The sequence below is a fragment of the Aplidium turbinatum genome, chromosome 12 (genome assembly GCF_918807975.1).
Source record: "Aplidium turbinatum chromosome 12, kaAplTurb1.1, whole genome shotgun sequence".
Classification (NCBI taxonomy): domain Eukaryota; kingdom Metazoa; phylum Chordata; class Ascidiacea; order Aplousobranchia; family Polyclinidae; genus Aplidium; species Aplidium turbinatum.
The window spans coordinates 19,091,653-19,208,189 of NC_137483.1; the positions used below are offsets into that span (position 1 = coordinate 19,091,653).

At 37.8% G+C, this 116,537-nt stretch overlaps 4 protein-coding genes across 4 annotated transcripts; 2 read left to right on the forward strand and 2 right to left on the reverse strand.

Annotated features, from left to right (window-relative positions):
* Positions 1-3,772: 3,772 nt before the first annotated feature.
* On the forward strand, positions 3,773-16,475 carry LOC145781207 (ceramide synthase 1-like). The gene is made up of 7 exons (XM_082592987.1): positions 3,773-4,028; positions 10,323-10,479; positions 11,853-12,033; positions 12,992-13,153; positions 13,471-13,627; positions 15,529-15,650; positions 16,189-16,475. The coding sequence occupies exons 1-7, from the start codon at positions 3,795-3,797 to the stop codon at positions 16,214-16,216; spliced, it is 1,041 nt and encodes a 346-aa protein (XP_082449113.1). The 5' UTR covers positions 3,773-3,794; the 3' UTR covers positions 16,217-16,475.
* Positions 16,476-26,641: 10,166 nt separating this feature from the next.
* On the forward strand, positions 26,642-38,327 carry LOC145780953 (ceramide synthase 1-like). The gene is made up of 7 exons (XM_082592632.1): positions 26,642-26,935; positions 27,583-27,739; positions 28,408-28,588; positions 33,267-33,428; positions 33,703-33,859; positions 34,368-34,489; positions 35,049-38,327. The coding sequence occupies exons 1-7, from the start codon at positions 26,702-26,704 to the stop codon at positions 35,059-35,061; spliced, it is 1,026 nt and encodes a 341-aa protein (XP_082448758.1). The 5' UTR covers positions 26,642-26,701; the 3' UTR covers positions 35,062-38,327.
* Positions 38,328-45,909: 7,582 nt separating this feature from the next.
* On the reverse strand, positions 45,910-78,517 carry LOC145780649 (uncharacterized). The gene is made up of 30 exons (XM_082592272.1): positions 78,386-78,517; positions 77,979-78,050; positions 76,638-76,766; positions 76,043-76,236; positions 75,314-75,399; positions 74,839-74,939; positions 74,091-74,288; positions 72,862-72,928; positions 68,473-68,579; positions 66,239-66,314; positions 65,774-65,898; positions 64,916-65,110; positions 62,305-62,377; positions 61,816-61,886; positions 61,251-61,439; positions 60,695-60,766; positions 60,368-60,463; positions 60,002-60,139; positions 58,633-58,752; positions 58,187-58,366; positions 57,575-57,740; positions 56,621-56,804; positions 56,156-56,262; positions 55,814-55,915; positions 55,382-55,475; positions 53,178-53,350; positions 52,357-52,496; positions 51,057-51,229; positions 50,144-50,193; positions 45,910-49,113 (listed from the first exon to the last, which is right to left on the reverse strand). The coding sequence occupies exons 1-30, from the start codon at positions 78,515-78,517 to the stop codon at positions 49,073-49,075; spliced, it is 3,651 nt and encodes a 1,216-aa protein (XP_082448398.1). The 3' UTR covers positions 45,910-49,072.
* Positions 78,518-95,687: 17,170 nt separating this feature from the next.
* Positions 95,688-105,267, reverse strand: LOC145781135 (uncharacterized). The gene is made up of 8 exons (XM_082592897.1): positions 104,513-105,267; positions 103,456-103,611; positions 100,622-101,944; positions 99,700-99,798; positions 99,487-99,555; positions 96,559-96,824; positions 96,149-96,334; positions 95,688-95,827 (listed from the first exon to the last, which is right to left on the reverse strand). Exons 1-8 carry the CDS (start codon positions 104,589-104,591, stop codon positions 95,756-95,758), a joined length of 2,250 nt encoding a protein of 749 aa, XP_082449023.1. The 5' UTR covers positions 104,592-105,267; the 3' UTR covers positions 95,688-95,755.
* Between the last annotated feature and the right edge of the window lie 11,270 nt (positions 105,268-116,537).

Genomic DNA, 116,537 nt, shown 5'->3' on the forward strand with positions numbered 1-116,537 from the left:
TAAACTAAATTATAAACACGTTTCGCGGGCCGAACACAATTCAAAATTGGCACATCTTCGCGGGCCGCACAATTTTTCTTCGCGGGCCGCATTTGGCCCGCGGGCCGCACGTTGCACACCCCTGATGTAACCTTTTTGCTTTTCGTGTTTGCAATGCTATGCAGATTGGACGTGTTTTCATTTTCCTGCAGTACAATGCGTGTCATCAGCAAACATATAACAGGCTTTGCTCCGTTCAAGGCATTCTGAAAAGTCGGTCTCATAAATTAGAAACAACACTGCAAGTCCAAGAATCCAGCATTGTAAAACCCTAAATGAAAGTTTATTAATGTTGGAAGGCTCGTGAAGTTAGAGTAATTGTCTTTCCTTCGCCACCAGCTGTGGCCGAGTGGTTATTGCCTTCGGCTGTGGAGCCGGTAGATCTGAGATCGATTCCAGGTCGGGTCAAGCTGAAGATTTTAAAAACTCTGCCGATTTTTTTCTTTCTTGCATAACATAGTGGGTATAAATCGGGTAATGAGTTGGCGCAAATATACTTTAACAGTTGGATCAAGCATTGCTGTGTGTTTGACACCTGCGAGAAGATATTTTCTTTTCTTGATGGAAGTTGTATCGTGACAATAAATAAAACTATAGCAGTGATGTTCGCTTTTTGTTTCCGAAGCTAGCCAACGAGTCTGAATTACGCTTTAGTAGGTCTATGACTCTATGTCATTACTATTAGCGTGCATGGGTGGGAAAATGACTGAGGCCTATCTGTGCGTTGAAACTTCTTACTGCAGGATGGACACGGGAAGGATGGTGGACTTGTGTTATTGTTCAAGGCTCGGGCCCTGCACTGTTTCCATATTTATTCTTTTTAACTGCAGATAGCATAGCCAACGCTGTTTTTCAGCTGACTTTGCTTTTTCAAAAATATACTGCTCAAACATTATTTTTAAAGCCAACAAACGTAGTCTATGTGTTCGTACTCTCAACTCAGGCAATAACACGCATTGGTGATGCGATATTGGTAACCAATCTGCCTTCTTTTCGTTTGTGGCGCTTTTCTGTTGTTTCTGCTGTGACGTGATATGTTGTATTTGCGCGGATATGTGTTGGGAATCTCGCCAGAAAAGCTTTTCCAATGCTGACTTACAATTGTCAGTATTGCTCTTTATCTTCCGCTTTTACCGTTTATTTTTTGTGTTCTTAGCTTTGCGTTTTATTGTTATACTTTTTAATGGCAACGCTGAGTGAAAGATAGAGTTCCATCGTACCAAACCTCTGTAATGTTTTGGACAATTTTAAGCAATTGTGCCTGCATTGTTACGAGTCGGGTACTCGGGTTTCTAAAGGGCCTTATCATCAACTGAAAAAATTCGTTTCATGAAATTCAGTTGTTCGCTTTAATACGCAATTACGCATACACGAGGTAACTCGTGACGCGTCATTCCACGACTATTACCAACAGCGGCGGCTCTTAATTAATGACATACATATTTTTATGATGTTTTGAACTTTATTGCTTAAAAGCTGATCATGTAACGTTTGTGTGACATCATTTAAGAAACAATTTATTTTGTATTGAGTAGGCTCCTGATGGTCAGACATAAAATGAACTAAACGTTTCACGTCATCACGTTCTTTCCTTGAATTGCTTTAATTGCTGGCTTTGTGATTGTGAAATCAGAAGCTGTCATAGCTTGAACGCAGTCTCTGCAAAACAATATCTTTTTGCGTTTTTATTATGCGTTATTAGGTAGTGTGTTGTGGTGACAAGCACGCTATGTTTTTTGCAGCATCTTGCAGAGGGATTGAGTGAAGGCAAATTATGCTCTACACGGGAGTGGCCAAACAACAGCTCTTGAGTCTCATTTTGTGTTTTAAACGTGTGGTGATGAGTTGATCAGTCATGTGTTTTGTAGCTACTGTATCCTGCATCTGAAGCAGACTTTTTTTCGAGTGATGGTACTTTATTGTGAAGTTTAAATTAGAGTAACATTTTCGTAAGGTTGTACTTTACATTATTTTCGCTTAGGCTTTCTCTTGTTATGAAAGATTTTCCTCAGATTGCCAATGTACTTGTGACCTTTGAATTATCGCAAGGATTACAAATAGGGAAATGGATTCACCAGGTCAGTTGGTCCCAACTGTTTTGGCAGAAGCTTTATTTTGCAGCTACAGTATGAAGAAAGCTTAGTCACTCAGTCATAGACTATACTGAGTGTGATATGTAATTTCAAAAGATGATCTAACGTTATAACATGTTGCCATTTGTAGATTATTTAACTGGGCAGCCTTTAAATTTACCGGAAAGCTGTAAACGGCGAGATGATAAAATGATGGCTAGATTCCGTTTTGTTAATAAACGCTCAAGATTGACAGTTCAAACTTATGCAGCAGCGCAAATCTTGCGTGCAGGCTATCATAGCAGCAGTGGCGTAACTACCCATTGGATCTTGTGGATAAATCCAGGGGCGGCACGTTGTTAGAGGGCGGCAAAATGTGATAACGTTTTAAAGTTTAAACGAACAAAGACAGTCACATTAATTTATTCTCGGATAGACTCAGACTTAAACGACCTAAGTTAACACTGATCTAAGTGAAGCCAAAAAGTTAAACAAGTTAGGCCTATGCTTATCAACTAATTTGCAACTTTTTTAGGTTGTGCCTCACCATGTGGTATTTGTGACGGTTTAATGATACTCATGCGATGGAATGTCGGTTGTAAATTGTAAGCTATATCAATTTTCAGTCAATTTAGCTTTGGTAGTTAAGTTCAGATTAGTTTTCAGTTTATTGCACTTTCGGGAGGAGACAGGAATCAGGTGAGGTCATCGAGTCAACTGCCACCTTTACCATCTGTCTGTGGTAGATAGACGAGATTCCCCCATCTTCATGTGTGAAGATGAGTTAGGTTAGTGAAAGGTTTAAAGTTTCAGGTCTGAAATAGATGACTTAGTTTAACTCAGCATATTTGCAATGATGGTTATTGTTTTTAACTAATGTGCTGCAGATTCCAGAAGAAGATTCAGTTGCAATTTTTTAAAGTTAATTTTTGCCTATGACGAGAGTAAAAGAAAGTGAAGATTTTTTTAGAAAGAAAAAGAAAGCTAGAGAAGAGGAACTAAAAAGTATGAAGGAGCCATTTTGAAGTTCGTAAAAATTGTCTCTGCTAGAAAAACAGAAGAGATTAGCAGAGTAAATCTCTACCTCAAGTTGAGGGGGCGGCGTTTCGTGCAAAAATCCAAGGGCGGCATATTGCGTTGCTACGCCACTGCATAGCAGTCTCAGTTTCCTATTCGTGTCTCCATAGCTATGATAATAATGCCTACTTTGCGGATCTCTGCAAAGGTTCAAAGGTCTAATTTTAGTCTGTGGTCAAAGTCTGGAAAGAAATTTTTGAAATACCGAAGTCGCTAGAACATGCTGTAAATCTTCGTGGTTCACATACCGGTACATTCGTTAATCGGTTGGAAAATAGATTTATGTGCTGGAAAGTGGAAACATTCCCTAGGGCCTATGCAGTTGTGATTTATCAGCGTACGGTTTAAACTTCCTCGTTCAAAGTTGAAAATTTATTAGACGTTGGTGTTATATTAGAATTTTGGCATAGCATCGTCTTCCCAGACAGTAAATCAGTCGTTTTTTACATTGATTCAACATCTGCAGACGTTGAATCAATGCAAAAAGTGACTGATTTGCTGTCTGGGTGGTTACTGCATCTAGTTTGTAACCTGAGCCATCTTTAGGAGAAAATTGACACCGATTAATTTCGTTTTTCAGAATGTTGGTAAAAAGATAATACTAAAATGACAAGTGTTATTGAGTTTCAATCACCGTCTTACCAAAGATTTGTTGCGGATGTTCCGAAAGGTTTAATGACGTGGTGGGGGAAGTTGACGTGGCACGACTTCACTCCATCAAGCTGGATAAGAGTTTTGAAAGAAGAAGCGTCTTGTACGATATACGATTTGTTAGCGATTGTCGTGTGCGCTGCTATATGGAGCCTAACCAGATCATTGATCACCAAAAATGTTTTTCAGGTAAGAAAGCATTAATTGATTAATTCATTGCAGTTTATGCCGCACAGGTACGCACATCATGGTCATCTTTTTATATGAAATGAATGTGTGAATAGAAAAGTGGGCTACATTATGCATTTTTGATCATATCAAATATGGTAATTATTCTCTACACCTCTACAGCCTGTTTCACCTAAAAAAGGGGATTATCAGAAGGTCCTTCTATAAATAGAATCATTTTTGATCATATGTATTTATAACCTGATAGTTTGCTTGGTTATTATCTGTTCGTTCATCTAACCCCTTTTATCAGATTTGATTGGAAAACGATTTGTTGTCTGTTCATAAAGTAGTGATTGTTGAAAGGGTTTACGGTAGTACGGTTTCACAGAGCTAGAAAGTAAATTTAACTAACCGACTGTTTTCTTTAGTTTGTTTAATTTAACAACTTAAAACTTTTCAAATTGTATGAAACTGTTCAACAGACATTTCACGTAAAGCGTTGTAGGCTTACTTGCTGTATGCGTAAGCTTAATTACCACGAGATGTTGTAGATGTGAAAATATGAATTTATTTCGTTGTTTCTTCAACCAGGCACGATTGACTCCATCATTGAGTAATGTTGTATTTTATTTTTCTTAGAGCAGCTTACTTAAATATAAAGAATTGCACCATGTAGAGAAATTCTGCACCAAAGGATAAGATATCCATGCAAGCGTTTAGAAATATTTCGTTTTGAATTGGTTCAACATTTCCTGCTGTTGATTCAATGTAAAAACTATGCTTTCTATAGTTGTGATCTGTCATAGGCTACTTCGTGTGCGGATTAGGCATTGTTGCAATATGTGCCGATAGATAGTGATTGTATTTCAAAGAAAATCTACAAAGTTGGTAATATGCCCGGATGAAGCGTGCAGAAGACTGAACACACAGCAATCTATTTACTGATGGCTTCATCATTTATCCATATGGACTACGTTCTAATCACATAGCTCAGGGTGGTCCAAGACTGCGAACATGAAGGGCCACATTAGGGTCTGAGAAAAACTTCACGGGCCGCATAGTGAGAAATGATAACGCGTTGCTGAAAGTAGAAACGTTAAATAAAAACTTACCTAGGTTGCGATTTTGAACTTCTTTTCTTTACATTTCGATCTGTTTTAGCTGCATTCTTACTGTTCCCAGGCTATGAACATTAACAAATCTTGTCGCTGACAAAATACAGTTGCAATGAAAGGACTGAGTTTGCTGTTCTGATCGACCTAATGTTTTGCTGCACGCCTAACTCACTTTTTAATCTCTGCTTGCGACTCAAAAAGTGATTTTCAGCTAGTAAAAAAGATACGATACATAACACGTCAACAAAATAGCAAACCAAAACAATTTATTGTTTTTTGCTTTTGCATATAGTGTCGATCTCTGGTATAAATTCAGTGGTTGACAGACGTAAGCAGGCATCCAGGGTTCCATCAGCCATTCTGTTCCGTGTGTCGCTTTTTAATCGCTTCATAACGGAGAAAGTGCTTTCACATATGTATGTGCTACCAAACATGGAGCATATCTGCGAAGTCGTTTAATCGTGGAAACTGCTCGTTGCTTAGAAGCCTCCAAAAGGCGTCGTAACGCTCATTCTTAAGTGAAAGAAGAAAAGGGTCTGACTGCAATTCACATAGTTCTTGCTGAACGTAAGATGGTTGGGACTCTATAAAAACCTTGGATTTAGCACTGATAATTCCGGCATGCACAAAGTGTTCGCGGGCCGCACAAAATCAGGGTTTGGACCACCCTGATATAGCTATATGGCATTCTATGAGGAGATCGCGTCAAAACATAACGCCTAAGTTGTATTTTGAAACCGTGCTAGTTTAAAGTAAAAAGAAATTGTTAAAATCAAAACTTGCTATAAAATGTAATTTTATTTGAACATTTTCTTTTTTCAATACTACCATCTGCTGTACTTTGCTGGTATTGGCATGCTATACCAGCTTATCGAATACACTTGCATAAAAAGTCTTCTTCTGGCTTTATTCCCACTTCAAGTTGGGTCGCCGATGCAGATTGCAGTCCTCCACATCACTCTGTCAGCAACATCTTTCTCCTTCACTCTCACTATTTTCACATCTTCTGTCACACAATCTCCCCATCTTTGCGATTTTCCTCGCTTTCTTTTAAAAACTTCCAATTGTCTCATTCCGCTTCCGACATGATCTTCGTCTCTCCTTACGGCATGTTAAAAGTAACGCAGTGAAAATAAAGTGGTCGGAGCAGCCCCAATAAGTTTGAATGGACATTGCATGGTGAGCATGCACATGCACAAGAGCCAATGCATCAGTTTTAAAAGTATTTATAAATGTTGCTTTGACCCTTTAAAGCGCTTCATGTACCACGTTAGAGAAAAAGTTTATTTCGGGACCAAGTCTTCAGGCAGTGACGTGGCATAAGATGGGGTGGATGAGTGGTAGCCTACGCCGTTGGATGGCGCAGCAGATATGGCGTTGGCTTTCCAATAGTGCAATCCTGGTTCGACTCCCGGCTTAAGCTGGTTGTTGAACAACACCGCTCACCTCTACCCAGGGTGTAATAAATTGTGTGGGTGTAGTTGCTGAAGTAAAGGCGGCCAAGAGAAAGGGACTGGCCATCCTACTCTCGTTAGTGCCGCAATCTCAGTACAATGAGAAGCTTGTATTCTCATCCCCGACACTTGGAATCCAGTCCGCGTCCACCTTTACCTTAGCCAGCCCTTAACATACATCTTACGAACTCTATGATGAAAATAACTATAAAAGTAGTACACCTGGTTTTTTACGTTTTCTACCAGGTGTCCTAACTCACGTTCTGTCACATTTTGGAAACGCGTTTTTAGCTCAGAGACATCGAACCACAAAACATATTGTTATCCACACCAGATGTTCTAAATCAGCAATTCTTTACCTTTGGCAGGCTACACTTTTCTTCACTCTTGAAGAAAATTCATTTGCAAGACCTGACAGTGGCATGCATATTGCTCAGTTGACAGTTTGGTCCAACTTTGCAATTTAATGAACCTGTTTCAAGTAAACATTATTAGAACTGAGAGTAAATCTAGAAATCTTGTTTGATATCGGGTTAAAATGTAGGAAAAGTTACGAACCGCTGCCCCAGAACCCTATATGATTAGAACTTGATTATTTTATTACAAATTGTTTCATCTTATGCCTTCGTTTGTTTTCAAAGGCCACAGTTCAAATGTACTTCACTGTAAACATGTCTATGCGTATGCAAAGGAATTTCAGCGTTATTTGCTAAAGTATTTCAACTGTTAATATTGGGCCCCAATGCAGTGGAGACGATTAGTAAACGTAGTGCTCTATATAGGCTCAATACTGTAGTTGTAAACCAAGTAAGTGCAGTCTTCCGCGCAGGTCAGACAACATCACTGAGAAGTGCCGCTGACTTGCAATGAGTCGTCAGCAATATTGCTGAGAGATCGTAGCGTGTTACATCTGTTTCCTTCTGTCTATCACAACACAGGCTTGTTGAAGAGGGGTTGCTTCATATAGCCTAGAGTTGTTTTTTAAAATGTGGGTTTGCTGAGTGGAGGCATTTTTTGAAACAACACTACATGTAGAATTGTCCGCTGTCCCTGTTTGTTTGTAAAGCCTTCCAGTTGCCAAGTTAGAAACTTGCAAGTGGATAAGAGGTAATGTTGTTCCACCTGCTATCTACAATTACATCGCCGTTTGCTTCGTATTTGCTAGTGGTGGTGGTTGTATGATCGGCAATGGAAAGTGTGTGTGCCCAAACGCAGTGTGCCCAAACGCAGGGATTCATAGTATAGGGATCGCCAACTCGGTTGAATATCCGACAACCGGAGTGTAAAAGTGTTGCCAGATAGTTTTTATATTTTTAGAAAAAATATTATTTTGGCATTTTTAAAGTAGTAGTTGCCCAAAACTTACCCGTAAATAAATATTTTAAAACTAATATAAAGCAATTTTATTGTTCACTTATCAAACTATCATATTTTTGGCAAATTTACCCTCTCTTGTACATAAAACATATTAAGCCTACTTGAAAAATAATTACCGGCTTCAACACTAAAAACATGAAGCTCTTTATTCCTGAGGTGAGGTGTATTTTAATTTTCTCAATTTTTTTTGTTCTTAACTGGTTTCTAAGAATTTTTTTTACACCTGCAAGTTTTATTTAAGTTTGGTACATAAATTTAGAACATTCTTATTGTAAAATTACACAACTACAAACTACTTTAACTCAATCTTGTGCAACTTTAAACTTCAGGTTAGTTTTAAACGGACAAGCTTTGGGCGACCACTACTCTTTAAAAATACCAAAATAATAATTTGTTCTAAAAATATATAAAATATCTGGCAACACTTTTACACTCCGATTGTCGGATTTTCAGCCGAGCTGGCAATCCCTATACTATGAATCCCTGGCCCAAACGTATCATCAAATTACCAGTAGATCAACGACAGTCATCCAACATGCATACGGTATGTTTTTTCAATACTCTCCATGACATGTACGCTCGTCGCTCATTGCTATGACGAATGTGACGTAATGCTCGGTAAATCGTGGCACTCAGCTTGTATTGCAAGCTGGGCCGGATGTCACATCGTACATTAAATGCAGTGTTGTACGTTGACGCTGAGGCTAGCGCCGTCAGTTTATTTTTTAGTCGACGGAAGTGATAGCGCCGTCAACTATTTTGCCGATTTTAAGCGTCAAGCGCTATGCGTCATTTTTCGTTTTCATGGAAAATCTCGTTTCACTATGAAAGTTAAACTTTGTTTGACGTTTTGACTTTCAGACTGATAGCAATAAACAATCTTTTTTGTGGCGGCTGTTCGTCTATCCAATTATGCAGTTTCAAGTTTGTTTATCGTATCCTGGGCTAATCTGAGTCGAAACAAGACGAAATCGTCTTTCACAGCTCGAAACAGTCTCAAAAACCAAACTCGTTAGAAGTCGAATACTTCCGCTTTGTGAGACACTGGCTAAAATAGCGCTAGAAATTAGCGCTTACGCTGACGCCGTCAATTTCTTTAAGAGCTTACGCAGTACTTTACGCCGTAAAGTTTTTAGGCAATTCGAGCTGACGCCGTCAATTTATTTCATTGATGCGTACAACACTGATTAAATGTCACCCATTTAATTTGTTTATAGTCTTGCATTAAGCAAAATAAAAGATATTTAATGTACGCAATGGTTTTTATTGTGTATCTACTTCTTGCATTTGGTCTGTTCTTAGTATTGCATTAACAAAAATTCAATAAAACTATTGTATACAATAAAAATCAAACAATAACTACTATTAATTCTACAAAAAGGTGTTCAATGGCACAGTAACTGAATTTGACACAATAAAAATTATATATATAAGCAAACTGCAAGCTATGAAAGTTTATGTTCCAGTTCGATTTTAATGTGTTTTATTAATTCAAGCCAATTGTAATTTTTGGGTGGTTTTAATCGATTGGTTTCATGCAACCCATCCCACTGCGGAGAAACCCACAAACGAAGCGCAATATTGTGATCTCTCATCTTTGTACGTGGTAGCCACGTGGATCACTGGCGCAGTCCTCTGCCAACCAGAGTGGTGGTTTGATATGAAGCTGCTTGCTGAAGGGATATTGTTTATAAACTCTCCCACTGTATGATGCTGAGTAAAGAGATGCCCACAATATCTCTTTCACAACCATACGCGCCTGGAGTTGAACCGAGGATTTTTGATTTGTTTATTTACATTTGTTTAAACGTTTTGTGTGCTTGGTGGCTTGGTGGTGGTGTGATAGATTTACAAAACATGACTTTGCTTACAAGACATAATTTGCTTAACTTGCTTACAAGACACATATAACTTGTATTTATTTTGTATGTTATCGCTGAGGATACGCATTGTCATGGTGCGCGAAACGTCAGTGAAGCAATAAACCATCCTTATTGTTGCTTTTACTTTCAATTTCATCAGATGAACGTTGCAACTAGTGCTAGAGATGAAAACATAACTTGCTTAACTTACCTTGCTTACAAAACATAACTTGCTTAACTTAACTTGCCTACAAGACATAAATTGCTTAACTTGCTTACAAAACATAACTTGCTTGCATGCTGCTGGGTTTCTCCACTGTCATGACTTAGAGCATGAGCTCTGATATTTTACATTTCATTAAAACTACTTTTGATGATTGTCAGCTGTAGCCTACTTCCTTCTGTTAATGTTTAGATTAACTTATGTGTGAAAAGATCAGAAAACAGGTTAGTTTATTTTGTCTGTAATTGATTTATCAAGTAACAAAGCTGACACTTTTGCAGAAAATAGTTGACGCTTCCAAAATGGGGCGCAAAGAATCCAAAGCTTTCCCAGAATCCTTGTGGAAACTAACATTTGCATCTCTAGCCTGGTCTTACTCCGCTTATCTCGTTCTGTATAAATATGAATTATTTTTTGATCCCACACGAACAATTGTTGGTAAGTAGCGATTAAGCTCAGCAAAAATAAGTGGGATAATTTTAAAAGTTATAAACCGTATAATTAGTTTGCTTGAGGTGGGTTAAGTTTCTTTTGAACAATATTTATAAATCAAAATAACGCCAGTCAGAGTGTATTTGAAACTTTGTTTCGTGGTGGCCTATACATTTATTAGAGGTCACCATGCTTTGTCTCATCAAAGCTCCCCAACAAGAGTTAATTTCTTGCTTCGTGTTGTATTTTTAACTATTTGTAATTTAAAAAATATTATGTTTTATATGCTGTTGAAGAGAACTCGTTCGATTTAATTTTTATATCTTCACAACAACAATGTGTAAATCTTGAGGAAATAGAAAAACCGCTGTGTGTATTGCAACAAAAGTGCATTGAAAATCTTTATTTCTGGTTGATCAGTGTGCAATTACAGACCTGAGTTAGCTACTGCAGTTATATTTTGTGGAAATTGAGTTATCATCAAAAATGTGTTGTATAATGGTCAATGCATGTCATCGCGCAAAATTTGATTGTTCAGCTTTCAAACATCAACTTAGTTTCGCTACAGCACGCGCTGGTGTTTGCAAAGAAGTGAAAGATTTAGCAATTTTGAAAAACTTTAACTTGCGGTATCTCAAAAGTTGTATTTTGTGACTTAAGTAGTACTTCAACTCAGGTCTTCGATTGCTTAGCTTATTGCAACCAAATTGAGATATTCATATTCATTAAACTGCTGGTGACAATACTGTATGTGAACAGGATCTTTTCTGAACTAGAGCATATTGCCTTTATGTACAATTTAATTAATCAAAATCTGTGCATTAAAATTTAAAATGATGAAAGGTTAGGTTAGAATATAATGCCAAAATTTAATAAATAAAACCGAAAATGCAAATAGCTCAAGTTACAATTAAAGTGGCCCTGGCAAAACTGGTTTCATTCTGGAAACACATTTAATGCTTTCAGCGATATCAACTCCTGCAATCTGCAATGTGCAGTTTGTAATACGTGCGCTTTCCAAAGCATTGAATCACTATTAACTTCCAGATGCTTAAATTTCTTTGAATTCGATAACAGCTTCTTGTTTTGCCAACACTTACAATAGCTCAAACATTGAAATTGCAATTTTTTATCGTTTTAACGTACAACTGAGTTAAACTACGTAAAGTTTAGCATATGTGCCATTGCCTCAGTTACCAAATATTTGCAACTCTAATAAGGATCAAGAAAATGTAAAAGCTCACGGAAAAGCTTTACAATCGGTTTAATGTGACCTAGTTCACACTTTCATCAATTTATCTTTGAAATTAGATTGTTTGACATACCGGCTTTCTTCACAAACTGCTTTCTTCATTTGTTTCTTTCATTCCATTCTTCAGGTTGGAAAGTTGATGCACACGTCCCATGGGATGTGTACAACATGTACATGTTTCAAATAAGTTTCTATGTGCATTCTATTCACGGGACTGCCTTTCTTGATGAGTGGCGAAAAGATAGTGGGGTCCTCCTATTCCATCACTTCATTTCGATTGTTCTCATGGCGGTCTCTTATATGTTTAGGTAAGCTGTTAGGATATCAACAAACATGATCTACCATTATAAGAAAAACTTTTGGATGTTGTTTGCTGTGATGTTCTGTACTCATTTCCAATGTCCTTGTTCTTGTTCCGGGATTACTGATTAGATTAAGATGAACAATGCTTTTAAAAAATTTATAGGCTTACTTTAAATAGCCGCGACCATATCACATGTCTGACAGCAGGAATTTCAGACGATCATTAAGAATTTGACAAATTAAACATTTAGCTCCCTTGCCAATTTTAAATGAATTGAATTTCTTTGAAAGTTAATATGACAAGTCTGCGTGTTTTGCTTGATGAAACTAATGACTTGCTGCTCTAGTCGCCTTCCTGTGTAGTCCGGAAACATATGAATTTGGGAGGCTACAAGAATAGACCCTCAGTCCCAGTGGCTCATTTTCGCCGACGACAAGACAATATTCTTGTCCAGTCTGCTATATGTGAATTTCTATACAACATCTATTCTGGTTTAACAAGAAAGTTCACCACAGATGTTCAATTAAATACATCGATGAAGCTTCACTGCCATCGATCAAAAAAATTCTCTTAGTCGTCGTATCCAATCCATGCGTTGGACCACTCGGTCATACAACTGTCATAGTTATAAAAGCATCTCATAAACCACGAGTGCTCTTTCGTTTTGTTATTCAAGTCTCATATTTTTTACTTGATAAGGAAACGAAAGCGTCCCCCCTTAGCAGAATTTCGTAATTGTAAGCAATAAATGTTTATTCGCTTTTTTGTCACGGTACCCTTTTGTAACTACAGTACACCCTTTACTAATACTATGACAGATGCATATTGCAATGCATAGTCCACTGGTTTCGTGTTTCGTCAACAAATTAAGAACTTCGTGATCATCGTATGGACGTTGTTTGGATAGAAAAGCTTTTTCTGTTGTGCTTGGCTGCTTATTTGTGCATCAATATTTGTTGCAGATATATTTATTTGGGAATCCTCGTTCTTTTCTTACATGACCTTAGCGACGTGTTTCTCGAACTTACAAAATTAGCAGTTTACCTCAAAAGTAGAAAATGCAAGTGGGCTTCCACTTTCGACACTATTTCAAGCTTCGGCTTCGTCCTGTTTGGTGTGTCTTGGTGAGTTATTAGACTGCATTTAGATGACATGTTGAAAGAAAATTTATTTCAATAGCTACAGTATTCATATCACGCCAGCTGTCACTCTCTCCTTATAGACTACATTGCAAATCATTGCTCTCATGTGAGCAATCATTGGCGTAGAAGCGTTTTACAGGGTATTGTACTGTCTTGCACAACTAGAATTTTTATAACTTTTCGAAATTAGATTAGAATTATAATTAGACTGTTCAAGTTTTTACTAATTAGTGTTTATACTTGTGTTTATATCCGTACCGGTATTGAAATATATTCACATTACTGCTATTCAATTCCAGGTTTATCTTTCGCTTGTACTGGTTCCCGTTGAAGCCAATATACGTTGCTGCCTATGTGAGCACTATAATGTATCCAAACATACCAGTACCACCTTTCCTTTTTCTCCTCAACGGTCTGTTGCTTATGCTGCTATTACTTCATATTTACTGGTTTAAAGTAAGTCTGATATTAGTGTAATAATGATTGTTATATTACCACAGTGTTGAACATTTATTGCTTTATTATTGCCAAGCTACCGAAAAATTTATTTAGCTCACTTTGTAAGAAAAGGGTGTTATTGATTTGCAGCATGGATACAAACCTCTTACCCTTGGATAGCTAAATGTTATCTTGCCCACCTTATATAGTTGCATCATTGGGCATACCAAATTCCAAGGAATTTTTATCACTGCACATTTTCTTTGAAAGCAGTGACGTGACATAATGCAATATGGCATAAAAACTATGAAATTGCAAACTTAAACAAAAGCGTCTTTTCCGGTTACCTCTCTCTTGGTTTTGTTTGCATCGCAGTTTCATCCAGGCTGCTGCGCAAAATCCAATTATTTTTGTTAAATTAAGGAAAGTCAATAACCAATCAAGTTGCATTTTAATAAGTAAAACAGATGAAAATATTAAAAAATACTTATTTTTTTGAAGCCAGTCGAAGCGCTTGATTGGTTTAACTAAAACCGCTATTGAAGTGATGTCACATTGTAACACCAAGAACAACTTTACAAAACACAAAATAGGTTTACAGTAGGAGATGTTAATGCATATTGTAGGTTTATATTGTCTTACGCGGGAAAGAGGAAATTAACTTTTTCAAAATTTGCGTTTAATTGTTTTTGTTTCGTCTGAAACCTTTACTTTTGTCGTTATCATAAAAACTTTTGCAAACCACTCTTGCTTTCTTGGTTTTGACGATTTTTGGCTTTGCGATCTTTATCGTTCATTCATCTCAAAATAGCAAGTTTGTGTTATATTCAGAGAGCGGTGACATGTTCATGTTGATGTGGGCTACATGTGCAAGCAGTCACTGATAGTTTGACGTAGCCTACTAGCGATTGTCTGCAAGTGGTCTAATGTTTAACTGCGAACACTAATGTTCACTGCGCAAATGACTTGATAAGAGCCCAGAGGTACATTATTACATTATAGATAATGCATCTTCAGACAAAAATTATTTTATACTGCATTGATTTGTTTAAAAAACAAACAAACAACAAACGACAGCATAAAAGAAATCTGCTTTGTATGCGGTGTTTATTATTCGACCGAAAGAACACTTATTTTATCGCTGCGCATTTTACAGTTTATCACTGCCCAAAATGGTTATCACTGCGCCTTAGAGTTAGGTAGCCTATGTCGTTGGGTAAGCCTCAGGGATTTTAAATCATGAGGATGCGAAACCACATCAGCTATATTGTTTTTCGTTGTAATAATCAGAAATAAAAACAAACTGAAAACTAAAATTTTGGCTTATCTGCAGCACAAGAAGGGTTACGTTTTTTTTTTGTGTACAAAATAATTTCCATTTTTTGTGATATATTATATAAGAGTAGTGAAGTTGATTTTTGAATAATTTAAGTTTTTTTTTATTGAAAGCAAACTTGTAGCAAGGCGTAAAAATATCAAGTTAGCAATTTACCCTTCTAGTGTTACTGAAAATGCAAAGCCGGGCGTCCCGTATTGTAATGTTCTTAGAAGCCTGCACAGTAGAAGCAGAGCTTGAGAATGACTTTATCTACTCACAAATTTTTTTCTATCTACATAGCCTACGTTTAAACCAATGATACTGTTACCAGTTTAAATGTAAATGCAATGAACTTTTATTAATTCTTCTAAAGTACGAAGGGAAATAGTTTACAGTTATGGTAAAAGCAATAATAAATGCAATGATAATGAAAACAATGCTCTGGTAATAATGTTGCTTATATTCAATTCGCCTAACCATGATATTGCTAAAATGCAAGGAGTGATAAAAATAATGACATTCAAATGATGTTACATTTGAGTATTCATGATCAAACTTACGTTTTAGTAAATTATATTTTTATGATTGAAACTTCTTGCAGTTCATTCTGCAAATGGCATTCAAGGTGGTCACAGGAACTGCGAAGGAGATCGATGACGTAAGAGAATATGACGAAAATGGAACTAGCTCAACCAATCAGACAACCAAGAGTCAAAACCACTGGTAGGCTGAGTTTCATTGTTGTCCGTATGATTATTTTTGGTTACTTGGGTACGTGATTCATAAATCGTGATATATAACTAAGTGATTTATATTCTGTTTTTTTTTTTTGGCTGCGTGGCCATAAAATAGTTACAACCGTATTGTTGTTGATTGATTGATTAAATCTATCCCCAGACTGGGAAAGCTTCTTGCAGAGCTTAATCCTGGCAGTTTAGCATATTTGTAGAGGCTTATTAGGTTATTCTACCTCAATGATAGCTAATCCGTTGCTCTCAGCAATCTGTTATCTGTGGGTGCAGTCCTTCAGTAACTGGTTAATTCCGCCTACAACCGCTTAATTCCACTCTGGAACAGATATGAGTTGTGTTCACCTGCATCCAACTTTGGCGGATGGTGAACCAAGATTGTGTGCTTAGCAGCAAAGCTGATTTGTTTTTGTTTTCTGATACAGTATCGATATCACTTGGTTTCGATAAAAGTCATGGCAACTAGTTTTAAATAATGCAGGTCGATTAAAAAAAATGGAATAATGTTACAGGGATATCAACCAAAAGAAAGCAGATTAATTGCTGTTCGCTTCAACTATTGCAAAAGCTGCTCGCGCATCGTCGCCATCTTGACCTGTTTAATTCTCGTCCGGTGCGAGATCAAGTCTCCCATCTAGCGGAATACTTTTTGACTAATTTTGATTGCTGACTTACTCTGTAGCGACATCTGAGATCTTTGATTTTTATTTATTTAGATAAATTTTGAATGATTGTGGTGTAGTACGTAAAACTGTGCTTTTACTATGTTTTTTTGCTCGCTTTTAAAAGCATCTGTTTAAAGCAAGAATTGTAATATTTTTAGTTTAGAAGTCATGACTCTTTCAGTCAAAAATATAGTTCAGTTAAAAATACAAAAAGAAGTCAGTCAAAAATATAGAGTTAGGCCTAGGCTATAGCCTAACACAGTCTACTGAAACGTAATTCATAGCCTACTTGTTGGCCATCTTCGAAAACGAAGGTTGAACATCATCATCAGAAGCTTTCAACCACTAACACAGGCAATGAGGTTGAAAGACTGAAGTTTCCGATTGTTGAAGTGTCATTGTCGGTGGAGTATTTCAACCACTAAATTACGAGACGCTGGAGAACAGTTCTAGAAATGCTTTGCTCAAGCGCTCACCCCGAGAGTCCAACCAGCGCTGCTTAATTTTGAAGTTTCTTTGTTCGCAAAGTCAGGCGCTAACCAACTGAGCTAATGCGGCGTACGAAACATGAGAGGATAGGTTAGCCTACAGCAAGTAAAACATTCTACTCCCTATCGCTGTTACTCAAAGGATAGGCTACTCAAAGCTTCTATTCCTGAAAGCATGTGACGATCTGTTTTAAACAATAGGCTATGCCGACAATGCAGCAACGAATCTAGAAAAAAGTTAAGAAAGGATCAGAGTTTAGTTTTAACAAAGCAAAAATTAAATGAAAATGTTCGGAAAAGTAGGGGAGAGTGGGGTTGGTTGAATCATTTTAAGGTTGTATTCCGCTTGTGGGCGTCACAGGCTACAGATCATGGTGAAAATTGGTCTGCTGATACTTGGACATACACTTTACTAGATGAAAATGGTTTCATATAGACACTACAAAGCAGTTAAAATTGATGCAAATTTCAAAAAAAGTACTATTTTTGAGGCAACGGGGTTGGTTGAATCACATGGTGGGGTTAGTTGAATCATTCATAAAATCATTAAAATTCTTTGTTGTGTTGTATAACAAAACACATTATTTCGAATAACTACAAACTAACTCAAAGGCAAAATATTTATAGGCTAGCATTCCACAAAAACAAGCAAAACAGTTTAGCAGATACACAGCCCATCTGTACAGAGCTCATGAGCCGATTACGATACATTTCATCCAAGATTCTCTGTCAACACTCTTATTGTAATTTTCTCCACATTGGTTGCATAGCCATGCTCTTCCATCTGCAGTAGCTGCTGAACCTCTTTTTCCTTTTTCTTGTGATTGAATCTTGCTCTTCTTTTGGGTAGGCACTTTAACATCACCCACTCGTCGAAGAGTGCCTGCTTTTCAATGTGAAATTGCTTTGTGTTTTAGTCACAATTTTCCTTATAAACTCCATTGATTGCAGTCAATAAGATCCTTCTTGCACTCAGTTCAGTTGCAGAAGAAAAAATAGTAGGCCTATTAGCAGAGGGTGGGAATCGAACTCACGAAATCGAAATTACTACTCCTCTGCCCTAACCATTAGGCAACGCTGGTTGTAGCGAAGCATTCAGTCAAAATTTTTCGATCAGAATATCACGTGTCGAGTCACATGACTGAAATCAGCTGAATCGCGAGTACGCTTTTCGACGAGTGGGTAATGTTAAAGTGCCTACCCTTCCTTTGAGGCTTCTTAGCAGTCCTATGCTCAATTGCTCTTTTTTCTGGTGTGGTCTTCAGTATCGCACACTTGAGGCGTTTTATTCCTCCATTTCTTTTACCTGTTTTGATAGAAGCCTTGGTGAACACACGAACCATTTCAGGGCTGAATGGCATTAAATTAACTTTGGAACTTGTCAATGCGAGTCTTTTCCGACATGAACCAGAGGTTGAAGGTGTATTGACCGGTTCCTCATCGCTTGTGGCGGCCAACAGGCCTTGCACCTCAGAAATTGAGCTTTCGTTCGAGGCTGGTGGTTCATCAGCAACGCCAATGCTCTGTGACATCACAGACGTTTGAATATGATCACATTGGTTAGTGGATTCATTTGGCAGATTATTTGACTCATCTCTGATTAATAATTTCATTAGGTGAAAATATAACGGGGTTGGTTGAATCACGTGATTCAACCAACCCCACTAAGATATCACAGAAAATAAGAGTAAAAGCTATTTTACACTGAGTTTGTACCTGGCCGTCATTACTGATTTCTTTGCACATAGCTAACTGGCTACAAAAATAACTTCCACCTTCTCATCTGCACACTATCCAACTAACGCTAAACGAAAAATACAAACAACACTGAAATGTTACAAACAGCTATAAAATATGGGGGTACTCAAAAACGCCGACTAAACACCAACTTCGAAACTCGTGCGATGCAGCATGCTGAAATGATGACCATGCCTTGCGAAACAAGTCATCTGATTCGGTTCAATGATTTTAGTCTCAGTGCAGTCGACCGTGATTCAACCAATCCCCGATTCAACCAACCCCACTCTCCCCTAAAGTTTGAAAGGAATTGTTGGGGGCTTGCTTACCGGAAAGTTTTTACAAATGGAGGAGACTGGGGTAAAGTGTGCAATGGGGTAAGATGAGCAACCCCTGTTTTTGGAAAAACAAGTCGACGGATTGTTTTTTTATTCTAGATGTATCACTCGTAATGCCATTTAATTCTATGTATTTGTTATGTCCACTGAGAATTGCATTTTACAATGGCACGCAATTATATTGTTTATGTCGAAAATTCGAAATTTTTATTTTTTTTGCCAAAAACTGAATAGCCTACCGGTAACTTTATTGTTTGGCCTACACTATGTAAGTTAAATCAAATCTATTTTTTTTGTATTGGTAAGTATAAAGTGTGAGGATATTCAATACAACGTTCAGGTTGGTTAGTCTTGTAGTTTTTTAAATATTTGTAATTTTGTCACAAAAATCAGGATGGGGTAAAATGTGCAATGCTAGTTGAAGTAGCCTATCTTGGAGCAGTTGCTCAACTTACCCCAAAAGAAATAGCCTTAGCTTATTTAATGTTTGAACTGTTGAATTTGTGTCTTTTTAGGTTCGTATTGGATAAAAAAAGCAGTGTTGTGTTGTAAAGCATAATGCCTCGCAATTATACAAACAAACTGACAGGGGAATGCTTCAACTTTATCGAATTGTTCAACTTTTTCTAAAATTTTCCAAAACAAACCGTTCTTTTGTAAAAGCGACTTAAGCAAAAAGGTGTTCATCTTACCCCACCCTCCCCTATATAGCCTGAGCTAATCTTGCTTAGATCACTTGTTAGGCATTTTTAGTGTTTTTTTTTTAAATTTTTTTTTATCAAGACTGCGTAGGCTATGTAACCAATGGTCGCTATGTAACCAAATTCATGAAACTAAAATTGAATTTGGGTAAAAGGTTTTGTTTAAACTTTAAGTTAGCCTACCATTGTCTGCTCCCTTAGCTCAGTGGTTACTCGCCCTGCTCAAGATCACGCAGTGCTGGTTCGACTCTCGGGGTGCGCTTAAGCAACGCATTTCAGGACTGCTCTCCATTCAGCGGCACCTAGTGAATGGGATAATTCCTTGGCAACAACACTTTAACAATCGGAAATCTTCACTCTGCCAATCTCGGTAACTGGGCCTGCGTCAAGATCCTCTACTTCACAAGTATGCGAAATTACAAGGAATAACCTATCAAGGCTTTGTCAGTCCGAGGATAAAGATTCAAAACCAACCATTGCAGAAAAAAAAAAATTTCTATAATTTATATCTTGAGAGTTTGCATAGCCTAGTGTGGGTACGCTGTAGCCTTTCTGCAGACTAGAACTGCAAAAAATTATTTGAGATGTCCCCACCTTCACTTATAGTAGGTAACGTACTGCAGGTATTTCCACGCTACATTTCACTTGCCTATATAGCCCAGACATGGGCAATATTTCGTTGTAATCACAGTCATAAGTCACGACAAAACTGATAGTGCTAATAGGATGCTGATGAACGTATGCATTTCTAATTTAAGCATGGATCAAATCTGCTGCTTCAAAAGAATTAAGCAGAACATAAATGACTTTATAAAAAGATTATACTCTTCCATATTACTTTTTACTTTGGAAACCGAACCTTAGTTCGGCGCCCTTTGAAATTTCAAACGTCGCACCTAAGAGTCAAGACCTCCAGTTTGAGAAAAATTATTATAGGCCTACAAAAATAAAGCGCAACAATCTTTTAATATTGTGCGATTTATCAATGATGCTACAATTTTGGAAACTTTCAGGGATCCCCTTGAAAACGTTTCGCGGACTTCCGGTTGAAAACCGCTGCTTTAGAAGTATTCATCTGGCCCTTAGAGCCATTTGAGTTTGAAACCCCTGATTTAAGATTTTGACAATATCTAACTTCTGTAGCAGCTCTTTTCTTTTTTAAATAGTCAAAAAACATCGATCAAACTAAAATGAATAGGCCGTAAACAGCTGTTGCCCCTGCGACAGGGAGGTACGGGGAGCCGTTAACATGACCCTGGTAGGCTAGTCAGTTTAACCAGTGTTTTTCCTTATAACAAACATCACCATGAAAGGTAAATGTCTGGTTTAGGTTATTAAAAAAGGTGGACAATTTTCCAACAAAATGGCCTAGCCCAGGGGTCGGCAACCTTTTATAACAAAAGAGCCATTCTTCTAGCCTAAATCTTTTGGCAGATATGACCATCAAAGAGGCACAAAACGAAATATAGCCTACGTATTTCGTAATATTTCCATAAATGTAGATCAGAACACAGTTTCTCTACTACCTTACGGAAAGATTCTTGTATAGCCTATAGCCTACGGTAATCTCCATCAGAGAACGGCCTTCCACGCCTAAGAAGCTCTTGCGTCGTCACAACATATAGCAGCATTGGTGTTGCATGGGACTTTTATCTACTGATAGAAAAGGTAGGCTATGATGTTAGCGTTCAATGCTGGAAACTGACCTGATAAAGTTAAAACTTCAATGGCAAAAAATCTATTATTTTCTAACAGAATATCATTCAGTGAGGGCTCATTGCTGCATCATCTTGCACAACTAGTAAACAATGTTTTCATTCCGTTTTATTTTTCGTTATAATAATTATCAAATGCAAATTTAAATTCTAAGTTTTGTCAACCCTAAAAGGAGCCGCTTCAGAAGAGCTAGCGAAGCGCCTGGCAGGCTCCAGCTGGGGGGCGAGGGCTGACACTTTGCGTATAGCAGCCTTAGCCCTTGTCTACTCTTTAGCAGACTACTGTGCACCTGTTTGGTGCCGCAGTGCTCGCTGCCATAACATCGACACTGCCATAAGCAGCGCCTTACGCACAGTGACCGGATGCCTGCGTACCACATCATTGCACAATCTCCTCATTCTCGCTGGCATCCAACCAGTTGAGATTCGCCGCGAAGAAGCCACTCTGTCCCTCGGTCGACGGGCACTGGAGCCTAACCACCTTCTCCACCACAAGATCTCTGCTCTCCCAAACGAGGACCCCCGTCGACTGAAATCAATACACCCATTGGTGCTAGCCGCTCAACTTCTTATCAACGAAGCTGATGAACAAGACATCTCTGCGGCTACTTTGGCAGACCATGAATGGAATTCTGAATGGAAGTCAAGCACCACCAGACCCTATTCGTTCATCCCCAACGCCAACACACGCCCCATCGGCCTGACACTACCAAGACAAGCATGGGTGCGCCTTAACCGTCTCCGTACGGGTGTCGGATTTTCCGCTCAACAACGCACCAATGGGGAATGGCCTCTTCCTCCTCCTGTGAATGTGGTGCCGAGGAACAGACGGCAGACCACATCATCAATGACTGTACCATCTTCAAGCCACCTAACGGAGTGGAAGATCTGCGTAAGTTTAAAATTGATGTTGTGAATGATACAATGGGCTCCTAGTGGCATGTTATCAGTGTATTCCTTCCTTCCAGCCTTCCAGTGTAGTCCGGAAACAACGTGAATCTGGGGTAGTAAAAGGATAGACCCTCGGTCCCAAAGGCTCACACGACGACGACGACGAGCACAAAACTATTCAGAAAATAAACCTCTGATTGTTATTAAAAAAACTTGAACGATTTTTGTACATTTCTTTAAAACTGTTAATTGCCGCGTTGTGGCCCAAATTGCCAAATTGTGTAATTTGACTTACGGCCCAATTTGACAAATGGTAACACTTGGTCCAATTTGAAGATTAGCCATTTTTGTCCAATTTTAAAAAGTCCGAAATTTTGAAATGTTTTGTTCAACCCATTGACAAATAACTCAATGTCGAAGCAAGGATGGTAGCTTAAGTACGAATCCATAACCTACCACAATGATGATGTGATGCATCAATCTTTGCAGTGATTTTCAAGTAAAACAGATCGGTCTTGTTTTTTGTTAAAGGATGTTATTGTTTAAAATGCATGTGAAAAAACTTGCATATGAGTTGTTAATAAGAATAGGTTTGATGCTCTAAAGATAAATTATATCATTTTAAATATTTCAAAAGATAAAATCATGTTTTTTGAGGTTTTAGCTCATAAAAAATGGTCCTAGATAGCAGGAAAGCAACACGCCCATTCCTTCAAGCTTATCATCTGTACATGCATAAGTTGAAGCATATGGGCAGTTTAGACGGATATGAATTCTTTCGCATCGTTTTTATATCTTCCTCTTAGGCATTTTAAGCTTTAATCGATGAAGGTTTAAAATATCTATACTATATACCTACTTGTACGATCGCTAATGTCTGCGTAAGGTCTGTTGGTAAGTTATAACGAGAAAAAAGGGTTATGTTAAAAAGCAGAAGGTACAGGATTGAGAATAGGCATTTGTTTCTATTATGATTTCTTAATGACAAAATGAAATTTGTTTGATATTTTATAAGCATTAGTTCCAAAATAGGATGGTCAATAATAGGTTAAAAGATTGATGTTCTGAAATGAACACTATTAAAGAAAAATTAAGGTTATCGACAAATCAGTATTTTTTAGTTGATTTTTATGAGAAGGATACAGCTTCGGTAAAGAGTTTGTCTTGTTGAACCATAGGCATACGAAGCCGAGCAACGTTATCAAGTTTAACATATTAAAGATTATTATATTTACAAAAAAACACAAAACTACGCAACAATTAAATATCGAACGTTTTCGACATCACAAGATATCCTCTTCAGGAATAATATTGATTGATTGATTGATTGAATCTTTATCCTCGGACTGGGAAAGCTTCTTGGAGAGCTTAATCCTGGCAGTTTCGCATACTTGTAGAGGCTTTAAATCACTGACGCAGGCCCGGTCACCGAGATTGACAGAGTGAAGTTTCCGATTGTTGAAGGCTTGTTGTCGGGGAATTATTCCATCCATTAGATGCCGCTGAATGGAGAGCAGCCCTTAACGTGCGTTGCTCAAGCGCACACCCCGAGAGTCGAACCAGCGCCGCTATTGATCTTGAAGTTTCTTCGTTCCAGAAGTGACGCGCTAACCAATTGAGCTATCGGGGCGGATACATACATACAACTTAACTACATCTGAATAAAATACAATGGTTAACTAAATCTATAAACAGGAACATACAAAAACTGCACAGTAGGCTACTTCTGACTAGCTCAAACTCAACGATAGGCTCCACAAGAATCAAAGGTAACTACATCAAAAGGTGTTAAACAGATCACATGATATGGTAGAAAGGCAAGGTGCGAAAAAACTAATTTTAAAATGCAGAGAGCAAGAAATACGAGCCGCAAGTATACAATTGTCTGTTTAAAAGTGGATTGTGACGTTTTATGTACAAGGCTCCCAAGATCTTAGTTTTTTGAGATCATGTCCAGAGGCAGGTCTGAGTATCAAACTAAGATCTTGGAAGCCTTGTACATAAAACGTCACAATCCACTTTTGAACAGACAATTGTATGCTTGCGGTTCGTCTTTCTTGCTCTCTGTATTTTAAAATTAGTTTTTTCGCACCTTGCCTTTCTACCATATCATGTGATCTGTTTAACACCTTTTGATGCAGTTACCTTTGATTCTCGTGGAGCCTATCGTTGAGTTTGAGTTAGTCAGAAGTAGCCTACTGTGCAGTTTTTGTATTTTCCTGTTTATAGATTTAGTTAACCATTGTATATTATTCAGATGTAGTTAAGTTGTATGTATATTATTCCTGAAGAGGACATCTTGTGATGTCGAAAACGTTCGATATTTAATTGTTGCGTAGTTTTGTGTTTTTTTGAAAATATAATAATCTTTAATATGTTAAACTTGATAACGTTGCTCGGCTTCGTATGCCTATGGTTCTTATGAGAAGGCTATCCAGTATAACAAGTTGATTAAAAAGTGCTATATGGAAAAATAGTATAGTTTGATAGAGAATATACAGACCGTCCTGACACTAACACCACATACAATGGCAAATCAACAGCTTAGGCCTACCTTGTATACTTTCAACTGCATTAGAGGTGTCATGTTGGATACCTACACGGATTAACAGCTCTTTAAAGATGCAACAGGATATTCCAAGACATCTGTTTTTTTCTGGAATTTTTTTCAAAAACCCCCTCTACGCTGAAATTTACTTTTCGGAAAGAATGAAACTTAGGCCATAAAATAACTGAAACTGAGCTGAAAATTTCAGACTGAAAAAGAAAAGACTATATAGTTGTGGGCATTCCCTCAGAAAACTTTTATCCATTTTATTTCGTTTTAATTAGGCTACTTTTTGCGTGTTTTGCGGTGGTATATAGATTTTTTGTTTCAATGCACACTTTTTCCCTATATGATTGTAACACTGATCGACTAAAAATATAACTTTGGTGCTTGAAATGTTGAACCCATTTTGGAATACTGTATATTTGGGGCACAGCTTCCAAAAATGTAATATTTTTTCCCATCAGCTCTAGCTTTTGCAATCCCCTGTGACGCTGTATTATGCCTAGTTTTCATAAACTTTAAGAAGATTAAAATACATGTAAACTTTGTAAGATACAGGCTACTACCAACGTTAACATAATTGTATATTACAATGATATTATGCATCTTCTTCGTTGAAACCTTCTTCGCTACTCCCAGATTCGAGGGACTCCGCCTTTTACCACCCTCCGCCTTTTACCACCCAGTCAGTGCCCAAAGCCGTTGAGCCGCACTCAGGCTTTCTTTGGCAGAAGCATTCCGGTTGGATGTGGGCCGTGTCGAAGATGGAACTTTGAAGTCTTGAGGAGTTCTTCCATTTTGAGCTCCTTTGGTGGTCCGCCCAAACAGCCGCACTGATGGAATGGTCCTTAGCAGTTTTTATCAAAAGTAGTGCGGCCGATGGGAGCGACAAGCTTAGGGGTAGTGGTAAGCGAAGGTCGGTATTGGGAACTTCTCCAGCACACATTTGTCAGGAAGAGAGATGTCTGTGTCCATGCTGGCAAAGGCCACATTGAGATTGTACCCGTTCTTCAGCGTCCTGACTCCTGACTAGAAACTGTTTGGATGTTTTGGATTGTGAAGAAGGGCAAGGTGGTTGCTTGCAGCTCAACATGCATGTTTTGAGGATAATACAGTAGCCTATAATGTACTGATGATAGTGTCAATTTTTCTGCATTGTAAAGTAACGTAGTCCAGCTATGCCATTTCACAATTCGTTTCGGGTGTTGATATTAATTTTGCGTGTTGTTAATGCCTTACAAAGTTTTCTTGCTATTTCTATTTGCCTAAATGTTTCTATACCGATCGTTATTAGGCAAGTATCCCAGATGCATTCCTTGTTTAACCATGATTCAGCAATATTCCATTTCACGAACTTCACATTCTATATCAACTCCACTAGATAAAACACCTTCCATCTGAATATATCTTTTTGCGTCCAACGTAGATTAGCTATAGTTGCAGGTCTTTTCCATTTAAACCTATATCAGCCTAACACGATCTACAGGGCTGAACAAATCTTTTAATTTTCAGTCGTATGGCTTGTGGGCTCTGTGTTAAACATAGCTAGGGAGTGGCGTATGCAGTAGCGTTGATAGGGGAGGGGATACAAGGGATACTTTTATACCTTAATCCGGGATAAATTTAGGGCTCCATAACCTTTCCAAGGCGTCCGGAGTTTAAAGAAACCACCGCGTATTGATTGGGTATGCCACTTGGTTTTTAGAACTGTCTCAATTTGGAGCTCAAAGATCTCATTGGTAGCTCTCGACGGCCCTGGGCGTATGGTACAAGTCAAAACAAAATTGTATTAAAGCATTAATTTTATTTTGAAATTGTTGGGCATTTTGGTACCTATATAACATTATTCATGTTGAGTTAAGGTTCAATAGGGTATAAGTTAAGTTAGTTTCAATCAACACTTATGTTTTCTATCAAATAACCAAGTGTAAAACACAAAATGGGTCAAATGGTTAAGTTTCAAGCTCCGTCTGTCCAAAGTTTTTTCACTGATGTTCCAAAAGGATTGACCATCCAGTGGAAGAAGACGACCTGGGAGGACTGTACTCCATCATATTGGTTGACAATTCTAAGGGAATATGCAAGTGGGACAATATATGACGTGATGGCGCTTGTAATGTTCTCCATAGTTTGGCGTATAGCGAGGATTTTGATGGACAAGTATGTTTCTCAGGTAAGAGTTTCTAATAGGATACTTCTTTATTTTTTTAGTTTATTTCTATCAGTTGCAGCTACTATGCATTACTAGTAGCTTCAAACGCTTATTATATCACAGGTTTAAAAAAGCACATTGCACATTTACAGCAACAAAGCTAAGTAGCAAAGAGTTATGTGATCTTAAAACTAAAACATGTATAAACCTCTCATATTACAACAACTGTGAACTGCATATCTCGGCTATAGGAATTTAGTTTTAGATTTACAGTATATACACTAATCTAAACTGTCAAGTAGCTTCAGAACACCATTTTCTATTTTTACAATACATCTTCACTTTCGTTTAATGCTGAAGTGTTGTTAACACTAAATGTGCTCTGTATCAGTATCAAACTGCAGTGCTACAATGCTTGCATTTGCTGACAAATTAAAAATTAATGTAGTTTCAATGTAGCGAAAATGTAATCACTTTGAATAAGTTAAAACACAAAAGTTTATTTCATGTTGTATTCATCAAACAACGTCAGGTAGGCCTACAGTATGTTTGTTGTGACAATGATGTGATAGATGTCAATAAGATATTACTCCAGTCTCCAAAACAGATTCAACACTTTGAACAAAGATTTCGCGTTGACGACAATGTTGTTTTTGACTCTTTTGCAGAAAATCGTAAATGCTTCCAATCTTGGTGTTAAAGAAGCGAAAGCTTTCCCTGAATCTTTGTGGAAGTTACTTTTTGTAACCATGGGTTGGACATTTTCAACTTATCTTGTTATTTTCAAATATGAATTATTCTTTGACCCCTCAAGAACAATTTTTGGTAAGCTACTATTTCATTTTTGATCCAATGGTTATCATATCCTAAACTTGGCTTTAAATTTTAATGAGGAATTTTGGAGTGGTATTTTTCCGCGGATTCAATGAGGTAAAATTTTGTTCTCAACGATCATTTGGAAGAATCGATTTTTACTAACCCCACTTAAAATTATTGAAAAGCTGTTGAGGTAAAATTTATTAACGAGGTGAATGTGAGTGATCCACTGATCAGTAGAATAAAAAAAAATTGAAATTCCCAGAGAAATTAACAATGTATGGGAATATACCCACATTTGTTGAATTTTCCTGATATTACTGCATTTAAGATATATGCTATTCTAAGAGAAGTGAATAAACAGAAGTACAAACATGACAAAATGAGTAATCTCTGTAGCCTAATGTATTTCAAAGTTTAATCTTTGTATTTGAAGTTTAACTAATTTGCTTCAACTTTAAAAGTTACATTTAAGCACTAATCAGATTTTAAAAAATTATTACTAACTTTAATTCACCTTTACACTTAATACGATTGCAAGTTATTTTTAGTTTTTTTGAATACAGTTGAATATATTTACTTTTTGCTTCAGAATACCGTACTTTTCCGAATTTTTGTATTTGAAAGTGTCTTTTATTTGAATTGTGTGGCAATGATCATTGATTAAATATTTACAGAATGGAAAGTCGAGGTGCCTATTACATGGGACATTTACTCTTTGTACATGTTTCAAATAACTTTTTATATTTGCAACACTTACGAGACGATCTATGTCGACGAAAGAAAAAGATTCTACAGAATTATTTTAATCCATCATTTTCTCGCCATCCTACTTATGGTCCTGTCCTACATGTTCAGGTAATTATACGATATATAAAATGGTATAGGCATACAGTGCATACAGTAAATACTACAAACAAAGGCTCAATGCCAAGCAGAGCGAATTACATCAAATGTAATTACATGTCTATAAAAATTTTAACAGGCCGTTTCACCCTTAGTTGGGATCATCACAAAAGGTCATACCCAGTGTACCTACTGCACTGATGAAGCTGTAAGGCCGAAACGGTTTGCCACTGTCTGCAGCCATAACATAATATTCAAATAGTTCTAATTCTATTTGAATAAGAACCTTATACTTGCAGTAAATATATTTATAGACAAACACAACAAAGTAACTTTAGCGAAATTAACATGTTTTATTACAAAGAAATATATCATACTTAAAAATCAACTCCAACGTTTTCGACACGTACGTGTGTCCTCATATGGAGTTACTTAAATCTGCAATATAGGCTACATAAAATGAAAATTGTAAGATAAATTTGACTATGCAGTAGACTGAGAAGCACAAACTGAACAAGTGATACAAGAATGATTACAGATTACAGATTTAAGTAATTCATGATGAGGACACACGTACGTGTCGAAAAAGTTTGAGTTGATTTTTTAATTACTTTTTATCTCTTTGTAATAAAACATGTTAAACCCGCTGAAGTTACTTTGTTTCATTTGTCTATGGCTCAAAAAAGTAAACTCTCTAACAAAGCTTTAACTATTGACCAGGCATGGAAGAACCATTTTAAAAGTAGGTGGGCCTAGAGGCGCAGCAGTCAATCCAACTTAGGTAGGTCTACTTGCCCTACGTAGGCCTACTGCCCTACTGTATTAATTTCAGTGAGACTAAAAATCACTTCATTCTAAACAATGTTGTCATTGTTGCAACCATAGAGAATAATTATATTGATTGATAGATTGCTCCACCAATCACACCAACCACACCCACACGTGCTTCCCATCAACAGAGGGCTCAACAGAAAAATTTAAAGATTGGATTTCATCATTGCGTTATCAAAAATAATAATTAAACCAGTGCGTATCAAATGAGTGAAGACCTTTTTTTGGAACTTCCTCTCTGATTTGCCGTTTTTGCTACCATTTCAAAGAAATTTGGCTTTCAAAAGTTGGTGGGCCAGGCCCACCCAGAAAATAAAGAGGTGGGCCCAGGCCCACGAGGCCTACGTGGTTCCTCTATGCCTGCTATTGACCAGAATATTATTTTCTCTTTGCAACAGGTAACCAGTTTTTCGTTGCAACATGTTCAAGGAATCTAATATAGCCTACTCCAAAATATAAAGCTTAAAGGGATACTAAAGGAAAAACCTGACTTGGCGATTTTCCACGTTCTTTCTGTTTAACATGCTACCATAAAACGATTTTCACTAAAATTTTGCCCCATTTCTGGCTGATCACTATTCCGCGCGTGCTTTTGTCAGAGCTTTCAAAACGGGACTGGGCGTGTACAGTCTACGTCACTACAGCTACAGTCTACGTCACTGCTGTCGATAGTGACGTATTCTCGAGCAGTGTTTGAACTTTTTGGTCATTAGAGAAAAATTAAAAATAAATGAAACATTGGACTTTGGGACTTGCCAGTGCCATTGAAAACAAATTTTATTCGGTATTTTTTTTTTGAAATGTATTCTTGGATGTTCAGTTTACAGATTTTAATGCTTAATTCCCGTTTGAAAATTTCATTTAGTAGGCCTTTAACCTATAACTTACAATTTTGCTTATTGCACAACTTTTTTCAAAAAAATTGGGCTTCTCTCTAGCACCAGCTTGCTGGGCGTGCAGTTGTTGTCTTGCGTTATATTGCCTTTCTCATTATTTTTGCATTGTAATTTTGAACCTTTAAGCCGTTATCAATAGTGGGTTTGTAAATAACAGTCGTCTGCAAACATTACCCGTTCAAAGACAATCTGATTTTACCTTACAATTGCAACCAGGCTGAGATGGTTCGTTTGTAGCCTGCAATATTGACTTATTGTGGTTGGATATGATGCTTGCAACATTCAGAGTACAACTATAGCTTAGCTTAATAGTATAACGGTTGAATATCTTATGAAATCTGTGATGGGGCGGAAAGTGGATGGATATGAGTCTGAAAAATTCCTTACCAATGTTGCTATCAACCTGCAAGCAGAAAAGAGGGTTAAACCTCCAAATTTTTCTACTCTTTTTTCTAGACGTCCGCGAGTTATTAGCAAGATTGTAGCAAACTTTCTCTATAGAACCACTTTTCAAAAGAGCATCATTATAAACACATGCGGTCTTATCAAATTCATTCTGGCCAAATGATGTGGCGAACAATCGTTTTGTAATCATTGTCAGGATTTGTCTCTTAATGTTAGGTGGTTGGTTGGACTGAACATGGATATAAATTCGATTACTGTTGGGTTTTTGGTAAGGCCAGAATTTACCAGATAATAAATTCAAAGTCACATCAAGAAAATCTGTTTCACTTAGGCCAGTTTCCACAGTAATAGGCCTACTTAAGCCATGTTGTTTGAATGATTGAATAACATGTTTCGCAAACGATCAACTTTTGGGCCAGATAAATTACGCAACATAGCCAGACCATCATCACGAATTACAATACAACCCAAGCATCTTTCTGTCAACAATAGCAGAAAGTTCGTTCAAAAGAAACAAACCAACCAACTCGCACACATCTGCACCATCAAATGAGCCCATAGTAACATCAAACAATCCATCTTTCTTAGCCCAAGTATCACCACCATCAAAAAGCAACGATTCCCTAACATGGAAAATTGTTTGTATAATATAATCATCTATAACTTATTCATAAATGATTTGGCAAAATCAATAGCTTTGCATAAAAGTTTCTCCGTAACAGATGGATAAAAATCGACAATATCAAGTTTCAAAAAGCAGCGTTGACGTTTAGATGGAATAGCCTTCAACCAGGATAACACGGAGTCTGTGTTTTTCCATTGATTCAGGAGTGATGCATCACGGATGGTTACATTAATAGAGTCCAAGTATTGCTTACTTATACGGCTGATCTGAGACTTGGAAGGGTTGAGCAACCAGCATTTTGGGTTGGACGTTCTTAGGTTTATGATCTTTCAGCGTAATAAACGCTGGGTTGCTTGATACCTTTTTAACCCGATCATCAACCAGTAACGCTTTAGCAATCTTTTTAGCCTCAGTATTGATCGTGTCACTGATAGCAGGATTCACTTTTTTGTATTTTGCCGATCAGTAAGTAATTTGTTGTAATCCTGGGGTTTAACTTTGTATAGTGGTTTTATCTGGAGGTAGCCTTTTGTAATTCTGAGTTTTTTTGCAGATTGAATGAAGGTTATAATTTTTAGTATTTTTTCAGGTATTAGGCCTACCGATTTATTGCTTTTGCATACTTTTGAGGACCTTTTGATGATCCCCTTTTAGGGTGAAACAGGCTGGAGGTGTTGAAGTTTTAGAAAGTAATAACTATATTTGATGTAATTTGCTCTGCTTGTCTTTTTTCAATTCAATTCAATTTATTTTTCTTTGTCAGAATGCAGAAGAAATGATATTGCGAAGCAAATACAGTAACAATAGAAAAAGGTGGCAAAACCTTAATGGTTTAACACGTGCATGAAAAGATCTAATTCTACGGTGCATGCATCGATAAATATAGTTAAGCAAGGCCACCAAAGCTGATACTTTAAACAAGCAGATAAATTAGTTAAGAATCAGTCGCCTCTTCGTTCCTGAAACAACTGGAGCGCCAATTGTTGAAGCAATGAGAACACGACTGAACCTAACAACATCACAAGAACAAACTAATACACCCACACACATATATTAAAATTAGGCACCGATAACGGACTATCAAAATAAGGACTATTTACATATTTCACACAGAAATAAAGTGTTCGCAGCAACGATATTAAGTAGCCTATATAGATTGCGGAATAAATACACAAATGGCAGCTCATTACCAAGATAAAATAGCTAATAAAGCTTTGTTTTTTTTTAATTAATTTCTTGCACATGTAGCTGTAAGAGCATAAGAAATGTGATGACATAGCCGTGTGTTTTTGGTATCGCCAATAAGAGGTGCTGCATCTTTGGTAGCGTCAGTAAGGGAAGGAGTGTTTTTGGTATCGCTAATAAGAGGTGAAGCATCTTTGGTAGCGACAGTGAGCGTTAGAGTGCTTTGGTATCGCTAATAAGAGGTGAAGCATCTTTGGTAGCGACAGTGAGGAATAGAGTGCTTTGGTATCGCTAATAAGAGGTGAAGCATCTTTGGTAGCGACAGTGAGGGATAGAGTGCTTTGGTATCGCTAATAAGAGGTGAAGCATCTTTGGTAGCGTCAGTGAAAGATGGAGTGTTTTTGGTATCGCTAATAAGAGGTGAAGCATCTTTGGTAGCTTCAGTGAGGGATGGAGTGTATTTGGTATCGCTAATAAGAGGTGGAGGCTCATTGGTAGCGTCAGTGAGGGAAGGAGTGTTTTGGTATCGCTAATAAGAGGTGAAGCATCTTTGGTAGAGCTGATGAAGAATGTAGTGTCTAACTTGTTTCAAGTTTTTGCTAGGCATTGAGCACTTTTTGTAGTATTAATAGTATTTATTATTTGTTACTGCTTTTAAATATAAAACCATTTTGGTATGTGTATGCTCTAATACAAAACAAACTTTGGTGAAGCTTCAAACTTTTATATCGCTGTCATGTCTTTATAGATATCTGTATATGGGACTTCTAGTGTTATTTCTACACGATTTAAGTGAAATCTTCTTGGAGTTAAGCAAGTTAGCTTCTTACTTTAAAACAAGGAACGGAAAACGGTCTACTGTTCTTAACGCAATAGCAAATACCGGATTTGTGCTGTTTGGGATTTCTTGGTAAGTTATTTGTAAAGTCCGATAAGTTGACGTCTTTCTGTTTTTGAAATCCTACCAGACCAGCACAAGTACATGTATCCTAGATCTACTTTTTCCGTAAACTGTGTTTCACATTGAAACGTTTTATGTACAAAGGAGTCTATTATCATACGACCTTTCACAACAACTGTAGCATCGAGTGATTGCATTAAAGTGGTGTACAGCATAATTGTATAAATTACAATATACAATAAGTAGAAATAGCCGTTTAAAAGTTGTTGTTTTTCAATCCCAGGTTTATCTTCCGTCTGTATTGGTTCCCGATGAAGCCCATATACGCAGCCGCATACTTGTGCCCAGTCATTTATCCCGATCTACCCGTCCCTCCTGGCTTCTTCTTCCTCATTGGCGTTATGTGCATACTGTTTCTGCTGCATGCTTACAAGTTTAAAGTTAGTAAAAGAGGGCACACATTTTGTGGTATCAATTTTCTCTAAATATCGTTCATTCTTTCATAAATCTTGGGACATATCATTTTATTTTGTGTTTCTTCCAGTATTGTTAAAGCATGTAGGCCTAGTAGGCCTATTCATCCGTTTCACCCTTGTAGTTCTAATACTGAGGTTTCTGGACAAACTTTTCAGAGTCTCTAGAGACTTACTGTACATCAGGGATACTGTAACTTTTTTAAAAAGCTTTATCAAATTTTCAGCAATGAGCATATGTAAAGTATTGAAATTTTAAGTCGTATGATACCTTTGACTAGGTTTCGTATTGTATTAAATAATTTCTTTCCCTTTCAAATTTTTTTCCTGCTGCAATTATTGAATGTTTTAATGGTCTATTATAGCCTATTTGCAAGCTATCCAGTTTTTTTCATTACTCTACTTGCTATCTTTCAACGTGCAGCTTATAACAATTATATTTGGAATATAATTATTGTACATTTCCATCTGGCAGTTCATTTTGGAAATGATCCACAGAGCAATAACTAGGACTTCTACAGAAATCGATTACATTCAAGAGTTTAATGAAAATGGGGTATTTTTTCCTAGAAAAAGACGGAAAATTGAAAAGAACAAGTAAGATATGTATATGATTCCTATACAATAAATGCTATTAATACTACAAAAAGTACTCAATGACAAGCAGAGCAAATTATATCAAATTCAGTAACTACTTTCTAAAAACCGCTACAGCCTGCTTCACCCTTTTTGGGGATCATCAACAGATCCTTATTCAAATAGAACTATTCTATTTGAATGTATTCTCTTTGAATAAGGACATTCTGATGGTCCCTAGTAAGGGTGAAACAGGCTGTAGAGGTTTTTAGAAAGTAGTTACTGAATTTGATACGATTCTTAAGTTATATGTTGAATCTGAGACTACTGAAGTTTATATACTGTTTTCAGACGTGTCAAAGGATAAGAAATGTAGCAGATCAGCAAACAATTTGATTAACTTGCCATATCCAGCAGGTATAGCCTAAATGGTAACAGAGCTGTTTTCTCTGCTTCATGTAATATCGACAACATTTTAACGAATATTGAATAATAGCCTAATCATTGCAGAAATAGAAATATATTTGAAAGGAAGGAAATGATTGAGATTGATTAAGTGATTTATAAAATCTTTTTACAGGAAGACAAGCTGAATAAAGAACCACTTCAAGCTTTCTTCCATCACTTAACTAATCTAACATCCTTAAATGACGTTCTATTCCAGTAATGAGATCAACTTTATATTGAAATGACATTACTTTCAGTGTAGTGATGTTTACCTACTATTTAATCAAAATGTTTCAAGTAATATTCTTTGACCTCTGGTAAACGAGCCGTCAAAGGCAGTTAAAAAAACCCTGAAATAACCTTGTGCTTTAAACTTTTTCGCTATTCAACGCATGTAACCAAATAGAGTGGGCCTATATAATTTTTTGCTGGAGTTAAGTAAACATTTTTATCTACTCATTACGTATTTAGAAGCCTTACTCGGAGGAGATCCATTCCTAACTTGCAACTTATCAGTGACATTGATGAAGCGCTTCAAGCATATCCTGTGAAAAATCGAAGAAAAAAATATTTGTTGCTGCCATATAGGCTAACCCAGGGCTTCCCAAACTTTTTTGCTCGCGACCCCTTTTAATCTCCTAGAACTTTTCGCGACCCTTCACAGTTAAAATGATAAACAGTGCGAAATATAGCCTACATTTGTGATATTGATGGAAAGGTTTTCAAATGAAAACTTAAAACAAGCAAACGGTACTCAATGACTGTTACTTTACAGTTTACACGCAGCTTGCTGGAAACAAACAAAGAACTAAACACATTTATTCAAATGTAGGCTATATGAGTGTGACGGATGCGACCGTTTTTTTGCTACAAAGCGAGTCCAGCCGTGGCTCAATTGGCTAATGCTGGTCCCAAGCCGGTTTCAATGTTGCTTAGTTTTGATGGTGTCTGTTCATCAACGTTAAAAGCGCTGACTCGCACAAATTGTCGTCGTTGGCTTCAGCTCGTGTCCGAGCATTGGTTTTATTTCCAGTCTGATTTGGCTTTGGAGGCCTACTTTACAGTGGAAAAGACGTGGCCAAAAGTCACATTGTATGAAGAGTTGGGAACGTGGTTATTAGCTTTTTTATAATGTTTTATTTTTTCTGAACTTTTGTAGTGCCTCCTTATCCTGTTTTTTTTTTCGAAAAATTCCGTGCCTTCTCTCGTTCTCTTCTCCCAGATTGACTTATCATTAGCAAGTTGTTCCCACTATTCTACAACAATGTTTGCTGGGTTGAGGGAGACTTTAACTGATCTTTGTAATTGCGTCATTGGTGAGACGATCCTCCCAACAAGTACCAGGCATTTGCCTCAGTTTCCTCTGCTTGAAATTTTCAAGACAAATAGCTACGTCAAAACAAACGACAGGAGTGCGGTTAGGCCTACTGCTGAATCAAGTCATGGTAGATATTCCGCTCTAACGTTAAGCCAAAAAGTGCGAAGGTTTTTTGCATAAAATTTATAAATTTCAACAAAATTTAAACTTCAAGTTAGAAGATAGATCAGTACTATCTTTCTGAGGCTGAAAGAAGTGCTCGGTAGGATAGCTACTTTGTTTTTGCGTTGCAAATAGGTTTTGGGTTCAATATAATTTGGTATTGTCCAATTCTGGAAAAAATACTTCTGAAACTGTCAAAAGATTTAACAAACGTTTAATAACCAAAGGCTTAATAACATTTGATTTCACCTCATTTTGTTCACCAAAAACTTTTCAGTAAATGAGAACATTTCAAATGAATCATTTTCAACTTCTTGTTTCCAGATGTTTAATGTGTTGAAGAACGTTTTAATTTTAGATTTCAATGTAAAACAAATGTAAAAACATAGATGTTTTCTCTATGGAGGGACAAATTAAATTCGTTCAGTTTTTTTAAGAAAATCTGATAAATAGCTTACTTTCAAGAACCAGACGTCATTGCGAAAATGACGGCAAAGACTGTATTTTTTTCGTTAGAAATATCACAACTTCAATTTTCAACACTAATAACCTTTTCAGCTTCAACTTTTGAAAGCCATCTTACTTCACATTGCAATAAAAGGGTTTTGAACTCCGCTTCCGTTGTACCACACCAATTTGCCAAAATACGCGTACTGGGTGCGTTACTCTCAACTTGTTTGGTTACAGTTAATAACTTGCACAGAAGTGCTAATATGCAGTACTTTGAGTAAAATTGGCACACTCTCTGCGACCCCCAGTTTGGGAAGCCCTGGGCTAACCCATAAATCGGCTACTGCTACTGCGAGTATGAGTGTTGAACTCCTCATACAAATATCTAAAAGAATTTGTGGTATTTACATGTTTGCAGTGGTGAATTTAGGTAGATGAAATGAGGCATTTGCTTTGATTCTCCGCCGGATGCTCCCTGTAGTCAGTTTGTGCGCTTTCAAACTCACGTGCATTCGGACTATTCTTGACTATTTCTTGACTTGACTGAACTTGACTCATTCTTGACTTGACTGCATTCGGACATTCGGACTATTCTAAGGATTTTATAAATTTCTCTACATTGTGTCAAATAATGTAGAGAAATTTACAAAATTCCTGTACGATTTGAATGCAACATAATGCAATTTTTTCACTTTAGTCTCTTACGAAATCGAGCAATAGTCAGTGGTGGAATTAGATAAGAAAAAAATAATGGTCAGCCTACGAGTTCTTCGTTGACAGATCATCAATTAAATTATCTTCTTTCTTTCAAAGTGGTTACACAAAGAATTTTTAAACGTTCTTCATGAGAAAGCAAGTAAACTGATTGATACCGTAAAATCGAAAAAGCTAGTAAACTGACAAACAATCCCCAAGTGAAAGGCAAGGATTTACAATTTAACATCTCCATTTAATTTTTACAGGTAAACCTAATATTTGCCTGGACTAACAAATAAGCAAATCTCATGTCAAAATTATGATCTCAAACAATGCCTTGAAAAAATCGTTTCTAAGTCTAGCCAAAGTCGTTCATGGCAATCACAATGAAAACTATCATGCATGCAAAAAATGGCATTTTTTTCCAATTGTTGATAGCAATACCATGCTGTAAACAGGAATCTCGAGAATTGCTGCTTTTTGCCCGGTTTCGAAGTTGAACTCTGCATTGAGCTTTTAATCTATCTTTTTAGACATGTACAAAAAATATGTGTATGATTTACTTAGTCTGATCCTTGACTGGTAGTAGAGTATTTATTCAAGAGTCGTGTCTGCAAGTTCGTTTAAAGTTATTTGTTTTATTTTATTTATTTTGAATTTGGTTTTGGATTGCACAAGCGTTATCAAATAGTTCACACTTATGCCAAGTTTTGTTTTTGACTTTAAGTTTAATATTGCGTAGAAAGAAAATAGATCTTTTCACAGTGAATAAAATGTTTGCTTTTTGTCGCTGCTACCTTTTTTTAGACTTTTGTTATGTTGACAGGTATTGTTTTCGCTGTGACTGTCAGAAATAACAACAACTAAACTGAAGTGAAATGCGCACGTTTCCCAGCAAACACACCACGTTCAAACCTTTTGAGCAGAGGTGTAGCCTACTGACTCACTGAGTCAGTTTTTCTGGATTCCGGCTCCACTCCCACTCCAACGTCTGCGACTCCAAATTCAACTCCTGTTTCAAATATTTTTGGGATATTGACTCCAAACTCCACTTCAACACAGAGCACAAACTATAAACAACAATCTAATTTTTTTATACCATAACTTATGCCCTCCCTGTCTCCTGTCATGAAAAGAATAAAGATATCAACTGGAAAAAAATCAGACATTACACTTTGAGCGAAGCGAATATCCGAGTCACCTCTGAAAAAAGATACCTCACACTATGAAGAGCAAAATGTGCACACAAAACACACTAGGCTACTACAATATGTAAAAAAAGTCTATTTGAGGAAAAGCTAAAAATAACAGGTGTATCATCAGAAAGGACAGCTCCGTCAAGGGAAAACAAAGTACCTACGCAGCATTTTTTCACGTTGAGATTGCATCCAGAACCTACAAAATTTTATCGACATCTAAAAACGGGTTTAAATTCACCCTCCTGTGATTAGCATATCGTTCACTAGCATACAAAGTTGCTTTCAAGGACTGATTGACCCATCTATAGATAAAACTATAAACAAAACAAGTTGTTTACATAGGCCTAGTTGCCACGATAAAATTAAATCGTTCTATTAGTCTCTAGACATTTTAGTCGGTGTCACAACAATGGAGAGGCAAGCACAGAACTGTTGCTTTTCTTAGAGACCACCAATTTAAGCACCATGCGCTAAGTGAAGCTTTCTCGACGAATAAAAAATAGGCCCATGATGGCTTTTGAGGAAGCAAATATTCTGTCGAAATGGCTTGCAGAAATATTGGTTTAACACTTGATTTCCCAGTATTATGTCGCATCTGTACTGTGCTTTAAGCTTTATAACATTAGCTTTTAACATTACGCGCAAAGAACGAAATGGTAGTTCTACTCTCTAACCAGCTCAGTGGATGAGTGGTTTTGCCTTCGGCTCTGGTGCTGGTAGATCTGAGATCGATTCCAGGTCGGGTCAAAGCAAAGACTTTAAAAACGATACCGATTGTGTTCTTTCTTGCATAACGCAGTGAGAATAAATCGGGTAGGCTAATAATGTTATGACATCGTAATCCTGATATAAAAAATTAAAACATGAGCCATGTCGCTAAAAGACCTTAGCTGTGGTAGAGCGACAATAAATAAAACCATAACATTATTATGTGATTATTACATTATTATATTATTAGTTTTACTCTCGAGGTGCAACGCGCTTCACGGACAGATCATCACTATTCAATAACATGCAGCCGCGTAGCGGATGAAATAATTTACAGGCAACAACGCTTCAACAAGAGGAAACTTCACTATGTCAACCTCAGTGACCTGGGCTGCATCATTGGTTTGAAACTAATTGCCACTGTGCAAAACTATCTTAATTAAGCTTGTAAAGTCTCAGGATTTTTCCCAGTTTGTCGTACCAGTAACATATTTGGGAAAAAATACAAATTTATTTTAGATAAATAAAGTCATAAACTTTTTATTTTAATCATCCAGCGCAGTAATCTTTGTGGTCCTCATGTGAATTTCATACCAAGCAGAAATTGCTTTTTTAATCCGTAAAAACTCGCTTTTTGAAGTCATCTGAAGAGACCTTTTATGTCTAATGCTCTATTTGTGTCTCAAGCAGGCAATTGTTACTGTGAAGATCGAGTCGATGTAATCAATAATAAATTGAGATGAGAATGATGAGAATGGGATCACAGCTGTAATGGTCGGAAATGAAAAAAAGAAAGATCGGTACTGAACTGGGTGAGAAATATAAGTTTTGAAAAGACAACCAGAAGCTAGATGCCGTTTTTCCTCATTCATGCCAAAGTTAGGCTACTGGTTTAAGAAGTATCGACTCTACAGCATAGGCAGTAGCCGAGCAATGACTAACAAGAACATGAAAAAAATAACTAAAAAACAAAAACAAGATGGAACGCGTGGCACTATGCAGAAGCAACGGTAGTGATAATGCAATGTTCTCATATACAACACGAGCGTTTGCGAGAGATCTATGATGAGAGGAGAGACAGAATCAATCGCATCGAGGAGCGGCAGCTGACCATAGGGGTGGCAGCTGATCAGAACAAGTCACAATGAGCAGGCATCGCAGCGGCCATCATCCGGTTTCCAGATACTGGCAGCACAAGATTACATGTGCTAAAGATGATTGTATTTCTCGCAACTACAAATTTGTTAGACTTTGGAAATAGTTGTGAATTTGTTAAGATGTTACAAATTTTGTTGTACAAAGAAATTAAACAATATACAAAGTGAATTTACTGTATATTCTAGACCAGGGGTCAGCAAATTTTTTTGCACTGTGGGCCAGTTTAAAGCAGAAATTTTATCGCGGACCGGCCTTCAAAAAACAAAAACATGTTCAGCAATAGGCCTACAGCTTGTATAAGTTATTACAACTTTGATTCAATGAGAACCTTGAGCTTGTTTTGCAGCAACGAGATGTTCCCACCTAGGAATTACGGAACTCAAATGACATCTGCAATGTGTCCCTCAAGTCCACTTTGTTTTGCGTTGCGCCTTTGTTGCTGCCAACACAGACAATCCAGACTCGCATAAGTGGAATGTCGGAAATTGCAGCAAAGTCTTTCATGCTTTTCTGGCAAGGTCAAGGTATTCTGACAAGACCTTCATAAAAGCATTGATAGAGTCAATGCATATATTAATTTCCACTAAGGATAGGGGATCTCCTGACTAAGAAGCAGCAGGCCAGCGATTCTCCATCAAGTATCAATTAATCATTCTTTAGTACAAAAATACATGGAAAATCAGCAGAGCTCTATTGGCATATGCATTTCGCTCTACAATTGTAGAGCATCATTAGTGCCTTATTCAAATAGAATTTCTAAATTTCTATTTTTTTTCTATTTTATTAATTTCTAGAAAATTTCTATTTGAATAAGGCACTAATGATGCTTTACAATTGTAGAGCGAAATGCATATGCCAATAGAGCTCTGCTGATTTTCCATGTATTTTTGTAATAAAGAATCATTGATAGAGTCGTTTTATGAAAAATGCATTTCAGGCTGCCATCATTTATAATGTCTAGCAGCTAATCCTCTTGTCGTGCAGAAAAAATTGATTCGTCTGGTTTGAAAATAAATGGATTTCGGATCCTTTTCTTTGTAGTTCTAGGGCTTTTAATGCTTGCAAAACATCGCTTGAACTTTAGAAAAAGTACGTAGGCCTCACGCAAGTGACTGCTTACAAGGTCGAAGAACGCTTGCTCAAGTTGATTGTCTTTCAAAGTCTCTGCTAATGTTTGAAACACGTCAAATACTCGTTGGTTTAAGGCTTAAACTCTTAAACTTTAAGCGTTGCTCCTACAATTTAAGTCTGTCTTTAAATGAAGCCATTTTATATGCCAACTTGAGTACAATTGTCATTTTTCCTGAAGTGAAAGATTTAGATTGTTGAGCAGGTTGAATATGTCACACAAGTAGGCAAGTGTGAGAACCCGTTTTTCATCAATAACTTTGTTAATAAAATCTGAACGTTTTTCCGATAGAAATCTTTACAGTGGTTCACGTAATTCAAACACACTGTTCAATAATTTTCCTCGTAGAACCACCTATACTTCTTTGTGTAAGTGAAAGCATTTGTACTCTGCAAAATAACTAGACTGCTGGTAGCAGTGGAAATGTGCAAAGTAGTGGATGACTTGTCACAAAAATATTTAAGCACAGTTGGTTTTATTTAGGCTTGAGTTCTTTAGCATTCCCAAAAATTAACCTTCTCCTACATCTATGAAAAGCACAAAGAAAAATTCACCCTTTTGCATAGATTTTACTCAATTCATTCCAATAAATTTATCATCTTTATTAAGACTACATTTAAAAACAAACAATACTTGACATGATCTCTGAGAAAACAGGAATATTTTAACTGCTCTTTGCTGGGCATATTTGTGTGAAAATATTCCAAAGACTTTATAGGCTAAAAGAAAAATATGCTCAAGTGGTCTGATAAGTTTGTAAACAAACTTCTGTTCTCTTAAAATAAACATCCATCTTACAATGCAAAGTAAAGTTTCGAAAGCAGCAAGTTCACTTGTATAGGCTTACTCAGGGGCGTCGGAAGCGGGAGTGCAGAGGGGGAAGATGCTCCCCCTGCCCTCAAATTTTCTCTGGATGGGGGGCAATGGTGCCCTTTTATAGTCATGTAAGCATCTGCACATTTTGCATTATAAAAATTTTTACAATTCGCTTTTAGCCTAATTAATTTTAACGTGAAATGTATCTTTCGTACGATTAACGAACTGCTCAGCATTATCGCTATATCTTATCATAAAACTTTAAAAAATGACTTTTTTTTCATAATCTAGCCCCCCAGTCAAAAATCGTCCCGGCGCCCCTGGGCCTACTTACGTGGAGAATTTGCCCAATTTACTCTTAACTGAAATTAGTTTTCGGTTGACAGCATTCAGTTTTTTTTTAAAAGTAGATTATCAAAGAGTTCATTTCTTTTACGTTTTATCAACGTTATGCGTAAGTTGCGGCTTGAAGATAGGGTTGCTTCAGGTTAACCCCCTCCCCCGCACTATAAAAATCAGCTTTTTAAGAAGCTCTTTTAACGTAAGGAAGAAGCAATTTCAGTATTTGTGTACAAGTTTTAAAGTACAATATGATTTTATACGAATGTAAAATGACAGAGAAGTTAGACGATTTTAATTTATGTCTCAAGTGTACAACGTTTAGTAAACATTAATTTTTGTTTGGCAGTCCGATAAGTTTAACCAGTGTGAAATTAGGCTACCTAGGCGTGAGGGAGCTGCGTGGTCATTTGTTGCGTATACATTTGTCATAATTTGTCACCATGTTGCAACACCGCCTTAGCTGGACAGGACATGTCGTGCGAATGGACCCAAGAGGCTCCCTCGAATAATGCTTTATGGTGAGCTAATGACAGGGAAAAGACTCCCCGGAAGACCAAAAATGTGATACAAAGATCAGCTGAAAGTCTCCTTCAACCATGCAAACATTGATTTGGATTCATGGGAACAACTTGCTAGTGACAGATCACTATGGAGAAAAAGAACTAGGGAAAGCATGGAAATTTTCGAAAAAAACAGGATACAAAAAGCCCAAGAAAAACGAAACATTAGAAAAGAAAAGCTAAAACTACCACGCCCCCTACCCTCCATACAATGTGCTTTTTGCCCACGTCTTTTCCATCATAGACTGGGCCTCCAAAGCCACATACGACATCACCATCCAAAGCCAAATTCAATTTGAAGACAAACCAATGCTCGGACACGAGCTAGAGCGTCACCTTCGAGATAACATGTTATCTCGAAGGTGACGGCTGGAGCCGACGAATATACTGAACAATAGATATTTCCAGTGAACGCAAGCACGAGCACGTGACACTCGAAAGAATTACATAGTTATCTATACAGGTCGCTACTCGCTATGGTACAGTAGTATTGTTCCTTTCAAGGATATAGCCCATTTGTGTCAGTGCTGGTGGTCTGTTACTGCACTTTGCTATGTTGAGGTACTTAGCCTATGTATTTTGCTGTTACTTAGTGCAACACAATTTTGGCCCACAGTCCAAGCCGGTTATGGGTATTTTTCCCAGCAGTGCTACAAAAGTTTGCTCACCCCTGCTGTATAGTAACAATATAAACTTGTTCTTTGTATTGAATAAACGTGGTTCATGCTTATTAGATTTATAGCGTGATCAAGAAAAACCGAAGAAAGCTTAAAGTGGTTTTTCCACTCAGTGCGTCTTCCTGTAAAACAGATTTTATGGATCAATAACTTCCTTTGCTAAACATAAAATAATAATGCCTCTTTACTGTATATATGCATAGCGCATACACATCACATATGTTTCTGTCCTCAGCGCTACATAAGCAAGACAGTGCCAGCCAAATCGTATGGAGGCACAACCGAGTGCATTATTACTCTCAATCCTTTGCTAAGTGGCAAGCATGAATAAAATCATTGCCACTTAAAAAACAACCTTTGATATAACCTGAAACATATGCCTACCAATTCAGAGAAAAACACTCTAACCATAAAGCCAAGTCAATATCTGCATTTTTTTCAATGAAAGACAGTGGGCTACTTTATTGTCAAAACAACCTGAAACATTCAAAATTGCTAAATTGCCGATAGTCACTGTTAAGATATGTTATTTAATTAGGTCTAAATAAGTTACAGATTATCTGACTCTCCCAAATTTGGTAAAAAAAGTAAATTTGTGATTTCGATTGCGGAAGGATACACCATTTTCATTATATTCTCGAATGTAATCTATTTTTTTAGACTTCCTGGTTATCGTTCTGTGGATCAGTTCCAGAATGAACTAAAAAAAGTAAAAGCATTTGTGAGTTACAAGCTTGCAGACGACATCCAAACGAAGGCTGGGTAGCCACTTTGACGTAACAACTTTTGTAAGAGCTTGAACCAATCAGAACATGTTTTAATTGGTGATTCAATATGTGATTCAGTCCAATTGTGATTCTTCTAGCACTTATCCAGAGTTGATCAGTGCTTTGAACGTAACTGGGTATTTACAGAAGATACCTTGAACTTGAATGCTGAAACTTACAGAATAGCCTACACCTTGAACTTGAATACAGTTACTTTTTTCCTGTTTTAGGGAAGGCGATTGCCCAAGTCAAAACACAGTGGACGATCACGAAATAGCCACACTATGAAATAACCCGTCCAGTTAACTCAGTGGTTAAGCGCCAGACTGTGTGCTAAAAAAACTTCAAGGTCAAGCAGCGCTGGTTTGGCTTTCGGGATGTGCGCTTCAGCAGGTAGCCACTTTAACAAGTCGAAATTCTGCCACTAAACTTGACTAGAATGAAACCGCCAACCAATCATAAGCTACGGTTTAAGTGACGTAAAAAATGTTCAAAGTCTCTACAATACATTTCTACAAGTATGTGAAACTGCCAGGAATAACCGCTCAGTGGTTACGCGCTCTGCTCAAGATCACGCGGCGCTGGTTCGACTCTCGGGGTGCGCGCTTGAGCAACGCATTTCAGGACTGCTCTCCGTTCAGCGGCACCTAGTGAATGGAATATTTCTCCGGCAACAACACTTTAACAATCGGAAAACTTCACTTTGGCAATTTCGGTAACAGACCCTGCGTCAAGAGCCTCTACACGTATGCGAAACTGCCAGGAATAACCTATCAAAGGCTTTTTCAATCCGAGGATAAAGATGTAAAATCAACCGACCAACATCCATTGAACAGCCTGCATCGTGGTTTTAAAATATTCTTTTTCTATACGGTAACATAGAATATGCCTTATGGTGCAAGTAGTCTGCTCACAACTGGCAGTCGGCCGTTTTAAAATTGTTTGTAAACTCAAAACGTTTCTTCCCATGTATCTCGATTCTACTGCAAAACCAAACCAAACAAATTGCCAGTCTCTGTTTTATATTATATCGAAGATCTATATTGGTTTACAAGCGATCATAGTGAGACGCAAATCCGCGTAAAGATGAAGCAAAGCTAGGTAACAATATCAGTAAAACACAGTGAACATGAAAATAAGCAAAACAGACTAACCATAAAGTTTTCTGTTCGGAATGAACTAAATTCTCATTATTTGGAGTCAAAAACACAGTCTAGTCATCCAGTTATTCGCAATTTTGGCCAACAATGTGCAAACACATGAAGACATAATTTTCTTGATGCAAAAATGGTATCGTGTGATTTCCACCATATAACAATCGGCCTGAACATAAGGTTGATATCTCAGTCGTGAAGAAATGGTGCATCTTTTAGCAGCACTTGTGGCCACTAGAAGGAGGGGGTGGGGGCGTGAAGCCATAATTAAACTCTTCTTCCTCTGTAGAACCTTCTATATGTAGTTGATACTCGACAGATTGATACATTCTTTTGGCTACGTAGTTGTACATTGAAGCAAATAGCCACTAATTCAAGCAGGCAAACCACTGCAGGTTTAAAGTGATGAAATGATGCCACAGGTGGATATTGTTTTGTCATAATGCTGATGCAAAGGTAAAAGGTCACACGCAACGTCATAAGTGGAGAAACGAGTCGATGAAGAATCCAAACGGCTATAAGTAGACGAAAATGAGAAATGAGAAGGTACATAGAAAGTTCTAAGAGAATACAATAGAATACAATCTAAGAGAATACCATAGAACCAGGGCCGGATTTAGCTGATGGGGGGCCCGGGGCACTTTTAGATCGGGGCCCCCCTGCAAAAAAAAATTTTCGCGCCTACGGCGCGAAAAACCCCCTCTGCGTTTACAGTAGCATCAATCCAGCACTGCACAGCATTTTGCAGAAACTTTAAAGGCTGAAAGGAAGAAAAAATAACACAAAATCACATTTTTTCCACATAGGGGGGCCCTTCAAAAGTCGGGGGGCCCGGGGCACCTGCCCCCTCTAAATTCGGGCCTGAATAGAACCAATTCAAATTTGGCAATCGAAACTTTATCCGTTATTGAAGCGTGAACGCCAGGCAATAGCTGGCCCCAGACAACAAATAGATCGAATTTTACACTGATCTGCTGTCTGGGTTAGTATTGGTGACATGAGCCAAAAGATTACAATACGCTTCAAATCGTTTGTGAGCCTCGGGAGGCGGTTGGATGGCGCAGCGGATAAGACGCTCGCTTTCCAATCATGCGATCCTGGTTCGACTCCAGGTTTTAGTCGGTTGTGGAAGAAATTACCCACCTCGACACAAGGTGTATTAAGTTGGTTGAGCTTAGCTGCTGATGGAAAGGAACTGGCCATCATACTCTGGTTAGTGTTGAAGGCTTAGTGTAATGAGAACGAACTTATCTATTCACCCCTCCAATGTTTAGAATCAAGTTGGGTTGTTACGCTTACAAAGTTTCTCTTTATCATCGTTTGCGCCGTTTACATTCAAAAGCGGTTTAAAATTTCTTTTCAGACAAAAAGCAGTGAATGCTCCACCACGCACTTTCGCACGATGAGTCAAATAACGTGTGGCCATGCCGAGCTGTACCAGAGCATGGGCGTGATAAAAATACGTGCAATAGAAAGGGTGTTTTATATTTTCACTATTAAAAAATACATGGGTTCTTATACGGTGAGGGTTTGGGTAAAAATTTTACACCCAAAATTTTAGCTCATTATGATGTCACAAGATGAGGGGGGGACACACCTCTTGAAGCACCAAATACCTCGTTTTTACATATTTCAAAAACTACCTTTGGTAAAGGGACAGAATTGGTGTCAAAATGCGCAGAAGATACGGTTTCCTATCACCGTTTCTAAAAGTGAAAAGACGTATCAGAAGCAGAAAAAAGTTATTCAAGAAAACTGTTTTTTTGAGTGAATTTTAGTTTTCAATAATTTTTGGTGTACTTTCAAATAAGCTTTGGTATTTTTCCATTACGTAGTTATATTTTTCTACAACATGACGTAATAATGACTATTTGATGGCCCACAACGTCAGTCACAATAAAGATATGGTAAAAAAGGGACAACGCCCCAAAATTGTAGTCCCCTTTCAAGATGAAAAATAACCTTGCACTTATCTCCTGAAATCGTGTGTGTTGCAGATGCAGATTCATCTCTGATGGCCACTAAATTGAGGAAGTGGGATGTAACATCGAAGTGCCGAATAGATTTATCAGAAAAGGGCTAAAGAAGAAGAAAGAACACCGATAAAGTATACAAGTCTACGGGAAAGCCATTGCAACGTTACTGAAAAACACGATTGGTTAAAAATCATAGCCGCAAATTAGTCAAAACTAGTTTTTTTAATAACTTTTTTTCTGCTGCCGATACATCTTTCGACAATCAGAAGCCATCATAGGCAACTATCTCTTCTGCGCATTTTGACACCAATTTTGTCACTTTACGATAAGTGGTCTTCGAAATCCATGAAAATTGGGGTATTTAGAACTTCAAGAGCTGTGCCCCACATCTTTATGACGTCATAATGAACTAAAATTTTGGGTGTTGAGTTTTACCTAAAACCCCATCACGTCAGACCGTGGCCACGGTCAGACTCCAGGCGTTTTAAAATCGAAAATGGGAAAAATATGAAACATCCTAGCGTACAATAAAAGAAATGATATGGTAGGCTGGCTGACAATCAATGTCCTGGCTGACAATCAAAGGCGGCTTGCCTTGCATTCGTTTTCAACAACATGACATTCGTGGTTTGTGACCAAGGGAACTTGCAAACAAGAGCGATTTCCAATACAGCAAAATACGTCATTTACAGACGTTGAATAAATGTAAAAATGGCGGATTTTGCTGTCTGGGTTTCAACCAAGCAAATGCGGTAAGCAAAAGTAACAGCACTAAGTCATGCTCAATGACAGTGAAATACACAAACAAGGCATGACCCACGAAAACAAAACTAGGGCTTTAGAAATAGACACTTCGGTATTTACATTTAATTACAACAGAAATACATCTTTTTTAATCACAATCCAAAGTTTCGTACAATAGGTTTTGACAAATAAACTACAATAACGTTAATACCACGCTTCAATTAATCTATGAACTTTCCAAAAAACAGTAAATAAACTCGTTGTTGTAATTAATACATTGTCGATTAACTTGCTCTTCCACTCAGCTGACTTCAGGGGACGTTGCCATATTTTTCCGAGCACCTATAAAAGAAAGTGGTACCTCGTGTTAAAACGATTGCATTTCGCCATCAGAACGCATTTGTTACCAAACAATACGCCAGTTGCAAAATTAGCAACATATGTTGGATTTTTACTTTTCAGATCATGTGTCTGGGTCTAGAACAATATCTGCATAAAACAATATACGTTCAAGAGTGACATGGTAAAAATCGGTAAATGTACCGGCGCTCTTGCCCGATCAATGCCACAAACAAGGGATGGTCATGCCGTATCAATATGAGAATTCTTTGTCAGAGTGCAGCCGTATAGTTACTTAACACTTATGCTAATGCACCATTATGCAAAACAACATACAATTGTTTCAAGCAGTTGTAATAACAGGCTTGATGAGTTTCCTGGTTGTCGTTTTTATGATGGAAAACAATACCCATCAACACAAACATCATGATTATAGCAGACTAAAGAAGAATCGGGTAGGTGTGTATTCTTTCTTCTTGTGATAGTTGTTAATAAATCTTTGAAATGCAAGTGGCACGATCAATTATTGTTCTTTTTTGATACAGTAGACCCCGCTTATTAAGCCCACCTCGGGACCGGACGATCTTGGGCTTATTAAGCCTGGAACGATTCTTTGCCAATCCAATACATTCAGTGATTCCGGACCGGACCAAATTGGACTTAATAAGCGGATGGACTTATTAACCGTAGGATTAATAAACTGAGGCTACTGTATTGAGATTTTTTACATTCTTTCAACATTTCATCACCATACATTTGAGCATTTGATGATCAATTGATCATGGTTGTAAGTTTGGGCTTTACGTACCACAACTACCACATCGCCTTAGACCAAGTCACTACCGTTATTCACCTGTTGCTTGGAACGTTTATTGGACGACCCCACTCCACCAATGTTACAAATATCCAGACTGCAAAACCCGTCATTTTTACATTGACTACCATGCTGAGCATTTCATGATGAATTAAAAAATGACGGATTTAGCTGTGTAGATAGTTATTTAAATTTCACTAAAACAAAAAGCATCCTTACTGACGATCGGTGATGTCATATTCTCAACGTTCGTCATATCCGGCATGGATCTGAATCATCAAGAAAATTTTTTAATTAGATATTGGTTGGATAATTCTTAGCTACTCTCTTCTAACTGAGTTCATTACGACAAAGTTCAAAACGAGCAAGAACGCGAGCATTGTACGATATCTTGTATGCTTCCCTGAATGTCCGCATTCAAATTTAAACCATTCCAGTCCATTTGAACTCGGCTAACGCTCCATTTCCCAAGCTGTCAGTTTGCATCAAGTTTTACAATTTTTTGGATAGTTCATTTAGCGACACCTCACGGAATGAATAATTCACAGAAAACCGACAGAAACTTCACTTTGGTTTAAAGCGAACACAAATATGCGAAATTGCTTAAGGATTAAATTGAAAAAGATTAAGGTTCAAAATAGACTTTCTCAGTCCGAAGATAAAGATTCCGACAATCTATCAGCTTCTTTTTGAGTGGCACTGCATCAAGTTGTTCTATAACAGCTTTTTTTGTCTCAATATAACAAGCCACGTAACTGCTTATTAATTTGATCGATTTCAAGCTGCGTTTCGCTGAAAGGTTCCACTGGTGACTCACGACTGAGCTCTAATAAGTTAGGCGTTGAAGAAAAAATATTTTTTTTACGAATGACGAAGGTGCACAAGAGCAGCTATGAGGACTTGTGATACAACTACGAACAATAAAACATATGTTATTGATTGAGTTTCGCTTTTAACAGCATGATCGTTGCTTACTTAGACTAGGGAACTGTGTTCCGAAAGCTTGTGCAATTCGATACTGCCACAACGAACTCGCAGCATCAGGCTAAAACAGATCGTTAAAATCTACACTGTGAAGTACGGTAATCAAATATATGTTGTTGAGATATTACGACCATGAACTAATTTTTACCTTGACGGCGACAGAGGCGTGGCACGTTTGCTGGACCCGCCAGATGTCGCATTAGAGCGAATCGAAGTCATTCTGATTGGAGGAAGAGGTTTCGGTGACGCCGGGGAGTATCCGACGGTGACATCATCAGCGGAAAGAAGTCGCATAGCTGAACTACCACTTCGACCAAGCACCTGTGAATACGTCATGCATGATAAACGCAGCGCATCCTTAGCACTTGTTGCTAGTTTCAGATCACTTCGCGTAAAATCGAGGCACAAGGTTAAGGACTTTAAAAAGGGGTTGTGTCTACACTGGGCGACCATTGTGGACCATCATCTCCATCATGCCATCGATAGATAGAAGTTACTCCTTCGAACGGGGGCTGGGTTGAGGATCAGCAGAGAAAGTTTTATCAAAACATTGAAAATATGATGTGCTCGTCCACGGAGTGATAATCTCAAGCGATCATTAAAATAGCAAGTAGAAGGTTGCTCATAGCTCGAAGCTGCAGTTTTTCGTCTAACCCTCTTCAGGAGCTGTCATCAGAATAAAATAAACCTAAATGTGGTGAAGCATTTATAGCAGAAGAAAAGAAGACAAATGAAATGTAAATTTTGGCTAATCAGAGAAATTCAAATTAGCAAAGAAGCTTTAGGGGAGGGGTCCGCAAATACTTCTTGGCGTGACCCAAAAAACAATCGTTGTAAATCTTCGTAACCAAATGTTTCAGAAGCATATAATTTTGCGCAAAATACTTTGCAATTTAATATCAATACGGCGGTCCCCAACCCACATCGGGACCGGACAACTTTGGACATTAAGCGGGTAGGCCTACTAAGTGGGGAAAAATTCTCTGCCACTTCTACACCTTCAGTAAAACCGGAATGGAGCAAATTGGGCTTATTAAGCGGGACTACTGTACTACCATTGAAAGTATAAATTTTCTTGTACAAAATTGTATGAAACTTAGCACATCAAAGAGTAAATTATTGTATCTATTTTTGCCAAACAAGTTATATTCATTGTAGGCTAAGTTTAAACTGTTTTGCGACCCAGAGTGGATGGTCTCGCGATCCAAATTTGGGTCGCGACGCACTATTTGCGGACCCTGTTTTAGGGCATAGACGAATTATTTTCAGCAGCAATTAAGCGCAACCATAAATTAAACCACGTTCGGAGTGCTTAAAACTAAACAATTCTCCAAGAATTTTCACTAAGCAATAGCTCCAGAAGACTTTCCAAGGTGAAAATAAATCTTCCAAAACCACACGAGATAGCAGTGAAACGACTGTCTTCAAAATAAGTAAAAGATAAAAACCTGAGACAAAGAAGCAGGAGTAGTTGGTGGGGCACTGGATTTGTAATCCGGTGATGAGAGGAGTGATGGAGAGTCTTGGAGGTTTGGTGTTGGATCCGCGTTTGTGTTAGGACGCATGCCAGTACCATCCCTGCGCACGCCTGCATGAATGAGAGCATTTAATTGAATGGACAAAAAATGAGAAAATAACTTTTGCTACATTCGGCAGCACTGAACTACACCACTCAAAATCTGTTGGAGCTTGATTGGTAATTGGCAGTTTCGAAAAAGTAGTGTGGAAAACAAGTCGAAGAAGTAACATTATCGATGAAATAATTCGCCGGAAACGGTGTCTCAATAGTTTCAAGACTGGCAGCCTTATTTTTCTAAAGCTGCATCAGCTCTTAAATAGGCTACCCACACTCCCAAAGTTAAAATTCCACTTCAAAATCCATGAGCTTATCAAGTCGGTTGACAACGTAGTCATATTGCAAAAATAAAAGTTTTACCAGAAAAATAAATGCACATTTCGAAAGTTGGGTTCAACGTACGAGATTCCGTCTCCAATCAAATATATGACTTAACTTTTTATAATTTTTATCAAATACGTTAACTAAAATACTGATTTCATAACCGAGAGGTGAGAGCCCTAGTATGGGAGCCCTCTTGAAAGGGCGCCGGTTCGACACCCCTCAAGAGCATGAAGCTTTATCTTTTGGTAAGATACTAAACTGATGGACACGAAGATTGGCTTTCTTACCTTTCTGTGCACTCTAAATCTTCGACAACCGGTCGTAAGGAAAAAAAAAAAAACTACAAAAGAAACGTAGATTCGGATTTACTTGTCTGGGAGCGAAGTCTCATTATCTCCATGTTCTTCATCCTGTCATTTCCCAAAGCAGCCTTCGGGCTAATGAGCGAATGGACATTGACCTGGTCAACTTGGTACCGGCCAATGTCGAGCTCTAACAGCTTTGGGACCGTTGATGGATGGAGTTGGTAGTTGGCAGATGGGCTGAACAAACCGTGGAAGTAATGCAAGAAAAATGAAAACTTTCTGCAAAAGCAGTGCAATGTAGGCTATGTTGTGGTACAGAAACTTAATAGACGAAAACAACTCACCCAATGTTTTTCTGCCATAGCCGATTGCAGATATCTAACGTTCAGTACTATTACTAACAACTAACCAGAAATAATACAAAAAACAACTAACAGTTAAAATACCAAAGTCATACAAAAACGAATTCGTGCGCGGACATTTTGCCGAAAGACATTTTGCCGAAACCCAGTATGCCGAAAGACATTTTGCCAAAACCCATTATGCCGAAAGACATTTTCCGGAACCCAGTATGCCGAAAGACATTTTCTGAAACCCAGTATGCCGAAAGACATTTTTCCGAAACCCAGTATGTCGAAAGACCATTTTCCGAAACCCATTATGCCGAAAGACCATTTTCCGAAACCCAGTATGCCGAAAGACCATTTTCCGAAACCCAGTATGCCGAAAGACCATTTTCCGAAACCCAGTATGCCGAAAGACCATTTTCCGAAACCCAGTATGCCGAAAGACCATTTTCCGAAACCCAGTATGCCGAAAGACCATTTTCCGAAACCCAGTATGCCGAAAGACATTTTCTGAAACCCAGTATGCCGAAAGACATTTTTCCGAAACCCAGTAGGTATGCCGAAAGACATTTTCCGAAACCCAGTATGCCGAAAGACCATTTTCCGAAACCCAGTATGCCGAAAGACCATTTTCCGAAACCCAGTATGCCGAAAGACCATTTTCCGAAACCTAGTATGCCGAAAGACCATTTTCCGAAACCTAGTATGCCGAAAGACCATTTTCCGAAACCCAGTTTGCCGAAAGATCATTTTCCGAAACCCAGTATGCCGAAAGACCATTTTCCGAAACCCAGTATGCCGAAAGACATTTTCCGAAACCCAGTATGCCGAAAGACCATTTTCCGAAACCTAGTATGCCGAAAGACCATTTTCCGAAACCTAGTATGCCGAAAGACCATTTTCCGAAACCCAGTTTGCCGAAAGATCATTTTCCGAAACCCAGTATGCCGAAAGACCATTTTCCGAAACCCAGTATGCCGAAAGACATTTTCCAAAACCCAGTATGCCGAAAGACATTTTTCCGAAACCCAGTATGCCGAAAGACCATTTTCCGAAACCCAGTATGCCGAAAGACCATTTTCCGAAACCCAGTATGCCGAAAGACCATTTTCCGAAACCCAGTATGCCGAAAGACCATATTCCGAAACCCAGTATACCGAAAGACATTTTCCGAAACCCAGTATGCCGAAAGACCATATTCCGAAACCCAGTATGCCGAAAGACATTTTGCCGAAACCCAGTATGCCGAAAGACATTTTCCGAAACCCAGTATGCCGAAAGACCATTTTCCGAAACCCAGTATGCCGAAAGACCATTTTCCGAAACCCAGTATGCCGAAAGACCATTTTCCGAAACCCAGTATGCCGAAACCCAGTATGCCGAAAGACCATATTCCGAAACCCAGTATGCCGAAAGACATTTTCCGAAACCCAGTATGCCGAAAGACATTTTCCGAAACCCAGTATGCCGAAAGACATTTTTCCGAAACCCAGTATGCCGAAAGACCATTTTCCGAAACCCAGTATGCCGAAAGACCATTTTCCGAAACCCAGTATGCCGAAAGACATTTTCCGAAACCCAGTATGCCGAAAGATATTTTTCCGAAACCCAGTATGCCGAAAGACATTTTCCGAAACCCAGTATGCCGAAAGACATTTTTGCGAAACCCAGTATGCCGAAAGATATTTTTCCGAAACCCAGTATAACGAAAGACATTTTTGCGAAACCCAATAGGCCGAAAGACATTTTGCCGAAAGGACAAATTGCCGAATGGACTAATTACCAAAAGGACTATTTGCGACAAAGTTTCGTTACTATGCAAGCAGTGCCTTTGAACTGGTAATCGGCATTTAGTCCTTTCTACAAAATGAGTTTCGGAAAAATATCCAATCGGCAAAATGTCCGGGTACCAACGAATTACCCTTTTTCTCCTTTGTGGGTTCTTGACACCGGAAGGCTGTGCGACAATGCTGCGTTAACGTTCCACATGCTCGTTGCTTCCTCATTCTTCAGTCCTTCAAACAGTTACGGAAAATTACATTGCGGGTAGTGAAGGACCATTAATGTTAGCAATATCATAGCCGTTACGCCACACTACGCTACGGTTCTGGACATACACTAAACAGCCAATCAACGTGGATAATGCAGAAGCGTAAAAGTTGAGGATAAACTGTAGTCTACTGAAATGGTTTTACTTCGTGTCAAATTGGTCATGGTTTCATCCGTATTACAAATGTGAAAATACAATCAGAGTGAATAAAATGATCCGGGATCCTAGTAAACACCAACCCGATGCAATATCACTTGCTAACCACACTAAGCAATAAGCATGTCAAGATCGCTATTGCACTACCTGCCACGGTGAGTGATTGACTGGGACGGGCGCTCGGTTTCATCGCTGTTGTGTATAGCCTGCTGCCGCTAGTGGGAGGTAGAGATCCATACTTTCCTGCATCTGAATGTAAATCGGTTTGTTAAAAAGTTTGCTGGTATGTTGCAAGCCTTCTTTTCCACTTTCATACAGCAAAATGATGCCCGTTGATACTGGTCCGATTAAAGATTTTACTAGGTAAGATACCAGCTAGTTAAAGTTTCCGTTCTGCTTTGTTTCAACATAGGTTGGTATTGTAACAATGCAAAAGGGCAAACTGTAAGTAGCGTGGAAGAGAATAAAAACAGTGACGTTGAATCGTACCATGCGCAGTTATAGATCTTCCCATCTGCGACTTCTTTATCAGCATCTTCTGCAGCATTGCTTCCACCTGATGCTTGTTAAACTTGGTGCTGATCTTTCCAGAATATCTGGCATAAAATAATGTATCATCACAGCATTGTTACTAAAATCGATGGCTTTATTACGACATATTGAACATTGAAGTTTCGATTTCTAGTAATTTATCTAGGCTTATGCTTCGCGGATGAATATCTGAATCAAACGCCCAGAAAGCGAATCTTTTCACCTTCAATAATGATACAGTAGTTCATGTCCCGGTATAAACAAGAGCTTGCTTTTCCTAGAACTTCTCAGAGACCTTCAAATCCCGATGACAACGACAATGCTTAGTAAGAGAGACCCCTTCGTATGGAATAGTCCAATGTCCCAATACAGAATTATCAACTACAAGATTTATAAAATATACACGCTAGTCCAATTGTTTACTTCCTAAATTGACTTTTCCCTTTGAAAGACACAACTGGCTTGATGAGGAAAGCGCCGGTGACGTTTTCCAGCCGCTGAAGGGCATCACAGAGCAAGATGGCCAACCGACGACGCTCTGACGTCATTTCGTCCATCTCACGTGACCAGGTTTGGGCACGACGCTGTTGCAAGGTTTCCATTTTTTCTATAAAATGAATAAATAAAAGTTATGTCACTTGTGATCTTCTATTCTTCTAAATTTGGTTGATACACCACAGATTGATGCATTTTTCTACAACGGAGTTGTATATTGAAAGGTCTCACCTACTGCACTGGGTGGCAAGCTGGGTATACAAGAAGATGGTCAAATGTTTGTGGCTTGGTGCCACAACTATTACAATTATATCGAATGAATAAAATGTCTTTGCATAATCGTTTATTTACCAGTTTGGTAGAAGTTTCACTGCTATTTACGATAATCATTTGAGAATAAAATTGCATTGAAAGTTAAGATATAACTTTCTTCTACTTCGCCCAACAACCCATGAAGGGCAGATAACCATGACTCGGGGAAGAAAATTGGTGAATTCGCCACCAAAGTCACTGCCTACACACGCTGCACTACCTGTTGTAAGTTGAAACTGACCATTTTTGACCAGTGCGCGATGATGGGCAAAATCTATTAGTGCCTTTGCAGCCATAATGCAGTAGTCGTAGTAACAACCGTAGTTGTCGAAGTCGGCAGTTTGTAAAGGATGAAACTGTCATGTTTAACTGCATGTCACATCACCGTATTCTCGGCTCTACATTGATCGTTTTGTTTAGGTCTATCAATAAAGGGTGTAAAAAAAGTAAAATGTGACTAAAGGAAGAAATTACTCTAAAAACAAAATACAAGCTCTGCATTTCTTTGGTACAAAATATTGACACAATAAAAATTGAAACCGACTACACAAAGCAAACCAGCTGACATACCTAATATAGTGAAGACCTCAGAAGTGACAAGATTGCTATTCCTCACGTTTGTCTCAATAACTTTCATCTTCCTATGATGGAGGAGCTTGTTGGCGAGATGCTGGATGCGACGAGCTGGGATATCGTTGTAAGCCTCCATGGTGGTTACCACTGATTCAAGAGTCCCCTGCTCAAAAGATTCATGTTTCATGACGTAATAAGATTCTAAAGTTCAGACTTAATTTGAAAAGAAGGAAAACTGTCCACCGATCAACGGAAGGGGAAGAAGGAAAGGAAGATCTTAATGACGATAACGAGAGTACATAAGAGAGGATGTAGATTGTAGAAGCTGAGGGATTGAAAGAAGAAAATGCGAATAACAGACGATTGTAAAAATCAAAAATCTAAACCGGCCACAGTGTGAAATTAAAACCAAAAGAAAAAGATTTAGCGACATTTGAATGTTCCGCGGCTTGTATTTAAACTTGCCTTGCTTATCCTTTCCCAGAAGAAACATAACCTCATTTAATCACCTCCACAATCTGTGAAGAGACAGCAAAATCTGCAGACGTTAAGTCAATGTAGAAAAGACAAATTTTGCTGTCTGGGTGAGGACATCGGGCACAGGCTCACTTGTGTTATCTTCCCAGCCGTGGCCGACTTCTTCAGTTCCGCCGCGTTGTGGTCGGTGTCTTGTCGCGTGAACACGATTGTGACGTCAGACTCGTTGGTCGGAGGACGGTGTGACGTAGAAGAGTTTTTCCCGAACATGGGAACCACAGCAGGAGAAGATGGGAACCCGGATCCGGAAGTCTAATACAAGTAATTAAAATACAATTCATTGCCACGTGTAAGGTAGAAATCGTAACTTTATTGGGTTCATGAATACGTTCTGAAGACGGACTTTGTTGTAGTGTGCGAAACGTTAGTGTAACATGTATCTTCAACGTTATTGCACAGAAAGTTTACATTGTCACATAAACATTGTTCAAAACAAGCAAATGATCTTATGCAACAAGTAAATGAGCTTATCATATAACGCAGTTTGATAAATTAACTTAGGAGTGACCAATAGTCACCCCAGCAGCTGTGGTGTTTCCTCGTTGTGTTTCACTCAGTGTGTTTTGCATGTGCATGATCATGGCGGCATCGTGTTGGCTTCTCTTCTCATATTCCGCTCGTAGAGTGGACAGTTCGTCCTGCAAAGGAGAAGGAACGTTTACGAGCCCAGCGACGTGTTAGTTTGGTTGGTTTTATGAATCTTTATGGACAGGAAAGGCCACACCCTCCACATAAGGATTAATTCATGGCAGTCCCTGGTAGTTTCGAATACTTGTAGAGACTTTGAACCACTGACGCAAGGCCGGTTACCGAGATTGGTAGAGTGAAATTTTCGATTGTTGAAATGTTGTTACCGGAGAATTATTCCATTCATCAAGTGCCGCTGAATGGAGAGCAGTCCTTGTAATGCGTTGCTCAAGCGCACATCCCGAGAGCAGAACCTGCGCTCTTGAACTTGAGTCCTGCGTTTAACCAATTAGCTAACTTTAATCTAGCTCACTTCTATTGTGTAAAGGGGTGTGGATAATTTTCCTTAATCTCAGGTGTGTTAGCTACCTAACCAAACATGACGTTGATTCAACGTTATACTCACAACGACTCTTGCATGCTGTACGTACATGATGCTGTTTTGCAATTAATACAAGCGGGTCGTATTGAAAGCTATCACATTCAGAAAATGAACAACGCAGTAATGATAAGCCTACTGCAAAAATTTCAACAAATACACGACTTTAGGCCCAATACCCCTCCCTAAATATACCAGCACATGCTGATGTAAATATAGACAAGCGCAACGTTTACATGAGAAAACTGCATAACTCATTTTAATTCTTTGAGGGAAATTTTCTACGTAAAACTAAAAACAAATGCAGACAATAATTTATACTTTTTAAAAAGCTAATGTAGTCCTAAAGATATAAACTTCAAAAATAAAGTCTCTAAGTGATCAAATGTACCTTTCCTTCCATCGGATGCTGTTTGTTATAGTACTAGTAAAGGTGATTCCCATACTTGAATTAAAGCATCGGGGGATGAGAAGATAAGGTTCTCATTATACTAAGCCTTCGGCACTAAGGAGAGTAGGATGGCTAGTTCCTTTCTCTTGGCCGCCTTTCCTTCAGCAACTACGCCCACCCAATTTAAAACACTGTGGGTAGAGATGAACGGTGTTGTTCCACAACCAGCTTAAACCGGGAGTCGAACCAGGATTGCAAGATTGAAAAGGGAACGCCTTATCCTCAGCGCCATCTCATCGTACTACACTAGTACCAACATAAAAAAAACAACACTTGGCGTTTTCAGCGCAGCAGGTCATCGTGGCTCACAAAAGGTGGCGCATCATATCAAGACAAGTTAATCTGTTCTACGCAATAGAGAACAGCTGACCTGCAATCTTCCAATTTGTAACCGCAGATGATCGTTTCCTTCACTGGTTGTATCAGCTAAGAGGGAGATGACGTTCTCAGTGATGCATGACAAGACCTGCTCCACAGAACCACTCATGCGTGACACAAAGACTTGCACCTATAAACAGCAAATATGCTGTTCACATATATATTATATACTCTGCGGCGCTCTAGAAAAATTTGGTAAAAGACAGAATTCATAACTTTTCAAAGCTGAAAATTCGATGAAAACCGATGTGGCATTTCCAAAAAACTAAAATAAGCAAGAAAATCATACTAGAAAAGTAGAAGTTTGTACTCTTGTGTGGATGAATCAACAACAAAAGAGCTACATATCTCAACTTACCTGGTCGTTAGAGGCGTCATAGTTATCGGTTTTAACCGAATTTATTGAGTGTGCTTTGATCTGGTGGGTGGGGTAATGCGACATTTCTTCAGTGATCTGCAGGAGCAATAGAATGTGAAACTCTCTAACCCACCTTGAATTCGAATAAATGTTTCCGTTTAAAAATATTCTTAGGCAAACGAAAACAATGCCTTACTTCCGGTTGTGGTTAGTAAAAATATTAACTTTCGTCATCATCTAAGAATATACCATAACTTATAAACAAACAGAAACTGGATTCTTCAATTATGACGTCAAAGAGATAAAGTTTCAATGACGTAAAATTACCTTATCTTTGAATTGAACTACAGCTCTGTATGAGCGCAGGAATTCTTCAAGCAAGCCACCGTCAAACATGCCCTGAAGAAAAATCGGTTAATGTATTCGCAGTGATAATCGCTCATAAGAATATAAATGTTAATTAGCGTTCTATGGGACGACTATTACGTTTGTAACGGAGTGAAAATTATCTACAGCTGCCACAAGTACTAAGAAATTTAAAAAATGCAACCGTTCAAGCCATTGCTGCTCCGGTGCTCTTTCATAGATCACAAACCTAAAATATCCTTTGCCTTTTTAAACAATCCTATTCATTGTCGTAGTATAGGCAAGTGATCGCAACCAAATACAATGCCACTGAAGCCACCCCCCCCCCCCCCAGCCGTGGTCAGCTTCAACGTGTGGTTTTGAATTTTTAAAATTATTGTAGTTTTTTGTTGTTGCAAAGTATTGTGGAAAGGTAGAACTACTCTGGTAGTCTCAGATAACAAATAAATGAGAGCAGCAAACAGCCATCAAGGTCAATTCAACACAATTTTTTATTAAACAAAGCAATATCTTATACCTTGTGCTGAGGGGTATCCTGTCCAGCACGACTGGCCACGCCTTCCGTACGCCTCCTATTGATGACCTCCCTCCGTTCTGCTATCTTCTGCCGATACGCGCTGACAAGCGACCGGCTGGTCATTGGAGAGGCAGGCTTTGAGAAGGTTGATGGGGATGCTGCTCGGGGTGAGATGGAGTCGTCCAGTTGCTAAGAATTATGTTTTATTGCTTCATGTAACGCTACCATACAAGACTACAGCAATAAAACTACAATGAGTGCTACAGCAAACGAAAACAGAGGTTAACCATTTAATTGGCAGATGACATATCCAACAGAACAAAAACATGCATGTGCATTGTGTAAGCATTAAATGACTGGCTGATGATAATAACAAACCATAATTATCAACCATGTAGCAAGGATAGTGATGGTTGATACAAACAATAAATATTCAGTGGTAAATATAGATTAAGGTTTTGAACCACATCATACAATACGATTCTAGGGGTCATGTACAGTCGCAGTAAACAAAATGTTAAGGTTGTGAGATAGCATGGCAAGATTTAGTTAATACATTTCCAACCTGTACGTTATCCTCGGTGAGAGGGTGCGCAGCATCTTCCTCTAGATGAGGACCTTCTCGGTTGACTGAAGCTGAACATAAATATAACTGACATTGCAGCGCAAGGTTTACCATTAACCTTTAAGTGAAACGTGAGACTTTAAAATGATTAACCTCTTGAAGACAGAAACTGGTCTTTTAAGAAACTAAGCACAATTTCAAATTATTAACATTGAACAGCGAATGTCATCGACAGAATCAGTTAGTTTAATAACAACAGAAAAATATAAAAAAGTGTTGCTGATTTTTCGTCATGTAATTTATCACATGCATCGACCAATCGACTACTCCACGAGTAAAACCTTCTGTGAGTTACTGGACAGAAAGCAAACGTTGTTTGTAAATTTTAAGTTGCATTTGAAACATCAACTTTTCAGTTTTGAAATATTTGTTCAGCAGTGAAAGACTAGGTCTTCCACAAAATCTGTTACGTGAACAATGCAATTCTACCTATTTGTTCTTGCTCGGCTGCAAACTCTTCCAGATTCTTCATGGCTTCCTCAGCATCTGCCTCTGCCGCCTCCTAAATGAAAATTGTGCCAGATGGTGAGACAAACTATTATTACAAAAAAGTAACTTCCAAGCTTCTCAAAGCAAAGTCGTTCACAAAATTGTGTTCAAAAAATATTTAAAAAGGAAAAAAACTCCGTCAAAACTCAACGGTAAAACTATCCTCCTTTGCTACAAAATTATCCCCATGATATGAAAGTATACAAAATTAAATATTACTGTGTCGTGGAAATGCTGATTTAATGACTTCAGCCTTCTTGAAACCCTAGTCATCAATCGCAATCGACCGTGTAGGAACGCTACAGTTTAAGAAAACGTTTGAAATGCATTTCTTGACTACAAGTAATGTTGAGATGTTAAAGCTTCAATTTATCGAAAAGTATGATTGAACTGACCGAAGATTGATTATTGTATGATATAAAATCCTGTACAGGCCATAGAACATCAAAACAACAAACGAATATTTAGCCTCATAGAAAAAAAGTCGAAGTCTTCAACTGTATGGTACTGTTTTGGTTTAAAGTTTTCAGTACAAGCAATGTTTTAAATTTGGGTTCTCGTCAAAAAATTAAAGATTACTTTATTACTAAATTTTTAACTAACTTAAAACGAGGCCATCCCAACAAAATGTCGCAATGAAGGCAATTCGTTCACAAGCACAAAAAACAGCTAGAGGGTGAAACCATGTCGACAAAGTAATCAACAAAAGAAAGAATATGGGCGATGGGGAAATTATGTTTATTTAGTAAATGGACATTACGAGACGTAGAAACAACGTAAACAACATATTATTAGAGAAATAAAACAAAGTAACTTCAGCGGGTTTAACATGATGTATTACATACACATTACACAAATATAACATAATTAAAAATAAACTCTAACGTTTTCGACACGTACGTGTGTCCTCATCAGGAATTACATATCTGCAATAAACATAAAATGAAAATTGTAAGGTATACTTTGCACTATAACTGTAACTGTATACTAACGACACTCCAGACTGAAAAGCACAAACTGAACGAGTGACACAGGAATGATTACAAGTAAATTATACGGTGGAAACAGATCACATGAGGTGTAAACTACAGGCATTTGACAAACAATTAGAACACACACAAGAGGAACGATGAGCCACAGGCGAATAAATGCCGGTTGAGAGACGGATTATTACGTTTGATTCTTAAGGCTTCCATGATCTTAGTCTGAAATTCAGATCTGCCTGGAGAGATGATGTTAAATTGTTCGATCGAGACATTGTCAGTGCACGTTTCACAAGAGGCGATGTGCTCTTTAATTGCACTTTTGGTTATGTCTGGTTTGCGTCACGCAAACAACTAAATTTATACACAACTTTCGAAGAAAGAGCGAAGGGGGTAGGCGACTTCAGTTGAAAATATTGATGCACTTTAAATGTTTTATACACAGGATGAATGTCACATGAAAATTTCTTTTTTATAAGTTTAGCTAGTTTTTTCGCAAAGCTTGTTGAATCTTTTCCTAAAAAGGGTATACTAATAAAATAACTAAAATCTACTTCTTCAGGCGTGTCCTTTATTTCATCAGCCATGAAGGTGTTTAAGACTTTATTGAAAAAGTGGGAAGGATATCCATTTAAATAAAACATATTTTTCAATTTCTTGATTTCTTTCTGAAACAACTGATTATCAGAACACACCAAACGAGCAAGAGACAACAGACACAAAATTAAACCAGATTTCCATTTGTTAGGGCATAGAGCGTTATAATTTAAAAGCAAGCCAGTGTTGGTAGGTTTTCGCCAAATCCAGGTGTCAAAAGAATTGGGTTTAATTTCAATTTCAACATCAAGAAAAGCGATGGTATCATTAGATTTTTCCAGTGTAAATTCGATATTTTTATGCTGCGAGTTTAAGAGGTTTAAATAATTTTATATACCCTTATTTGTATACCCTATTTAGGAAAAGATTCAACAAGCTTTGCAAAAAACCTAGCTAAACTTATAAAAAAGAAATTTTCATGTGACATTCATCCTGTGTATAAAACATTTAAAGTGCATCAATATTTTCAACTGAAGTCGCCTACCCCCTTCGCTCTTTCTTCGAACGTTGTGTATAAATTTAGTTGTTTGCGTGACACAAACCAGACATACATTGGCAGTTATTCGCCTGTGGCTCATCGTTCCTCTTGTGTGTGTTCTAATTGTTTGTCAAATGCCTGTGGTATACACCTCACGTGATCTGTTTTCCACCGTATAATTTACTTGTAATCATTCCTGTATCACTCGTTCAGTTGTGCTTTTCAGTCTGGAGTGTCGTTAGTATACAGTTACAGTTATAGTGCAAAGTATACCTTACCATTTTCATTTTATGTATATTGCAGATATGTAATTCCTGATGAGGACACACGTACGTGTCGAAAACGTTAGAGTTTATTTTTAATTATGTTATATTTGTGTAATGTGTATGTAATACATCATGTTAAACCCGCTGAAGTTACTTTGTTTTATTTCTCTATGGTTCAACAAAGCAAACTCTCTACCAAAGCTTTAACATATTATTACAATACTAACTTGTAAAAGTTTCAATTCTTCGATGTGAGATAGTAATCTTGATCTTTCCTCCTGCCACTTTAGAGATTCTGCTTTCATGGTCTCCCGCATCCCATCCGGATGTTGGAGCTTCTCCTTAAGCAAAGCCATCTCCTCCATCGACTTTTGACGATAGTCGTTGAATTGTTTGGCGATTTCTTCCACAGTTAAGTTGGCCTAAGATTTCAAGATTAAAGTTGCTGATATATTAGAGCAGATTCTTGGGCATGACGCGCCTTTGTGGCGACGAATACTCTATCGATAAATGTTACTAGTTACAAAACCAGATTGTTTTTATTTCCTGATGTCACAAAATGCCAGCAATTAGTTTGTTTTGATTGTGCAAGATTTCTTAGCTATCTTTTTTTTCTTAAGCTCGTTTGCTGCGCCCCTTGTGACTTGGACCACAGAAGCTCAGTCTTAAAACATTGAACCTTGATAATGATGAGAAGAGCTGGTTCATCAGCTTTTAGTTGCCAAAGGAAATATATTTACTCCACTGTGAGCTATTAAAAATACAAATTGTAAACTGCATGCGATGAACTGGTGGTGTGGGAATTAAAACGTAGAAACAAGTTCTTATTCTAACAGACATGGTAAAGCAGTTCGTAAACCAACTTTAATGCCCACTATCAGCATCACAATCATTGTCGATATTGGCAAAATATTGTGATGAGTCGCATAGGAACAATAAGATGCGCTGACGTAATAATGAAACATTTTACAACACAAACTGCGGCTTAGAATTGAACAAATGTATAAAAATATGCCGGACTTAAGCAACAAAGAATTTTTCATCCCACGCTAAAACAGCTTCGATACGCCAGATGCATAATCTACCTGACCGTCTCCATCCATGACGTTATTGTCATTTTGTTGTTGATGAGCTCCATTCATCTCAGCGGTTGTGGGTGGCTTAGGGTCGGAATATACGCTCGAGGTTTGATAGGGAGATGATTGTTTTTCTGTAACAAAACATATATTTTTAAGCATAACAGAAAAAAGCAATTCAGTAATCAAAAAGCGCTCATCCAAAAGTACATAAAAAAAAACAAAAACAAGAGGTTTAATTATTAATTGTGTTGAAAAATTGATACATTATGAAAAGAACAAAAACAAGGAAATATGGCCAAACTTCATTTTAATTGTGCTCAAACTGGAACTGGGATTTTCAGAAGAAAAAAAACGCTCGATGAAGGTAGCAGTGTTCACTGAGCAACGGTAAAGACATTGCAACTTTTATAAGTCTCATTGAAAAGATTTCCAGACTTTGAGGAAATGAATGTTTATTTTCACACGGTTCACCTTTCGTTTGTCCAGAGCCAGGCTGGCTGCCCTGCTGCATCCATTTCTGTGATTCTTCATCTCCAACTTCTATTTCCTGAAACGTTTCGGAAGCGCGATTACACTGGTCAACACAACTTTTCTTGCATGGAGTTTTTCAATGGATTTAGGGTAATTTTGGAGTGCTGAATCCGAATCTGACCTCAGATTTATCCTATCACGTCAGGTTTGTGAGATATGATAACAGCAAATTGTTACTTTTGTCAAAAGTGGAAGATTTGATGTTGCGTTTATTGCACATACAGTGATACATATTGTGCTATATCCAGAAATCCAGGCCATGTAGTTCGTAAGTAGCTGAAATACACCCACCAACTATAATTTTGATACCAATTTGTTTTCTAAGCAACATTATTAACCATGCAGTAGTAACAAGCTAAAAGAGAGGCTAAAAGTATAACTGACCCCCTCCCCCGTCAACGTTTTGCATGAAACCACAAAGATTTAAACAGGCCTATGGCAATGCTTGTTTAGTAACCTTATTTAAGCTGTTTTGGCCTGTCTAACACTAACCTTTCGTTATAGCACTGCATATGTTGGTGGTAAACGCAATGCCAAATCTTCCACTTTTGACAAAAGTAGCAATTTGCTGTTATCATATCTCACAAACTTGACGTGATAGGATAAATCTGAGATCAGATTCGGATTCAGCACCCCAAAGTTACCCAAAATCAGTTCTCAAAACCCATGCAAGAAAAAATTTTTTTTTTTTTGTTGACCAGAGTTATACAATGGATTACATGGATATAAAGTTAGCTAGTTTGTGTGAATAGGTGGGTAATTACTATTATAACTAAGAGAAACCGTTGTGGCCCGTGTCTCTCATAAGTACAATTTCACTTTAAGGTGAAACAGTCGGTAAAGGTTACTTTGTTGACTGCTATTTTATGAGCTTAATTTGCTGTGCCTGGCATAAGACAGTCTTTTTGTAATATTATTGCTGTAATAAATAGATGTAGGCCTACTTAGAAGTGCAGAAATAGACCGTGTGAGAAAAGGAAATGAAGAGTTCTGGAATTTAGTTTTACTGAATTCATAACTGAGTGACTTACTGCTCTGAGTTGCTTCAAATCTATGGACGACACTGTTGATATGGACGCCATCTTGGTGACACTAAAGCAGGGGGAACAAGTGCCTTTGCAGACAGCTACACTGGCTTCACCTTTCTTCTACGCTTGTGAAATGTCTAAAATGTCGCACTCAAGTAAACAATACATCGACTGCAGCTTAAGGTTTAGTTTTGTCTGCATCTTTAGACTGTGAGTCAATTGATAGAAACTACACATAAAACATTATAAATCTAGGTTTAAAAATGTCTTGATAAAATCTTTGCATTGTCTGGTAAACGTGAAAGCAATGTAACTATCATAACTACGCAACAGCCTGTCTACTTCCTTGCCCTTTCAGCACTAAAGCCGAGACCTGTACTGGATGGGTTGCCAAGCTTACATGGGTGTCAAGTTACAGACACCCCTTTGTCTTTCTATTTAAGCTTTTATTGACTTACTAAACCTCAAATTTGCTCAATTAATTCATCACCTGATAGCATACTTTCTCTTGAGACTTTATGATAACCGTATTTGCTAAAGTGACGTTTTTAAGGGTAGTTTAAAGTTTAAAATATAGTGTTATGTGTTTCTTGTGCTGAGCTGAAAATATAAATAAAATAGGCACATAAAAATAGTGTACACACGACTAGAGGAAGTTTATTTCAAAAAGAATGTGACGATTCTTTAAGTGTGAAGTTTTTTTTGCATTAATTTCATTGATTAACTTTATATCAGTAAAATGAATGTTTTTATTATTATTGGTAAAATGTTTCAGAGTGATTGAAAAACGTAACAGCGCAGCTAGCAAAATCTGCCATTTTTACATTGATTCAACATCTGCAGACGTTGAATCAATGTAAAAATGACGGATTTGACTGTCTAGGAATAAACTATTTTAGCGTTTATGGTAATATTGAATGAAGGTATAACTATAAAATTCAAAAATACTAGCCTACGTATTTGGGTTGTAGCTAGTTTTAACTTATTCAAAGGTTTTCTACCTAATCACTCGAGTGATGACAACGTTTAGTGTTGTAATAGAAGTTGCACAATGTTTGAGCTCAATTAAACTCTAAACATATCAAATTTACGTGAAAACACATTTAGCCGACGTTAAAAAAATGCAAAGATATAGTAAAAAATTACTAGAATCTTGAAAATGTGACTTCGGCATTCTTCCCTCCAACCATCCAACTCTTCTGAATGCACGATTCGCATCTGCTCCAGCTGGACTTGAAAGTGCTCAGCAAGTTCTGATGCAAGAAACCAGTAAAGTAAGCAGTGGATCGAAAAGGCATGCAACTAAGTCAACACTTGACCTCCAGTCCTCCATGCATCATTTTAATGTTAATAGACGTTGAGCTGCTTTTGTAAGCTGCCACCAAAGTAAGGAATCACAAAGTTCAAATTGATTTAAGTCAGTGGCGCGACTCCGGCATTTGGATAAGTCTTGAAAGTAACCACATTGATTTTTTTAGATAACGAAAAAGAACAAATCAGATATCCCCTTAACTTTGACATGCAGTGCAAAAAGAAAATAACAGAATGACACGCAAAAAAAAGAAATTCAAGCAATCTCTTTCACTCAACCAAACCTCTCCCGTGATTGAAATTTCCAGAGCTCACACCAATACAATCTTACAATAAAAAGAACACATTTTCGATAGTCCAACGTTACTTTCTGTATTTTTTATCGATATTTTATGCTTGATTTTAACTATTCTTTTGTTAAAATGTTTCTATTTCTTTTTTATCTCATTTAGGCTGTAAAAACTGAGACGCAGTGTATAGAGAAACGAAACTGACACTAAATCGACAACATTGTCTTGTTGCATGTTTTAGAACTGTAGGTTACACTACATGTTCTTCAAGCAAATGCCACATATAGCGAGTTGATTATATCGCAGGATGCATCGCCATCAGTTTTCATCGTCTTGTCGAGGGTTGGAAGCAATAAAGTGAAAGTTTTTCAGTTTTGAGATATTTTAGGATTGTTCCATCAAAATCCATCATTAGCAGAAGTTACGGTTTAGACCTGGAGTCGCTCCTGACTTCAGAACAGAAAATTATGTACCAATTTATAAATTTTAAAAACTTCTAAGAAAGGCACTCTACATTAACTAGAAACAGCACTTCACCAATAAACCAGTGACTTGCCATCTCTTACTGACATAATGAGAAGACAAAGATTACAGCTGACAGGTCACTGCTTTAGAAGTCAACAAGAAATTAGTAATATTATTTTTTCGTAACCAAACTAAGGCATAACAAAAAGAGGTCGGAAAACAAAAACATTTCTCCAATAATTCGAACAGGACACAGAAGTGCAGAAACACAGACTGTAGAATTAGGTGAAGGACAGGAAGGCTTAGAAAAATTAAGGTAATGAGGTTCGGATACACCCCATAATAATATAATGCTTTTTTCATTTAAATGTGATTGTGCAAAGATCATCATTGTCACGATTTCTTTCTATCTCTTACCAGGAAAAAGACTTGGAAAGGTTCAATGACGTAGTTTAATGGGTCAAACCGAAAAGCAGTCAATTAAATGTCGAATAATTTTACTAGTGAAATGATAATCTGACTTCTTGAAGAACTTTAACGAACGGCTTCTCAAATAACTCTAATTTCTGCATCAACTACCAATTCACAACTCATAGCACAACTCTCATAACCAACTCAATAATAATCATCATAATAATCACCATAATAATAATCTCAGAATAAAAATTACACAAACTACACCACTATTTATAGTTGGCTGTTCAGTCCAGTAACTTCGAGAAGGTTACATCATAAAGAACCATCGTTCGGTCACGTAGCATTTAAATGTAAACAACAGAAGTCTCTAGAATGTCACGTAGGGTCGAAGGTTGTAGAAAACACGTTACATAATACAGATTTCGTCATCAGAGGTTACTTTAGGTCAATACCCGATAATAACATACCGCTCAAGAATTCCATAATGAAAACAGCACATTCTGTCAAGACGCAAAGCAGCCCGACGCGAGGCCTTGCACATTGATTGTGACAATCATTCTCGAAAACAAGGGATAGCCATCAATGACATGTTTCCAGGTGTTGGATGAAATGCACAGAATACAATTTAATAACAACCGGATTTATTGGTGGCTACATTACCAGTTTAACTTCTCACAGAAGCCACCTACTTCACGTCGTATCTTGACCTTACCACGCGTTGCGTTCTTGGCGTTTCATGGACATATGTTAACTTGTTGGTACAAACAGGCTTTTATATTCTTAAGTAACAACTTTTGCAATGTCTTATCTTTTGAAAAAAAATTGCTTCGTCCAAACGACGTTGTCACTTTTTTTTTCTAAGTCTGCTACTGCCCAGCAAAAAACAATTCAAACCAAAGGCATGCAAATGAATTGAAATGAAAAATGCATGTTAGTGACAAATGTAATTCAAAATATTTCAAAACAAAACTAATTGAATCTTATTCTCTTCAAATAACTTGTCTGGTTAACTTCGGGACTTTAGTCACGAAAACTCTATGAGTTTCATGTTTTTGGGCTTGAGAAGTCTCTAAACGAAAATAAGTAGACTAAAAGTTGTTACACAACCCATACTGGTACCAGAAAGCATAAGTTGTGCAGCAACTGCTAATGGATTAACGTTAACTTTTCCAAGCTCATGCAAACCAAAGTATTTTATCACTTCAAAACACTACGTATTTTCAACATTTCGCTTCGGATGGTCACGTGACAATCAAACTTTTACGATGGGGTACCACGCAAAATCAAAGCGAACAAAACACAAACACACCACGCAAGTCACGCTCAAACCACACTGAGCTCTTGCCTGATTTCCTGATCCGGTGTGAGGATATCTACAAAATTGATTGAAAGAAATGAAAGCATGCATGAAAATTTATACCTGGTTCGAATGTCGGCAGGGTAGGCTACTGATTGAAAAATCTTCACCAATGTCATTGCCTATGTGTCCATACGATAAACGAACATTTGGTAAAATAATTCTACGCGGATGCAATACTAAAATCACTTTGATTTTGCTGATTAGTGGATGCTGAAAACTGGAAATTTAGTTTAACAATCACAATTATATGCCGCGATTCTACCCAACAGATATTACGTGCAACGTGACAACATAACACATACATCTAACCTACATTTAATCTTAATAGCAATGCCAATAAAGCTTAGAAAAATGTATTTTTCGTCTGAATCTCTGTTAGGGTAGATGGGCTACCCCTTTTACCACAGCAAGGCGTCCATGTTTGCACTGACTACAATGAGAAGTAATTAGAGAGCAACCAATTTTTGCTCTCTATACCTAAAAAAATAGACCAGTGAAAGAAGAAGACACCCTATTTATAGATGAGCGGAAAATCCCACATTGTTACAGAGGCGACTGACATGAAACCGCTCCTGTCTCGGCAGGGCCGGGTATCGGTACCAGAGGTGAAAGAAAATGACCTTACTGCATCTAATCTCCATGCTGCGTTCCACAAAGCACACAAATTGCGTGTTAACTTCGCTTGGCAGAAGTAGAGAAACTGGCATAAATGGGTGTATTGATTTCAGTCGATGAGAATGCTCATTTAGAGGCACATTCGTGCGGGAGTGTAACAAGTGGTAGTTTTAAATTGCAAGTTGATTTTCCAAAATAAATGTTTACATATTTCCTGCACCAAAGTCAATCTTTCGTGAAACATGGTCTCATGCCCTGATGACGTAAGAACTAATTTCCAAACTAAACCTCACAAGAGATGTGAATAATTTCAGAATTGTCTTTTTGTGTAAAGAGCAATGAAAATGCAATGGATCAATGAAGATACAATATATGTCGCGTGAGACAAAATCGATAGATACCGTTTTATGTTCATATTAGTCTATTCCCACATGCTTCACAATGCTTGGTTTATTAAATTCATACTAATTCCAAGGTAACATGCAATCAAGCAGCAGAACCCTCGAAAGTGTAGATAAGGTTTAAATAACAAAGTAAGAATTATTTCAAGTTTTATTAACTCGTCTCTTGAACTTATTTGAATGAAGTTACAGGTTCAACAAAATGTGTTATCAGTCTGTATAAAGTTACTTAGATTGCCAAACAGTCCCACGTGCATATAAACACAGATTAAAAAATATGTAAACACTAAAAGAATGATTTGACCATCCAAGACAGATTTTTTAGAAGTTTTGATTGGTGATTATTATCAATTGCTTTAAGTCAATAAATTAATATTCTACATAGAACGTGTGGATAAAAAACGTTGGAAACCTTCGGAACTTTTTAAAGGATTGTTCAGTAGAGGGCTTTAAATTTTAATCGTTAAATGATGGTCGTTCTTAAACTCTCGTATAAACTTTGTATGAACTCCAGCTTTCAAGGCACCAAGCGAACGAAAATGGAATTGGAAGACGCTATAGATCATCAACTCAAGTATGGCATCTTCCATTTTAGTTTGATCGAGGCCTTAATGACTTTACGAACCCCCCACATCTCAATAACCTTTTGAAAATATTAGCCGAATTTTCTCCTCACCTCGCTTAATGTGCGGGACATCCATTGTCTCAGCTTCAATTCTCAGTTTAAATCGTCCCAGTTCGTCCTGAAATATGAACACAAGGATTACTAAGAAAAGCTCAATTTGTCATTCATTTGCTCGACACATTGTGGCTCAATCTATCTAGACATTGCAATGCTGAAAATTGAATGAGGCTGTTCACCAGGTATTTAATTAAATAATAATAAAAGCAGATTGTCACTGCATAGTGCATACATCTGGTGATAGTTTAGCTCAATTTGCACCAGTAGAACACCTCATATTATTTAACTAGACATCGCAATGTTGGTCAGTCAAAAAGCAAAAAAAAAAAAATTAAAAAAAACTAACAGCATATCGCAAGTTGAATGATTTACCAGCTGTTTTGTGTGAGTTCAACAACTGCCATTTTAATGGGTGTCCGACAAATTGCTCGTAAGCAATTGTTCGTAAAGCAATTGTTCGTAAGCAATTGTTCGTAAAACAATTGTTCGTAAAACAATTGTTCGTAAAATTAATTCTTCGTAAAACAATTCTTCCTAAAGCATTTTTTCGTGCATGCAGTTAAAATTTGATGTATACGAAGAAATGCTTTAGGAAGAATTGTTTTACGGATTTCATTTTACGAAAAACAGTTTATGAACAATTGTTTTACGAACAATTGCTTTACGAACAATTGCTTTACGAACAATTGCTTACGAACAATTTGCCTATAACCATTTTAATGTATATACAGTATACTGGTGGTTGACAGTCAAAAAATCCAAATAAATAAATAACATATTTCTCAAATCTTCTGTTGTTTTCTATTTTTTATATCTTCATCATTTCAGCATCTACCACATTGAAGGTCGACTGTTAAAAGCCTAATATCAGCAAACAGCTCTGAGGGCGTATGCATCGCATCAGTGAAGCCTCAATTATGAACGGATTATGTTATGTCACCGCACTAGCATGATTTCGCTTGCTTCACGTGCACCAAAAAAAGAACTTCTGTGTTATTGCAGCAGCTACTTGGAAAGGAATATTATAATATAAAGCAAATCATCAGGCTGGAAAACATTTACATACTGTAGCTTTGTACAATGTACTTGTACACTGTACAAGCAAGAAATTATTTTGGACTGATTCAGTTTGATTTCGCACTGAATCAACATAAACAATTAAACATACACTGCTTTAACGCAGGAATTAGAAAGTACTTTTATATAATGAAACACATACATACCAAGGCAGTGTCGCGTATTTCCTGGAGTTTCGAGTCAACCTTTCTACCAGAATAACTTGATCCAGTTTGAGCGAGGTCGGATGTACGTGGTTGCGTGGTATCTTGAGCTTCCTCAACTTTTTGTCTAAGATCTTCAAGTGCTTCTTCCAATGCATTTTTCTCTTGTCTCAGTTTGTCCTCCATTGTGAGATGCGTTCGCTGAACAGATAATGCCAATATAATTAACAAAAAATTCATCTCTAAAAGTTATCACATCCTTGCAACGTCATCAGATGTTGTTATGATATAACAAATAACAGCAAGCGCTGGCTGGGATGAGTTTGTCTTGCAAAACTCAGTTTTGATCCATATCACTAAGCTACTGATGAAATGACAAAATGAGGTACTTCGCTTCAAGCCGTGTAATCCTACTTCGATACCAGATTGAGCTTGGTGAAGGTAAGCCGGGTGCGAAACAATGCATGGATGCCTTACTCTCAACTACCATTAGCTTCACAGCTAGAAAGTGCAGTGAATCAGTAAATACGCTCGACGTTTGAGGGTGGAATCATCTTCACTGATCAAAAAACAAATATGAAAGCTCTTCCAAAGAGCTGCCAATGTAGTGCACGCTTATTTACTCACACCATGACTGAAACCGCTATTGCTTGATCATAGGCTTTCATCGTTTGCACTATATCATATAGAAATTTGTTTTTCGAATTAAAAGATCAACGGACTATAACACATCAGATGCTAAGTTGAAAACCTTTGAAATTTCCAGTTGATTTTTCAAATTTGCTATCTCCATCTTCTTCGCGTCAAGATGCGTGTTTATTTTGTCGATTTTTGCATCACGTGATCCCAGATCTGAAAGAAGATCTCTTTTCGCAACAAATCAAAGCATTTCATGTAAGCAACACAACTCAAAGTATATAATTTCAATTTTGGTCTTATTAAAAGATAAGGGCAAAAGCATAATAATCGAAAGTAAATAAAAGAAATCCACTAATAGCCAGTTCAAACTAGGACCAAGCGTTATGCAGGTGCTTGCTCAAAACCAAATTTTAGCAAAAAAACTAAAACATAAACAATATGATCCATTCGCATACACCAGTAATCAACAAGCGATTACATTGAATTGTTGATATTACAGTTTCAGTTCAGGATTTTGTAAGTTTAAAGATAAGTTGTATCAAACGAAAGTTAAAAACAAAATTGAGAAAGTTGCTCTCAGCGCTAACCTTGCTGAAAAACGCGAATCTTTTCGGTTAATTTCAATATTTCATCTTTGGCGTTTTGTAGAGATTTCTCAAGCTTTTTCCTGCTTCTTTAAAAATAAAATAATATTCATGACGTTATTGCTTTGCTGCTCTATGACGAAACATGCCATTGTCAACTTTAAGGAAAGTTGTGTGTTTTACATTTAAAGTAATTTACAATAAATGAATTCTCCGCACGAGGTGACGTTTTGCTGAAGTAGCAGTATTGTGTTGCTGATATTTATTTAGATATCATATTATATTATATATTAGATATTAATATAATAGATATTAATATTAATTAGATATTAATATTAATCTAATAATATTATATTATATTATTAGATATTATATATTAGGAAACGCGTTCGTCAAAGAAGAACGTGGAAACAACAAGTGAAGGATGAGTTTAAAAAAGTCGGACTGAAGGAGGAAGATGCAAGGGACAGGGTGAAATGGAGAAAAGGGATTAAGACAATTGCTGCGCGGAAACAATCGGCCACCCCCACTAGTGGGGAACAAACCGACGATGGATTATGATGATGATATCAACGTGCTTAACATAGCAGCGCACCTAAGTAAGGTTCATCAAGCTGGTTTACAATGCATTGTCCTCCTGGAGACAGAGTCAGCAGCAACATAGCATATAACTAACTACATTTATAACATAAATAGACAAGCCAAAGTCCAGATATTGCTATCAGCACTTACTTGGTGGTCTTACTGGATGTCATTGAATGCAAATGCCCCATATAGCCAAGAATATGACTGCCTACGTCATCCAAATGACCGAGAGCATTTTCCATAGTATCAAGAGTAGCTTGCATGCTCTGGTTCAAGTCTTCAACGTGGCTGTCAGATATTGATTCATCCGCCTCATCGCCATAGTTGTAAATACTGAAAAACTAAATGGGAGGTTAGAACCACAATTAAGAAATGAAACATTTTTTGCAGTTTTCCACTACTAATTTTTATTGTATTTTATGTCAACAACCACAAAGGTTTAATAATTCTGGATGTAGTGGTGATATTCACATGGTAATGTCCAATTGTCCATCTATAAGATGAGTGGATAACTGTAAAGCAATGAATATGACTTGTGTGACCTCTTGGTCAGCATTCCGGATAGAAACAAAAGTACATGCTAGGATTCAACTTATACAAGGTACGATATTTAATATATGAAATGACCACTATTTGGCCACAAATGATAGTAAAACAAAGCATATTAAGAAAAAGATTTCTGACTTACAAGTCTGAAATATCAGTAAAAGTTAATAGAAGCTTTAACACAATCACAACAAACCTCCGACAGTTGGGAAAGAATGTCCAATCTTTGAGTGCAAAGATCCTTGTAGCCAACAATGAATATTGACAGTCTTTGTTGGTATTCATTTTTCAAAAAGTTGTCTTTAAGCATATCTTCAAATTGTTTCTGTACAGTGGCAAAGCAATATTGTCAAATATGTATTATCAAAATTGCATCAACTTTTAAATTAATTTTGGATTAATGGAAATGTTGCCAACATGACTCTACAAGGCAACTCTATAAAGAAAACTGGCAGCTGCCTTAATGCCTCAAGAAACATAAACTGAAGAATACTGAACACTGTGAAAATAAACAGAAAAGGCAAGGTAAGAAATGAAGCTATCACAAAAAAAAAACATATATAAAAGATTTTATTAAATGGCAAAAAACCTAAAGTGCCAATGAATAAGACAAATAACAGGAATGTCGAACAACAGTTTGCCCTATCAGCTAAGTATCACAAGCACCAGACTCAAGATCAAGCGGCGCTGGTGAGGCTATCGGGGTGTACACTGTACCGGAATGGCCCGTTTCGGTGAGTCCGATCCCTTAACGGGGGATTTTTTCAATTTTTTTTTTAAATTATCGGGTACCGTAGCCTAATTATCATTGCCGTTTTAGGGTTAGGGGATTGGAGTTAGGGTTAGGGGTTAGAGGTTAGGAACTCACCGAATCAGACTCACCAAATCGGACTCACCGAATCGGACTCACCGAATAGTAGCAGACCCACACTGTACAGTACACTTGAGCAACGCATTTCAGGACTGCTCTCCATTCAGCAGCACCAAGTGGATGGAACAATTCCCTGGTAATAACTTTTCAACAACTATCTGATACTTCACTTTGTCAATCTCGGTGATTAGGCCTGCATTAGTTCTTCAAAGCTTTTACAAGTATGCGAAACTGCAGGATTTAGCTCTCAAAGAAGCTTTCCCAGTCTGAGGATAAAAATTAAATCAATCAGATGGGCCAAGATAATCACATAGTAGTTTCCAAGAGATTCAAAAAGAACTAGGCTAGAAGGAAGATGGCAGGATGATGCTGAAGAAAGAATTTACATCACCCTAACGAGAGTAGCAAAAAGTAGAATAGCGTAGCCTAAAAATATATGAGGAAACCATCTGCCAAAAGTGACATAATTCGTTGAAGATGATAAAAACATTGAATTAAAGTTGTTATTAAAATAAAAGAGTTTAAGTGGAGTGCACTGGCAAACCAGTCAACCATTTCAAACAGAAAAATTGCCTTATTTAGGTTATAACTACTATATATACGGTACCAGAAAAGTTTTCCTAGTGTGGGAATCAACTAATGATGAATATTATTTCATATGAATACCATGTCATCTAGAAACTCTACTCGAGCTGGGTCTGCTGATAATACATTAGAATCATCATAATCTTCAAGAGCCTGCAATAAACAACAAAAATGTATCACTTTTAAACGGTGAGCTACATAATAAAGTTTATCCAACTGCAGTGACGTACAACATGTCCTTTACCGCAAGTGATATAATTATGTAAGTTCTATGATAATATTCAAATGATTGAATTTTCTGATATACTTTCAATTTCAAAGTAAAAATCTTAATGCAAAACACAAGTACAAGAATACATTTGGAAATTCCATTACAGTAAAAACTAGTAGCTAAAGCAGATCATGGATAGCATGACATGTTTCTTGTTATGACCATTGACCATTTTTATACAGCATAACCTTTAAATACGGTCAGGAGTTTAATTTACATTTTGAATCCTGGTCTTGATTTCTGACAATTCATCTCGTGTTTTTGACTGCTGTCTTGATAACTGAAATTCATTGATCCTTTGCAAAACTTGAGATGCCGGATTACATTCAGGTAGCAACTTTGCTTCCATTTAATCAATTTATTATTAAGCTTTACTAATGATGTTGAGATGTAATTTTAACGTGTGACACACTACTAAGTTAATATTCATTAAAGAACTGAAAAAAGTGAATAGTTTTTTTGAAAAGTTTAGTAGCCAGGTTTGTTGCATCTACTTGACTGTTGTGTCAATGACAAGTCAATAAAAATAAACTAAACTTGCATAAAAAAAAAAATAAATAACAGTGATGGAAAATTAAGGCAAGAAAAAGTCAATACATTTGATTTGAAATATTTTACTAGTTAATCCAATCCATCAAAACCATCTACATGGAGGCAAGTACTGAGAGTAATGATAACAAAGACCAATATGGTTGACGTTCATAAACAAATAAACTCAAACAACTAATTTGAAAACTGGAACACACTACTTTAATGAACAGGCCATACATGTTACACAGCTGACCTGCACTGTTCAATACAGTTATCGCTGGAAAATCATGATATACGCAAATGTACACTAAGCCCACACAAATTAATCTAGCAAAAATCTAAATGTTTCCCAAACAAATTACGGAAATTTTTGGAATGACAATCATCAAATTTTTTATATATATATATATAGCACATCTATGTGAAGACCTTCTGATGATCCGTTAGGTGAAACAATTTGTAAAGGCTTCAGATAGTAATAACTATATTTGATTTAATTTGCTCTGCTTTGCTTTTTTGCTTAGCATTGAGCACTTTTTTGTAGTATTGATAGTTTTCATTGTTTTATGTGTTATATATATATATATATATATATCTGCTGATAGCCTATAGGCTATCAGCAGATAAACCTTAAATTGAAGACCACCATTACCATAGTGTCCCATAGGACATTGGATTTTCCTAAATCTATAGGCTTTACTTAGTTTTAGAACTTTTGTTTTTAAATAACTTTATTGTGCATAATGTTACAGTAGAATTCGGCTCTAGTCATATTTTTGGAAGGTCCCTTCAGTGTCACTATAAGCAAATTTGACTGCAATATATTAAGCCAGTCTTCATGTGCGCTTTCAAGCACGTTCAAATGTTCCATTAATAACAGAGGCGCATGCTCTTGATCAGAGTTGAACAACATCTTTTCGAGCATTGTACCAGGGCTGTGGAGTCAGGCAAAAGGCATCCGGCTCTGAGTCATTGGTTAAATAACCGGCTGCCTCCAACTACAGACGCGCCACACAGCTTGCAACTATACAAGCTGGCCTCTTTCCTGTCATGCTCATCATATACATCAACGGACTCACAACTCAGCTGCTGTCGTGCTCATCATATACATCAACGGACTCACAACTCAACTGCTGTCGTGCTCATCATATACATCACCGAACTTTCAAATCAGCTGCTGTCGTGCTCATCATATACATCACCGAACTTCCAAATCAACTGACTGTCGTCTCGTCCTCCCTCATCAAACAAAACTCGAACTAATAGTATGACTCTCGGACATTCATGTCTCGCACAACCCTACGCGCGCACCGCTTAGCCTATGTACTTTTTACTTTTCTGGTTTGCTTCCATAGATGTCAAGTCCTATCTCTTCGGAGGCGGGGCATGGACAGCTATGGAAGCTTACCTGTTTGTGTAACCTACTTAATTCTACCACACTTGTAATTTTGACTATCATTGGAGTTTACCGTTGCGCCCAAGCATTCAATTTCACTCACTACATCATAACCTAATTATTCGTCATTCACGACGTTTCATCTACGTTTCAACGTCGTTTTGACTGGGGCCAACGTATGTACCGACTGCTGTCTTATATTCGTCATCAACCAATATTCTGCAGTGCAGTTATCTTAATTCAATTGTTTAGCCTACCGTACTCTCAACTGTTTCAAGTTTTAATTTATTAGCATTGCGTCTGGCAGCACTCGCCAAGGGTGACTGATTTCGCCTATAAAACATACTGGTGTGGTAATCTTCTCCTTTTTCGATCTACGCTCTCGCCACGGGAAGTCAGTGACGTTTCTGAATCCGCTCTGATCGCTGCAACGATTGCCGCAATAAAGATGAATTCTCAAACCTAGTGTTGCTTTCAAGTCATCCAACCAGCAACGTCTACCCCTCAACCCAGCAGCGTTACACTCAAACTCAGAAGCGTTACACTTTTACCACTCCATTATGAAGCCAAGGCTAATATATATTTTTTGTAATTGAACACTGTCAGTTGAAACTCACCCACAATGACCTATTATATTCTCTTTTCCACTCTATATGCTATATTTTTGTAAATCTGCAGTAACAAGACTTCTACATTAGTGCTTTTGAAAATAATCTTTTACATTTTTTCAGAAACTTTTAAACTTTGCACCACAAAGTGCCAAATTTATAGTAAACAACTAAACATATGATCAAATTCTTATTTTACAATACAAATAATATTTAAAAGTGATTAAATAACTTTATTTCCTTAAAACAGTTGGAGCAATAGAAAAAAATCTTGTAGGGCACGGTGAGCAACAGGGTTCAGTTACCATGCTAAAACTGATCCCACCATTCAAACTTGTTGTTTAAATACGTTGATTGATTGTGACAACCTTTATTCTTAAGTCATAACATTCTTAAAGATACATATAGCCCTACATAGGCTACAATGAATGAGTAAACAACACTTGGGGTGCACGAGTTTCAAGCAGCCGTAAACCGAAGCACTACGGTACCGTAGCTTTTTGAAGTACAGTGACTGGTGAGGAGCTTAAATGAAACTATAAAACCAAGCTGCGTTTCAAATTGAACTAGTCTATTTCTTATCGAATTCTAAATAAAAACTACAAATCTTCAGTTCAAAACTTCATTCAGATACATCACAGGTCACAGAAGCAAACACCAAGCTGGCCGCTTGCTTGTAGCCAAGCAGTATTCATGCATCATTAGTTTTGTCTTGTGTAAAAGGGAAATCTTCTGTTGACCCAAGTGACAGTTTTTAAAAAAATAGGTTGGACTTGAAGAAAATGCTTACCTCAGTAAATTGGACAAGGGATTTGTGTAAAAACAATGAAGCAGAAAATTTAATTAATGTAAATAGCATTTCATGGCTGATTTCTTTGCCATGTGCCCAGTGTAAAAGCTGTTTATTTATTTATTGTTTTTTAGTAAAGCAAAGATTAGTTTGGTTTATTTCTCATTAAAGAAATAAAAAAACAGCATTTATCACAACATAACGTAGGTCTAAAAACAACAAAACGCGAACATTAAGTATATGCATGTTTCCAATTTGTAGCAGTGCAAGGTTATCAGTATTGAAGGGCTTTTTGCTTAAATCACATGTGGGCCTATTGTTATGTGAATGAGAACTTCTGAGACCTATTGTGTCTCGCAATGGTGATATAGCGGACGCGGTAGTTGGCACGCGCGCTCATATGCAGCCTTCCGTGCTGACGGCGACATTCCTGGGCAGAACCGAGATCAGAACTGGCGAGGAATGACCAGGACACGATAGTCTTCTTCACTGTCTTATCTTTTGACTGGCTTGACGGAATAATACTTAACACAAGATAGAATTCTTTAACCGTATCTGTTACTGGCGTAGACCTTATAGTCTCGCCCTCTGCTAATTCAGCAATTTCACATAGAAGCAGTGACGCTAGAAACCTGAGATTTCTTGACTTTTACTTTTTTTTCTTGCCCCAACTTTTAATCTCGATTATGTTGGTATCGGATAATTGTGAAGTTCACAATAAACCTTTTGTCACAGCCAGTTATAAAATGCAAGAAATTTCCTGATATTCAATAGCTTGATTGACAGTTTACTATTAGTGTGCGGTTGCATTTTGTGTCTGTCTGTCATAACACGACGGCGCTAAAATTCCATTCTCTACGCAGGCAGCAAAATCCGTCATTTTTACATTGATTCAACGTCGATTTTGCTGTCTGGGTAGGGAGTTGATCTTTGACGCAATATGAGTCATTCTTTGCTGGCAGACATCAATTAGGAAGGTAATTTATTATTTGCGCAAATTGCTTTGTAGTGCAAAAAGTGCATGGAATACTGTTTGCACAAAAACGGAAAAAAAAAATTGATGAAATTCTGTGTTCTATGCAAGAGGACTTTCAAAATAAAATGTGAACTGAGAAGTTTGACCAAGAAATGGCGAAACTAAGTCAAAAACCGAGTCATTATCACCTTTTCTACCTAAAATACACAATCACGAATATATTTTGCGAAATAAATTGATTGAAGTGATAGATAAGGCTTTTGACCAACGGCATACTTTTGCCCGTTGTTATTTGATATAAGCCGACGGAGTAATTAGGAATAAGAGAGACGTAGACCTGATGGTCTCGGACAGTAACTCTTGACGCCAAAAGGAAGCAGTGACAGATACGGTTAAGACTGCGTTGTTTATTAACTTGACCACTAGTTCCAGAAGAACAGAATCCAAACATAGCAAAACGAGAACACCGAACTATTGACAATTCCACCACCGAAATACTAGCATGCTGGCGTACTACATTAGAAACTCCATCATAACGAAAAAAACTTCAACTTTGGGAAAAAAGAAACTTCATTTACGACTGCATTTTCCAGAGAATAAAATTCTGCATATTAGCCTACATTTCACCATTTAACATTCTTGATTACAAATAGAATAATAGCGAGTCTGAGTTGAATAATCCTCGAATCGTCTCAAAAAGTCTAGTAGGCCTATAGTAATGGTTGAATAGCAGTCTAGTTATAATAATGTTATGGTTTTATTTATTGTCGCTCTACAACAGCTAAGGTCTTTTAGCGACAGGGCTCATGTTTAATTTTTATCAGGTTTACGATGTTATCACATTATTACCCGACTCATTTTCACTGCGCTATGCAGGATAGAATACAATCGGTACCGTTTTTAAAGTCTTCGGTTTGACCCGACCTGGAATCGATCTCAGATCTACCAGCACCAGAGCCGAAGGCGAAAACACTCGGCCACTGAGCTGGTCAGGGCAGTCTAGTTTAGTGAAGGATCATAGTTGCAGTTGCTTAAAAAGAACTCTAGTTTAAATTGGAGAGGCGCATCCTCAGGCATTGCCAATTCTACATGCGATCATCTAACGTAATGCAACGGTGAATTCACTAGTCGATCAAATACAGTGGTACTGCGATTCAGGCAGAATGCAAAGATAGATTACAAGACTGCATTCCGAAAGTACGCGGTATTTGTTGATTGGAAAGGAAGATTCTGGAATACGATATGACGTCACGGTGACGCGCGTTGCGTCAGAGAAAATTAGCTCTCGGGCGCCACAGTGGCATTAAACTTATTTTACCTAAAAATATAGCAAACTATTCGGCCATTATTATGTGAATAACCACTGTTTTAGTTTATTTTTGCAGTTGAAAAATTGTGAATAATATTGTCGAATTTATAACCTTTATTCCATGAGTGAATAACTAACTTTTTGTTAATTGTGGGTTGAATTTTTGTGGGCCTAATGCTTTAGCTTGATGAGCTTTATGGATAAAGGCTGTCCATAGAAGACGTCTGCACAGGGATATCTAGAGAAGGGGATATGAAGGCTCGCAGCGTTTGCCTTATTCTCATGACACTACCAGGGCGATAGTTTGTAGTGCTCTAAACATGTGGTTCCTTGTAAAATCGTAGAAAGTTTTGTAGTGCAGCTGGTACAATGAGCTCCAGAAGACAGTTAGCAAATGTGAGGTAGAGCATATTTAAAGAATACTTGTTTACAAAGACAGTTGAAAAGTTACCAGTAAGCTGTTTAGTTTTAACAAAGCCTTTGCAGTAGGCTAGATGTAAAGCAAGTATACGGGTAGTTAAATTAACAAGCAACCATGAGCATGCTGTGAATATCCAGGCCTGATGCTAATAGCGCAATGCAAGTTATCATAACAATATTTATTAAACTACTATCGGTGCCAATTGTCATTTTACGATAAACACAGATTTAATTATTTACGATAAACAAAAGCCCTTCTATTGTCAGACGTACGGTAATAACAGCCTTCGTATCCCCTTCTTTAGATATCCCTGCGTCTGCAGTGAAGAGAGAAAAGGTTTGCAAATTGCAAACTTTTGTGGGCAAGCGAGATTCCTAGGATGCGGATATCTTTTTAGCACATAGCCTATAGTTGTTTACCGGTAGGCTAGGCTACAAACAACAAAATAATTTTAACAATCATCTGACCCCGTGTTGCCACACCAATGCCACAACCAGTTTTCGCGTTGGATTGCATCAAAAACTATCTAAGAAAAGTCAACAATGTAGCCTACAAGCTTACTAGAGATATACACTTCATAATAAGGTAGTAGGCTAAAAACCTGTTCCAAATTTGAACCAGATTCAAATTATGAAAGCGGAATAAGATACTCTCCAAAAATGTTTTTGCTGCTGCGCCGCATTCTGGCTCTGATCACACAAACTTTTTGTGCGAAAATTGGATGCGTATGCGAGAAATGAGAGAGCACTTGCCGCATCTCTACGAAGGTCGTAGCCTATGAGAAAGATTTTTCTTTTTAGTTAATGATTTAATCACATGACAAAAATGTTTTTTACACTTACAGCAGGCATTGCAGGTCATGCTTGAAGCATGCATAAATGTGCGGGTTTGCAACAGGGGCGATTGTGCATGCTGTTCAGCGAAGTTTAGGCATTCTCCATATAACATCACATGTTGACTGCCTAATCGGAAATTTTTTGCTGGCCGAACAGGACGTGGAGACAGGCGTTAAAAGTCTGACTATCCAAACTAAGCCTGGACGCATGGCTAGTTAATGTAATAGGCTTATTGGTAGTATTGTCTAAATGGACAAGGGGAGAGGGGGAGACCCAGTGTGGATATTTTGTGGAAATGGAGGGGAAGTCCATTTGTTTGCAATTTTATGAGGACGTCTTATATAGAGAGCCCCATAAGGTACTTCGGCCCTGATTTTAAACCGTCAATATATAAAACTAGTGTAAACATTAGCCTACTAGTAGATCCTTGGATTTGAAGCCATGTTTTATTTCTCCTGTCATGCTAATAAATAACAGTTGAAGCCGTTTAATAGCAAAACACTGGCTGTTTTTATAAAAAAAAAATAATAATAGAAAATTAGCATAGCCTGCAGGCGTGAATCAGATGTGTAGGTTAGCCTGTAGGCTACCGACTGTAGTTTCATATTTTGTACACCTTTATGTTATTATTCAGTGCAGTCCAGTGCTCTCATATATTCAACTGTTTAATTTCAACTTTAGCTTATCTTCATTGCGTCTGGCAGCACAGGCGCAATCATTCTGACGTCATATTCCATATAAATTGATTCGCGTAGCATGAATCGTTCTTTTTCGATCTACACACTTCTGACAGAAAGACTGTGATGTTTCTAGCTCTGCCCTGCTCGCTTCAACACACGGCGCAATACAAAAATGTACTTTCTGACATCAACGGCTGTTTAATCTCAGCTCCCAACCAGAAACGCATCTATCATCAAATCAAGCCAGAACGTCACAAGCCTACAGAAACCGAAGTTTTGGATCCTATTCTAGCCTATTTTGGAGCTGGAGTCTGATTTTTGCCACTGTTTTTAATAATGTGTAGATAAAACATGTAGGCTATGTGGAGGACAGTAGACCTATTTGAAAACTATGGTGTGTGCATTCTAGTCATTCTGTGGTGTACGCAGGGGGGCTTTGGCCCCCCCTCTTCACAAATATTTTTTTTCAGCGTTGTTGTGGTTGTGTACTGTAAAATGTTATTGTGCAAGAATGGTCTTGAGTAGCAGGGCAATATTAACCGCTCCATACCTCGCTTGGGGGAAAGGGGGCACGGTTGTTTAGGAGCCTACTCATTTCCGTTTTTGGCTATTTGAAATAAAACAAAAATGTTACAAATGAAGCGTTTAGAACGAAAAGTGACTAAGTCACATTTTCACTCGAATTGAGTTAAGTACAAAAACGTATTGCTTTCATTGTCCTTTGTCACCAGACACAAAAATATTTTGGTATAAAGGTTGCTAAGCCATCATTTTCGGATACAGGTTTTGAGCGGAAAGGTGATTTTTTCTTCTAAAAGTAGTTAAGTCCGTTCTGACCAATAGCGTCGAGTCATTTAACCACATGACATGATTTTTATTTTGCTTTTTGACCGGTTTCCATTTTAGAGGATATAAAGTCATTAGCTGGTTACCGGTTATTTAGACTGGGACACTACCTCTGGTTTAGGTAGGGTAGGTGAAGGATTAGGATCATTGGTAGTGTTATGAAAGGTGAGTGTTTTTATCAGCTTTTAATTGTAGATATTTTGCAAATAAGTGATCAAATACCGGTAGTATTTATAATAGGACTACCATATGTCCTCTTTTAAGAGGATTTGTCCTCTTTTTTGAAGAAAAATAAATTGTCCTCCGAGGACACCCAAAAATGCTCAAATGTCCTCTTTTTTTACATTTTCAGTTTTCTTGCTCATATTTTCAACAAGATTTCATTGTTATGTGACTTTTTAGCAATGTCCAACCATTTCTGTAACAATACAACATTCTGATTTAATTATAGATTTTAAAAAAACATCAACGTTCTATTTGATCCGCTGTTCTAAACAAATCTTAGATGTTCATTGAAACATACTTGGCCTACATTGCTTTGCGATTGTCTTAAAAGCCAAATAATGGTCAGCGATGAGTGCGAATGTAACTGCAAATCCACTTGTGAGGAAATTTCCTCATTCGAGGAGATCTGATCAATCAATTTAAGAAAATTAAGAATTGAACAAATTTAAAAAAAAATAAGAAAATTAAAAAATGGAGTAAATCACAAAGAAATGAAACATTAAAAAATGCAAAAACTTGCAAAAGAGTTTGATACATTTACATTTTGAGGTTCTCACACTTTTACAATAAATTATTATTTTACCCAGATCTATTTTGTATTGATTCGGCGCTTGTAAACGTTGCTGATTACCAACTTAATAGTTTGGCTAATTTGTCAAGTGAAGCAAATCGAAAAACAATCCAAAGTGAACTATGCATGACATAGGCTATAGCCTACTTCAAAATAAATCGTGGCAAGGATAATTACAACCATGGGCGCCGATCGCTCTCTAAAATTGGTGATGGGGACATTTACAAGGAAAGGTAGGAAGGGGTGACGAGCGAAGCGAGCTTGAAAGATGGGGTCTGTTCTGACAAGTTTAATACAAATTAAGCTATATAAGTTATAATATTTTATTTGTCAGTGTCAGCATTGGACAGCAGACGTCCAAACACTCGGCGACGAGTCTCTATCGAATTAAAATCGAAGTCTTTGGAGAGGTCATAAAGTTTGATCGAATTTAAAACTTTGTTGTTCACATGGCAGACCATTGTATGATTTAGTTGTTTCTGTGTCATGGTAGGCCTAGTTCGTAACCAAGTTTTGACACGTCGAAATGTTGAAAATGACCGTTGTGAACACGAGCTGGCTGGTGAAATGAGCAAAAGTCGTACAAAAAGTTCCACTTGCGGAAACATATGCTGAACAGCGGATGGCATCATCCTGAATATCATTCGAAAATCTTCCACAGACTTTCCATTGTAGCCTACTGCTTTCGAAAGAAGCATAGTTCTTGCGCCAGGGACTCGTGTCAGAGAACTCAGGATAATCGTCTACCACACGTGATTGTAAAGTAGCTTTCCACTAAAGAATAAATCTTGTAGAATTTTGTAGTGCTCAAGATCGGTCGACTTGAAATAGTCAGTAGCCTAAGATTTTGTCACGCGCTGTCAATGACTGCAAAATACTCTGACCGATATTTCGTCTCTGGTGTTTGAAGTTGAGGAGGCTGACCATGGCCATATCCATTATTCATGCTGAAGACGATTTGGAATATTTTTGGGATGTGACAGTTTCCATGACTCAAGTTTGCAATCCTCCATTAGCCTCTCAGCCTTTACAAAGACACGATGAAATTCTTCTTCACTGCGCAGATGGCGGAGTTCAGCACTACAACGTTCAGCATCTTCAAGCATGCCAGCCACAGTCACCGTGCAACCTTGCAAGGCTTTGAACGTTCCAGACACTGAATGACAGACAATGCCGCTAATTGCCCAAGTACACTCAACCCACGAGAAAAGATTTCATAAGCCAATTAACAGTTGTTGCTACATTAAATTTTGAATCAAATTGACTCACGGCTGCTTCCAAGGCTTCCAATACTGACTTAGGCTATAATATCAAGCACTGCTTTTACAGCAGCTGCACGTGTGAGCCATCTTGTTGGACAAATTGGTTTCAGTTTTAATGCAGCCTGAGGCAAAGACTCTTTAGAATAAAAGTTCAGGTACAGATGCTTGAATTTCCCAGAAACTTTGCATAGCTTTCCAAGTTCTTGTGTGGATCTTAGAGCATCTCTAATAAATGGCGAAGCTACAATATCTTTTGATATAATTGGATTAGTAATATGTGCCCAACATTTCTACTACGGTCGCCGGTCGGGGTTTCCTCGCATAAAACTAAAATGTTGTGGGCTACCCTCCTTTTAATAGATTTTAAACGTCTGACTAATAAAATTGTGACATTCGGTTAATATTTTCCTTTTTACATTACAAAAATTATGTAAAAAGATGGTGGGGACATATACAAAGATGGTGGGGACATGTCCCCGCTGTCCTATAGGGATTGGCGCCCATGATTACAACTTCTGTGAGTGCAAATGTAGATTGACTTTAATCTATGATGCAGCCACAATGGTACAAGGAAAGAAACAGCCTTTTAGTTGAGTCTGTCCTTAGCATCTCATTGACAGCTGTATACAGCTTCATATATATTTCGTGCAAGTAATTTTATGATTTCGTTGAAGCTGATCCTTTTTTTTCTGAATATAGTTAAGGCATGGCTACATGCAGATAGGCCTATACTGGCTGATTTGTCACATTTTTATGACATTATCACATCACATTTTCGTTTTGTTACACAAATCTAACAAATCGGCTTTCGACAAACAAACAAACTTGTCTGTTTTTTGCTGTATCTTTTCCTGCATAGGTCTATAATTATCCAAAAGGATGTAAAAAATTCTTCATACGTGACATTCTACTTGTATTTTACTCGCTGGCGAAACGTGTCCTCTTTTTAGGCGATGAAAATATGGTAGGCCTAATTTATAAGCCTGCTGCTTTCGAATCAAATTCAGCAGTCCACAGGTCCAGTTTGCAAGAAGTTTAGCAGTGCAGACTTCAATATTCATGGGACATGATTAGGCTATTCGATGGAGTGTTAGTGCCAGCAGATAACGAAATGTAGTACACTTAACCTAAGGTTAAGTAGCCTATTAGATTGGACTATTATTTTTATAACTTATTCTGTAAAGGTCCTAGCCGATCTACCAGTCTTCTTTACTTCTATACTACACTACTAATGAAGGGAAGAAGGTTTTGAGAGTGTACCCAAATTATTATTATGTAGTCTAGTAGGCCTAACCCAATTATTATTCTACTGTACATTGCCAATGAAGGTGGGGAAGTCTCTGTACTTTACCTGTTTTTCACCCCATTAATTACCAGTAACAGTTATTATGTGCTACCAGCCTAATTTTTTCAAGATATTTCTAACCCAAAATAATTTTTTGCAGATTATTCCAATGTCATATTAGTACGAGGTTTGAAGAAATATATTTAAATAGCTTACTTTACAGTAGTATCTGGAGTAAGAGATGACAAATTCTGTTAGGCCTATAAAACACTTAAAAGTGCTTAAGTCCATCATTTGTGTCTAAAAATGCCTAAGTCCAGCAATTTTGAAGAAAAGTGCATAAGTCCAAAAAAGAATATTATCAATATTTTTTGACAAGTTCGACTAAAAAATCAATTAATAGTGCAATCAGAACTAGGTTGGGGTTGTAGACACTGACATATGGTAAAAACAAAAAAATCTTTTAAATCTTGATTTTACAATGCAATTGAATACTGTACATGTCAATATCTCCTTAGTAGTATTTTGTGACTTAGTCACTTTTCGTTCTAAACGCTTCAAATGCTGATACAGAAGCTCGATATTAGGCTACAGCTTAAATTACGCAAGGCCCTAGTTACCACTTCCAAAGCCCCAGTTAGTGAGACCACATCTCTGTTTAGGGGCCCACCCTTAGCCTATTCATATTTAGTTGGTGCTGCGTTTTTCCGCATTTTAATATAACCAATGTTAGCCTACAATATAGCCTACTGTTATAAAACTCGTTATTTCATAGCTTGTAGCATCCATCGGTATCGTATTGTTGATCATCATTTGAAATGACTATTTTCAATCAGCGAAATCAGTAAATCTATTCTACAGTATTTTGTTCAATTTACAGAAGAAATAGTAACCCACTATGCGCTCTGGCTTTTTTGGAAAATGTCTTTTAACGGTTGATAGCATAAGACTTTTCCAAAATTAAATGCTCATGACCGACAAAGATGTTCAATAATGGCATCTTGAAGAGTTGACAGGGATTATCCAGACTCCAGAGTATGCTGTATACTTTTGCATTCGAGATGATCTTATCCGTTTAGGCGTACCATCATTCTTTTCATGTTCACATATCTAATAATGGAAAGACGATAACCTTCTCGCGGTTCACCCTGTCAGTACTGATTTTTCAGGAAGCTAATCATCGTCTAGGCTTGCGGGCTGACAGCCGCATAAACACCGAGTGGGTGGTAAAAGGATAAACCCTCGGCCCACTTTCGGAAAGATGTCTAACTTTCAACAAGCACCTTCAAGGCCCAACACTATACCATGGGAAATCACCATCGGCACATGGAATGTACGAGGCCTTAATGCTGAAATCAAAAAGCAAACTCTGGGCAAAGACTGCCAAAGCTACAATATTGACCTCTTATGCATTCAAGAAACCAAAATCAAGGACCACCAAGAAGTCAACCTACAAACAGGGCACAAACTTGTCCTGCTGCAACAAAACAAATCAGTTCATTATGGCTTGGGATTTATTATTGGCCAAAGACTGATCAACCACGTTGTGAACTATAAGTACGTTAGCGACAGAATGGCAACTATGGACCTCGCTATTCCAACTCGAAATGGTAGTCTAACAAAAATGCGGCTGATCAACGCCTATGGACCAACCTCTGAAAGAGCAGCAGAAACACCAGAAAATCTTGAAAATTTCTATGCAGAACTTCACACTGCTAGCACCACCCCCGCTAACTGGCTTACTTTTATATGTGGCGACATGAACTCCAAACTCGGAAAGCTTACCCAAGATGACATTGACACGGGCCTAAACGCATGCCTGGGCAGTTACGGCACTGGCCAATGCAATCTGAACGGTAATGCACTCATGGATTTCCTTTCTGCCAATGGTTACTTTGCTAGCAACACTGCCTTTCAACACCCAAGCAGACACCGCACTACCTGGACGGGATTTATCAAAGATCCAAACAACCCCAACTTAAGTAAGCCTATTTACAACCAAATTGACTACGTCATCTGTCAACAGAAAGCACGCCCTCTACTACAAAACGCAAGGTCTTTTGCAGGCACGGACCTAAACTCTGACCACAAGCTTGTTTCCACGAAACTAAGAATTGATAAAATTCATTTAATTCACAAACGCCATCCAAAGAAATGCAAGCAACAGAGAATCAACATCCATCGTCTGAGAGATGATCGAAAGACCCAGCAATCATATAGGAAAATTCTGAAAAATATGTTGAGCGAATTAGACCGCAACGATGATCCAAACACAACTATAAACCATCTACTTGACTGCATGAAAGTTTCAGCCATAAAAGCTGCCGGCATCACCAGAAGCAACCCACCACAACATACGTTTGATCAACAAGTAGCAGATCTGTCCAAACAGCAAAAAGCCTTAAGGCTACAAATTTATCAAAGCACAAGCAACATGGAACGCTCTAACCTCCGAAAGAAACGTACAAACATCCTACACAGCATATCCAAAAGATTAAAGGAGGTTGCAATAGAAAAAGCCAACTCTTTGGCAGAAGAAATATCCGCATCTGAAGACAGCAGTAAAATGTTCCAAGCAGCAAAACTACTTAAAGCGAGAAAGCCTCCTACCCCCATCATGATTCAAGATGTCAATGGCAGTTTTGTGCTCTCAGACAAAAGCAAAGTAAAGATTGTAAAACATTGGTTTCAGCAACAATTTACAGATTCAGATGATGAACCAATACAACCATTCACCGGAGAAGCAAGACCCTTGCAAACACCAATAACCACTGAGGAAGTGTCTGCAGCAATTTCTTCTTTGAAAAACCGTCGTGCTGCTGGCCCTGATAACGTCAACAACGAACTCTTCAAATTCTCCAAAGACATAACCTCCGGTTTAATATCACAGACTATTAATGAATCATTCAAACAACACAAACCAGTAGACACCATCGGCGAAGGCATACTAATTGTTATACCAAAACCCAAGAAACCAAAAGGACCACCAGCTAATCTTCGACCCATTGTGCTCCTCAATAGCATCAGAAAAATCCTCTCCATCATCATTTTGCATCGGATTAGAGACAAAATTGACAGCTTCACTGGACCCTTCCAAAGCGGTTTCAAACGTGGCAGAAGCTGTGCTGACATTGTCTGGGCACAACGTATGCTCGTTTCAGTGGTAATGGCTAGAAAATGGGACTTCCACAAAATGGGAATAGATATGTCCAAAGCCTTTGACACCATCAAACGCAAAAAAATCCTTCAAATTTTAGACCAAGCTGGCTGTGATGAAGATGAACTGCGACTAACCCGCAGCCTGCTAGCTGGCACGAAACTGTATGTGCGCATTAACAACAAAATGTCCGCAAACTTTGAGACTACCATCGGTTCACCTCAAGGAGACAGCCTCTCCCCAATACTCTTCACCTGCTACCTTTCTGCAGCATTGAGCTCAGTGCGAGAGCAGTCCTCCAGACCAAACCCCCCTATATCTGACACATGCATGCCTTTGGAAATGGAGTATGCAGACGATGTTGAGTTTCTGGATGAGGAAAGACAGCCACTTGATATGCTACAATCTATTGCTACAAAGAACCTGAAAAACTACAATCTTTTCATGAATGAGACTAAAACTGAATTCACCCACATATTTCTTGCAGACACAAATGAAACTGATACTGATAGCCTACCGATTCGAGGAAACGAAAAATGGCGTACACACAAACTTTTGGGATCATTATTGTGCAGCACTGCCGATGTCAAATCCCGCTGCAATTTAGGCAATGTCGCTTTCAGATCACACTGGAAACTATGGAGCAAGAGATCGAGAATCCCATTACAGTTGCGACTAAGATTGTACAACGCGTACTGCATCCCAATTATGATCTACAACTGTAATAGCTGGTCTGTTACCAAAGCAAGTCTTGAAAGATTGGATGCCTGTCATCGAAGACATTTACGTGTCATAACTGGTCATACTTGGCCAAACAGTCTCATCTCGAACAAAAATCTCTACAAAATATGCAACAGTGAACCATTGTCTTGCAAGATCTCCACCATGAGATGGAACATGTTTGGACACATTCTGAGACTTCATCAGGACTCACCTCCTCAGAAAGCCCTTGAATTTGCAATAATTGGCAGCAAAAAGTATCAAGGCCGAACCGGACGTCACCGTACCAATTTATTACAACTGCTGAGATCTGACATCAGAAAAGCTGGCCTGGGATCCCTGCTCAGCACACCACATCTCCATCGATTGCAAAACATCGCAAAGGACAAAACAGAATGGAGATCCTATCAACCTTGTTGAAAGACTGATCGAAGCCAGCGGATGCCAAACGATTTGGCTACACTGGCGGCGGAGACAGTTACAATAATAATATCTAATAATTCAATCCAAAAGTACAGTGACATACGCAAGGACCGTGAGAGTTTATATTTCACCAACAAATGGCCTCGACTATCTTAAACCTTGGTCAGACTATAAAATAGCATTAGGCTACCCTTGATAAAAAAAAGTCAATTTGTATCGAACGCTCTACTCAGTGGCGTAGCTGGGGGGGGGGGGGGGAGGCGGACCGCCCAGGGCGGCACTTTCAGACTACGATTTTTGATTTTGATTCTAATCTGATAAAAAAACGCATTTCATTTTCACATGCTTTTTCTTGAAGAGGCGGCAAAATCTGAATCTGCCCCGGGCGGCACATTCCCTAGCTACGCCACTGGCTCTACTCCCCCAGTAACCACTGAACGTACCGTCAACACGTGTGGTTTATTGGGTTAAATAAGCTCACTACGTCGTTTTCGTAAAACACTATATGCGACTTCAAGAGTGTTATATCACATTTTTTGGTTTTCAATACAAGATCTATCCAATTAAGTAAACCAATTGCTGCAAACTAAAAAAAATTGTCAATGCAAGCTGAGTATGGTAGGGTAATTTTACACAATATGACTTACTGGTTATTATTTGCATAGGGGTGTTTTCTTTCAATTTGCTTTCGTTTCAATTCGAAAAAAAATCCTGCGTACGCCACTGTAGTCATCGGTCAGCGAAAACGTGTTGTGCATAACACAGTTCTTATTTTTGTATGCTTCTGTGGTTTTATTTTCTGATCAGTATTTTTCTCATTCAAAAATATGCTTTTGTGTTCACGACAAGGGATAGACAAAGTATAAGTTATAGCATTTAAATCTAGATTGTTGTTTGTTTTCGGAATCGAAATAGAGTTTGAAGTCAATATCCTCAAATTATTTGCAGCAGGATTGGGGTTTAGAGCGACAGACGCCAGAATGGAGCGAGAGTTTAAAAAATCTGGCTCCGTACACTTTTGATGAAATGGTATGCAGTGGCCGAAGTCGGCAGCAGTGGCCGAGTGGTTAGCGCGTTGGGCTCGTAGTCGAGAGCCTGCATGTCCGACTCTAGCCACCCGCACTTGCTGTTGTTTCTCTGGGCAAGAAACTTTACGATAATTGCCTCTACCCAGTGATCGACTTCGAGTAATGGGTAATACCAAATTTAAGTCATATGTAGAGTAAACAACCGGAAACAGACATTGCCGTCGGCTGCAACGTGGGTCAGGTGTACGTCAGAAGACGTACACCGATGCATAGCGCTCAAGTCCGCTTTCCCGCAATGCAGGATAAAGATAAACAAAAACAAATGGAATTTCCTAAACTTACAATACTTTTTGTACGTTGAATAAGGGCGCCATGGGATAAGGTAAAGGAACACTGCATTGATAGAATGTCATTTAATGTAAACAAACAATTTGTTCATTGTTATGGTTTTATTTTTTAAGTCAACCAACCAAGAATAAGATTAGTTTATTCTGAAATGACGTCAAATAAACGACAACAACTCTCAATCATCGCTATCATTGTACGTGAAATAAATACGATTGTAATCATCCTCGTCGACCCAGACCTTCAACTTCTGCAAAACACAAACACACAGAAAATAATCAAAGTAATGAAGCTGCCATACTTGGAACATGTTGCAATCTTTCAATGGTTTATTTTATGTTGCTTAATGCACATATAACGTTGGTTTGAAAATTGACGATGGTTTAATGCTTATTAACATAGAATCAATGCAATAATAAACCTTGCTTTTGTGCCTTAGTGGTGAATAGGCTACCACTAGAAAAAGCAAAAAAAGTTAAGATTTCTGGTGAACAATTTGAGTTTAAAATCGCTTAGAATTGGATAAATGTTACTTTCGATAAGGTTGACACAACTTAAAAATAACTCTCACATTATTTTTTAACTCGTCCAGGGCCTTCTGCAACTTGGCTCGTTCCTCCATGTTTGCAGATCTCCATCTCCCATCACCATCATTGAAGCAAAGCCGCATCTCAACTTTCTCCTCAACTTTTCCCAATACGTCGATGACGTCATCGATGCTGGACAGAAGGTTGCGTTGGAGATTCAACCAAACAATCTAAAAATAAATTAATTATAATAATTGAACAATTAAATAATGATTCTTGTTCGTGACGTTTTGTTTATTTATAAAAATTTAACAAAAACTGTCAGAAAACGAAATTAAAAATCTTTTAACACTGAAAGCATGCAATAGAAGGTTAAATCCACGCAACCACTAACGTTAATGTAACCTTGAAATAACGTTCTTAAACGTTGGTTGTAAAAGTTAAACATACTCACCGATCCCGGCATCGATTTGACCGCCTCGATCCATGGACGCAATTGGTTGGAAGTCATGTAGCATCTGGACAGACTAAGGAATTCAACTCTCGTCGACATCGATTTGAGAAATGACGTCACCGCATGGAAGTCATTTGGAGTGTCGGAGTCGTACATCCATATCCTTCCTCCATCAAAATGACTTCCCGCGGTCTCGATCACTTCTTCGTCGTTGTTTTCTCTCAATATTTTGCTGATAGCGACGATGGAGCGATGATCTTTGTGATCTAATAATGCAGAAACATGGGTGTTACTCTAAAACCCCAACCATTTTATAATCAAAACAAGGCATTTTTTAGGTTTTTTAATGATTTGAGATCTATTTTTATGCCATTTAACAAATTTTTTTTGTTTAGTTGGAACACAGTAGAATCAGGGGCGCCGGAACGATTTTTGAGTGGGGGGGCAAGATTACGAAAAAAGGGCACTTTTGTTTACTAAAAGGCCAATTTTTTTTCAAGTTTTAAGATAAGATTTAGCGATAATGCTAATCTATCAGCTCACTATGTATTGAGTAATGATAGCCTACAAGTGTCCGGTATACAAAGAAGGGCATCATGCCATATTATAATGATGTAACCTACTGTCAAGCCTTAAAGTAGCCTGCGGCCATGGCCGCTAAGTAGTGCTTGAATGACTGCCGGTGCTACCTCCTTAATCGGCCAAGTTTGGCCGCCGGTCTCTTCTAGCCAATTATTTAATTTCGCAATAGAATGATCGTGGATTGACTGACGAAAATATGTAGTATCAAAGAGTGATGCAAAATTAGGTCAGCGCGTCATAATCGCCACTGTTGCATTGTGCGGGAATATTTGTTATTGATGGAATATATCCATCTGCGATCACCAGCGGTGTAAGTCTTGTTTGTCATTCCTGACGTTTATTTTAACAAAGTCTTAATCCGAAGTGCTAATTTATGTCGACTGGCAATATTGTCGTTTTTATGTCGATTCGATGTTGTCGGATATTGAATCGTTGTTAAAAAGGAGAAATAGGTTAGTTGACGTCCGAGGGAAAAACATTTTTTGATCATATTTTGCAAAAATTATACTTCTTTTAGTAATGTTCTTCACATCATTGAAATACTTATTTTATTACCTTGCCGTCATCGTCAACACATGTCGAACGTTGTTTTTCGTTGCTAAAAAGAATTCTAGGGAAGTGGCGAATTTTTTTAAAATCAGCCACATTGGAGACACTCGTGCGAGTGTCGTTAGAGCTAGATGGTCCCGCATCAGTACTGGATTACTATCCCGATAAAGCAGTTATTGCGTGGTGCAACAAATCTATTGTAGGACGTCGCCCAGGCCCAGATTTCAACAACGCTAAGTGATCATTTTAGCATTGTTGCAAGTTTAATTCTATTTAAGCTTACTTGTGCTATCGTTATTTTTATTTTGTATTTTGGCCTCCAAGCACGCAGATTTGGCCGCCGAGAAGGAGCTCCGGTAGGCCACGATGGCTGCCGAAAAAAAACGAGTTTTAAGGCCTGTAGGCTACTGTGTTTCAAAATTTTGTGCCGTAAATATTATTTTGAGGCAAAAATGAAAGATTATAATCAGGCTAAGAGCGAATAGCAGAAATTGTTATATTGCAAAATGTGCAGTAGCTTACATGACTTTAAAAGGGCACCATTGCCCCCCCTGCCCCTCCATCTGCAGAAAAATTGAGGGCAGGGGGGCATCCGCCCCCCCGCTTCCGGCGCCCCTGAATAGAATGCGTCATGGCCAACTGGAGATGTGGCCATATTTGTCACATTTTGCAGACTTTGATTACAGCTACTGCTAGTGTTTGACTGACATTTTCTGAAACTTTTTTATTTTTTGCTGTCTTCTAATGATATAAAAGGTTTTTGTTGTCTTGGGGAAGCAGTAGCAAATGAGAAAAAATAAGTTGTAAAACCTGAATCAGACTGTTATTGAAAAATTAACAGTCTGACTAAAATCTTCGAAATCAAATTTTCATTGTTTTTCAACATCTGAGGATGTTAAAACTTCTTGTTTCATCTGGGGAAAACAGTAAAGAAAGCGTAAAAATATAAATTTTAGAAAAATTTTGTTAAACATTCGCCCAAAGTTAGTAAAATCTGGAAATTTCTGCAAAATGTGACAAATCAGGCCGTATCTTTAAATAGCGATGAATGCATCAATTCAAAAAGGGCTCAACTCCATGTTTTTCAAACTTTTTTTTGTGCTTTTCCGATTCCTCTTAGTGTCCACAATCCACAGGAAACAAAAACGGCTAAATTTTTCAAGCCAAATGGGCCTGTCCGTAAAATACATCCACAATTAAGGAGAAGATAGGTTACAAATTGCAGACTTTTATGGACAAAAGGAAAAAAAGCGTTCCTGGGAGGCGGACATCCTTTTAATAGTGTAAGCAACAAAATCATTTTATCAATCCTCTAACACCGCGTTCTCACATCGATTTCACTTCCAGATTTCGCGTTTGATTTTGCGTCTTAGACAAAAATTTCAAAAACATTATATCAGAGGCCTTAAATGCATAAGGAATCTACCAAATACAGTATATAGGCTAACATTGTGATACAGGTGGTATTAAGCTTTCCAAGGAAGATAAATCTTATATCTTCTTGTAAACCTACAGTAGGCCATGTAGTTTTCAGCAGCAGAGGTCCTTTTAGATAGTTGACGACGATTTATTGACTTGTGATCAGTAAGATCATATTTTGAACTCATCTGTTATAGGGCAACATCTTAACGCGTTAACCAAAACTGTAGTTTTAACAGGATTGCGTTATATGATTGATATCGATATCACTGTAGTATTGATATTAATAAATAATATTGATAATAATGACTTTCCCAATATCGATAAAACACATCTGGCATAAAAATTGGTGTTGACCAATTAACAATTGTTACTTACTTGCAGCAACTTCCTTGGTTTTTTTATACAGTTCTGAAATGAATCGTTTCTTCTTCTGCAACTTTTGACCTGAAATAAAAGGCATCCTTGAAAGAAAGTGCCGAGGTTTTCGCCGTTCAAGCTCTCACTATGCACGGAACAAATGAACTCATGCAAATCAATAATTCGTATGTTTCAAAAGCAATCATAAAGCGTTTTAGCTGATATCCGTACTTAAAGCAATTTCTGAAGACGAATATGGTGATGGTGTGAGTGATGACGTAGATTCATCTGAAGGATGTTGTTTGATTGTAGAGCTGTAACAAGATAGATCTGTAAAAAAAAAGAAAAAACTGAAGTAAATGCAACATCTTCCCACATATAGCTATAACATCTTATAACATATATAACACTGGTCAACACGGTTTCGATTGAATTGAATGGTGTGCCACTATCTGCAGCAGGAGATTTCGAAACGTTTTGGCCTGCACCACTCTTGACGTCGCTTGTAAATCTTTGTGTCTCTCTTTTTCGTTTAAAAGTAAAAGCCAAACTGCGGTAGTTTTGCATTTTTTAGATTTTAAAACAAACTAAACTTATTTTCTATTCTCCGTCATACGTTATTGAAATTAGTGAAATTTAGGTTCGAAATTTAGTTTGTTATAAAGAAAGTTTGAAAAGTTCAAGTCAGGTTCGAAACTAAGTTTGTTTCAAAATTATTTCTTTACACTTGCAAGTGCAGAAAAGTTACTTTCACACAAAATAATGGTTAGTTCGAATATCCTTGTGGCAAGAATACGGAGCGATACTGACGAGCCCAGCCTCATGGGCGAAACACGGTGTCTATCGCTGTCAATTCTTGCTATAATCGGCTGCCGAGAAACATATAGCCTACCACCTTCATGCCCTCTTTGCAGAATTAATACGCCAAGGGGGCGTGCCTATCAATTTAAGAACCACGGACTACAGTAATATAATATGCAATATAGATGTGTAACAAAACAAAGAATATTGCAATAAATGTTTTTCATTTCAAATAGACAAAGTACGTCATGACTGGACATTGGATAACGCTAATGAAATAAAATCTTATTATTGTGATTACGTTACATTATGCTATTATGTTTTTAAATCTGTTGATAAAACATAAACCTACCGTTGTTTATGAATGAATCCAAAAGGAGCCCAGACAAAAATTGCACAACCACAACCCAGTGATCCTCCAATAAGTTATTTTGAACAAAGCACGTAAAATCTGGCAATGACATTTCCCGACAGATGTATAAAGCACTAAAGTACTCTTGGAAGGTTTGGTGGCTGAAATAGAAGCGTTGCTGTCCTTCCAAAAGTGCGTATTCTCTGTTTGCTGCCAAAAGAGTAACCACAAGATCTTGTATATCCTGACTGGAAAGATCTTCTTTAGCAAGATCCTCTACCGTGATCAAGACGGTTCCTTTTTTTGTTGCTTTATAGGCGATTTGCGACAATTTTGTGACAATTTCATCAGATATAGAAAGTGCATGTCCTGAGGTTTTAAAATTTAGCAATAAGGTATGAAATATTCTGGTCATCGTGGTTAGGTCGGCGGTTTCATGCAACGAACTCATAGAAGCTCTCAAATAAAGTTGTAACATGAGAGGATTGTTACACATGGACTTTAAGTAAAAAGTTTTTACAGTAAATTTTTTCCAAAGAATCTCGGATTTGTGTTGGTCGTTTATTAAGGCGTCAAATAATGCTTTCATATTTTCAGGAGTAAGATCATGAATAAAGTACGTGCGTTTGGGTCGACATACTTCAGAAACGTCAAGCATGGCGTGTGGTCGAGAAGTGAATACCAAGTGACAGTGCTGAAGAAATCTTCCCAAACAAAGATTGGACAAAAGTTCCCAATAGTGGAGTGGAGTGTTGTAGTTGAATTCTTTCACGTTTTCTTTTAGGTTCCAACCCACCTGATCAAATCCATCTAAAATAATGAAACACTTTTCTGGATTGCTTTTGATCCATTCAAAAAGCGAATTCTTTTCATCGTCATTTAAGCTGTAGTTGCAATCTCCCAAAAGAAACTCTTTTAATGTCAATTGTTTGTTGCAGTCAGTCATGTCCATAAAGACTTTCCGTAGGACGAGAACATCTTCGCTTCTACAAAGTCGTCTTGCCAGGCGTTTGGATAACGTAGTTTTGCCAGACCCAGGATACCCGATGACCGATAGAAACCTGTTGTTTTGAATATCAGAAACTAATTGATCAATTGTTACTGCTCGGTCAGTGGTGGATAATTTAATTTCTTGTTTTTTTGGATGGTAATTGTTATCATTGGGAATGAACATTCCTTGGTAAAAATCAATTCGATACATTTCAGAATAAATTTCTGGAAATCCCTCTGGAGAAATATCAAAGTTGGAAAGATCAACATCATACTTGGAGTGATATTGTTTGCGAGTTGTACTTTTCAGTTTGTGAAATCCTTTATTAGAACCTGAAAAGCACAATTTAAAAAAATTACGTAAATTATTTTGTGAAGCTTTTCTGGAATAGCTCAACTCTCAAAATAAAAATATCAAGTTTGCAATTGAAAAAGCAAGCGCAACCTTGCCTTTTTTGGATGTAAAAGTTAAAATTAATGTCATTGGATTTGATTCTTAGGTTTGGCGTAAACCAACCCATAGCCTACTGGTTTGTTCTCAAATGTTGATGCAATATTAAGCACGGAAGTGTTTTAGGAAACATTTTACAAAGTTGTAAACTTGTTTTTATTCATGGAATATTCTCTTAGAGTACAATTTTGGATAACCATTATTATAAAACAGGTCTTTTAATTTCTCTGCGTTAATACTGAAGAGAGCATCACTACAGAAAATCATTTTAGTTTGAGCTAATAAGCAATAATCAAATCAGATTTTCCATCTCGATGGGCATATTGCATCATAATTTGAAAACAAACCAGCATGGGTTATTGCTCCAACCCAACTATCAAATCCAATGACATTAATTTTAATTTCTACGTCCAATAATGGCAAGGTTTCGCTGGCTCTTTCAATAAATTTGATGTTTTCATTTTGAGAGTGGAGCAATTCCAGAAAAGTTTCACATGAAGTCTACTTATTAAATACCGCAATAGTGTCATCAATTTCAAGTAATGGGTAGTACCAAATTCAAGTCATAAATAGAGTAGACAACAGGAAACAGACATTGCAGTCGGCTGCAGCGTGGGTCAGGTGTACGTCGGAAGGCGTACACCGATGTATAGCGCTCAAGTCCGCTTTCCCGCAATGCAGGATAAAGATATGAAAAACAAACAAACAAACAAACAAACAAACAAACAAATGCAATGAAGCTTAACATGAAAACAAACTTAGGGTGACATGTTAGATCGTTTTTCTTTAGTTTTGTTTTCAAATGCACCAGGAAAAAAATCGCAATTGTATGGCCTAATGGGGATCCCATGGCAACACAGTTAATTTATTTAAACACTTTGCATTTGTACACGGCAGCTAATCCCTCAATTTAACACATACGTTACGCTTGAAAGATAATTGAGTTAGTTGTGTTACCACATAATGTAGTCAACAACAATCTCTTTTAAAAGTACGTTCTTGTCGGCTGCATAGCCGAATGGTTAGGGCACTGGAACGGTACTCGAAAGGGCACCGGTTCGACACCGCTCAAGAGCGTGCAATTGTGTCTTTGGAAAGACACTTTTTCAAAATTTTTTCCAAATTTAGAAGACGTTTTGGTAGCCTACTCTCCATCTTCTCTCTAAAGTGGCATATTAATTTTGCATAAGAATATCAAAAATTTGTTGATTCTAACAGTTTACTTTTTACAAACATTTTCTAACTACCATTTTCTAAAAAAATGATCATAAAGCTTACAATTAGGATAAGAATAGCCATTTGTTAACCCGCCCAACAGTACTCCAGCTGTTACAAGAGTGCAGTTTTTACAACTAAGTAATAGTCCATTTCAATTAAGATAAAAAGTACAGACCTTTGTCATCACATGAAACATAACTCTGCTCCGGTAAATTGTAAATTGTTGTAAGATGCTGATGATACTGTCGATTGTCTTGCTGAATCAATGAATATTGCTGGTTGTACTGGTGAAACAATTGCTGCATTAGGGCAATTACGTTTTGAGTTTGTTCTGTAAGAAAAAGAAACATGAACACTATCTTTCAAAATAATTTGTCAACGAGAACATGGTGTTAGCAAGTTCTCGTATTTCAACGAAATGTAGGCTATCAACCTGCTTTACAATGCAAAATCCATAAAAATTAAAATCCTCAAAACATTAGTAAAAGTAGCTTAGCTAGGAGGGGAAGGATAATTTTAATTTAAACTTTAGCCTTGATTTTAGGTTACAACATTATATTCTAAGACCTCTGGTATAATTATTTTGAAAATTTTGTCCAAAAGATTATAGACACTGCCATGGACTTCTAAATAGTAGCATCTGGACTGGAAACTCAGTGGGCAACAGGAGGCCAAACAGTTGGTACAACAGTTGGCCAACAGTGGGCCAACAGCCAAGTAACTAACCCTGTTGGCCCACTGTTGGCCAACTGTTGTACCAACTGTTTGGCCTCCTGTTGCCCACTGAGTTTCCAGTCCAGATGCTACTATTTAGAAGTCCATGACACTGCCTACAATTACTTTGAAATGTAAAAACGCCCAAAAATGCCTTAAATTTATGAACAAAAGTAATTTTTTTGTTTGATTTAGCCTTAGGCCTACTCTATGTTATAATTCAAAAATATGCGTTCGAACGGTCAATTTTGAAGCTATTTTCGAGAAATTGGAATAAAAAACGGTTTTCTGACGTTTTTTCATCTCAAACACTTTATTTCAATAAGTTTGTTGGGTAAAAATTTAATTTGTATACGCACAATAGCCTACACATGGCTATTATCTTGTAAAATATTTTGGCTCTGTGATTTTCATAGCTCCCGTTATTAGCGATTGCTTAGCACGGGGCTAAGATAGCCCGTGACGTGCTTTCCGTGTACGAACACACCTCGTAAGAAGATAGAGTTAAGCAAACTTACCAGGATTGGTTGGAATTTCACCTTGTGATTTCACTTCTTCGCTTGAGGTAGTTGAAGTCGTTTCTTCGTTTTGAGACATTTTTATTTAGTCCTTGTCAAGATAGCTTGCTAAATGTCAAATTATTTCAATGCTGTAAAACACAATTCCAAGTGATGATATTGCCGATCCTTTATCAAGGAAAAACAAACAAAACATTACATTCAAATTAAGTATAAACATAAGCTTAGATTGAACACAAGACCATAAACGCTTGATTTTATCAACACATAGTTTTTCCTTCTGGTTCAAGTATTTTATTAATATAGTTTTTAACTGTAGCTTATTAATCCACAGTACAGTAAGCTACATGTTGTGGTTAAAATTGTTAGACTAGAGTTTTTATATGTTAATTGAATCAGCTTACCTGCCTGCTGCCTGATTAATATTCTGACTACTTTGGGCTCTGAGTACTTTGGGCTTTCCGACTCCAATTAAATTCTTTTTGTGTAATTATCGCTCGAATTATAATTTTGAAGTTCTCAGAAGTTTTACGTCCAACATTGTCAGGTTAAAATCTTACTTTTGTAGCCTAAGCAGGCTAAAGACTCAAATGGCCTGGAAGACAGCTTGGGCCAAACAAAAGTTGCTAATATATAATTTAAAAAGTTTATTTAAATATTGTCAACCTACGGCACCAACATCTTTTCAGCCTGCAAGTTTCTCTTTTTTTTGCATTGACTATAAATATTTTTATACGTTCAATCAATGTACAGATGGGCTGATTTGATGGCTGAGTTTTGACCAAGCTATTACTGTACTTCATGACGTCAGATTAATGTTACACGACAATCAACGCATGTTTAAATTTGCACAAAACGTGCACGAAAAGCGTAAAGAGTAACGATTTGCTAGTGGGCCACACTGCGTGCTCAAACTACGTTGTGCTGAGACAACAACTGCAGATGTTTTATGAAATGGATTTGCTTCTCTTGCAGGATGCATCAAGAAGAAAGGGTATTGAATTCATCATCTGATATTCGTCCAATATTTTCAAGGCCAATATTCCAATTGTTTGCATATGATCTTGTAGACACAGTTTTTGCTGGTACACATATCGTCGTTCCGTAGTGGGCAGTTTTGTAACCGACAAGGTTTGGATTTTTGTGGTTTCGATCGTCTTCTCGAAAAAGAACTACCAACAACCCACAAGGCCATCTCTCTACTGGACTTCACCATAAAAATCGACAGAGACGACACAATCCACCACGAGTTCAACAAGAAAAAAGCAAAGACAAAACTACTTCTACATTCCAACTCGGCCCTACCCACAAGTACCAAGAAGATTTTACTCCTAAACGAAATACAGTGAAGAAGGGGTAGATGTTCTTCACCCAATAAAGTAACACCACATCTGACGGAATACAAGAAGACGATCGAAGACAACGGATACCCCAAAGACTTTCTCAAGCCACCACCCAAACGACGACACCAGCAAAACAGACAACCCCCCAGACACCATATAACCCAATACATTTTGAATTTCCTTTTATGAGCGACGACGCAAACCGTAAAGTAAAGAGAGTCTTCAAAGACCTGGATTTGCCAGTCCGCCTCTTTCGAAGCTCACGAACCCTCCAAAATGCCCTTCAAAAATGACAAACATCCGAACCTTGCCGGCTACTACTGCCCAATACGGAACGACGACATGTGTACCACAAGAACTGTGTCTACAAGATCATTATGCAAGAAATGCAGGGAAATCTACATCGGCAGCACGATCCGCCCACTCCATTCCCGCCTGAAAGAACACCTTAGCTCAGACAAAAGTTCAGTCTTTGATCATCAACAACAGTGCCTCACCGACTTTGAATTTACAATCATTACCAGAGAAAACGAAGCGGTACAATTACGCTTCAAAGAGGCCATTTTCATACGTAGACAGAATCCAAAAATCAATAACCCTGCCGAAAAAGAAGAACTACGTCACCCAACACATTAATCAACTGATTCAACAAAATTTTACAGCAATAACGCCTATCAGCACAGGAAGAGCCGCATTAAAGAACGACTCACTGACTTCAACATCAACACAATTCGTCATAGCACATAAGGGTACTGTGTTCCGAAAGCTAGTGCAATTCGCTATTACCACAGCGAACTCGCAGCATCAGGTTAAAACATGTCGTTAAAATCAACATTGTGAAGCAAAGTAAGCAACGATCATGCTGCTAAAAGCGAAACTCAATCAATTTAAAAAATACTTTAACTTCATGAGACGGTGAAAGATCTTTATCAAAAATGCTCTTTTAATAAATTTCAGTCAGATTATCAGTGGCCTAACAGTCTTCAATATCTGCACATGTCTATTGTAATATACATCCCCGATAGCGCAGTTCGATCTAAAAGTGCCCCGGGCCCCCCATCAACTAAATCCGGCCCTGGTTGCAATGTATATTATGACATACGTGGTTTTGGCGCTGTGATAGTGGAATGACACTTTGATCCCGAGTCGCCACATTCAGGCCCGGATTTAGGGGAGGCAGAGGGGGCAGTTGCCCCGGGCCCCCCGACTTTTGAAGGGCCCCCTATGTGAAAAAAATGTGACTTTGTGTTAATTTTTTCCTTTTGGCCTTGACAGTTTCTGCAAAATGCTGTGCAGTACTGGACTGATGCTACTGTAGACGTAGAGATGGTTTTTTGCGCCAAAGGCGCAACAATTTTTTTTGCACGGGGCCCCCCGATCTAAAAGTGCACTGGGCCCCCCATCAGCTAAATTCGGCCCTGGTCACATTGGCGTTTTTATTCAACTAAAAAAAGATACCTGACAACAGCATCCAACTAATTCTAATCTAGTTTAAATTCTACTAAGTTATAATTTGTGAAAACTTGGGTAGCTCTAATTCTAATTCTAGTCTAATTTGTAAAAGTATTACTCTAAATATAATTCTGATCTAATTTCGAAAGACTACAAAATCCTAGTTGTCCAAGTCTGCTACCGATGGCATTAATTATTTATAACTGCAGTTTTAAATCCTATGTTTGATATTTTTGGACAGTTTCCTGTAAATACATACACAACCCTTTCGTATCCCCTTTAGATTTAAAACAAAAAGATGACCTAAGTAAAAAAGTAGCTTGTTTACGAACCAAGTCCTTTTGCATCCTTGGTAGGTAGCTTTCGTAGAATATATTCGTCTTCAACGTCATTTGTTTGAATAGTTTCTTCTACTTTCGTGTTATATCTTACGAAAATCTTTAAGCTTCTCCTTTAATAAAAAGCCTTCTTCAAACTACAGTACTATTTACTCCTTTGTAGACTTTGCATCTGCTACTTTCTATATAATACTTCAGGCTGTATCCGCTCTATTATTGAGAGACAAGACAACATTTTACCTTCTATTCAAGCGAGGAAATCATTCGCCCGTGTGAATTGCCTCGGCAATGTAAGAGAGTGGTTGAAAGGCAAGTACCGAGACCGAACAGGGTCATAGTGGGATAGTGCAGTACTATTGGAAACCGAATTCGTTATTTCGATTTCTTGGCTACCCAGTTGAATCATACAGACCTCAATTGCTTCCTATGGTTTTGGCAAATGTTTGTTCTCAGCAAACGTAAATTCAAGTCAGCCTTCTTCAAATTACTCTTTTCATCTCAATTCAGTATTTCTAAAACTGTTGACGAAGTTAAAAAGTGGTTGCTGTTGCTGGTTAATTGAAAATCCAACCTTTATTATTGTTCAACTGATCTTTCTTCTCTCGTTTGACTTGTAGTAGCTTAGATTGGCAATGCCTCATCGTGCAGCCAGTATGTTGTTTGCCTCTGATAAGCTTTGCTTTCTCTTTGCTACTTGTCGGTTTGTTGTCATCAGTCGAATCCAGGGCTCACCACGTGGAGGTTGACAACTTGAGCCCCAATGTCTGCCCTGGCGCCTGCTGGTTTTGTTGGCTCTTTCTTTGTTTCCACAAAGATAAGAGTTAAACTGACTGGTAAAGCGGTGGTCGAATAAATTTGTGGCAGAATACGGTGCGATACTGATGAGCCCAGCCTCATGGGCGAAACACGTGTCTGTCGCTGTCAATTCTTGCTACAAATCGGCTGCCGAGAAACATATTGTTGATTGGATGGTCTGAATGGCTAGCGTGGAAGCTACACCGTTATGGTTGGCGAATCGCAGCTGCTCGCTGTACTAGTGAGTGCTCAGCCATGGGCGAAACACGTGTCTGTCGCTGTCAATTCTTGCTACAAATCGGCTGCCGAGAAACATATTGTTGATTGGATGGTCTGAATGGCTAGCGTGGAAGCTACACCGTTATGGTTGGCGAATCGCAGCTGCTCGCTGTACTAGTGAGTGCTCAGCCTTGTGCTGATAGCCGGGAAGAACGCCCCTTTCTTCACAATGTCCTCTGCCCTGGCGCCTGCTGGTTTTGTTGGCTCTTTCTTTGTTTCCACAAAGATAAGAGTTAAACTGACTGGTAAAGCGGTGGTCGAATAAATTTGTGGCAGAATACGGTGCGATACTGATGAGCCGTTGAGCCCAGCCTCATGGGCGAAACACGTGTCTGTCGCTGTCAATTCTTGCTACAAATCGGCTGCCGAGAAACATATTGGTAGAAACTCACACAAATATTTGAAAAGTAAGAAAATAAAAATCTAAAGTAAACAAAAAACAGTTTTCTTCATCACCGAAAGCTTCTTCTGACGCGTTTAAGTCGAAATTTAAACTTAAATTTTAGCTTTTGTAATTTTAGAGGCTTTATAGAGCTTAGAAAATTATTACGGTACAGAGTTACGGGAAATAATTCATGTTGATATAAGTTAAGTAGAACATAGGCTATGGGAGGAACATGGAATTAGAAAATACCTTTTATGCCATGTAGAAAACACTCTTAACGAGATTAAAGAATGGTAACAGACTTCACGGCATTATTTCTTCTTACTTATGAGGCAGCAATTCAGGCAACATCTCCCAATTGTTGCAACTAGAGTAATGTCTTCATACCAGGGTCTATGAGATCCACATGTTTGTAGGTCGAAACACTGGACCGTGATTTATGATGTGCTGTGCTGTTTGACAGTCACCACAAACACAGGCTGGTGAGTCACACAATCTCCAGGTAAACATATTGTGCTTGAAGCAGGGCCGGTTTTAGGCCGATTTGACCGATTACATCAAATTGAGCCCCGCACCTTGAAGGGGCCCCGCGCTAGCGGGGGTCTTTCTGTGTTACGAGGTTTAAAATACTACTGAAACGTAAAATAAAAATTGAAATAATATTCTTTCTCATAACATCAATTTGTTATGCATCGTAACTAAATCAAAGTTATATTTCTGTGTCTGCCTGTTACGTCATAATGAATATGGTTGCTTGCTTCAACTTAGTCCTCGATCAAGCTATTCAGTCAATGGAAAGTAGATTTAAACAACTTAAAGATCATGCAAAATTATTTGGATTTATAAATAGCTTTCAAGATATGCGAAAGGAGGAAATAAGAGAGCACACATCAAACCTTGAAGCTGCTTTAACAATTACCACAAGAAGACAGGACGCTGAAGAAAAGATTGTTACAGAAAAAAAACAAAGTTATTGATGGGTATATGATAGCTGAAGAACTTGAAGCTCTAAAAACTTTCCTTCAACCCAGAATTAAGCCGTATGTATTTTATGATATATAAACACCCATAAATTTTGCTATGAAGAGTAGGGGCCCCGTCATCACATTTCTAATTGGGCCCCGCGGTTCCTAGCACCGGGCCTGGCTTGAAGCGACCAACACCAGTACGGAGGCGATTCAGAATTACCCATTCTTTTCTTGGCAGGTTTGAGCCAGGTGGTACCGTAGTGTCTGGTGTGACTTAGAACTGGTTGGGCCGTGAGATGGTTTCCCAGCGGTCTCTCCATGACTGCTATTATTAATTGGAACAACGCACTAACTTATGATTGATTCTAATGCAATCACAAAACCCTTCACAAAACCAAATCACAATCACAAATCACAATATCATCTTGGACAGCTTCACTGTTATTTATTTATTTATTATTGTGTCTTTTTCTCAATTAACCGATTATGATTAATTTATCATTAATGAGTTAAGGGGTGGCTGTTTGACTTGATGACCTTGAATGGTCACTTCGCAGCCTCCCGCTGTTGTGATGCTTTCATCATTTTCTTATTTTTAATTGTTATTATTTCAACAGTTTTGCTATGTACCGTACATTGTGTTTTGACTTGTTGTGCATCTTTTTCGCAGCAGCTAATAAACATCTATCTATCTAACATCTATCTATCTATCTGTCTGTCTGTCTGTCTGTCTGTCTGTCTGTCTGTCTGTCTGTCTGTCTGTCTGTCTGTCTGTCTGTCTGTCTGTCTGTCTGTCTGTCTGTCTGTCTGTCTGTCTGTCTGTCTGTCTGTCTGTCTGTCTGTCTGTCTGTCTGTCTGTCTGTCTGTCTGTCTGTCTGTCTGTCTGTCTGTCTGTCTGTCTGTCTTTCTGTCTGTCTGTCTGTCTGTCTGTCTGTCTGTCTGTCTGTCTGTCTGTCTGTCTGTCTGTCTGTCTGTCTGTCTGTCTGTCTGTCTGTCTGTCTGTCTGTCTGTCTGTCTGTCTGTCTGTCTGTCTGTCTGTCTGTCTGTCTGTCTGTCTGTCTGTCTGTCTGTCTGTCTGTCTGTCTGTCTGTCTGTCTGTCTGTCTGTCTGTCTGTCTGTCTGTCTGTCTGTCTGTCTGTCTGTCTGTCTGTCTGTCTGTCTGTCTGTCTGTCTGTCTGTCTGTCTGTCTGTCTGTCTGTCTGTCTGTCTGTCTGTCTGTCTGTCTGTCTGTCTGTCTGTCTGTCTGTCTGTCTGTCTGTCTGTCTGTCTGTCTGTCTGTCTGTCTGTCTGTCTGTCTGTCTGTCTGTCTGTCTGTCTGTCTGTCTGTCTGTCTGTCTGTCTGTCTGTCTGTCTGTCTGTCTGTCTGTCTGTCTGTCTGTCTGTCTGTCTGTCTGTCTGTCTGTCTGTCTGTCTGTCTGTCTGTCTGTCTGTCTGTCTGTCTGTCTGTCTGTCTGTCTGTCTGTCTGTCTGTCTGTCTGTCTGTCTGTCTGTCTGTCTGTCTGTCTGTCTGTCTGTCTGTCTGTCTGTCTGTCTGTCTGTCTGTCTGTCTGTCTGTCTGTCTGTCTGTCTGTCTACCTTTCCTTGATGACTAACCTCCATATCTGAGCAGTCGTCTACTATTCGACTGCCAATGAGCTTCAGTTTTGCAATTTTGTCTGTTGTAAATTGGAATATTTTGGAAGCATTAATGGTCGTGACCCCTCCTCCCCCTTATAAAAAAGAAAAATTGAAAGTTTGTTTTATTGTACTTGACGTTAAAAACATGACCATTATATAAAACATGGTTAGCAGATCCACGTTAACTCCAGTTGTTCTAATTGCTTTCTAGCACCAAACTTATATTAATGCTCCTACTAATTGATTGCTTTTTTCTAGACCTCTGCTATGTTTGGCATACGTTATATTGTTTTACGTTATGATCAGTGTTGGGCGCGATAACTCATTTTTTAGTTAAGCGATAACGATAATCGATAAACGAAAAATGCCTAAAGCGATAACGATAAACGATAAATCAAAAAAGTTAAGCGATAACGATAAACGATAAAAATATCGCTGATAATGTCCGATAACAATATTTTTTTTTTGATTAGCGCTGCCCCATCCAATGCAGCACGAACTGTTTTCATCAACATGACGAAAAATCGAACATAATATACTGTAAAGGGACAAAACTTTTTGTAAGTTATGCATGAATAGAATCGCAACAGCGGCAATGGGTATCGAATCTTCAACCTCTTGATCCAGATTCAAACCACTGAGGTCACCGCCGTGCTTATAATTATACCTTCAGATATCAGTTGGATGCTTTTATCAATTGAGTTACACTGTCGCTTACGTGCAGTAGGCAAAATAATTAAATCAAATGAAAATACCATAAAAAATTCCAAACTTTGTATTTTGCTTTATGTTTAAAGGGCTGTTTACAGCAAAGTCAGCAATAATTGAAAAAATTCCAAAAACGCAAAATGCTTGAAAATTTATCAGTAATCTTAAGCGTTATTGGTATTAAAAATGTGCATACTGTGAAATCCATCAAGCTTGACAAATTAGTCGTGTTTGTTTTTGAACAATAACATAATTATCGTAATTTACTGATAATTTTAGATAATTTTTTTTGTTTTCTTTGTGAACACTATCATTAAAGCAATGGCAGAACGCTGAGTTGTTGAGATAAGAATTACAATATAGGCACTGTATTAGTGGGAAGAAAAATATTTGATCATAGGTAAATGAGAAAGGTTATACTGTATTTAGCATAATTTTACCACGCAACTCGATGCGCCTATTGTCATGCAAAAACCACTGATTCCACTGAGTGAGTTTGCAGCGCTTCCCCAGTTCTCTGGTTGAATTTTGAATGATTTTTTATGCAAATTCACTAGGCTATTATTTGTTACGTTTTTTTCTCTGTGGCCTCTCCTTATAAACCGATTTCTTATTATGTTGATTAGTTATATGTTAACTTTGATTTGCAAAATTACTATTCAGCGTTCATAATATTGTTGCCCCACGAAAACTTATGGCGTTTACTATGTGACCGGCTTTTGTATGACTTGTTCTTTAGGTTAACATTTTGGTGCTTTCTCACTTTGGGCAGGTGCCCCTCCCCCCTCCCTACTTTTTTTGCTCTGGCGAGAGCACTGAACTATAGGCCTACTGTATTGTTTTTGCATTATGATGGTGAGAAATAAAAACAAACTGAGTTGAACGTATTACAAAGTGTCTTTTCAGAAATAGGAAGGTATAATCGCTTCAACGTCAAACTCAATTGATGTTTAGCTTATTCAAGTTTTAGTTTATAATTTTTGCTAGCTTGATATTGGTAATTTTCTTGTAGAGATCAATTTGTACGTCAAAACTGGCAGTAGCCTACTGTAACGCTGTAGCAGCAATCCATTATATTTTTATGCTCCTTCAACTGTTCAGGGATTCATAGAAGTAACTAAAAATCTGCCAACTACGGCAACTACTAATAGACAAGTGGAGGGTATGTTGTGCAAAAGTGTTGCCAGATTTTTTTTCAACTTTTTGGAGGAATTATTATTTTATACCACCCAAAACTTGCCCTAAAACAACTATCTCAAAATCAGTCTAAAGCAATTTTATGATCCACTTATGAAACCATCATAATTTAGAAAATTTCATCTTTCTTATGCATAAAACAAATTAGGCATACAGGAAAAAAAATGCAGACGTTACCACTTAAAACTTGAAGCTTTATATTTCTGGAATGTATATTAATTTTTTTTTTTTGGTCTTTAAAAGCTTAGTAATATACTTTTTGAACCTGTAAATTTTATTCAATTAAGTTTTGTAAGCTTACTTAAATTCCCTTTCCTAACACAAAAGTAACATAACTACGATATGCTTTACCCGATTTTCTGAAACTTACTTGAGAATAGTTTTAAATAGGCAGGCTTTAGGTGACCACTGCATTAACAATGTTAAAAAATATTTAAAAATTTGTTTCTAAAAATTAAAAAAATACCTGGCAGTACTTTACCATCCACGTGTCAGATAACATAGCTTAGTAGGCTAGTTCATCATGTAACTCTATAAATCCCTGCAACTGTAAATCGAGTAAGCTCTAATTCGACTGCATAGCGTTGGTGTATGAGTAAGATTGTAAAGACTTTTGTCTCACTAATTTAAGTTCTAGTCGCAAAAGATAGTATGGACGCAATAAAAAAATAGCCTATAGGCTAGGCTAAGTCAATTGCAAAAAACAGTTTTAGTTCAATATTATAATGGAGGCGATTTTTCAGCAGTTTGTCTGGCGACTGATGGGTCTGTTAATAATTTACAACTAATATTTTGCTCACTGTTTTGCAATCAGAGTAGCCTATACCCAGTGATGCACACGCATACAAAAAATATTGACGCCGTCAGCGTAAACGCAAACGTTCGAAAAATCATACGCCGTATGCGTCAACGTTACTTGTAAAAAAAGTTGGCGGCGTCAGCGTCAGCGCATACACTAGCGTAAACTTATTTTGTTTGCTAGGTGCCAAACATTCACACGATATAAACCACTTGAAACAAACAAGTTTTATTTTGAATTTCCACGAAGAAACACAAGCATCTAAAAGTGTTCATCTGACATTTTTCTGCGTTTTGGTTTCAATATGTCTTTGCCCATTGAAAACATTCTTTCACCTTATTCAAAATTTGGAAAGTTTGATAAAAAAAAATGCAAACAACAGCTAAGACATTAAAAAGTAGCCTATGCGTTGACGCTATGCGCTAAAAAACCGCGAAAACTATACGGCGTAGCCTCAAGCGACAACTACCCAAAAAATGTGGTCGCAAGCGTTAGCGTAAACAAAAAGCGTAAAACAAAAAGTCTACTGCGTAGAATTTGCGGCGTATACGTACATCTCTGACTTTACCATAGTTCTAATATAGGCCTATAGCCCACAAGTATCAAACAATCATATACTGAATGTGTTTATCGCGAGCTTTTTTCTAACTTACTTCAAAGCAAAAGTTTGTAATCATTTACAGTATTTTCCTCTTGTGTCGACTTTACAGAGGCACTAGCCAAGAAAAGTGATTTCAGATCTGGTAGCTGATTTCTGTGCAGCTACCATTCCCAGTAGCCTATCGTAGATTACTGTAGGCCTACCTCCATGTAATTAGTCCCCACGAGTTGAATGTAATCTGAGTCGAAATCTTTCCTCTTACTGAGCTTGGAATGATGATACAAAAGTCCAAAAATAAATAAAAACTGCAAAATGGACAAATGTATTGTAGTCATCATCTTATCGATTTGAGCTATCATGTTATCACGCATCGGTCCATCTTTAATTTTACCGCACAATTAAAATCCAGCTTTTTTTTACATTCACAATAATCAATAAATCAATCTAAAAAGTCAAATTTTGTTAGCTTTGCATAAAATAACAAGCCAGTGACAATTAGTGAGCTCAAGACAACAACCACGTTTTTCTTACAAAAACTCACGTTTCACAACATTAATATAATGCGATATTCCTTGTTATCTCCTATGTCTATCCCCGTGGTTACGCACCCGGCTCAAGATCACGCGGTGCTGGTTCGACTCTCGGGGTGTGCGCTTGAGCAACGCATTACAAGGACTGCTCTCCATTCAGGGGCATCTAGTGAATGGAATAATTTCCTGGAAACAACACTTTAACAATCGGAAACTTCACTCTGCCAATCTTGGTAACCGGCCCTGCTTCAAATACCTCTACAAGTAGGCTATGCGAAACTACCAGGAACGAATAACCTATCAAGGCTTTGTCGTTCCGAGGATAAAGATTCAAAACCCACCAAACCAACCATTCTTATTAGGGCGTTTAAGAAGGTAATTTTGGCTCTGTACCAATGAGATTTTCCTGTCGCAAATCAGGACACTTCTAAGAAAAACGCACTATATTCAAAGATTACGCGGTGGTTTCTGCAAGTTCTCGGGCCCCTTAAAAAGTTTACGGACCCCTAAAATCATTCCCGCCCGAGTTCAACAGTGACCACTGGACCCACCTGTCAACGCTACTGGCCACATGTCAATAAAATTTGGCTTGGCCAATTTCTTAAATAACATAGTTTCGTCTAAAACGTTTAGGCAAGGCCAGGGTCGCCGAGACGCGATGTTGTATCCGGTCCCAAAGACATTCCCAAGCCTCAAAAACTAAACACCGCTAAACAAATGTACTACCTATAATTAAACTTACGCGGAGTTTGCCTTGCGTTCAGTAGAATAGGCCATTGAGTTTTCAACTTTGTCACACTCACAGTTAGCCTACTGTGTATGATTTTACGGTTGACTGGTTGAATAATTTCTACAAAGAAGCTGTCTGATCTTTCAGCTACCGGTACTGCTATCAGGTTAGCTAAAACAGAACTAGCCGTTACGCTGTCAGTTTCTGGTAGGAATTGGTTTTACATGTTAAGTTATTGTAGTAGTCTACATAGTAGGCTATAACTGTTCAAGTGACACAAGAC

What these genes read in the sequence shown, in the direction of transcription:
- LOC145781207 (XM_082592987.1), top strand. Translation starts at nt 3,795, where the DNA reads ATGACAAGTGTTATTGAGTTTCAATCACCGTCTTACCAAAGATTTGTT. An exon ending in TCACCAAAAATGTTTTTCAG is followed by an intron (nt 4,029 to 10,322) that starts GTAAGAAAGCAT and finishes ACACTTTTGCAG; the next exon opens with AAAATAGTTGACGCTTCCAA. An exon ending in TTCATATTTACTGGTTTAAA is followed by an intron (nt 13,628 to 15,528) that starts GTAAGTCTGATA and finishes AACTTCTTGCAG; the next exon opens with TTCATTCTGCAAATGGCATT.
- LOC145780953 (XM_082592632.1), top strand. Translation starts at nt 26,702, where the DNA reads ATGGGTCAAATGGTTAAGTTTCAAGCTCCGTCTGTCCAAAGTTTTTTC. An exon ending in TGGACAAGTATGTTTCTCAG is followed by an intron (nt 26,936 to 27,582) that starts GTAAGAGTTTCT and finishes ACTCTTTTGCAG; the next exon opens with AAAATCGTAAATGCTTCCAA. An exon ending in GTGCTGTTTGGGATTTCTTG is followed by an intron (nt 33,429 to 33,702) that starts GTAAGTTATTTG and finishes TTTCAATCCCAG; the next exon opens with GTTTATCTTCCGTCTGTATT.
- LOC145780649 (XM_082592272.1), bottom strand. Translation starts at nt 78,517, where the DNA reads ATGGAAGCAAAGTTGCTACCTGAATGTAATCCGGCATCTCAAGTTTTG. An exon ending in GGGAAAAGTCAATTTAGGAA is followed by an intron (nt 56,263 to 56,620) that starts GTAAACAATTGG and finishes ATTTTATGCCAG; the next exon opens with ATATTCTGGAAAGATCAGCA. An exon ending in GAGACTTCGCTCCCAGACAA is followed by an intron (nt 52,497 to 53,177) that starts GTAAATCCGAAT and finishes TCATTCATGCAG; the next exon opens with GCGTGCGCAGGGATGGTACT.
- LOC145781135 (XM_082592897.1), bottom strand. Translation starts at nt 104,591, where the DNA reads ATGTCTCAAAACGAAGAAACGACTTCAACTACCTCAAGCGAAGAAGTG. An exon ending in TCAAATCGATGCCGGGATCG is followed by an intron (nt 96,335 to 96,558) that starts GTGAGTATGTTT and finishes ATTTATTTTTAG; the next exon opens with ATTGTTTGGTTGAATCTCCA. An exon ending in TGGACGAGTTAAAAAATAAT is followed by an intron (nt 95,828 to 96,148) that starts GTGAGAGTTATT and finishes TGTGTTTTGCAG; the next exon opens with AAGTTGAAGGTCTGGGTCGA.